The sequence below is a fragment of the Mytilus edulis genome, chromosome 6, assembly GCF_963676685.1.
Source record: "Mytilus edulis chromosome 6, xbMytEdul2.2, whole genome shotgun sequence".
In the NCBI taxonomy this organism is placed as follows: Eukaryota; Metazoa; Mollusca; class Bivalvia; order Mytilida; family Mytilidae; genus Mytilus; species Mytilus edulis.
In genome coordinates this window covers 46,072,397-46,200,225 of record NC_092349.1, presented here as the reverse complement: position 1 = coordinate 46,200,225, position 127,829 = coordinate 46,072,397, and the positions used below count along the sequence as shown (strand labels likewise).

Sequence of the window (127,829 nt, the reverse complement as noted above, 5' to 3'; positions counted from 1 at the left end):
GTACCGGAAAATGGTTTGTTTTTCGGGTTTTGGCCATAGCCAGGGGCGTAGCTAGAATGAAACGATGTGCAAGCATTTTTCTAACTGATATCAGACGCGACTCCAGTTCCATAAGTTATCATGTACCTATGTACATGTAGCTTCTCAATTAACCGTGCTATGGCCAAAACCCGAAAAACAAACCATTTTCCGGTACCACGATTTCCCGAGAAATACAAGAAAAACATTATATCCCCAAAAACAAACTGATATATCCCGATAAAAAGACTTTTTATGGTGTTATGCTACGTTTTATAGTGTTATACTACTTTTAACAATATTAAAGAATATTAATTAAAGATATTACTCGTAAATTATCATGTGGTCTATGGACGCAGAATATAATGAGACTTTCCAAGACTGTTTTTGCGTGTTTACAGGGTGATTGGCTTTGGTAGTCACATCGAATCAGCATATTTAACGATATCGAAGGGTTCTGATAAATCTAATGGCCGATTGGTACATCGCATTCCAAACAGATATAAACCGTACTCTGTAAAATGTTCTCCGAAACTACAAGAGTATAACAAATTATAATCTTGTAATAGATTCAAGTTACTGTCCGTTTTTGTCATCTGCAATAAAACTTTAATTTTGAAACCAAATGCCGCTATTTAATGATATTACATCATTGAAAAAGCGACAGCATATACTCGTATGTGTATCCTTTTAATTTATAAATTTTTATTTTGCAATTATTTTTTTTGCACGCCAAATTGATGTGCACGCAACTGCGTGCTGGCGTATAGGGAGCTACGCGCCTGATAGCACGGTTAATTGAGAAGCTACATGTACATAGGTACATGATAACTTATGGAACTGGAGTCGCGTCTGATATCAGTTAGAAAAATGCTTGCACATCGTTTCATTCTAGCTACGCCCCTGCTAGTAGTCTGTTGTTATTTATGTATTATTGTCATTTTGTTTATTTTCTTTGGTTACATCTTCTGACATCAGACTCGGACTTCTCTTGAACTGAATTTTAATTTGCGTATTGTTATACCTGTACATTTCTACATTGGCTAGATGTATAGGGGGAGGGTTGAGATCTCACAAACATATTTAACCCCGCCGCATTTTTGCGCCTGTCCCAAGTCAGGAGCCTCTGGCCTTTGTTAGTCTTGTGTTATTTTAATTTTAGTTTCTTGTGTACAATTTGGAAATTAGTTTGGCGTTCATTATCACTGAACTAGTATATATTTGTTTAGGGGCCAGCTGAAGGACGCCTCCGGGTGCGGGAAATTCTCGCTACATTGAAGACCTGTTGGTGACCTTCTGCTGTTGTTTTTTTCTATGGTCGGGTTGTTGTCTCTTTGGCACATTCCCCATTTCCATTCTCAATTTTATTTTTAACAGACTCCTCTTTCTAGGAATAGATTTTTTTCAATAAGTTTAAACAATGACTGACACGAATAGCTTCAAATCACCGCTGGTCTAATGGTACGGTGTTACTTGTCCACACGCGAAAAATCAGAGCTTTTATGGATCATTTGAGTTACAAGATGAAAAACGTAATGATTTTAAGGCATATTGCATTTCTACTTTTATTTACGTACATTTTGATATATGCATTTATATAGTTATCAATTCCAAAACTAAAAACAAATGCTATAAAGACGAACTAGAACGCAAAACGTCGTATTATCGTCCTACCCTACGCCTATATCACCCTGCTCTGTCGCTCAGTAATTTTCGTATCAAGACTTCAAAACGAGACCATTATCAGCGACGTCACAATGGGAGAGGAGAAGTTATCAGCGACGTCACAATGCGAGAGGAGACGTTATCAAGCTTGCTTTCGTCAAGCGTAAAACTGTCTTAGGGAGAGGAAGAAAGACCATTAATAGAACGATAAACAGATAATCGGGTTTTCTACGTATAGATATCGTAAAATATCAGTCACTCGCCAAAAAGGTTCACATTGTGGCTCGCGGCTGATATTTTACGATATCAATGTGTAGAAAACCCGATAATCTATACTTATTACCAATAACGTATGCAACGTCTTTTTTCTATCAATTACACAAATTTTTTGCATCATTGATCGTGAATATTTGCCACTTTTTAATAAAAATGTAAAGGCACAGAACCAGGCCCGTTTTTCTAATCACCAGCACGTCGTCAGGACAATTTAGTTTGGCGAACTTGCACGACTCGTTGTAATATTCTGTACATGGTTCTTATGACGAATCAGAGAAAAATTAAGCAACATAACGGTTGTTTGTTGACGTTCTATTTACAATGTAAACAAACCCACCAGAACAGAATCAGGACCCACCAGCACCAGTACTAGTCAGGACCGAATCACCAGCACAGAACGTTCTTTTGCAGGACAATAGTTATCAAAGGTACCAGGATTATAATTTAATACGCCAGACGCGAGTTTCGTCTACATAAGACTCATCAGTGACGCTCAGATCAAAACAGTTAAAATGCCAAACAAATACAAAGTTGAAGAGCATTGAGGACCCAAAAATTCCTAAAAGTTGTGCCAAATACGGCTAAGGTAATCTACTCCTGGGCGTAAGAAAATCGTTAGTTTTTCGAAAAATTTAAAGTGCTGTAAACAGAAAATTTATAGAAATGACTATATTATTGATATTCATGTCAACACCGAAGTTCTGACTACTGGGCTGGTGATACCCTCGGGGACGAAACGTCCACCAGCAGTGGCATAGACCCAGTGGTGTAAATAGTTATCAAAGGTACCAGGATTATAATTTAATACGCAAGACGCGAGTTTCGTCTACATAAGACTCATCAGTGACGCTCAGATCAAAACAGTTAAAATGTACAACCGTATCCACCGTAAATACAGTTGTCAACACTTCACAGACACACATATATTTCAATATGCATCTGCTATGATCATGATGATTGATGTATATGTGGAATTTTTTTCTTTCCCTTTTTTCAGACTTTGATAAAAAAAAAAAAAATCCGCAGAAGTTTTAGGAAAAAATACAAAAGATAGGCTAAAGACACCAATTGGACATTAAACATCAACCATACCATTTTTTCTGTGGATCTTCAAATTGAAATACAAACTTTTGAGGCTGTGCACATTTCGATATGGATGTATCCCGCGTTTTCAAGTGATATTTTTATATATTTGAATAATCAGTTGATACCATTCTTCATTGTTTAAAAATCACAGTTCAATCATTAAAGTTGGACCTATCTTTTTTAATTTGTATGGCCATCCTAAGAAAGTCAGGTCATTAAATAATGTATGAACGGATTGGTGTTTCATGTCCAGTGACACATATTACATACATGACGGAAAAGTAATGAAGTTATCAACCCTGCTTTGTACTAGACTAACACTATAACTTTACTTTTAACGCGCTAGTTCACTGTATATGCTTTAAGAAGACATGTTAGACTATCCGATCACAACAACAGACGTGGTTCTTAAATGCAATGTGTTTAAGCAGAAAAGCATCCAATACCAATTGTAAAGTATTTTGTTTGACCCCGTCGGATATCAAACCAACAAGCTTCCATGCATGTGTAGTGTTGAGCATAATACTATTCGACAAAAGAGAAAAGTACTTCTAGAATTGCCATTTCTATATATATTCTATTCTCAGATTTTGTGACACAGTATTTGAACTTATGTTCTTAAGTATGTAGGTATTGCCTTGTTTTCTATATAGAGATGGCTTGATATGAAATATATAAGTATAGTCAAATAAATCAACACTACAGTTTGGTTTAATAAATTTTTGTTCTTCATACAGTTAAAGTTACATGGGAAATTTGTTTACAAAACTGCTTCAGATCCTAAAAAAATAATACTAGGTGACGCAATTTCAAATGTGTGTACAATATATACATTATATATTTATAATTAAGAATATTTCGATGTTCAAAAGTCAAATAGTTCCGCTAATGGATGCCGATGGACAATTAAGACTCTTAAACTCTTTGTCCTGATCATGATCCTGTGATAAATATTACACAAAACTCTAACGACTAAAGTTGATCGAAAGTCATGAACAATTCAGTATACTTATGATGAATGTAAGTCGAATGATTTTTTTTTGTTTAAAAAAACGATCACTAATACTCAAAGCAAACGAGAAAACAAAGCCAGTGAAGTGCAAAATATAGACCGATATAAAAGCATAAAAGCAACATAACTATCATAGTGTCAATATAAAGAGATGCCCCGCACTCCACTCTGAAACAGCTGTATTATAACAAAGTCAATGTATGAATTTCTTTGGGATATTAGTATTGTGTCTTGGAGACACAGTTTATGCCCCCGCAGAAATATTGATAAAAATCAAAACCCCGACCACTTGCACATCTTCAATGTATGTATAAAAAGCCAGCAAAGTAAAAACTACCTAGCATCTAAACTGTAGGAGGAGTTATCCGGAACTATAACATTTAACCGTGTATGCTCCATCAATGACAAAGTTCAACTATCTCCCAACAGAGCAAATATTATTAGTTACATAGTGTGCTAGTGACCTAATACGGTATATATGGGGTCAGTAAATTCCATATGGGGTGAGAGCGAAGCTCGAATCCCCATATGGAATTTACTGACCCCATATATACCGTATTACGTCACTAGCACACTATGTTACGAATTTATCTTACCGACTATCTGAACGTGTGAAATTAAGACTAGTGATTCTCAAAATGAGCAAGTCTTCAATACTGTTAGCATTAAGAAAATACTTCCATTGATCCTACAAAAACAGATGCCAACAATAACGACTTGTAAGGTTTAAATGTGTTTTATGAATTTATTTCAATCTTAATCATTAATTTATTCGTCTGTTGGAACTGTTAAGATTTTTTTCTCAGTACCGTTTTGTTTTCATAAAGGGACATAACACCATTACTAACCGTGTATGAAATAAGCCCCGCCTCCTTTTTACCTAATATGGAATATAAAGGGACGTAACTCCACTATTAACCGTGTATGAGATAAGGCCCGCCTCCCCACTAACCTAATATCAAATATACACGGTTTGCACGCGGACGCTTTTAACCAATCATATTCCTGGAAATGTATAGGAGGTAAGATAATAATAAAAATCAAAACCATGACCACATACACACCTTCAATATATATACAAACAGACAGCAAAGTAAAATCTTCCTAAGATTCAAAATGTAGGAGTTATGCGGAATGACTGTATACGCATACGGGGACGTACGGATGGACAGAAAGACGGGCAGGCGATCGAACAGGGGTAAAACAATGTGCACCCAAACTTTCAGTTGCGGGAATAAACATCTTTCATTCGGTTATAGAACAGTCACTCAATGATTTTTCTACAAAGAAATTGATTATAACATAATTATTGGATATTTAATTTTATCAACAACATTGAAGATTTAAATATTAGTCCAGTACCTTATTTTAGGCTCATCCAATTGTATACATTTAACATGTTACCAGCACATTATAATTTTGTACGATATAATATAATTTCTTGAGAATCTGAAATTGTACCACCAATAAGTTATAAGTAAAAGCAATAAATGGTCTGAATACACCGATACAAAGGCAGTTTTTTTCATTACTATTCAGCCTAGTTTAAACAGTATTTTATTCAAAAACATTGAATTGGATTGGGCAACAGGCATAGCTGTCAGATAACTGCGAGTACTCTCAGATCTGTTCATTGTGTCTTTTTGTGTCGGGATGTATAAGTACCCGGCCATGTCCACTTGTATTTTTTGTCCATCTGATGAGTTAAGCCTTTTTCGACTGATTTTTATAGTTCGTTCTTATGTTGAACTGTTATACCACTGTCACAGGTTAGGGGGAGGGTTTGGATCCCGCTAACATGTTTAACCGCGCCACATTATTTATGTATGTGCCTGTCCCTATAAGTCAGGAGACTGTAATTCAGTGGTTGTCGTTTGTTTATGTGTTACATATTTGTTTTTCGTTCATTTTTTTTTACATAAATAACGCCGTTAGTTTTCTCGTTTGAATTGTTTTACATTGTCTTATCGGGGCCTTTTATAGCTGACTATGCGGTATGGGCTTTGCTCATTGATGAAGACCGTACGGTGACCTATAGTTGTTAATATCTGTGTCATTTTGGTCTTTTGTGGATAGTTGTCTCATTGGCAATCATACCACATCTACTTTTTTATATGTAAGCCCTCTCCACAAAACAAGGTACAATATATTACATTCAAACACAGCAACACATACACAAACATAATGACAAAACAGTTCAGCCTAATGTTCAGTACAACCTCATCACACAATAAAATACAAAAAGAAATATAGATATTTTAGTTACAAACAAATGTCCTTGAAATTGATCAATAGAGTTAACGATATAATTAACTTTATAATAACTGTTAAAATCTTATAATAAGACCAGACTTCACATGCACGATTCTGCCATTAAGGAAGTTCGCTCCTCTGTTTACAAATAGCAAACTATTTAAAAAAAAACGGATTTAAATTGATAATATATAAAAGTAAGAGGTAACTTACAAATTAAAAAAAAGAAAGGTTCATGTCCTTGTTTTTAAGATATAACTTCAATTGAAAATTTGGAGGGAAACATTTCACTTGATATTTTATAAATCTAAAAATTGGTACCTGTTGTCTTTATAAAAAAAATGTTTTAAAAAAAACCTGAAAAAATAACAAGGGTTTTATAAGATTTTTAGAACGGCTTTTCAAAACTATATGTTATAAAATTATGAAAAGAAAAGTATGGGTAAATTTTTATTTGTACTACAAGAATAAAACTTGAGAAAATCTGACATAGAGTAAAAAAAAAGGGTACCGAACATCCTTAAAGACTGAAAAAAAGAGAATCATCCGAAGCAAGTAGGTACGAAATGAATAGCAAGACGAAAGTAGCTTAAACTAACAACTATATGCTTTATATTATTTACGCCTTGACTCAGCGCCTCGCTATTTTTAGACATACAAAATATATCTTCAGGGTTAGTCCACACCAATTTAATTCATTGTTCGACGGACCCGCCTGCACATAAAGGATTCCCTCCGGGTGCGGGAATTTCTCGCTGCATTGAAGACCTATTGATGACCTTCTGCTGTTGTCTGTTCTATGGTCGGGTTGTTGTCTCTTTGACATATTCCCCATTTCCATTCTCAATTTTACATATTTTTCCAAAACGAATAAAAATCTAGATATTTTTAACTTGAAAGGGGGGATTCATCATTTTCTAAATAAGAGGTCCAGTTATTTTTAATTATTAAGAAGATATATATTAATTGTAATACTTTTCAAGCTTCGCCTTAAATATTTGCAAATTAATTTTATTTTTATAAAAATTTTCAAATCGCTCGCTCACCCAATTTTTTTAGGCGAAAAATCCGTAGAACAACAAATTAAATTGGTGCGGCCTAATATTTTTTGATGATGTGTTAAGAATTGTTTTTAAAGAAGGTAAAAATAAGTCCAAACTGACAGCCTGCCCTATATCTTCTTTGTTCTATGTACATTGGATTACACTTTTCATCTGAAATGATCAAGCAAACATCTCGACATCTAACGAAGTGACCTACATAAAAAAAAAATGTGGTTAAGAAAACGTAAGAGTATGAACAAAACACGGATATAAGAATAAGTGAAAGAACGAAATGCTGACAGTATTTTCAAATCTTGTATAGCAACACATTTCGAATATCTTTTCGTACAAATCTTATTATCAAAGTTTCATCCTTAACATGTGTAAAATATTAGCCACTGGACGTTAAGTAACCAACAACCAAACATAATCATAGTTATGTAAAACACTGAACTGGACATAAATATTGTATACTGTTCCTATGCAAAGTACTGAAACGTTAACATAAACTTTATGCATCATTTAAGGTATATGAATAATTTGTGACAGTGTTAAAAGGCAATCAGGCACGAGACGAATGTAACACTTTTACGTCTGTCTTGATTTCGGTGAGATTTTGCGTTAATGTACAGTAAAAAAAGGCATGTTAAAAAAACCTTTGTAAGCAAATAGATATCAGTTAGTATAAAAGGAAACTATAGGTAATGGGACGATCAATTTGACATGCATTTCATTTTAACCTTTTACTTGGAAGACTTAGTTATTTTTATTTAAGGTTAATTCTGTTGCAACCGTAATTATGACATACCCATTAAACTTTGGTAAACGATAGAGCTTAGATAATAGTAATGTTAAGTGGAAGAATAGGATTACTGTGACCTTTTGTTTTTGTTTGATATATTTCTGTTTTATTTTGCATGTTGCAACATTCGGGTGCGTGATTTTCTCGCTTTGATGAAGACCCATTTGTGGCCTTAAGTTGTTTTCTGCTCTTTAGTCGGGTTGTTGTCTCTTTGTCACATTCATCATTTGCATTTTAAATTTTATATAGTTATATATAAATGTATGAATGGTTAATACAACTCGAAATATGATTAGATTATACCTTTAAGGCTTCATGAATCAAAACTAATTTCATTTCATTTCTCTGAAACCTTGTGTTATCGTTTTTGTAGTACCTTATCTTAATCTGTATTGCTTTTTAACAGACATTTTCTCATTTGCAATCATACTACATCTCCTAATTTATAGATCGCAAGACATACGTACCACTATGTACTCTAGGATGACTTGTCTTGGTAAATATTATCAAAGAGTCTTTGTCTGTCTTTCATATTTAAACACTGCCCAAATTCCGGAGTTCACTTGTCATTATAAGCTATGATGCCACTAACTTCCAGGATCCATGTAGTCCACCCCTGATAGTAATTTACAAAGAGATTTGAACGGATTACCATAGTTCTTGTCAAGTTTCATTCTACATTTGGAAGTTACCTAGATAAAAAAAAATAAATGATGAAACTTCAGTCAAAGAAATAGCTATTAAGATTTAACAGAGATATATCTCGCATGTTGGCATAACATTCAGCAAAATTCTATTCGATATCTTAGAATCATAGAACATCGATTAATTACTTTTACATAAATAAGGCTGTTAGTTTTCTCGTTTGAGTTGTTTTACATTGTCATTTCGGGGTCTTTTATAGATGACTATGCGGTAGATGTTTTGCTCATTGTTGAAGGCCGAACGGTGACCTTTTATTGTTAATTTACGTGTCATTTGGTCTCTTGTGGAGAGTTGTCTCATTGGTAATCATACCACATCTTCTTTTTTATATTATAGTGTTAAATGTCAATGAAAAATGAATTGCAAATATATTATTGGGTCCTTTAGGAGTTTGAAAATCAATTTTCTGCTTGAACCAAAATACAGAAGAACATAGAACCTCATTTTTGTATTTTGCAATTGATTATGTAGCTTAATTCTGATTCATTTAGATACTTGACTCATTGACAATCCTATCACATTTCTTATTTTATAGTATTTTGTCAACATTGCAAGAAATTATAAGTTTTTTTCTTTATCTATTTTTAAACATTTAAGCATTTTTTTAAGTTCAGGTAAATGTTTTATTGAACTATGCATTAAAAGTCTCTATTATACGGGAAATGAATAAAACCACGTTAGAATACTTATCAGAATGATTTTGAAAGTTTTTTCGAGAAAAAAAAAGATTGAATATAGGTATAGGAAGATGTGGTATGAGTGCCAATGAGACAATTGTCTATCCATGAAGTATGATTTATATTTTTGAATTTCCAAACCGCAATCATCAAACTGAAGAAGTCGGGAAGTTAGACATAGCAGTATAATTGTATTGAGCTATTTTGAAAAAGCAACTATTATCTATTGTCAAAACGCATGGTGTAAAAACCGGGTCTTTTTAGTATTTACGCTTGGGTTTCAAATATTTTTTAACTAGCCCATTCTGATTAACAGCGCTTAGGACCAAGACATTTATTTATTCTTCTATTCTCTATTGAGTGCTTTAAACAAAATGAGACAGTCATTTAATCAAAATTTTGAGATTTGATAAAACATGTAAAATGTTTGCACCCTTTATTTTGACAATCGTGTTAGGTATTTTACCCCCAAAGTTCATGTCTTTGGCAAGCCTGATGACGATGTTCCCCATGTGTCGGTGCTTTAATTGTTCTTACAACTAACAGCCGAAGCAGTTAATGTTGAGTACTCCTTTAGTTAGTAGCAAATGTTAGCTTATTATAAACAGTCGGGAGAGTTTCGACTTATCCACATTAAATAAAAAGGTTGAATTTCATAACTTCAATAAGGAATCACTGATAAACACTTGGTTTAAAAAAAAACTAACTCGTATAAATACTTTACTTACAGACGTCTTGATTTTATAGTAGAAGGTTTTTAAACGTGAGCCTCGTTCTGGATCAGAAATATTCAGCATGTATCAGCACTCATATACATCATCGTTTGAAACACTGAATCTGTATCTCTTGATTCTCTTATTTACTGAGCCAAATATCTGGTAACAGTTCAATGTCAGTATAAACGGTGACACCAAACAATCTAGGATACGGCATTATCATACTGAACTCTACCACGCAAATGTTCTATTCTCTATTCATATAGTATACAAACAGAAGGCTGACGTTGTCAAGGTTACTGGATTAAGCACATTTCATTTTAAAAGTCAATAAAACGCTTAAGATATTCTGCTGGTTTATTTTCCGGTTACATATACATCGCAACTAATTTTCTACAAAAGCTAAGGGTTGCATATATTATAAAGCACTGGTATTCAATTTTAAGTGAAAATTATCAAAAACAAATTGATTATTTTCTTTTATAAAGTCGGAAGCGAAAACGGTTAACAAAACCAGGATACATCTTTATGGTTCCGACAGCAATCTTTTCTCTTGTTTATGTAATGTGAATCATAACATGCCAAATTATCGCATAAGATCAAACATCCATACACTCGATGCGAACATGCTATAACATAACCTCAGTTTCTATTGCACACTGATATAGCGATACGTCACTTGAATAATGTGATTATAATCATTATTAATATATGCGATACCAGAGTAGAATCTTACTGTACCATAAGTCCCGCATTCTATCTATTGCATGTCTGACGCTGCAACCTTATCATGCTTTACTGTTACAATAAAATAGGGCTGTTAGCTTTTTTGTCCGTTCACCATTATTCTACGGTTTGAAATTTGAAACAAATATATTTGAAATAAAATTATTTTTATATTCATTTTAATTTTGAATACCATATATTTAATAGTAAAATCCGTGATAAAAACGAATGTCATATAATTTTAGGCTGAAAATACTTATATTTAATCGGCATTTGTCACCAAATTTGAACACTATCAGTATAAGTTTTAGTTATATCTTGCCACCCGTACTCCTGTACTGCAAAAGTAACTTTGTCCATTTCAAATTTCTCGTTATCGAATTTATCTAACAAGAACCGAACTAGTCGTTCATTCATACGGCTTCGACACGCTTTATTCATTGCTGTTTCCAAATTAAGCAATTTAACATCAACATTTTCAGACAATATTTCTACAATTTCCAATTGACCAAATTCACATGCGGTGTTAAAAGCTTCTTCCATATCAAATAGTTCGTGGGGAATATTCTTCCGATTCAGAATTACGTTCAATATTTCATCCCATCCATGTGAACATATTTCTGCCATTGCGACGTCAAGGTCCTGCTTTCTCGGAATACCATTACAAAGGATTATCTCCACTATCTCTGTTTCACCATTCCTACAGGCTAAATGAAATGCCTTTGATATGTCTACCGTATTGTTAATTCCTTTTTCAAATATTTGCTTAACTAATGGAACCCATCCATATTCGCACGCCTTCATCAAAATAATTTCGGTATTAAAATTGTCGGCTTTGAATTTTTGAAATAAAAACATTGCAACTTCACCTTTACAATGTTCACTTTTATTTTGCAAAGATTCGTGCATTGCTTCTGCGGCCATATTTTTGTTAAATGGGTGATGTTTATGTATTAGCTGAACTATCTCTAGCGCATCAAAAGCACAAGCCTCTTTAACTGCGTTGCTTATATCATAAAATGTACTATCAAAATTTTTAAATACCCATAGAATTATATCTTTCCATGAATTCTTACAAGCTGCATTCATCAAGGTTTGTGCACTAAGGTTTTCTTTCGGAACATTATCTGTTACCCATCTTACAACGTTCGATCGTCCGTATTCGCATGCTTCTTGCAGAATTTCTGTCATGTTAAATATGTTATGGCTAGTTGTTTCCCATAGCCAGATAACAATATCGATCCATCCATAACCACACGATTCTTTCATCACTTCTATCAGGTCGAGATTGAATTTTTCTACATGTAGCATTAGCCATTTTACAATGTTTTTTCTGCCGTTTCGACATGCTTCATACATGACGACTTGTGCATTAAAATTTTCGGGAGTACAATCTAAAATCCATTGCAAAACTCTTAACCAACCACGTCTGCTCATTTCTTTAATGATAGAATCAAAGTCAGAATTTTCGAACACTGTGTTCTTCAATAAATGTAAATACGCAAATTGCTCTTTTTTATTACTTTCATTTTGTGAATATACAGATCTTTCACATGAATCATTCCTTTTAATGCTGTTGTTGTAATTATCACAAAAGACCATATCAATGTCATCTTGATCATCAAAATCGGAATCATCATCAGAAAAAAAACTACAATTATACTCATAATCAGAATCAGTTCCAACAGTGTCCTCTTCCGCATTGTCAAATGAGGTTGCTTCGCCTCTATCAATTTGCATCAGGCTGCACATAGGAACTTTGAAAGTGCTACTTGAAATCGGTGTTTCTTCCAATAGCCAACGTAATTTATCAAATCTTCCAAATTTATAGGTTGTGATCAAAAGAGATTCTATGTCAATACATTCAAGATCAACGTCGTTTAGTATCCTTTCAAGACATTCTGGGTCATGTATTTTAATAACAGCAATAGTAAAATCAAATTTGTCGTGGTCTACATTTTGTATTAACCAATCATAAATATCTTCGTTTTCACTATATTTGTAGCTAGCCATAATCAAGCATTTTGTCATATCAAATTCCGTTTGATCTATGTTTTCTAATATACATTTTACAATTTCGAGAGACGTTTTGCAAGTAAAATACATAAGTTTTTTCATATCAATCATTGAAAATGCAAATCTACAGTTGTCCAAAACCCATTTAAAATCAGACTCAAAAAAATAAGTTATATCAATTTTCCTCTTATACGACTTGTCTGCAACAGCTCTTAAACACTGAATATCTTTGTACCGGATAGCATAATTGAATACAATTCTTATCTGTGAAAGTCTTAAAGGTATATTCCTAACTAACCAAACTATCATGCCACTATTATAAGGTAGCTTCATTAGTTTTGTTATAAATTCTTCTTTTATGGCAAATGCTTGTAAATCATTTTTTTTGGACAAATCATCGATTATCGAGAGATCTTGATTTGCAAAGGCAATTACTAAAATCTGTGATACGTTTTCTTCGTCGGCTATGTTTTCCATGTTAAACAAAGTCCGGTCTTCCTTATCCCATATCCATTTTACAGACTGAAAATCTGTTCTTAAGAAAGCAAGGGTCACTGCCTTTTGCATATCTATATATATTGATTCGATATTTTGTAAAATCCACAGCAACATTCCACTGTTATTAGGATCGGAGTTTAAAAACTTATCCACAGCTAGTTTTGGGTCAACGTCAATTCTTTCATCATTATACCATAATAATTGAGCAACGTGTACTTGCCCTGACAAACATGCTTCACAAAAAGCTGCATTTATATCAAGTTGTTTCTTTTGTTTTCTTAACAAAAACCTGACTAATTCCTCATCTCCATGGTGGCAAGCTTCGGACATCATAGTGCTAATTTCGCTCAAAGAACAATGTTTTAATATTATTTCTATTAATTCTATATTTAATTCAGCGCATGGAAAGTATAATAGTATACAGTTTTTTTTGGATAACATATTCGTAACATCTTTCACGTTTAGCTTAATATTTGTCAAGATAAGCTTGATAACTTCACACATACTATTACTTTGATTCTTACGAAATACATCATATTGTGAAGCACAGAATGAAATAAACGTAACAAAGTCTATATTGTTTAAATTAAGGTTTGAATTATCCAACATATTCCTTAAAAGGTCGTAAACTGGTAACATTGGTTCAAGGCAAACAGTAATCTGTAATTGTTTTATTATCAACGAAATAAGTTCTTCAATGTCATGCGAGTTGTAATTCGACTTGTTAAGAAAGAACATGACACAATGCATACAGTTTGTACATAAAGGTAGTTGTTGTGAAAAAACAAGTTTAATGCAATTGGTTATGTCGGTAGTACTACAATTAAAATGAACAAGAATAAATTGTAGAAGATTAGTGTAAATGTTTAAATCTATTGATGAATCAATCACTGAACGTATAACTGACAGAATTAATAATTTACTATCTATCAGTGCATTATCAACATTTTGAAGGAAGAATTTCACCAACTCAAATGGTTCACTTCTTAAGAAGTTGGTCTCTTTTAATGCTGTCTCAAAGATACTCATTATATCAATCTCTACACTTTTTTTTGAACTTTTTAGCACATATCTCAATATTTCCATATAAGTTTCGATGGCAATGTTAATCTGTCTGGAAGCAGATTTGAACAAAGATTGCATGAATAATGTTTTGTCTATATCTTCTTTAGCTATGTCAAACATTTTCTGAACAGTAGAGAAGCATTCAGTGTAAATTAAGGTTACAGTAACAACAAATGAGGAGCTTATTTCAGCTAAGTTTTGAGTTTTTTCCAACAGCAACTGTAGAAAACCTGAAAGTGTTTTGGCGTCAATTTCTTCATGATGGTGTAATAGATTTTCTAGTATAGCGCGTATATTTGCTAATCTGTAATCACAGCCTTGAAGTATACATTTCATGACTTCAACCATACCACCACTAGGATGGTTGCACCTGTATTTCTCTGCAACGTTTAATAAGTTAAATAATTTAACGTTTTTATCGAGTAAATAATTGATAAAATCATAACAACCGTTCACCCAGGCACTTTGAATAAAATAATGTGTATTTAGAACGTCTATTGGGACTTTCAAAAACAAAATATATTCAACAACATCTCTGCTTCGGAACTTTACAGCAGTCCATAAAACAGTCTTTTTATCACTTATGTCCAGTTCTTCGTTAATGTTTGTCAATAACTCTAAAATATCGTTTTGTGGGCGGCTAAGTATCAAGAGATATATATTCTTCAGAATTCGTCTCGTAATTAACAATTTTAAGTTCACTCTTTTTTGGCTTTTGCACTTTAATAGGAATTTAATGTTTTGAAGATCAAACGGATGATTAACAAGCATGTTTACTATTGCGACTATTTCGAATCGATTGAACTTCATATGTTGTAATATCCATTTAAATATTTTGTTAGCACCGTTTTTCAATGCTGATCTGATGATATGCATTCGATTGATATAATGACTGTTTGTGTTGCAGAGAAGAAATATCATTTCATCCTCAAACGTTCCCGCAGGAATGGAAAAAACAAAGCCGTGATTTGTCCGAATCATGCCACCTATGAGCCTACTAATGTTATAGTGTTTGTGATCTATATTCTGCCAAATTATCCTCAATATTTTAAAATTGCTAGATACTAATGCTTCGTTACATGCATTACGGAGATCAAACTGATCCATTTTAGTATTATGCATTATGAACTTAACTATTTCACAAAGTAACTTCTCAGAACTATGAAAACGATTACAAACGATGTTACTACTTACAAATTGACGCAAATCAGCTTTACGCCCAATATATTTGACTGCAGTAGCTAATGCAGAAGAAAGAGCCATACAATCTTCTGTGATACTTTTTAACATTGTCATTGTTCTAACAAAATTTTCATTACTGCTGTCCTTACATGATAAATGTCTTGGGAAGTGTTGAAACACCCATCCAACGAATGTATGAAAACAGTCTTGTTTAAGTAATTCCTCTGCAACTACAGTTTTGATTTCAGGGTGATAGTGTAAGTTTCCATAACATGCATAATCCATCAGTGAGATTGTTACCTCAAATGTATTTAATGTACATTCTTCCTCGATAGCGGTATTGATTTTCCGATTAATTATAAGAATGCCTAGTATGTCATCCCAATAAAATTTACAGGCTGCTAGAATCAAGATATTAAGGTCTTCTTTTATATCTTTTTTTGTGTCTATAATCCACTTTACGACATGATACCAACCTTTGTTACAAGCTGATAATATCATTTTGGAAAAATCCATTTGCCTTTGTGAAAATATTTGCAGTAAAAAAATAATTATATCTTCAAAATCGGTATTGCAAATGATTTGAATCATTTCTTCAGCATCCGGGTTGCTAATGTTCTCAACGACCCATGTTATATTGAAGATCATTTGTTCGTTTACTGGTGAATGATGAGGATGTAGAGCATTGCATAACATATCTGAAAAATACGTCGCTATATCGATTTTACAGGATAGTTGATAAAGAATATACCGAGACATTGATATTTTGTTCTGCTTCAAACAAATATGTATGTAATGCATAATATTACACCCGATTTTGAGATCATTAATTAAATTCCATATTTCAGATAAAATATTTGTATCATCATTGTTAATGCATAGTACTTCAAATGATTTCAGGAGTAATATACAACATGTATACGACATTACGTCGGTTACATCTGTGTACTTAACTCTTATATAATCTAAGCATTGTTTTGTTTGTTCAATTGAATGCTTATTCTGTACAGAATAATAAAGAAGCGCAGCCGGAAAATAAAAAGCTACCTTTTCCATTTTTCCCTCGCATTCGATATCCAACATACCCATTGCACTGATGTCATCAATATCATCCAGTAATATTCCTTTAAAATTTGCATCGTTTTGTTTCATAAATGTAAAACCTAGAAGAGACTCAACAAAACGAAACGGCTGAGTACACTTATCTGTCAAAAGTAGCTTAAGTCGATGTGCTAAGCATTGGTACAACCGTTGTGGAACAATCAAACACACTTCTTCTTCTTTTGCGTTATAATTTTCTAACTTGACTATATTTTCAATAAAACTAATATCTAGTAAAGGAATAACTTTTTCGGTTGCAATTTTGCCAAATGATAGCAAAACACATTGTAAAATGTTCTTATGCTTATATTCATACTTTACAGATTCAGCGTTATACTTTAAATACACTCCATTTAAGTTGTCAATAATATCCCATATAAAACTAATAGTGTGTAGCATGCTTCCAGTACCATAGCATGAATAATCTATTGCTCTAATCTTTTCAAGATTCACGTTATTTCTAGCCAAACAATTATCATTGAGCAATATGTACACAAGTATCACAAATGATAAGCGATCATTTATATTGGTTCTCCCTAATTTACGTAATGAGTCCATTTTACTGATCATATCCATGGTTGGATACATGAACAGTTGAAGACCTAACCTTGTAAACTGTCTTCTAGTAGTAAACAGTACACATGCCTTTAGGAACCCAATTTCCGGGTCCGAATCAATTATCTTTGTTAATTTCGACAGATGTAGAAAAACAGTTGTGCTCTTGCTCAAAATTTCCTCGTCTTCAAATCTTTCTTTTGATAACTCTTCACTAAATTCTATTTTGTTTCTCTTACAATAATTTAACAATATTGTTTTTTTTTCATTCTTTTTCAATTTGTATTTTTCTGAATTCAAATTAACATGGAAGTGGTCTCGAAAAAGTCTATGTGAGTTTATCAAATGTTGCATTAATTGAAATATTTTTGCCCTTATCAGGAAAATTACTTTCAAACTTCCTGCATTTACATAATGGCTCAGAATATCTAAACCTAACTCATGTACGTCTACGTCATACGTGTATTTTTTCTTACCAAAGACATCATCCATCAATAGCACAGCCCCATCTTCAGAGTTTTCAGTAGATATTGATCGGCTGACGTCACTAAGATCCGATATCATGATTACATCGCAATTTTCTTTCAGTTGCCGACAAAGAATTTCTAAACCCATTTCAGTCTTTCCACACCCTTCTTCACCAGATATAATTAAAACCTTGTATTTTAGATGTTCAGTGAAACACTGGTCTACTGCTGCAGTTGACAAAAAATGTTCATCCTTCAAATGATTGTGGATAATTGTTCGACTTTGTTCTGCAATAAGAAATAAGAAGTATTTCAACATCCGCATATCTACTATAGAAATAGTATCTCTTTTCATTTGCTTACAAATTGATTTTACTTTTATGTTTTTATCGTGTGGTGGTTTATGATTGTGAAAAAGAATTCAAATTTGAATTTTGAATTAATGCGTTCTTGTTAAGTTGAGTTTAGGAGGCCTCAGGGTTTAAAAAATTGAACATTTTTTTTTCCATTACAAATTTTATTTATTTCACTATAAGTCGTTACTTACCATATGGTACAAAAATTTAAAAAAAATGTTTTAGCCCCAGATGACTTTTAAAATGTTTATATCATTGAAAAGCTCCAAGTTATCTCCCTTATGTGAAAAATTGTCATTTTTATGCATTAAAATTGAAATATCTTTTTTAACTTATCGGTGACCTTTATTTTTTTATTATTTTTTTCAAATAAGCTGTACTTAAACTAAACTGTTGTAAAATTTAAGTGATTTCTGTAATTCTGGCCATTTTTTATTTCAATATTACTTTTTTCTCCTATTAATAAGTTCAGAAGAAAAAAGTACCTTAACAAAAATAAGCAGATTGTGACCCCATATTTTTATTTTATTGTACTATTAAGTATAGGATAAAGTTTATTGGTAGAAAAAAATAGCGAAATCCTATATTTAGAAAACAAATTCATTTATACCCGCGAGCCCCTTCATACACCAAGTTTAAAATTTCAACAATGTTTAATAAAAATTATTTTGTGATCCATCAGTAGAAAATATATTGTTTTGGATAGTTGACAGGATACACATAATCATATGTAATAATTCTAAAGGTCGGAGGAAAAGTATAAATAGAAACCAATGAAAGAAATAGTGTCTTTGCGTCATTATGCCAGACACATATTTTGGGAAATTACTCTGTTCAAAGAGTGATTTTCAGAACACAAAATTCTCACCTTAACTAGAACTGAATGATATAATCTGTTGCATGATAAATAATGAAAAAAAATCAAATCAATTCAGTAACAGTCCTCAATATTATCATGGATAAGAGGTATATTTCATTTTAAATCTAATTTGATTGATAGCTGGCGCGGATACAAACAAGGAAATGGAACCCGATGAATATAGATTCTACCACTGCATCGAGTTTGATACGATATTTATCCACTGGAGACAGATACATTTTCAAATTTAAAACGCGAGTCTCGCCGAGCGTTTAAATATTCAAAACTTAACTGTCGAGAGTGATAAATATCGTATCACACGAGATTTGGTTGTGGAATCTATTTCTCTAATGATTTTCTTACAATATGCAGGCAAAATTATTCCTTCCTTCCAAATATTCTGCAAAAAGATGTGTTCTTTCTATGTGACGTCATCAGGCATGGTCGCCTTTTTTCATCACAATAGGAAATTCAGAGGAAAGCAAGAAAATTCGACGCCATAATCGGATTTTAACCAATGAAGAACTGAGATCAAACGAACCACACGTTGATTAAATTTTTTTATACAATGGGTGCAGAAAGGAATAAATTGACGAGGAATTAGAGAAATCAATTTATATGTTTTGATACTCTTACTTATATACGATAACCATGATAATTTAACGTTTTAATTTCGCTGAAATAATTTATTTGTGTGGAATTCTAAACTAAGCAATATGTTAGACAACTTGTTTTGAACGATCAGGTATACTAGTATCGTATATCTTAGGGGTTGTCTATAGTTTAAGGGCGAGCTTTGAGTAATTTACCATATCATTTATATGGTAATTCAAAATATATTTTTCGAAGTTAGAAGCCGGTTCGTTATTCGTTATTCGATTTTCAATATCAAAATGGCTGCTAACAGTCAGTTCGATTTTCAATTTTTTTTAGTTAAAAGTAATAGAAATTAAAACATTCGATAACTTTAAATGTTTGCAGTTGGAATGTTCAAAATATGCACGAAACAAGTAGAACTGCTCAATCTATTACGGAGTTTTTACTATCAATGTTGAACCGCAACGTCTTATAGGGAAAACGGTACTATTTATTCTGCCATTGGCAACAATGTTAACATTTTCTAAATTTACCACTTTTTAAGATAAAAACCTGGATGAAACAGTTATATGTTGTGTTAGTACTTTATTACTGTTTTAAAAATTAAAGCCAAATAGTATCATGACCAACTTCCAACGGAGCTTGTTTATGTTATCCATGCCCACCGTCATTTTGCACCAAATTTATAAAATTTTGCAAGTCTTTTCGAATAATTCTCTAGAAAATATTTCAATAGGTTTTAAAATTTATATTGTAAATATACACACTGCAGTTATTCATAGATAAATAAAAAATATAGTGTACCCTTACATCCAATCACAGCGCTCCTAATTTGACTTCCTTCACCTGCCTTGGGTACACAAAAGGCCAACCTAATGCTGGGAAAATTAAATACTACCGTTTTCCCTATACTGTGACATAAAGATATAAAGAATTCTTATGACATTATTAATGCAATACTGGGCTATTGTGAAAACCTTGGCTATAATAAATACTTGTATGTCCCCAGTACTTAAAGAAACATAGATCATTTTATGTCCCCACCCCTACATGCTGGTTTACCTCATTCTCTACCTCTTTCAGAAAAGCCTTAATAAACAACCTGTATCCAATCATATCTTATCATATTTAAAAGGAATGATAAATAGTTCCGTTTAAACAGATAAAATGGACAGTTCCATTCAATTTGTATTCATTTTATCAAAAATTTACAAGAAATGCACAAATTCAAGATTTTTCATACTAATCTCCATTCCATGCTTTAGTATTTGCGATATTGTGGTTAAATTTTTTAGAGCTTGTTATAAAATCTATTATTCTGTCTTGAGATGATGAAAATAAAGATATTAGACACTTTAAACATAAAATATGCAAACTACTCAGCTGTAAAGTTGCCTTTGTTGCCTGTATTAATCAATGAAAAAGCTGAATTATGTCCCTTGGGAGTATTAATTTCCAACAAAAGTCCTTTCAAACAGTAGGAAATGAAAAATTATTTATGTCTGATATATTAAAAGAAAGAAACTACAAAATGAAGCACTTTTGAAATATTTGCTGCATGCATTATCAAGAATGTGAACAATTCTTTACACAGGAGAATATAAATTCTATGTAAATTTAGCCTCAAGTGGGCCTCTTTTTTCTTAGATGAACAATTTTCACACTGAAAATGCTTTCAATGTGACCAAATATTGCCTAATTCCATTAACAGTACAAACTAAACCAGACAATTTCCCATTTTAATAGATTATGTTTTAATTACAGAAATACCCAAGTTATACATTTAGGGAATTACACAGCAAAAAAGGCAAACATTTCAGTAAAAAAAATTTGTCGCGACTTGAATTCTGGTGTTTCCAATTGAAAAAATCATTGCGAAAGGTGAAATCAAATACAAAAGAACTAGAATATGGTGCATTTTACACAATATAGTTAATATTGACACCCTAGAAGAAAGTTTTATATCATTACCAATCAATTTGACCTATCATGATGACTCAGCACTTTTCTCAACACAGTATTGTTCTCAGTGAAAAATTTCTATTCTTTGTGATAAAAATCAAATGTACTAATCAAAAGCTTCAAAATAGTATAAAAGAATTGAAGTTTGAGTGACTTTGATTTCCCTTGCTATCTTCAGTATACTGTGACATAAAGATATAAAGAATTCTTATGACATTATTAATGCAATACTGGGCTATTGTGAAAACCTTGGCTATAATAAATACTTGTATGTCCCCAGTACTTAAAGAAACATAGATCATTTTATGTCCCCACCCCTACATGCTGGTTTACCTCATTCTCTACCTCTTTCAGAAAAGCCTTAATAAACAACCTGTATCCAATCATATCTTATCATATTTAAAAGGAATGATAAATAGTTCCATTTAAACAGATAAAATGGACAGTTCCATTCAATTTGTATTCATTTTATCAAAAATTTACAAGAATTGCACAAATTCAAGATTTTTCATACTAATCTCCATTCCATGCTTTAGTATATGCCATATTGTGGTTAAATTTTTTAGAGCTTGTTATAAAATCTATTATTCTGTCTTTAGATGATGAAAATAAAGATATTAGACACTTTAAACATAAAATATGCAAACTACTCAGCTGTAAAGTTGCCTTTGTTGCCTGTATTAATCAATGAAAAAGCTGAATTATGTCCCTTGGGAGTATTAATTTCCAACAAAAGTCCTTTCAAACAGTAGGAAATGAAAAATTATTTATGTCTGATATATTAAAAGAAAGAAACTACAAAATGAAGCACTTTTGAAATATTTGCTGCATGCATTATCAAGAATGTGAACAATTCTTTACACAGGAGAATATAAATTCTATGTAAATTTAGCCTCAAGTGGGCCTCTTTTTTCTTAGATGAACAATTTTCACACTGAAAATGCTTTCAATGTGACCAAATATTGCCTAATTCCATTAACAGTACAAACTAAACCAGACAATTTCCCATTTTAATAGATTATGTTTTAATTACAGAAATACCCAAGTTATACATTTAGGGAATTACACAGCAAAAAAGGCAAACATTTCAGTAAAAAAAAATTGTCGCGACTTGAATTCTGGTGTTTCCAATTGAAAAAATCATTGCGAAAGGTGAAATCAAATACAAAAGAACTAGAATATGGTGCATTTTACACAATATAGTTAATATTGACACCCTAGAAGAAAGTTTTATATCATTACCAATCAATTTGACCTATCATGATGACTCAGCACTTTTCTCAACACAGTATTGTTCTCAGTGAAAAATTTCTATTCTTTGTGATAAAAATCAAATGTACTAATCAAAAGCTTCAAAATAGTATAAAAGAATTGAAGTTTGAGTGACTTTGATTTCCCTTGCTATCTTCAGTATACTGTGACATAAAGATATAAAGAATTCTTATGACATTATTAATGCAATACTGGGCTATTGTGAAAACCTTGGCTATAATAAATACTTGTATGTCCCCAGTACTTAAAGAAACATAGATCATTTTATGTCCCCACCCCTACATGCTGGTTTACCTCATTCTCTACCTCTTTCAGAAAAGCCTTAATAAACAACCTGTATCCAATCATATCTTATCATATTTAAAAGGAATGATAAATAGTTCCATTTAAACAGATAAAATGGACAGTTCCATTCAATTTGTATTCATTTTATCAAAAATTTACAAGAAATGCACAAATTCAAGATTTTTCATACTAATCTCCATTCCATGCTTTAGTATATGCCATATTGTGGTTAAATTTTTTAGAGCTTGTTATAAAATCTATTATTCTGTCTTGAGATGATGAAAATAAAGATATTAGACACTTTAAACATAAAATATGCAAACTACTCAGCTGTAAAGTTGCCTTTGTTGCCTGTATTAATCAATGAAAAAGCTGAATTATGTCCCTTGGGAGTATTAATTTCCAACAAAAGTCCTTTCAAACAGTAGGAAATGAAAAATTATTTATGTCTGATATATTAAAAGAAAGAAACTACAAAATGAAGCACTTTTGAAATATTTGCTGCATGCATTATCAAGAATGTGAACAATTCTTTACACAGGAGAATATAAATTCTATGTAAATTTAGCCTCAAGTGGGCCTCTTTTTTCTTAGATGAACAATTTTCGCACTGAAAATGCTTTCAATGTGACCAAATATTGCCTAATTCCATTAACAGTACAAACTAAACCAGACAATTTCCCATTTTAATAGATTATGTTTTAATTACAGAAATACCCAAGTTATACATTTAGGGAATTACACAGCAAAAAAGGCAAACATTTCAGTAAAAAAAATTTGTCGCGACTTGAATTCTGGTGTTTCCAATTGAAAAAATCATTGCGAAAGGTGAAATCAAATACAAAAGAACTAGAATATGGTGCATTTTACACAATATAGTTAATATTGACACCCTAGAAGAAAGTTTTATATCATTACCAATCAATTTGACCTATCATGATGACTCAGCACTTTTCTCAACACAGTATTGTTCTCAGTGAAAAATTTCTATTCTTTGTGATAAAAATCAAATGTACTAATCAAAAGCTTCAAAATAGTATAAAAGAATTGAAGTTTGAGTGACTTTGATTTCCCTTGCTATCTTCAGTATACTGTGACATAAAGATATAAAGAATTCTTATGACATTATTAATGCAATACTTGGCTATTGTGAAAACCTTGGCTATAATAAATACTTGTATGTCCCCAGTACTTAAAGAAACATAGATCATTTTATGTCCCCACCCCTACATGCTGGTTTACCTCATTCTCTACCTCTTTCAGAAAAGCCTTAATAAACAACCTGTATCCAATCATATCTTATCATATTTAAAAGGAATGATAAATAGTTCCATTTAAACAGATAAAATGGACAGTTCCATTCAATTTGTATTCATTTTATCAAAAATTTACAAGAAATGCACAAATTCAAGATTTTTCATACTAATCTCCATTCCATGCTTTAGTATATGCCATATTGTGGTTAAATTTTTTAGAGCTTGTTATAAAATCTATTATTCTGTCTTGAGATGATGAAAATAAAGATATTAGACACTTTAAACATAAAATATGCAAACTACTCAGCTGTAAAGTTGCCTTTGTTGCCTGTATTAATCAATGAAAAAGCTGAATTATGTCCCTTGGGAGTATTAATTTCCAACAAAAGTCCTTTCAAACAGTAGGAAATGAAAAATTATTTATGTCTGATATATTAAAAGAAAGAAACTACAAAATGAAGCACTTTTGAAATATTTGCTGCATGCATTATCAAGAATGTGAACAATTCTTTACACAGGAGAATATAAATTCTATGTAAATTTAGCCTCAAGTGGGCCTCTTTTTTCTTAGATGAACAATTTTCGCACTGAAAATGCTTTCAATGTGACCAAATATTGCCTAATTCCATTAACAGTACAAACTAAACCAGACAATTTCCCATTTTAATAGATTATGTTTTAATTACAGAAATACCCAAGTTATACATTTAGGGAATTACACAGCAAAAAAGGCAAACATTTCAGTAAAAAAAATTTGTCGCAACTTGAATTCTGGTGTTTCCAATTGAAAAAATCATTGCGAAAGGTGAAATCAAATACAAAAGAACTAGAATATGGTGCATTTTACACAATATAGTTAATATTGACACCCTAGAAGAAAGTTTTATATCATTACCAATCAATTTGACCTATCATGATGACTCAGCACTTTTCTCAACACAGTATTGTTCTCAGTGAAAAATTTCTATTCTTTGTGATAAAAATCAAATGTACTAATCAAAAGCTTCAAAATAGTATAAAAGAATTGAAGTTTGAGTGACTTTGATTTCCCTTGCTATCTTCAGTATACTGTGACATAAAGATATAAAGAATTCTTATGACATTATTAATGCAATACTTGGCTATTGTGAAAACCTTGGCTATAATAAATACTTGTATGTCCCCAGTACTTAAAGAAACATAGATCATTTTATGTCCCCACCCCTACATGCTGGTTTACCTCATTCTCTACCTCTTTCAGAAAAGCCTTAATAAACAACCTGTATCCAATCATATCTTATCATATTTAAAAGGAATGATAAATAGTTCCATTTAAACAGATAAAATGGACAGTTCCATTCAATTTGTATTCATTTTATCAAAAATTTACAAGAAATGCACAAATTCAAGATTTTTCATACTAATCTCCATTCCATGCTTTAGTATATGCCATATTGTGGTTAATTTTTTTAGAGCTTGTTATAAAATCTATTATTCTGTCTTGAGATGATGAAAATAAAGATATTAGACACTTTAAACATAAAATATGCAAACTACTCAGCTGTAAAGTTGCCTTTGTTGCCTGTATTAATCAATGAAAAAGCTGAATTATGTCCCTTGGGAGTATTAATTTCCAACAAAAGTCCTTTCAAACAGTAGGAAATGAAAAATTATTTATGTCTGATATATTAAAAGAAAGAAACTACAAAATGAAGCACTTTTGAAATATTTGCTGCATGCATTATCAAGAATGTGAACAATTCTTTACACAGGAGAATATAAATTCTATGTAAATTTAGCCTCAAGTGGGCCTCTTTTTTCTTAGATGAACAATTTTCACACTGAAAATGCTTTCAATGTGACCAAATATTGCCTAATTCCATTAACAGTACAAACTAAACCAGACAATTTCCCATTTTAATAGATTATGTTTTAATTACAGAAATACCCAAGTTATACATTTAGGGAATTACACAGCAAAAAAGGCAAACATTTCAGTAAAAAAAATTTGTCGCGACTTGAATTCTGGTGTTTCCAATTGAAAAAATCATTGCGAAAGGTGAAATCAAATACAAAAGAACTAGAATATGGTGCATTTTACACAATATAGTTAATATTGACACCCTAGAAGAAAGTTTTATATCATTACCAATCAATTTGACATATCATGATGACTCAGCACTTTTCTCAACACAGTATTGTTCTCAGTGAAAAATTTCTATTCTTTGTGATAAAAATCAAATGTACTAATCAAAAGCTTCAAAATAGTATAAAAGAATTGAAGTTTGAGTGACTTTGATTTCCCTTGCTATCTTCAGTATAGGGAAAACGGTACTATTTATTCTGCCATTGGCAACAATGTTAACATTTTCTAAATTTACCACTTTTTAAGATAAAAACCTGGATGAAACAGTTATATGTTGTGTTAGTACTTTATTACTCTGTTTTAAAAATTAAAGCCAAATAGTATCATGACCAACTTCCAACGGAGCTTGTTTATGTTATCCATGCCCACCGTCATTTTGCACCAAATTTATAAAATTTTGCAAGTCTTTTCGAATAATTCTCTAGAAAATATTTCAATAGGTTTTAAAATTTATATTGTAAATATACACACTGCAGTTATTCATAGATAAATAAAAAATATAGTGTACCCTTACATCCAATCACAGCGCTCCTAATTTGACTTCCTTCACCTGCCTTGAATACACAAAAGGCCAACCTAATGCTGGGAAAATTAAATACTACCGTTTTCCCTATAACAACCATCCATTTTCTCGTAGCGAATTCCCAACGAATTTTTGTGGGGAACTTTGAACGACAATTTGACAATGTTTTCAATAGTTTTAATTTTACTTATGTCATTATCCATACAAATGAACATCTCAAATAATAAATAAAATGTCCAACCTTATCATATGATGGATTTATATCCTTTTTTGAACCACTTTTCAAACTGTCCCCCCTCATTTCAAATTGTCAAGCGTGCCAAGTACGAGAAGTTCCGCAGGTCCTTCCGAATGTTATTCAGTTGTACATATTTCAGAATATTTCTTAGAAAACGAATTTTGTTTTGACTTTCAGATGATAAGAAATGATGAAATGATGAAATGATGTAAATTAATTCCAATTTTACTCATCAATAGAAAAGAAGCTTATCATCAAATGTTTCTAAACCCTTAAGAGGCGACCATTTAGTATTCCTATAAAGGTAAAGGATGATTGTATATTAAATGAATATTATGTCCAAATAATAACAGGAATTATACACGGTGATAATTTCTCCAAAGAGTTATTGACAAACACTTTGCTGTGTCATGAAAATAATGGTCAAAGCTGGAAATGGTGACAATCATAACATACATGAACAAGGTAGTTGGCTTTCTCGATTTACTTGCTTTACAGATTTTGTTTTCATATTGGGGCTTTGCCATTACAGCGGGGATTTCATGATGGCCATAAAGGCGTTTTTTCCTCTCGCGGAATGCCAAGTGAAATAAACTGCTTACATCAACTTCATTTAAACTCTTCTTAATGTAACATTATTTTGTCTCGTTGGCTTCAATACCACATCTCCTTACAATTTTGATTTGGGCTAATTTCATAATGCTTGTAGAGTAAAGCTTTGGTCGGCTCGCTTGCTTTGTTTGTATAAACTTCATCCCAAGCTTAGTTTTAAAGATTATCTTAATACAATATATATCTATCTATAATACTAAAATTACGAGGTCCAATTTGTCAGCCGTCATCACGTAAAAACGACGAATCAAAGAATTCAACTTTATATATAACTAATATAGTACAAAGGTGTAGATTAAAAATTACACCACTCCAAGCCCTTTTGTTTTCCACGTAATTAATATTGCCAATAATTAAGAAGTTCCGGGTCGAGTCCGATACCGATACCAATAGTATATTCACCTGTTACCTATTACCTTATCTGTATGTTCCGCATCTGACAGGCGCACCACCAAACGGTGTATTCAGGATTAATATGCTATATACACGGGTCATAATCACAGGATTGACACTACTAAATTGTAGTATTTTAATCAGTAAGACTTTCTAAGATAACAATACGAATACTAAATTTGTTAGCGGGCATGACGTAAAACAGCGAATCAAAGAATTCAACTTTATTTAAAACTAATATAGGACAATGCTGTTGATTAAAACATACTCCATTCCAGGACCTTTTGTTTTCCAAATAATTAATATTACCAATAATTGATAAGTTCCAGTTCGACGGATTCAAACAGAAAGATTTGAAAACAGAGAAATCTGTGTATCTTATAATCGGCATGACTTTATCAGATGACAATACTAATACTGAAATAAGGCTTGCACAAAGTTAGATACTTTAATTCAGTCACGGACCCGCGATATCACGGGTTTGTTCTAGTATAAAGTTATACAGTTAATGGTGCAGAAAAATTGGTACTGTTAATGTTATGTATGGATAGCTCACCGTTTATATGCAGAGTCTAAGGTCAAATATAAATCAATAAACGGTAAAATGTGATTCTATAAGTATTTTGTAATTAAAAAGAGATTCAAATGTTATGAATATTACACGAATTACGCAAACCAATATAAATTGCATTAATGCATTACAATATATTTCATGTTTCTTGTGCTGTTAAGCTGGCGGCCACTATTCCCTTTCTTTTTCTTATTTTAAACGACTGTATGTACTATTTTCCTGTCATATTTAAACAATATTACTGTGTTAAGCCCTTCAATGAGACATCGCATAACACACAACCAAAACAATGGTAAAATTGCGAGAACAAAATATGCATGAAAAGTTAATTAAATGTCCAAAATCAGTTTTGTCCTGTTGGCAAGAAGCTGACAGATGCACTAGGAAAGGCTGAGATGGATTCAGTTTTATCTTATAATGATAGCTTTACTTTGTCGCTCAAAACCACCGGCCAATGTATACGCGATATCATAAAAAGCACAAGCACTTGTATCAGACGTCAAATTGTAAATTCATTGACCGTAGACAACTTCAAAGAAGATACATCAGACACAAAGAAATGCGAAGAGATGCGATTTGCAACAATGTCGGTGTCTTTCTTGTAAATGTTGTGCAGAGTGTTAAAAACCCCGTACTTGTTAAGAAAGGAGCAAAGTTAGTGTTAAAGAGTTTCTACAAACACCTAGAGATTAAAATTGCATTCTTTCTTGAACTGTCTTCTCTAACAACTTGCTATTATTCTTTGTAACAACTAGATTTTTGCAATACAAATATTGCCTCGCCAGGTACTATTTATTTCTATATATGCATACAAGAAAACGTTTGGTGAATGAGAATTGGCTCGCTCATCCCGTTGTAGGAACTCGTATTTTGAAAGATAATCTCCTCACCCGCTCTCACAACTCGCAATTGATTTATGTTCATTCTTAAAAGCTCGGACAAGATAAATGGCTTGCTCACTCCGTTGTATGAACTCGTATTTTGAAGGACATGTATCGCCCGCTCACAACTGGAAATTAATATTTTGTTATGCTTAACAACTTACAAAAAAATATTTGGTGAATAAGAATAGCTCACCTCTGTTTTATGAACCTGTACTTGGAAAATCACGTATTGCCACGCTCGCTTTCACATTGATGCACTCTCATGAAACATTACAACTTCATTACTCTTTCATGAATGTGACCTATTGAATTAGACTTTTACCGGATTTGTTATAACATAAGCAACACGACGGGTGCCAGGAGCAGGATCTGCTTACCCTTCCGGAGCACCTGAGATCATCCCTATTTTTTGGTGGGGTTCGTGTTGCTTATTCTTCAGTTTCCTATGTTGTGTCATGTGTACTATTGTTTGTGTTTGTCTTCTTTAATTTTTAGCCAGGCGTTGTCAGTTTATTTTCGATTTATGAGCTAAACTGTTCCTCTGGTATCTTTCGTCCCTCTTTCATCCGTTAGCAGCTAGCAGATTTCATGAACGTTCGAACTCCTATTTCGAAAGACATTCATCGCATCGCCTGTTCTATTGACAAGGGAACATTCATTTGGTGTATTTGGCTTGCACTCCCCCGTTACATGAATTCACCTTTCCAAAGACATTTATAACCTCGCCTGCTCTTAGAACTCGTCCAGTACTTCGGTTGATGCTCAATTTACAACTTGGGGTAGAGAACTTTTTGTGAAGGATAATTAGTTTGTACCCCAAATCCCCCCCCCCCCCCCCCCCCCCCCCCCCACCATCCCCCGCCCGTTATGTGAACTCGCGAAATCGCATTTGAAAATCAAAATTTGACAGTACTGTTATGTAATTGTAACGACATGCTAGATTTAACCGAAGATCGATTGACTAGCTCACAAGAATTATTGGTAGGAACTGACTCACTTAAGGAATAAGTTATACCTATAATTTATGTTTAAACATATTTTTTGATAATCTGTTGATACATTATAACTGTATGTTTGACATTGTTCTTTTCAACTGTAAACAATATACTTCAACCGGGTTTTTTCTTGGGGGTGGGGGGAGGGGGGGGGGGGGGGCATATCGTCAAATTTAAAAAATTATAATAGAACCTATATTTTTCCATTCTTTATGTTTTTTGCGGAATGTTCTCTATTCTGTAAACCTGTAAACCCTATTCGTATTCTCTCACCACCTTTCATTGATATTTCAATAATTGCATGACAATATTACATTAATTGGTCGTGTTTTCGTACGTTGTACACTACTGATTATAAATATTATCGTCAAATTCATTTCATTCACGCTATCCTTAAAATAAAGGAACAAAAATGGCGTGAACAAATTTGTTTGTCCACTGAGGATAAAAGTGATGGATTAGGAACATTATTTTAAACTATTAATGCGGTAAGAAGTTATTTTCATTCATATTTAGGTTGTTCCTAATAGTTTTATTTGTTTTGGCAATGGATTATTAATTTAATATTTTGCTACGAGAAAATGGATGGTTGTTGTAAGACGTTGCGAATCAACATTGATAGAAAAACAAAAATATCCGATAAAAATGAATTTAAATGATATAAACCTACAGAATCTTATATTATAGGACTAATGGCAAACCAGCAGAAGTAATAAAAACAGACATAAATCTCAATTTGATTATCCTACGTAATTTATTGAATGAAATATGGGGGAAAGAAATACTACCTCCTCAGTAGAAAGATGGAATCTGCATAAACTATCAAAGAAAGCAACCTTATAAATATTATCAACTGACGAGGAATAACCTTAGTATTAGTGCCTGAGAAGATATATTGTAGAATAATTCTAGAATGAATCAAAGACAAAATCGATTTTATTCCTCGGGAAGAACACAGTGGATTAAAAAAATCGTGCATGTATTAATATTATCCTTATACTGAGAAATATAATAACATCCACTAAAAACGAGATCGTCTATGTATATAAATTATGTGGACTTTGAAAAATCTTTAAAAACCTCCATAGAGAGTCACTTTGGTAAATCATGAGCATGTATGGAATTCCCCAGAAAATAATTTACATCATTATAGGTATGTATGATGGTTTTAGATGTGCAGTCAGACATGATGGAAAACTACCATGCTGGTTTTACATTGGTGGTTGACTATGTAATGAAGAAGGCAAAAGCTAAAAATCATAGCATACAGTCGAGAATAACAACATTTTTGCAGGACATGGACTTAGTTGATGATACCAGTCTCTTTTCTTATACACATAAAGATATGCAGCAAAAGACGGACAAAGTTTCGATAGAGTCAGCAAAAGTATGACCAAAAATAAATTCACAGAAAACTTAGCTGATAGAAAAAGCTGCAAAGAACAATTAGAGTGCACACGCTGTAATGCCTTCTTTACTCATTATTGATATTATGTTGATGGTCGTAATCATAAAGCTTTATTACAACTGTCGCACAAACTTAACATAAACCAAGAAAACTAAACATTGACCAATGAACCATGAAAATGAGGTCAAGTTCAGGTGAACAATGCCGGGCAGACATGAACAGCTTACAATTTTTCCATACATCAAATATTTTTGACCTATTTCTTATAGTTTAAGAAAACAGACCAAAACAAAAAAGTTACACTGAGTAATAACTGGGAAGGTGAGGTCAAGGTCAAATAAAACCTGCACGACTGACCATAAATTATTCCAATACACCAAAAAATTAGACCTTTTGCATATAGTTTTAGAAAGAAAAAAAAATCTCAAAAACTTAACTTTGATCACTAAACCATGAAAATAAGGTTAAGGTCAGATGACACCTGCCAGCTAGACATGTACAGCTTATATTCATTCTATACACCAAGTATAGTAGACATATAGCATATGGTATAAGAAAAACCATGTACACCTTACAGTCCTTCCATACATCGAATATACTAGACCTACTACTTATAGTATCTGAGATATGGACTTGACCACCAAAACTTAACCTTGTTTACTGATCCATTAAATAAGGTCGAGGTCAAGTGAAAACTGTCTGACATGCATGAGTACCTTACAAGGAACGCACATACAAAATGTAGTTATCCTATTACTTGTATTATACACGTTCACTATAAGCCGATACCGACTGTTATCAATTGTAATCAAGAAAATAAAAACTGACTTTAACACATTTGTGATGGACACACTATTTACTATTTACAATAGACTTTATATTTTTCAAAGCATTGCTAATTATCTATTCCTTATTGGTATAAGAAGAGTGAATTTAACATTACACAAAAATCTTGTCTCTTTCTTTAAGTAGTCACTGAACCATGAAAATGAGATCAAGGACATTGGACATGTGACTGACATGAGGCATATATATACACAAAGTTTGAAGCATCCAGGTCTTCCACCTTCTAAGACAATAACAATCAAAACTGAGGAGATACAAATGTAAAAAAGACTCATGAAACCAAAAGACATTTACATCAACAGTTCTAAATAATAAATAAGAAACAACACGAACTCCACTAAAAACCAGGATTAAAATCAGGTGCTCCGGAAGGGTAAGCATTTCCTGCATCGTATACGGCACCCGTAGTGTTATTTCTTTAGTTCTTTTGTTATATGTTCAGTTCGGTATGTCGAGCAGGCTTGACAAACACGAAAAAAAGTTGACGGAAAAGAACTGTAACAAGTAAATTCATTCATCTATCTTGCACTGGTGGTAAGCGGATGGTCGTAACTAAAAGTTACGACCATCCGGAGATGGGAGACAACTCTAGGGATAAGTTTTTCTTTTCCGATTTTGGTGCACTAAAAGGTTCATTTGAACCAAACCGCTTGTCTCGTACATACTATCCGGCAGTCCGGTGATATTAAAACCAAATTTGATGCATTAAAACATTCCAGTTTTCGTAAAATAGTCATTCAAAAATTCAAGCATGATGGTCGTAACTAAAAAAACAAAAACATTGAGGATGGTCGTAACGTAAATTTGTGATGGTCGTAACTTTGTTTTAAATAAGACCGAATAAGGCAAGTCAAGAGTTTTAAACGTGTCTTTTATTATATGCATACTAGTATTTTATATGATGTACTTCTGAAGATTCTTTTTTCATTTTTTTTTTTACATACAATGTAAAATAAAGCCATTTCAATGCGTGTAACACTTATCAATTCAATTTTTTTTTAAAGTTTTCAAATATTAGTTTTGGGGAATTTTGATTAAAGTTCGATTTAAAATTCCAAATGTTTCAAATGTCTTGAACAGAACCAGTCAAAAGTTCTAAGCGTGTCTTTTGTTATATGAATAAATCATTATATCATATTATATATTTGTGAAGTTGTTTTCACCAAATAATAAAAACTAAATGGAGAGAGGGATACCCGTACAGAAGAATCGAACAAAACAATACAAAATGAAATGAACAGTCATATATTCTGAAAATATAATGTATACAATTTACAAAGAGGTAAATAGTTGAATTAATGTAAGCAGTTAAATTCATTAACAATGTAAATTTCTCGAAAGTGGAGAATTCATTTTAAAACAAGAAACACAGCTCTGGATATGATAATTCTTAGTAAGAAATAAATCGCACAAAATGAATCAAATAATTGTTTTAATTATAAAATAAATGAGTTTAAGAATAGGCATTTTTAACAAATTGGACATCACATGAAATAACAGTATCCTGATATTTTTTTTCCGTTTGGAATTCGCATCGATTGAAAACATAAACTTTTTGAGGATGAACATGTACCTACTAGTTGATTTTTTTAAAATCTTCAATTTAAGAGTGATACATTAAGTCGAAAGAGCATTAATAAGGAGTCATAATAAGCTTAAAATATTGATAGGTTATGAAGGGCGTTATCGAGACTAGAGCATACCCGCGAATTCGCAGGTCCGTACCTGAGTTAAAGAAAATACGCTTTATTTTTAGCCTGGATGCTTAGACGTCATATTGTTGTTTGGTGAAATCAAGCTGATAATCAGGTGCACAGTAATGTCCAATGACGAAGTCCATGAGTAGCTTGTAGCCATTCATACAATGTAAACATATAACTTACACATGATTTTCAACCTGCATACCGGGATTTGTATGTAATAGTTGCCGCAGTACATTTAGTTTGACCTCAGGGAGCTACCATTTGATTTTTATGGGGGGGGGGGGAGGGGGGGGGGCTAGGATGAATTTGAAAAAATAGGCAGGACAGGTGTTTTGAATAAAAAAAAAAAGGCAGGATGAGACACTTGCAAAAAAAAGTCAGGACGACAATTTAGGTAAAAAAAGTCAGGATAAACTAAGAAAAAAAAGGCAGAATAAACTAAGAAAAAAAAGGCAGGACCGAACAATATTCCTACTTTCGAGGTTAATACAATGTTCAATGCGACACCATGGATTCAGTTTTCATTCCGTACCAATACTTAGAACTAATATCAATGCTATACAGCAATATATAATCGTTATGTAATCGATAAAAAAATAACGACAACACGTAATAAAAGTCGGGTTGAGTTCAATATCGTAGCGGCTACGTAGCTGCTATCAATATCTATGTAACAGCTAGTCTATAACTACATGTTCAATCGTCATAATCTACGTAGCACTACGTAGCAGCTACGATATTGAACTCAACCCTGACTCAGAAGTGCATTTAAGGATTCTATTTCCTCATGAACGACCAAAAGACGAATATTTAAAGCCTAGTTTATAAGACAAAAACAATTTAAAGTCAAGGAGTAAACGAAGACTCAAAGACTCAAAGACTTACTCAAAGAACTGCAATAAATGATTTAAAGAAGATTGTTCAGAATTGTACGTTTAATAATTTCATCTGCCGACATGAATGCAGAAAAAAAAATCGTAAATAAAAAACACTAAAAACAAATATAAGGGAATACACGTGCATTTAATAATTATATGCCTTAACGTACAGTAAAAAATATATTAATTCTCAACCCTAACATTCGTTTTGGCTTAATGCGAGTTGATTAGTTTTCACTGTTGCTACTATATGATGAGCGTTTGAAATCCATCAGAAATGTGTATGTTTAATAATTCTCTAGCATAATTTCTGCAGATCATTACCAGAGTTACAAATAATATTGTTTGTAGCAAATCATATATTACATCTGAGTCTATTACCTTTACAATTAAAATACATTAATACAAGTTTGTCTAAATACTCGAGTTACGGTCATCTTTTAAAGTTACGACCATCTTGTGTCGGTTACGACCATCATCCAAAATACTATAGTAGAAGTTACGACCATCACACATTTAAAGTTACGACCATCATGCTTGAATTTTTGAATGACTATTTTACGAAAATTGGAATGTTTTAATGCATCAAATTTGGTTTTAATATCACCAGACTGCCGAAAAGTATGTACGAGACAAGCGGTTTGGTTCAAATGAACCTTTTAATGCACGAAAATCGGAAAAGAAAAACTTATCCCTAGAGTTGTCTCCCATCTCCGGATGGTCGTAACTTTTAGTTACGACCATCCGCTTACCACCAGTGATCTTGGTAGTAGAATCAAATCTGACGGAAATATTGAAGAAGAAGTCACCATACACATTGGCAAAGCTGCTGCTGCATTAAAAAACCTGAACAACATATGGAAAAACAACAGATTTTCCAGAAAGACTAAGGTTAGATTTTTTTCTCAAACTTAAGTAAGGTTTAATAATATATTCTTCTAGAAGGCCCCATATAGAGCCCTTCAAAGCTAAGCCTCATGGGAAATTTGCCTTGATGCATCCTTCTACCTCTCGGCTTTCATTAATGAAAAACGACGTTTTGAATTCATATTTTTTTAACTATCAACATCAACGGTAACAAACCTTTTCTAACGCATATAATTTCTTCTAATTGAAACAAAGCGCATAGAGAAGATCAAATATGGATGATTTGCATGATTTAGGGACAGAAGTCCGCAAAGATGGCAAAAAATGTCTTAAAGAATATAAAATTCCTAAAAGACTCGTACAAGCAAATACTATTATAGAGAGTCCTTAGATGCAATTCTAAGACGGACCCTTTATGAGGAGCATAGCTCCAATGAAGACTGTATTCCGGGCTCAGAAGCTGAAGACGGGGAAATTATGAAACGGAAAGGTCGCAGAAGCAATTATGCAAAATCAGGTGTATCTGATGACGAATCGGACTGTGAGAGATTTGATCTTTTGGACAAGGAGTTTATTTATGACTGGTAGTATGGCAAGGTATGTGCAGAAGTAATTGAGTACTAACGTGAGTGAAAGTTGCTTGAAGGAAAAGGTTCTTGGTGATTCACCCGTACCTTCAAACACAATACTATCGCCTCCTTTCATCGACGAATTTATTGAACACTTAAACTGGAAATCGCAAGGCTTGGCGATTCATGAAACTACATGATAAGAGTTTAAAATTATATGGGAGAAAGAAGCTCTCATAATGGGTCCTCTTTTCAAAATGTGGCAAGAAATCGATGGGGCAAATCACGGGAAAGAAATATCCGAGATGTCCATTACAGATGTTCTAAATTTAATTGAACGAACAGTGCTCTTGGTGGGGCAAGTAAATGTGGCACGTCTCTACGAAAGAAGAATTAATTTCATGGTCAAAATTCTGAAAGGAATGACGGAAGCTAAACAAACTTTCTCGCATAATCAAAGCATGTTAACTGAGTCCGGAGCGGCCCTTCACGGGAACAATTTTTATAATGTCCTTGACAAGAAAAATAAGAACAGGAAAAGAGCCAGAGAAATGGCAAAAGAAATGGGTCTTGAGACGAAGATTAGGCGAGTGGAAAAGATGCCCTTTTAGGCCGGCCCTTCCGGCTACCAACAAAGTCAGACGGGTGGATCTGGTAGGGGCCGTACATTAAACTTGTCAAATGAACAGTTCAAAGGGTTCCAAATGCCAACGACTGGATTTATACCAGAGAAAGGAAAACCAGCTGGTCTCAAAAAGAGAAAGTACTTATCTTGTAAACAATTTTTCAAACTTGTCAAACTTTTTTATTGGTAGACGATCAGTTGTCAAAAGTGCAAAACATAGCATTGAATGTCCACCAAATTGTAAAAGATCTGAATTTTGTAATAGTGAATCAATCAGATATACCCCTGGGGGCGACTTCAATTTTTTCGAGGAAAATTGGAGGAAAATAACATCAGATCAGAAAATTCAAGACAGCATAACACAGTACAAAATAGGATTTTTAGAAATGCCCATACAAGAAACGGTATATACCCCCATTCTTTTCGAAAACAGAACGCACATGCATAGGAAGGCGAAATAATATACATGTTGAGAAAGGGGGTTATAGAAGAAGTGAAAAGTCCGATCCCGGCCAATTTCTCAGCCATATTTTCATCCGTCTGAAGAAAGACAGGAGTGTCAGGCCTATTCTAAACTTAAAGGCATTAAACAAAAGTGTCCAAAATGGAAGGGTTCCAAACGGTAAAAAGATATCCTAAAAAGGGGTGACTGGATGATCAAGCCAGACTTAAAGGAAGCTTACACGGATTCAAATGTTCAAAACAAAGAGTTTATTGAAAACGACACAACATCTGTCGCTTAATAGGCTAACGCTTTAATGCAAGAACGAGACAATATGGTGGACACTTCACCTGGCAAATTGGAACGGGAAATGCATAATAACCCCAAATCCAGATTTAGTTATAGAAAGCGATGAGTCATCAAAATAGGGTTAGGGAGCAGAAAATGTGGCTCAAAACATCAGAATAGGAGGTCATTTGGACGAAACAAAAAAGGCTTTGCATATAAATGCTCTAAAATTAAAAGTCGCAGAATTCGGTTTACAGGCCTTAACAAAGACAAAAACGTAATTCATGTTCATTTAAAAATGAACTATAACTATGCTGTAGCGCATATAAATAGAATGGGAGGGACACGATTTCCAACTCTTCTAAAAAATAAGTCGCGAGATATGGGAATATTGCATACAAAGGGGAATAACTCTAACAGCCGAATACATTCCGCGTTTCTAAACTAAATAGCGGACTGGGAAAGCCGTCACACAGAAAGTTCAAACAATTGGTCCCTGAACAGAGCAATGTTTCAACAGATCAACAAAATAACGGGCCCGTTGAAATTAGATCTGTTCGCAGATCGCCTGAACCCACAATTGGACAATTATGTAGTTGGCAACCAGATCCATTTACAATCCAAACAGATGCGTTTGAAGTGAACTGGTCGAAACAGAAACCATATGCATTCCCCCCGTTCTGCTTGATAGCTCGCTGCCTAGCGAAAGTGAACAAAGAACGCTCGAATTTAGCTATAATAACCCCAGCTTGGCAGTCACAAGCGTTTTACCGATTGATATTGGAAATGTCAATATCAGCACCAATATTGCTCCCTCCGATGAGCGATTTACTGACAGACCCACAGAGCAGGACCCACCTGGCGGACCAACCCACTCATAGAAAACAAAACATTAAAACTAGTGGCGTGGAAAGTGTCAGGACTGAGCGAAAATCAATTGGACTTTTGGAAAACACTTCCCAACTCTTGGTTAGCGGATGTAGGAAACGGACCCAGTCCTCTTACAACAGCTGCTGGCGACACTGGGATCGCTGGTGATGTGAACGGGACCTGGGTCCCTTTCAGGCTCCTCTGGAATCTATAGCAAACTTTATTGCATATGTGTTTTAGTCTGGCTACGAGTATAGCACGTTAAATCTTTACAGATCAGCTATTTCGGCTTTTCACAATTAAAGAACCTTAGTGAGCACGCTCACATACCCCACGTCCCCACATTGTCATAGGAGAAATTAAATAAGTATAAGGAAAAGAAATTGTATAAGAAAAAATACTGAATAATAATTTCCTGTCAATATACACATCTACATAGTATGTCCTTATTATCTACAAAATTTCATAAAATTCTGTTGTGTGTTTTCAGAGGAGTTGAGATGACAAACTGTTGCAGAAGTACATTGAAGCAAATAAGTTCAAAGGGGCATAACTCCTAGAAAAAAATTGAATCGTAATTTCCTGTTGATATGCACGTAGTATGTCCTTATTATCTACAAAGTTTCATGAATCTCTGTTGTGTGGTTTCAGAGGAGTTGAGATGACAAACTGTTGAAGTAGTACCTTAAAGCAAATAAGTTCAAAGAGGTGTAACTCCTAGAAAAAAAATTGAATCGTGATTTCCTGTCGATATGCACATCTACATAGTATGTCTTTATTATCTGAAAAGGTTTCATGAAATTCTGTTATGTAGTTTCAAAGGAGTTGCGATGACAAACTGTTGAAGAAGTACCTTAAAGCAAATAAGTTCAAAGAGGTGTAACTCCTAGAAAAAAATTGAATCGCAATTTCCCGTCGACATGCACAACTACATAGTATGTCCTTATTATCTGAAAAGGTTTCGTGAAATTCTGTTGTGTGGTTTGAGAGGAGTTGCGATGACAAACTGTTGCAGTAGTACATTAAAGTAAATAAGTTCAAAGGGGCGTAACTCCTAGAAAAAAAATTGAATCGCAATTTCCCGTCGATATGCACAACTACATAGTATGTCCTTATTATCTGAAAAGGTTTCGTGAAATTCTGTTATGTAGTTTCAAAGGAGTTGCGATGACAAACTGTTGAAGAAGTACCTTAAAGCAAATAAGTTCAAAGAGGTGTAACTCCTAGAAAAAAATTGAATCGCAATTTCCCGTCGACATGCACAACTACATAGTATGTCCTTATTATCTGAAAAGGTTTCGTGAAATTCTGTTGTGTGGTTTGAGAGGAGTTGCGATGACAAACTGTTGCAGTAGTACATTAAAGTAAATAAGTTCAAAGGGGCGTAACTCCTAGAAAAAAAATTGAATCGCAATTTCCCGTCGATATGCACATCTACATAGTATGTCTTTATTATCTGAAAAGGTTTCATGAAATTCTGTTATGTAGTTTCAAAGGAGTTGCGATGACAAACTGTTGAAGAAGTACCTTAAAGCAAATAAGTTCAAAGAGGTGTAACTCCTAGAAAAAAATTGAATCGCAATTTCCCGTCGACATGCACAACTACATAGTATGTCCTTATTATCTGAAAAGGTTTCGTGAAATTCTGTTGTGTGGTTTGAGAGGAGTTGCGATGACAAACTGTTGCAGTAGTACATTAAAGTAAATAAGTTCAAAGGGGCGTAACTCCTAGAAAAAAAATTGAATCGCAATTTCCCGTCGATATGCACAACTACATAGTATGTCCTTATTATCTGAAAAGGTTTCGTGAAATTCTGTTGTGTGGTTTGAGAGCAGTTGCGATGACAAACTGTTGCAGTAGTACATTAAAGTAAATAAGTTCAAAGGGGCGTAACTCCTAGAAAAAAAATTGAATCGCAATTTCCCGTCGATATGCACAACTACATAGTATGTCCTTATTATCTGAAAAGGTTTCGTGAAATTCTGTTGTGTGGTTTGAGAGGAGTTGCGATGACAAACTGTTGCAGTAGTACATTAAAGTAAATAAGTACAAAGGTGCGTAACTCCTAGAAAAAAAATTGAATCGCAATTTCCCGTCGATATGCACAACTACATAGTATGTCCTTATTATCTGAAAAGGTTTCGTGAAATTCTGTTGTGTGGTTTGAGAGGAGTTGCGATGACAAGAAACAGGACTGACGGACTGACGGACGGACGGGTCAAAAACATTATACCCTCCGCAACTTCGTTGCGTGGGTTATAATAATGTGTCTTCCAAAAACAATGGCAAACATCAGTTGATTGGGCAGGTCATGGCGGGGGCCTTCAACGAACGCGCTCCCCGTCCAAGATACACAAAAACGTGGGACGTAGATATAGTCTTAAATTTATAAATTCTATGGAGTCGAATAGAAATTTGAGTTTGGAAGAATAGTCATTAAAATTGACCATGCTCTTAGCTCTTACTTCGGCCAGTAGGTCGTCGGACATTCAGAAACTTGGCATTAATTATATGAATGTTCGTACAAATAAAATTACTTTTACAATGGTAAAGCAAACAAAGACTAGAAAGACTGGTTTTACAACCATACCAAATAACATTTAGCTCCTTCCCAGAGAATGACAATCTTAATGTCGTTCAATGCATCTTAGACTACATTGATGAAACCGTGAGTCTTCGTCCTAATGAGTGTAGTCGATTGCTCATTAGTTTTATTAAACTCCACAGACCTCAAGGGGTACAATCAAAATCACGTGATGGATATACACACACCGGAAGTTACAGTCGAACTCGCCGCTTGAAATGGTAGTAGTTGCATTTTCTTGTTTATATCAATAAAATTTAATAAATAAGGTAGTGCACCGAATGTCGGATACTATCTAGTTTTGAAATAACCAATTATCCTTGCTGGAAAGCGTGCTAACACTTCGACACAGTTCCAAAATTTCACCAGATAACACACACACCTCATATGTTTTTATAACAAAATTTCTGAAAAGTCAATGTTATGGCAGTTTTTAGTGGAAAAAGAATGCATTTTTTAATTCATTATCTTTAATTTTGATTTAATCAATTAAATAATTACGATAAATGGTCGTTTGACAGGAGAATAGCCGATTTTCACAAATGATACCACACACACCGCATTAATTTAACGGATAACACACACACACACATACACAAACCGAAACTGAAGGTATGTACAAAGTTTCAAGCAAAGTCAAATGATGTATTCTACTACATTATACTAAAAAAATAAGAACAATTTAATATAAGCCTTAACCTATATAACATTTTAATTGAAAAGCAAGCTCTCATCGCTTTAATTTTCTTATATGTCGCGTGGTGTATCTTACAAAACCTGGTTAGAGGTCTTAACAATTTATTCAAGTGAACTCGGAATGGTGTTCTGTTCGACAAATCATTTTGCAGCTTTCACGACCTTGATTGTTTATCGAATGTTAATCGATGGGACTTAACGCATTTGTATAACGAAGGGCGAACAGGTTTGATTAACATACAGAACCGAAATCATCTCATTTGCATATCAATATAAATACATAAATTTCAGTTTTCCTACCGTAAAAGCATGGCATGATCCAATCACAAGTCGCACAAATGTTGCCGCAAATACTAGCCAAAATTTCATTAATTATACGAGATAAACTTAAATAATGAATGGTATAAGCCTCGGTCACACCTTACCGGATAGCTCGAACGCACGCCTAACAGATAACCTTTTTTCAATCCGTTGATGTCCGTTAGACGTCCGTTCTTATTCGTTAGACGTCCGTCCATATCCGTTGCATGTCCGTTAAGCGTACGTTTTATCCGTCGGCGTCCGTTTTGTCCGGTGGAAAATTTTGAGCATGTTCAAAACTTTGAACGGACGTCCAACGGATAAAATGTCCGTTGAACGTCCGTTAGGCGTCCGTTTTGTACGGTACTCGTCCGTTTCGTTTCCATTTTGTATCCGTTACGTGTCCGTTATACATCCGTTGGAGGTCTGGAAGATAAATTCACCAACGGACTTCTACTGGACGTTTAACGTATAAAACGAATAAAACGGATGTTGAACGGATGAGAAACGGACTTCTACCGGACGTATAACGGATAAAACGGATGATGAACGGATCTGAAACGGATAAATGCAAATTGAAAATTTCGCGTCAGAAATGCCAATTATTGGTATGTCAGATTTCTTAAGGTTCATGAATTCTTATTATTCTTAATCGATCATAGAGTATAGGCACGTCTTCATAATCAAGCAGTTCTTATGCAGGCCAGACACTGCCCTTTGGCGGAATTTTGAAGAATAAACCAAAACCAGTTACACAGAAACATTTTGAATATATATGCGATTCACATGTACTATTATTGTCGCCTTTGATTTTTCCGTATATCTTGTTTATCCGTTTTATCCGGTACGCTTCCGTTAGGTGTCCGTTTTATGCAGTACTCGTCCGTTGGATGTACGTTCGACATCCGTTCTGTCCGATACGTGTCCGTTTCTCGTACATTGCATATCCGGTGTGTGTCCGTTATGCATCCGTTACACGTCCGTTTTATTCTGTCAGTACATCAACGGACTCTCAACGGATAACAATTTTGTCAACGGACAACTTTTATTTTCATCCGTTAGTCGTTCGTTCGTGCTATCCGGTAAGGTGTGACCGAGGCTTTAGCTATAAACTCATGAAGACAACCACTTAGTACGAACTGCATGTCATGATGATTGTTTGTTTTTACGTTCTTTGCGATTAGCTTAAATAATGTGTGTGTGTTATCCGTTGTTTTTTTTCAGTGTGTGTGGTATCATTTTTGAAAATTGGATTTTCGACAATAAACCAAGCGTTTATCGTAAAAAAAAATTATTGTATTAATCAACAGTAGCGGTGTTGAATTGAGACATGCATTTATTTTGCCAAACAAATCATAAAGAAAACAATTTTATGAAATTTTGATTAAATATGCAAAGAGTGTGGTTATCCGTTGAAAAAATATGGAGTGTGTGCATGTGTGTTATCCGTCGAAAATTTGGAACTGTGTCGAAGTGTTTGCAATAACTGCACGCTTTCTAGCAAAAACAATTGTGTATTTTAAAACTACATACTATCCGACATTCGGTGTGCCAACTTATTAATCAAAATTTAATTGATATACTAGTAAACAAGAAAATGCAACTAATAACCTTTCAAGCGGCGAGTTCGACTGTAACTTCCGGTGTGTGTATATCCATCACGTGATTTTGATTGTACCCCTTGGACCTGTCAAATCATGCACAATTGCACATTGGTAAGAACGTTTACTAGTATCTGTAGGCTTGGACACTAACATTTTCAAACCACATTCAACTCGGGGTGCGGGTACATCAAAAGCAAACCAATTTGGAGTTTCAATTAAACAAATTATGAATATAGCAAACTGGCGATCTAGGGGAACGTTTGAAAAATTCTACCACAAACCACTAGAAACAGAAATTGAAACAGAAAACGTCAAGCAGTGTATAAATGTGTAGTATATATATATATATATATATATATATATATATATATATATATATATATATATATATATATAAAAGAATATCATAACTTAACAAAACAAAACAAAACAAACAAAACAACTTTATAAACCTATTTGTACATAGTGTAATATAGTGTATATAAATAAATAATTAAACAACTTTGAACATATATTATTAAACCTTACTTAAGTTCGAGAAATACGAAGTGCACGCGATGAAAGTTTAACTTATATTTATATTTTATGACCAAACTTAATTTAGTTTAAACATATTTATTTATAGTGGATTGGGAGACAAGTTTAACAACTTATATTAATCCCTTTCCATTTTGCAGGTGCAGGTGCGAGTGCTGCCTTGTAGCGGCATTAGCCTGCTCTTTTTCGAAATCTACAAGGGTGTCTTTCACGTGCAAGAGATATGGCTCTCTTTTAACACGGGTCAGCCATTTATCGTCCCCTTCCGACAGACTATCATCGTTTCCTCAAGACCATACTCGCAGATGGTGTCAAGGGAGAGCCGAAAATTCAGTCCCTGAAATTTTCATCCCAAACGGGAATCGAACCAGGAACCTTTGTGTTAGTAGTCCGATGCACTAACCACTACACCACGGCTAAGGTTTTTTTTAAATGGCCTTTTTATTTAACGGAAAATGGTACGTTTGTCATTAAGATAACGCCATCGTTATTTTGCATACTGAGGAAATTAGGCACTGATTTAAAACAACTCAAACACACAATAAAAAAATGAAGAAAAATGATGAATTCAAATTTTTTCATAGTCAGCCTCGGTAAGAAGGATGCACCATGGGAAATTTCCCAAGCTGTATGGGGAATTATGGAAGAATACATTATTAAACCTTACTTAAGTTTGTTGACACAATCTTAATTTCATTGCGTGCATTTCGTGCACTTAAAATTTTTTCAATTGTATGTGAGCAATATAAGATCAGTTCTGCTGTACGGTTCAGAAACATGGACATTACAATAAGAAAGTTAAGTTAGAGGATTTGAAGGACGCTGTTTGCGATGAATTAATATTAACTGATGGGCAACATATTATAAACTACCGATGCGGTTAAAAGGAGTAAAAAGAGATGTAGGAAATCTTTTGGTGATTACATCAAAGTATCGTAAAGTCTAAAGTTCTAAAATTTGAATCCTTCTGTGAATCAATATATCTGTTCCTTAAAAAATATTAATAATATTTCTATTTTTTAAACCTGTTACAATCTAAGAGCATTTTTATTATTTCCCCTCTCTTTATCGTTCTTTCTCAAATTAATTTTAAAAAATAAGTTTCAAACCAAAATTTAGTAATCGTCGCACTGCATACCTATGTAGAATGCAGTTCTGTTGGAGATCCTAGACAACAAACTCGATTTTGCCACACATTTCTTCTACAAGTAATAACCTTTATTGATAAGCATTTTTCAAGGTAGAAGACTAGAGATTTTTCTACTCACATAGATCCAGACATTTATTTATTTGTACTATTACATGATGCTTAGAATATGTAAGTATGGAAACAAAATTTAAGCAGAAAAATCTTGAATGGTATATAAAAGTCGCCAACACTGACGACTCTTCTAGCAGCACAGTAACAAAGCAGCAGTACAACATCTATGTTACCTCTGATCGTAAATCGGACAGTAGTATTTATATTCTTACTTGTGGAGTTTGCAAGCTGCAGTATGCTGGCAAAACAGTAACTAAATTCAACATCAGACTTAACAATTAGCGGTCTTATTTTACAAAAAAAAGACACTTCACAATCAAGAGACACCTCTTAAGAAAAGGACATGCTTTGGATAAATCACCTTTCAAATAATAGAGGTAAACCGAAATTGGGATACTTAAAGTAGAAATTAGTGATAAAGATTCTAGATGCATCAGCTTTGTACCCCACAACTTGCTGGACTGAATGAGAGAGATGAAAAACAGTTTTAACTAAAACCAAAGGAATTGTCCAGAACTTTATTCTATATAACTAACAACTATTTGTTTGATTTAGGAATCGCAATGTACAATAAGCGGCAAACATATTTAAAAGGCATTATACATTAAGCTGCCAAAAGTCGTTACCGCCTAACGAAGCTAATTTGTTTAGCAAAATATTGCGTGAATATTTGAAATAGAACTATTGTTATAACACTTATCAGTGTGTTAAAGTTACATTATTAGATAAATATTATTTCTGTTCCTTAAAATAATACTGATAATGATATTTCTAATTCTTAAACCTGTAACTATTGCCACAAAACTTTTTTTCTAGCTCTTTCTCGTTCTCTGTCAAATTAATTTAAATAAATTGCTTCACCAAGCAGAGGTCCAACCCTGAACCGTTGGGGCAAAAATGAACACAATATTCGCGCTTGATATGTTGTTGTCAAGCAGATAAAGCCCCAAACAACATCGTTTTTGTGTGTAAAACTCATTACATTAACTGCTTGATAAACGAACTAGGTATTGAAAATTCACTTGGAAACTCAACATATACCCTCACGATACTTACCAAAGAGGAAATCCTGGATAATCATATGTCTGTTCTGTGTTCCTTTGGAATTTCAACCAAAGATGAAGAACTGGATCTTCCATCACTGTATTGGATACCTAAACTACATAAGTGTCCTTACAAATAACGGTATATTGCTGGGTCTCCCCAGTGCTCCACGAAACCTCTTTCTTAATTATTAACATCTATTTTATCGGCAATCAAAGACGGGCTTCAAAGTTATTGTGAAACTGCCTATTCTAGAGGTGGCGTGAATCAGATGTGGATACTTGAAAATTCCAAAGATCTTTTAGAGTACATACAATCTAACTCTCTTTCATCTTGTAACAGTATTATAACTTTTGACTTTCTACTCTTTACACAAGGATTCCACATTCCAAACTAAAAGATAAATTGAAAGAGTTGGTATTGCATTGTTTTTATAAAAAAGAATGGACAACGTAGATGCAAGTATCTTGTCTTAGAGAGGGACAAATCCCACTTTGTAAAGGATCACTCTGATTCAAACAGAAAATTCTCCGAAACTGATATTATCAAGATGCTTGATTTCTTGATTGACAACATATTTGTTACGTTCGGAGGACGTGTTTTTCAACAGACTGTCGGCCTTCCAATGGGAACAAATTGTGCCCCTTTACTTGCCGACTTGTTTCTTTATTATTATGAGGCTAACTTCATGCAGGAACTTCTTAGGAAGAAAGATAAGAAGTTAGCGATATCCCTTAACTCTATTTTCCGCTATATGGATGATGTTCCTAAATAATTCAAAATTTGGTGACTATGTGGAACGCATCTATCCCATCGAACTAGAGATAAGAATACTACAGATACAGTTAAGTCGGCCTCATATTTTGACTTAAATCTAGAAATTGACAATGAGGGTCGGTTGAAAACAAAACTTTACGACAAATAAAGGCAACAGTAGTGTACCGCTGTTCAAAACTCGTAAATCTATGTAACAAACTAAAACTGAGGGAACCGCATTAAATATAAGAGGAGAACAACGACACATTAAAATGTAACACACATAGAAACGGACTAAGCAATAGACAAAATCCGATGAGAATAACAAATATAAAATCAAAACCAAATACATGAATTTAGGATAGAAAAGTACCGTGACACGTCTTATAGTAATGTGAATTCACACTCAAATATAAGAGAAAACAAACGACACAACGGAAACACAACGTTAAAATGTTACACAAACAGAAACGAACTATGATTTAACAAAGGTAATTTTCCTGACTTGGTACAGGACATTTTTAAAGAAAAAAATGGTGGGTTGAACCTGGTTTTGTTGCATGCGAAACCTCGCAATTTAATGGCAATGTTAAATATAACATTAAAATGACAACATAATATTACAGGACTACAATACAAATATATAGGAGAACGTATTAGACAAAGAAACACATGAATAATAGATAACAAAAGGCATCAGGTTTAAAATTCAATACGCCAAATAGTTATCAAAGGTACCGGGATTATAATTTAGTACGCCAGACGCGCGTTTCGTCTACATAAGACTCATCAGTGACGCTCATATCAAAATATTTATAAAGCCAAACAAGTAAAAAGTTTAAGAGCATTGAGGATCCAAAATTCCAAAAAGTTATGCCAAATACGGCTAAGGTAATCTATGCCTGGGATAAGAAAATCCTTAGTTTTTCGAAAAATTCAATGTTTTGTAAACTGGAAATTTATAAAAAAAAAAAAAAAAAAAAAGTGACCACATTATTGATATTCATGTCAACACCGAAGTGTACAAACGCGCCTCGTTCACACAAGACTCACCAGTGACGCCCAGATATAAACGTTCGAAAGTAAAAAAAAGTGAAGTTGTGCAGCACTGAAAGAGATGATTTCAACTTTCCAATTGTGAACTTTCCATTTCTAAGTAGCAACATTCCAGCAGCACCTGCATACGGGGTATATATCTCCTAATTGATACGATATTCTTTGCTTGCATTTCCTATCATGATTTTCTTGATAGAGGGTTTCTGCTCACAAGGAAGCTATTAAACCAAGAGTTCCAAATGGTGAAGTTGAAATCATCACTTAGTAAATTTTACGGACGCCATCACGATTTGTTGACCGTTATGGAATAACAGTTTCACAAATGATGTCGGATATGTTCCTTAAGTCGTAACTATAATCCCCTTCTCTTTCATGAATGTGACCTACCGAATTAGACTATTTACCAGATTTGTTATCACATAAGCAACACGACGGGTGCCACATGTGGAGCAGGATCTGCTTACCCTTCCGGAGCACCTGTGATCACCCCTAGTTTTTGGTGGGTTTCTTGTTATTTATTCTTTACTTTTCTATGTTGTGTTATGTGAACTATTGTTTGTCTGTTTGTCTCTTTCATTTTTGGCCATGTCGTTGTCAGTTTGTTATTGATTTTTAAGTTTGACTGTCCCTTTGGTGTCTTTCGTCCCTCTTTTTTGATACAGGTCTGAATTTTGTAATTAAAAATATTTGACACATAATAGGTTTCAGACACAGATTAAATGTAATCAAAGAACTTAGAATTGGTTATATGATTTGAATTTATACTCATTATTTTTCTTTTGTGCAATACACTCTGCTGTTGCGAATTGCCCATCCCTCCCAAATTAATTTCTGAAATCTGAAATGTGAAAAAAATGCCCCCTTTCCAAATTCTTTTTTATAACACACACACACACCCCTATATATTATTCACCCCCCCCCCCCCCCCCCCCCCCATTTTTCCAAAAAACAATTCTTTCCCTCAAGATATGCCACTGGAGATATTTTGGTGGGAAAATATTCTCTCTTGACTTTTCATAGCTTTATAATTGACAAGTTTAAGTTCTCAAAAACAATTAAATTAATTAAGATTTTTACAGATGGCTTATCATTATACATGTAAAATATTTATAAAAAGATCAATGGGGGTCAGTGGGAAATTTTTTTTAAGGCATTCAAATGGATAAAACCTCAGGATTTCGAAAATCTGACAAAAATTTCAAAACATGACACACGTACTTCCTTAAGGTGGTACCTAACACTACAGGGAGACAACTCTGTAAATTCAGCTAAACGTTTTGATTACGTTGTGTTTTAAGGGAATATTAAGCTTCTCAATGATCAAAATAAGTGTTTGTCATACTGTTATATAACCATTATAATATTTCTGAAAAAAACGGTTAGTTCAATTGTTTTTGAAATTTTTATATTTTTGCCAAAGGGTCAAAGTAAATACTTTGTTAAAACTTTATGAAAATTAAACTAGCCATAGTAAAGTGAAGGTGTTGGGTACCACCTTAACTGAATATTTTCATTAAAGGAGTAGGTTCAGTAAGACCCCTTTTTGGCCCCAAGATATAGCAGTATTACAAAAGTATGAAAATGTAATATTTACTAAGAAGTAGAATGCTTCTGCTACATAAATATGGACTGTTTTTGACAATACAATGCACATATATCGGGTACTATCTTTGACAAAAACCATCTGAAAAGTGACGTTTTTTGGCATATTTGAAAGATTTTTCATACTTAAGCTTGAATCGGAGCGTTTTTAATAACTTAATCAGTTAATTGTTTTTACATAAACTAATTGAATCAATTTAAATAGACACTTAAGTGTTTAAAAAGTGTCCAAAATCTTTGTCGATGAACCTAAAATTTGAGGCCAAAATCGGCCCTTACCGGACCTACTCTTTTTTTTATTTTTTGGAAATCTTGTAAATTTTTGATTTTTAATTAGGTGCTGATACAGTTGCTTTGTTTTTGAATTTTTGATTTTTAATTAGGTGCTGATACAGTTGCTTTGTTTTTGAATTTTGAATTTTATTTTTAATGTTTTTATTCTTTTTTATTTGAATTTTTTTTTTTTTTTTTTTTTTTTGATTTGTTTTAATTTTAATTTTAATTTTTTTAATTTTTTTTTTTTCATATTTGAATTTTTTAATTTGAATAATTCAAATTGAGGGACATGCTCTTGTTTAATTAACGTACTTTTAATGCCGACACGTCATAAATTGTAGGCGTACATACGGGTTGACTCATCGAATTGGCAAACAAAAAAAAAGCCAAATAATTTACCTCAAGGTAGGATAGAATCTTGAATTTTAAAAGGGTCGAATTAGGATGAACGGTTTATATAAACCGGATCGAAAACATAATACAAGCCCAAACGACTCTTAAAAATTCTAAAGTCTATCCTAAATTGAGGTAATTCATATGGCCTTCCAAATACTGTTTCGAATTTACTTGTTGTAGTCAAAATCTTTTTTTTTTCTTTGAAAATCTAGTAGTAGTGAAAATCTTTCAAATTCTGTCACATTACCAACTCATTTTTACTGGGCCAAAAGTAAAAGCTCTAAAATCTGATCAGTAATTTATACTTTCTTGAAAACATACCACTCTGTATGCTGCATTTTTTCGGTTTCTTTAGTAAAAGTTCATCAAGCTGATCTTGTATACGCTCAAACATCTTTTTGCATCCTCTTTCAATTGTTTCAGCTACATTTGTGTCCATTTGACTAATGGAATCGTCCATTATCTTTTGTTGCTTCTCTGCTATTGCTATCGGTAACTTTATCGTTTTTGCTGCTATCTTCCCATGGAGTTTGTCGAAACGAATATCTAACTCCGATATATCCTTAAACAAGATAAATACACAATGTGCAAAAACTAATACACATGTACAAACATACGTACATGGATATATATTGTATGACTAATTTACAAAATCCTTTACAGGTTATTCCCACTACCCTCTCGTTAACTGTTGAAGGGGTTTTGATACAGAAACAAGACAAATCACATAATGAATATAATGTTCCGTTGGGTGCAGCATGATACGACCACAGAGGTCGAACCAACACCAGCTAGGCAAGTGTGAACACTACATTCAACTTTGATACAGTTCTGGTTCCGAATTGTGATTAAATACTTGACATAGTATAGGGTTCTGACACATAAGGAATCTGGACAAAGAATTTGGGAAAATTGAAATTGGACTTTTCCCTTTGATTGACCAATTTCTAAACATATATTATATTCCGGTTAATATAGAACCATATGAATTTGATGTATGATAAAATCAAACAAATTTTTTTTGGGGACATCACTGTAGTCCAATTTAATAGTAGAGTCCTGAAAATCCAGAATCTTAATACAAGCTTTTTAGATAAAGCATACCAAAGAACGTCATATAGTTAATATTTTTTACCTTAATTTGGACTAATCCAGCATATTCAAGTATACCAAGAAATCAATATATGAGTAAGATCACGAACGGTTCAAACTGGCCGTGATACTTTGATGATTATTTTTTTTCTTTAAATCCGGTCAAAATACTATATATTTGGAATAGAAAAAAATGTGATGTAATTATTTAAACAAGGTTACTTGGGGGTCCTCCTATTTACAGTAGGCCTTTACACCGAAGAATAAATCGAGCGCCATCTGTCGTCAAAATGACATTTCACACATTGACAGTTAACGAATCGATATGTTACAAGATACATAACATGTACATACAGATTAACAATTAACCAATAAAGAATTTTGAAATAACGAGATACACGTAACAAATTAACAATTTACGAATTAATGATTTTGAAATTACATAGGCCGTATTCTCATTGACCTAAACTCGGTGTTGTGTTAGTGTAATTCACACGTTACGTTCCCATTGATACAACAACACAATGTTTACATGTAGTTTACATCATGTTTTGTCTACATGCAGTCGATAGTCAATGTATAACTTGTGTGCACAAAACAAGGTATTAAAACCATGTATTTTATCATGTATATTTAAAGATTTATTTTTATTGATTTTTTTTAATTGATATTCATAACAATTATTTATGTATTTTTTTTTTTACCGAATTACATGTCTAAATTCGATATATTAATTGGTTTGTTATTTATATATATAAAAAAAACTTTTTAACTACATGCGGGAAGGGTTTTTTTATGGTTTTTTATGGGTTTTTGTTCGACACAGAACATTTTTATATAGTTTAACTAAACTATCGATCATATAATTTTGTTCAAAATTTAACACTATAAGGTGTGTGGAAAATCTGCATTAAATTTTTTTTTCCTCATTTTTAGACTCAGAATATTTTTATGGGAAAAAATCCTTTTTTGGTTAAATGGTCTTACACTGAACCCCTAATCCAGACTCAAAGAATCATCATGTCCAATCACATAATTCATTTTGAAATGTCTTCCCGAGTTGACTGGACGTACACATAAATATTTGCAAATGGTCAATCAACGATTCACTTATAAATGCATTTCTAAAACACCCTAAAAACACCTCAATTTTTTTTCTACAATTGTAGAATAGTATTGCGTAATTAGTGGCTGATTTAGATGGAGGCGGATTCCGGGGGTCGGAACCCCCTTTCGTGCTTTTTCGGACGATCAATGTTTGAAACCCCATGCTTTTTAAAATGTCTTTATCCACCTCTGGTAATCAAGACATCTTTAGTATCTTTAAAATAGGTGCAAGTCATCAAGGCTTTCATCACTGCTAGAAAAGTTGTCCAAGAAATTTAAATTCGATTCTAAGTAGTGAACATTTAAATGACATATAGTTTATAAGTGTGAACTTATGTACAGGTAACTAAAGCAGGTATATAGATGTGAACAAATGTAATGTGAAACCAGTGTACATTACATTAAACTAATTGTAAACATGTTTACTGTACATGGCGTTTGGTGTGAACACGGCCATAGTTACAAGTTACAAAATTACAATTTACTAATTGACAATTTACACATTGACAACTTACGCATTGACAATTTACAAATTAACAAATTACACATTGACAATTTACGCATAAAGAATTTTGACCTCGTTGGCTTTCCATAAAAAACAAGTCCATGAAATGTGTGTTAAAAAAGTAATCCTATCAAACAGCTAATTTTGAATATGCAACGGGTAACAACAGCACCTGCATACGTGTTATATATCTCCCAATTGATACGATATTCCCGTGCTTGAATTTCTTATCATGATTTTCTTGTTAGAGGGTTGCTGCTCACATTAAAGCTATTAAACCAAGAGTTCCAAATGGTAAAGTTGAAATCACCACTTTGTACCTTTTACGGACGCCATCACAGTTGGTTGACTGTTATGAAACAGTGGTGTAGCTAGGTCATTTTTACGTGTACGCCCGAACCTCGGTAAGGTTTAATTTCGAGTAAACGTCCAAACCAGTTACTTTAACTATGATTAAAGGGAGCCATGGATGAACTTTAATCAGTACGGTACCGAAGCAGTATGCGTGGTCTTTCATTTAGGATTATTTTACTTTATGAAAACAAGATTGATCAATAGCAGAAAAGTGTTCTAGACTTCTTTCGTAAAATGTTTTCATCTGAAATTGAACCTAGCAGAGCGATGGCTTCTGCATCTGTCGATCTGATGTAGCAACGTAGCTAGATCTTACAAGTATTTGAAAGCTTGCAATATGTTACTAAACGGTGACCAGATCGTCTGACTTAAATCGCGCACTAAAAACTAAAAAAGGAACGAAAAAAATGGCTTCTGAAATTAACCATGAAAACAAAACCACTTCAAGGAAGTTTAAGTGAATTCGACAAAATAGTGCAGTCTCAGTAGTATTTGTGAACGAATAAAAACTAATTAGACTCATTTATACATTTTTCATGCCTAAAATGACTATATGTGCAGATTTGAGGGTCTTTTTATGTATCATCACTGACAGTAAGGGGTCCTATTAGAAAGGGGGTCTGCAAATTGAAGTTTCAGTAAAATTCATGGTTTATTCTAAATTTCTCAATTTGATAAAAATGACGCATATTTTCCCAATAAAAAAGGGTAGAAGTAGTTTTGAAAAAAAGCTAACAATATCACTGGCTCCAAATTTTACAAATTCTCCTAGGGAAGTAACTAACAATTTGAAAAAGGATAATTTTAGCAGCTTATGAGGAGAAACGATAATAAGAAAACTCTCAACATCAAAGGGAAAGTGGTCGGGAAGACCTGATAATATAAGCTATTGTGTGGTGAATATTTTTTGATGTCCGCCATAAATCTACAAGAATGTATTATTTGAACTTTTCATTGAGTTAATCTTAAGTAACAGCTATAACGAATCCAGAATATAGATATAACTTTGAAAAAAGACATCATACGACTGAGTGATATTAAGTTAAATGTCAATTGGTCCATTGATTTTAAAAGGGCACTACCTACGAGATATATAAAAAATATGAAATAAGATTTGTTTTGTTTTGTTTAATCATTAATGAAAGTGAAGTAGTGAAATTATAATTCGCATTTAGCAGCCAGTATGGTTCAATTTTGTCAAAATAAACTAAGAAACATTGATGACGAGTTATTCACTTGCAAGTGAATAATTCAACCTTATTGAATCTGTATTTGTGCATGTAAAGTTCAGTTTAACCCCTTCGCTAGAAATGGATACCGCATACATTGTGGTTGTTCTTAGCAGTAAAAGAATGTCAACATTGAAAGTGAAACAAAGGTAAATCATTTGATTGACTGATTCGATCTACAAAAAAATCATTCTTATACAAGTAAAAAGGATGATTAACATATATTCTTAATTTATAATGTGAAATTAAACAGCCCTAGAAAACCCCAATTGCACGGGTCTGATATATGGCATTTGTTATGTCAAACCCCGTGTCAAGGGTGACAACAGGGACTCTGCCTATATTTCATTTGATTTGTAATATATTCCCATACATGAGTATGTATGGTTAAGGGGTGGAAATCTCGACCATTTTAAAATTCTTAAACGGAATGGGGGTGGGGCAACAACATGGACTCCCCCTATATTTCATTTGATTGATTATATTGTCCCATACTTGAATATAAATTGTGTTTAGGGTTGGGCATCTTCACCGTTTCGTAAGTTCCCAAACAGGAGGGGGCGGGGCGACCCCAGGGACTCCCCTTTCATTTTATTAGTTATATTGTCCCATACATGAGTATGTATGGTTTAGGGTGGGGATCTCGACCATTTCCAAGTTCTGAAACGGGAGGGGGTGGGCGACCTCAAGGACTCCCCCTATATTTCATTTGATTTATTATATTGTCCCATACTTGAATATATGGTTAAGGGTTGGGGATCTCGTCCGTTTCAAAGTTCCACAACAAGAGGGGATGAGGTTGACCCAAGGGACTCCCCTCTATTTCATTAGATTAGTTATATTGTCCCATACATGAATGTGTATGTTGAAGGGTTGGGATCTCATCTGTTTTTAAGTTTTCCAATAGGATGTGGTAGGGTGACTACAGGGACTCCCCCTATATTTCATTTGATTTGTTATATAGTACAATACCTGAGTATATATTTCGACTGTTTCGTAAGTTCCCAAACAGGAGGGAGTGGGGTGACCCCAGGGACTCCCCCTATATTTCATTTGATTAGTTATATTGTCCCATACATGAGTATGTATGATTAAGGGGTGGGGATCTCGACCATTTCCATCTTCTCAAACAGGAGAGTGTACAGTGATTACAGAGACTCCCCTATATTTCCTTTGATTTACTATATTGTCCCATACTTGAATATAGGGATTAGGGGTGGGGATCTAGACCATTTCAAAGTTACCAAACAGGAGGGGGTGGGTTGACCCCAGGGACTCCCCCTGTATTTCATTTGATTAGTTATATTGTCCCATACTTGAATATATATATGGTTAAGGGGTGGGGATCTCAACCGTTTCAAAGTTCCCAAACAGGAGGGGTTGGGTGACCCCAGGAACTACCCTATATTTCATTTGATTAGCTATATAGTCCCATACATTAATGTATATGGTTGAGAGGTAGGGATCTTATCCGTTTCGAAGTTATCAAACAGGGGGGGGGGGGGGGGGGGGGTAGAGTGGCCCTTAGGACGTCACCTATATATCATATAATATGATTACATTCGGGTATTATATAATATAGTTGCATTATTTATGAAAATAAAGTAAGAAACTTCCAACTACTTTAACTGACCCTTCAAAATTGAGAAAAAAAATACCCCTTCAAAATTGCAGTAATATGTTTACACTGTAAAAGCATCTTACAGGCATTATCAACATCTATCACTGATAAAGAAAAGGAGTAGGTCCGGTAAGGGCCGATTTTGGCCTCAAATTTCAGGTTCATCTAACGAAAGATTTTTGACACTTTTTAAACACTTAAGTGTTTATTTCAATTGATTCAATTAGTTTATGTGAAAGATTTTAACTGATTTAGTCATTAAAAACGCTCCGATTCAAGCTCAAATATGAAAAATCTATCAATTGTGCCAAAAAACGTCACTTTTCAGATGGTTTTTGTCAAAAATGAAAGTGGCCGCATACGTGTTCATCCTCAACCTTAATATATATTATGTATTATCATCAAATACAACTTACATTTGAATATGATGAATGAACACGAATGCGGCCACTTTCATATAAGACGGAAACCGTCTAAAATTTAACTAAAATCTAAAATTGTGAAGATTTCAGTAATTGAGCATAACTTAGTGTAGTGATGCTAATACCCGATATATGAGCATTGTACTGTCACATATTTATGTAGCAGAAGCATTCTACTTTCCAGTAAGTAGCTAAAAGATAAAAGATTACATTTTCACAATTTTGTAAAACTGCTATAGTTAGGGGCCAAAAAGGGGTCTTACTGAACCTACTCCAAATTTTTTACTGTGACCAGAAACATATATATTGTTAGATATGCTGTTCCCAGCTGTCACATAGTATTGGATTTTGACATTAAAATTTGTCAAAAAGTAATTTTGAGTTTCTGTATAAAATATTTTCTGCTTTTTCTTTCTTTTACATATATCTTTTGTTTTTCAATTCTAGTGTTTATATTCATTTACAATGCATAGATGTATTTTGACACCTGCCTGAATTTTTTTTGGTAGTTGATCGCCAAAACCCGGAATTACCCTTATCTGCTTCCGGAATCGGATCCTATATTGTAATTGTCTTCACGGCATTCATTGTTGTTTTCAATGTCGTTTTTGTCAGACAGATACGATTTTACTCGAATTTACACATTATTTGTCGGCGATTTTCTGTATAAAGCTACCGGTTGAACAAAATAAACATCGCTGTCATGAATAATAATGATGAAAAAAAGTTTTGAGATCGTTTATTTGGAGACTTTGGTGAAAAGGTTTGCAAAAAGTTTTTTTTTATTTTTCTTTCAAGTGGAAGGTCCGTCGGGCGTAGCTAGTAACCAAGTCGAGAGTCCGAATACAAAAGTGGAAAGTCGCGGACCTCGGACCACCGCTAATTTGAACCCCTGGGTCTATTGGTTCAAAATTGAAAGGATACGAAAATTTCGTCTTCTAATTGGAAATTGTCGCCAACTGCATGAACAGTTGAACTTATTATTAAACTGCTGACGTAGTTGTACTACGTATTGACGACAAACAATATTCATACTACGTTTGCCATTACGGAAATCTAAACTACTTGTCTTTAGAGATTTTCGGCGATTAAATATTTCATACAATTGTTCTTTGACATCTTAGCAAAAAGCACAGGCGATAATAAACTACATAAGGATTCCTAATGAGCACTACTTCCTATGTGCAACTTCAAAACTTTTGGGTGATTCGACGATCATTTAAAGTTTTTCTGGTCATATTGTTTGTAATCCAGAATAAAAAGTATTAAAAAGGTGTTCAATTAGTTATATATAACATAGTAGTCATCTAGATAATAGCAATGGCACGTATTCAGCATTTATTGGGTAGGACACAAATCTAGGGTGCTCGCATAATGCAGCTTAACTACATAAAAATATGTTGTCGATATCTTATACAGTTTTTGAAAAGGAGTGAAATTAAGCCAAAATCTAAATTGAGAATATTACGTTGACCTAATATTCTTTTTAGACCAAGGACCTCAAATCAAAAGACTTTTAAAAGGTCTTAATAATTTTTTACCGGTTGGAAACGCATGTCACCGATATAAAATGCCTAAGGGGGGATTACTCTCATATGGAGTGTAAGGATAGCTTTGGTCAAAATTAATCATAACAATCTGAGAATATAATGAGCATTTTGGAAAAAAAATAATGTTTAGCTTCTTATACGGTTGCAAAGGAGATGTCATAACAAGAAAAACAAGAGGCTCTCAAGAGCCTGAATCGCTCACCTGGTAAACATTGCCATGTTTTTAGACAAAATAGAAAATAAAACACAAACTTTATTTTATACACCCTGGTTGAGTAGTTTTAGAGGAGAAGATTTTTTAAAGTTAGCAAATATGATGAACAAATTGTGAAAAAATTGTCATTAAAGGACAATAACCCCTTAAGGGGTCAATTGACAATTTTGGTCATATTTAACTTATTTGTAGATCTTACTTTGCTGATCATTTTTGCTGTTTACAGTTTATCTTTATCTATAATGATATTCAAGATAATGACCAAAAACTGCAAAATTTCCTTAAAATTACCAATTAAGTGGCAGCAACCCAACAATGGTTTGTTTGATTCGTCTGAAAATTTCAGGGCTGATAGATCTTGACCTAATGAACATTTTTACCCCATGTCAGATTTGCTCCAAATGCTTTCGTTTTTGAGATATAAGCCAAAAACTGCATTTGACCCCTATGTTCTATTTAAAGTAAGGGCGGCCATGTTTTTAGACGGATCAAAAATCGAAGCACACACTTTGTGCAGGATAATCTAAGGAACTATCATGCTAAGTTTCATCCAAATCCATTCAGTAGTTTCAGAGGAGAAGATTTTTTAAAGTTAGCAAATATGATGAACAAATTGTGAAAAATTGTCATTAAAGGACATTTACCCCTTAAGGGGTCAATTGACAATTTTGGTCATATTAACCTATTTGTAGGTCTTACTTTGCTGATCATTTTTGCTGTTTACAGTTTATCTTCATCTATAATAATAATCAAGATAATGACCAAAAACTGCAAAATTTCCTTAAAATTACCAATTAAGTGGCAGCAACCCAACAATGGTTTGTTTGATTCATCTGAAAATTTCTGGGCTGATAGATCTTGACCTAATGAACATTTTTACCCCATGTCAGATTTGCTCTAAATGCTTCCGTTTTTTGAGATATTAGCCAAAAACTGCATTTGACCCCTATGTTCTATTTTAAGTAACGGCGGCCATGTTTTTTGACGGATCAAAAATCGAAGCACACACTTTGTGCAGGATAATCTAAGGAACAATCATTTTAAGTTTCATTCAAATCCATTCAGTAGTTTCAGAGGAGAAGATGTTTGAAAAATTGTTAACGACGACGACGACGTCGACGACGACGACGACGGACGCCAAGTGTTGTGAAAAGCTCACATGGCCTTTTAGGCCAGGTGAGCTAAAAACAGTGTTTGTGGAGATAACTCTTTCACGGAAAATTGTTCAGTTAAACAGGGTCAGTCTCAAAACCGTATAAACTATTATACTATATATATACACATGGAAAAAAGTATTGCAACACCTTGATTTTTTAAAACTTGAAAAATCAGCCTCTTTTTTTGGATGAAATATAATAAAATATGTGTATAATATTATTGAAACATAGTTTATAATAACATTGGCATTGAAAAGAACAAAAAATGTTTGAAAAAAATGATTTATATAACCACAATTTTAATAACAAAATGAAGTGTTTTTTGTACAAAAAATGCATTTTACAACTTTTACTGTAGTCGAACTTTACAATGTCAGACATTTCAAAATTTATCTTCAGATGACTGTTCACATCATGGTTGATCGTTATACGCCAAAGAATTAGTAATTTGTGCGCAGCCTCCATTCAAACGGATAACCGCATCTTAACGTCTTCTGATTCCTGCCTTAAATCGACTAATTTGTTGCTAAGGTAGCAGCAACCATTTCTGATGAAGGGCATTGTTTATTTCATGACGTGTTTGAACTGGGGTGTCCTTTCGCGCACTTTCCGCCCAATAGTGTCCCAAATATGCTCGATATAATTCAAATCCGGGCTACGATCGGGCCAAGGAAGATGAAACGAATTTCATTTGAACATTGGATCTTCCTCCACGATGCTAATTTCCAACTTTGGCGAGCTCTGCACTATATTGGATACGGAAAACTGTGTGTCTGTTCGTTAGCAAGGGTCTCCGAAATTGTCTTATTAAGCACGATAACCAGTAGCGATGAGTCGATCTCGAACAGTTCTTGTTAAAAGGCTCCTGTATGGCCACCACTCTCTTTTTAGGATTGTCTTGTACGCAATGGAAGGACCGTAACTAGCCTCTTTAAATTGTGAGGCAAAATATATCGCCGAGCGGAGCGAGGCAAAAGCAAATTTGGCGAGGGCTCAAGGCCCCCAGAAGCTTTGAGAAAAATAACGCAAAATCGTGCATTCTGAGCGTTTCCCGCACTCTTTCTGACATTGAAACGCAATTAATTTTTTAGCTTTTTTTCAACAATATTCTGGTCTGAAAGCAAAAACATAGATTCATTGTAATTTAAGACTGTAAGGTTTTATGGACAACATTAAAAGACCGATATGTAGGACAAAGCAAAATTCGTAATTCTCAAAATTATTAATACCGGATCTGTCTGTCTGTTTTAGTCTTGTATTGTGCTTAGACTTTGGTGATATTTTTATGACTAGATCGAAATATAGTGACAGTGCAGTATTATGCTTTAAATACTAGTACTGCTTAAGTCGACACACTAGGGACCATCTTGACCCTGTTTTACGGTATTAATGATTCTTTTATTTTTTGAAGACCCTCCAGCAACTTTGACCAATTGATTGATCTTTAGTATTTTTTATGCATTGACTTTGTGTGCGATTAGGTTTCGTGTACATTTACTCCATATTCCTTTGTTTTCTGTAAAAGGGTCTGAACATGACTTAATGCAAGTTTAACCCATCAGTGGAAATGGTCATATGGCAATACATTACTGCTTTTTTTTCAAATAATTTGATACCAGAAAATTGGTGACCTCACTTTAATTTAAACCATGTCAGCTATCTAGTTTTATCAACGAAAAGAAACCAGTTGTGAATTCTTTGATATCAAATTCAATTCTCCATGCAGAAACGACAATTTTTTTCTGGGTCTTGTATATTCTTAAAACATTTTCTCGCACAATAACTGGACATCGGTGGGCATGCAACATTGCAAAACCGCACGCTTACAAATGAAAATCAATACTCAGACTATTGTCATAGAGTAGGACAATAAATGAGCAAAAGACAAACCCGGGACACAGAAGTTCAAACAATGGACTGTCAACTATGAAAACTCAAAGTAAAAAAGAAACATGGATCACGAAAAACATGCAGGGGCGACACCAGAGAGCGAAGAGAACTTGCTTCTTGTTAGACACTTTCCGTGAAAATAATTTGATTTTAAGACAATCTTTTGTTTCATTTTTTTTTTTTTTTTAATTTCTAACATGAGGCATTTGCCTCATTTGCCTCAATGTAGTTACGGCCCTGAATTATTATTATTTTAATTTATGGGTTTCCTTCTGACCAACCTTCATTATGCTTGATTTTCCCTAGTAAATGGTATTAGAGGTCTTCATTATCTCGGAAGGTCTTTAACAGCGTTTATTGCCTGATTTTTATTCTCAAAACGACTTATAGTGGAAGGTGATGACCAACAATACGTGCAGTTGTTACAGCGACATCCCTGCTTCTCTTATGCTGATAATCTGCCATCTTGCTGCAGTTAAGAGTTGTCAAGGACCCATTACAAGGTGTCAATCACATAACTTTATAAAAACTTGGTTATTTAAAGTGTTGAAAACAATGAGGATAAAAACATCTGTTTTGCTGTGTAACGATATCGCCTCGTCTTGATTATAAGTTTTGGGTTGGGACTAGCTCAAGCAATAAAACACTTCTTACGTTCACGACATTTAATGAAAGAGAGCGTAAAATAAAAAGGCGTTTCCGGACATCACTTGTACAGTTCCGTAAAACATATAAACTGAATTACACATATACATATAATATATATCTAAATATATAACATCCCCCGGCAGAAAGAAAATTCCCAATGAATTTTTGCATATGTGGAATTCATACCATAATCAAATAAAATACATGATCAATAAGTAACTGGTATGGATAACTTTGTGGAATAAGCATCTTGTAACAAATTGCAGAGTACTACATGTATAGAAAATATCTTGTTTGTCATAAACGTGACAGTTAATATCATATGATATAAATTACTATGAAATCACCAGAGACCTTACTCTTATTTTGTAGATAAATGCTAAACGTGATAAAATATGCACACTTTCAAAGAGTCTCACACAAAAATACAATATAAGACCAGATCATAAAACTCTCATGCACTCTGAATTTCTCGTGAACCATACTATTCACAGCAATTCTACTCAGGTTATTCGTGATTAACATATAAAAGTCACTGACAGGTATTCATACAATCTCATTTGGTTATCTATGCCTTACTATTCCAATTTCCATGTTTTGGGGGTATTAAACTTATTTCACTAACAATTCGCACTACAGAAAAAACAATGTTCATTTCTTAAAATAAAGTGTAGTTTTCTTTATAAAGTTTTGACAATACGATTAAGTCTTTAACTAATCCTTGCAACTTTCGAAATTACAAACAAAAGTTTTATACGATACGCAAAATCCTATATTCAAAATGAAAAAAAAACCAAACAAAAAAAAACCCTTCTTTTAACTACATGTTCTAAAGTCAATGAATTTGCCTTTCAAAAGTAATTTAGGCTAACTGCCTTTAAATTCTAATAAAAGCTTCATTACAAAAAAAAACATGTTTATCAGTGTATATAAAGTGCGAATCCAGCTAGTTCATTTTTACTGTTATATGCGGGTATGTCTATTGTAGAATAAAGGATCATGGGAAAACTGTATTTGTTTACGTTTTGAAAATATCAAGTTAAAGGATTTTAAGTAAAGTTTTAACATATTTTCATTGTGATATGTCTTTATAATATACAAACATAGCATTAAACTTCAAATAAGTGTTATAAAAGCATCATCATATAGCATATCGATTATTGAAAGCGATTCATTTTAACTATAGATGCGATGAATTATCACTGTTAGTGCAGTCATTATTAATGTAGAATTTTCAAAGATGCGAGGAATTTTTATTGTAGAATTATGTGATAAATGCACTTGCAACAAATGAAAATAAACTTAGTTGATGACTTTAGGATTTATGATACATGTATTTTCCAATTGAAATACAAACTCCTCATTCATTCTTCATCAAATATATAGCTTTTCAAACTTGTAACAAAAGCGATTCTCAAAAGGTCATAATGTATTCTTCAGATTACGTTTCTCTTTGATTTTAACTTATATAGTGAATCACTGGAGCGTGACAGCAGCGGGCCCTCTTAAGCAGTCAGTTGGCCCCTACTTATGAAAAATTCTAGATCCGCGAATGGATACTACCACAGAGGTAAAACCATGCACATTTGGGTTATTGTACACGAAATGCATGCTACAATTCATTTTTGTTGATTTTAGACCCTTTGGAACTCTATGTGGGCTATTTCAGCAACTAGGCAAAAAATCCCCAAACTTGATACATGGTCAGATTCAGCATGTCAACGAATTCCAAATATCTATATTAACGGACTTTTGTCTATAAATTTGGACTCCACAAAATTGAAAAAGGGACCAAAAATATGAAAAAATGCATGCATCGGATACTTTTGTTATTGAAGGCATGACTGTAACAATAGGATGAATATACAAAAATATCTTTTTCTAGGGTCTCATTGGGGGGTTCTGATCCCGGATCCCGCTTACTGTTTTGGCAGATTCCCGTATTCCGCTTATTGTTTTGTCAGATTCCCGTATCCCGCTTATACTATGCAGTTCTAATTTTTTGTAATTATCCGTGTCCCGCTAGACTTCATTTCCCGTTTTTCTCTACACAATCATTTGACTTTCACCTGTCACGCTTGCAAAAAATCGGCAATCCGGCGTGACGCTTATACCCAAATGCGACCCACTATTTTACTCTATTTTGACTCATATAAAGCCCATTATAAATATATTAAAAAAGTAGCGTAGATTTTTTCATCCCTTTTTATCCCGTCTCGTTTCGTTTTTGAGCCATATAGATGTCGTATGTGACAATGAGACAACTCTCCATCCGAGTCACAATTTAAAAAGTAGACCATTATACGTCAAAATACGGTCTTCAACATGGAGTCTTGGCTCACACCGAACAGCAAGTTATAAAGGGCTCCAGTGTAAAACCTTTTAAACGGGAAAACAAAGGTGCAATCTATATCAAGATGTACGTAATTAGTGGTGAAGTGTCATGGAAATGGATAAAAAAAAATAAGGATAAAGATCTCTATACGCTTTATAAGAAACTAAATGGAATACATTTGAAATAAATATTATTTCTATTGAATTTAGTAGAGTGTTTTAAAACCAAACTTTTATCCGTAAGTTAAATTTTATCAAATCTTTCTCTTACATTATCTATTATTTGAGCAAGTCGGCTAAATTAAGGCTTTACAGCTAATTTCCTAATGCATGTAAAGCAAAACTTTGGTTGGTTTGCTTGCTTTGTTTGTATAATTGTTTATACAAACTTTGTAAATAAGATTGACATTTTTAAACAATATGAAAAGGCATAGTTTAACCTGTATTTTTAATATTTGAATTAAATTGGGTGTTATCATAATGATTATCCAATAAAAAAAAAGCAAGCAAATCAACTAAAGTCTTGCTCTACATGCTTAAAGAAATGAGCTGTAATAGATAAAAAAAATAATAATTATACAGTGAAAATGCACCGCATATACAATACTAATGATTCGCTCCACAGTTAAAATGAAAGAATAGTATCATTATTCGACAGTAAACATGACTAGCATTACGAAATCATCATAGTGGAATTTAGTTAAATATGAAGAAACTGAATGACAAAACATATTCTACGTTATACAACTTTAATAATTGTATTAAAATGAATATTTTTTACTGCAACAACATCTCACCTGTTAGTTATAAAGCACCTGCACGATCTGTTCGTGAAATGTCCTAAAAATTCACCTATTTTGGTATATATTTCACAGTTGGATGGCTTTAGGCGCGATAAATCCCGCTCGCATCTCTTACTTTGTTTTATTAGTATTATGTATTTCTGAACATATACATTTTAACTATTTTTCTTCATTTTCTTCAAAAATTAAAAAAAGTTCGTCTGTTTATTTATCATTCTACATTAGACATTTATGGCATATACAGTAAAAATGATATTTTAGGATCCGCACTTTACATACACTGTTTATCAAACAAAATTATTCATGTTATCAATAATCAATACAAAATATTGCAATAATCATATATGTAAGTGATGCCGGAATGATATAATAAAACATCAATGCATAATAATACAAAATATAATAGGGAACACACAATAAGTGTTCACAATTCTCTTTTCTCTTCGCCTCTTGGTCTTCATTTACGGATATCCAGTATAACGGATATCTTACTATTATGAGATAAATCTCACAAGTAAGTTTGCGAAAGAATAAAATACAGACGGCAAACACAGATCCTTGACGAATTATTAATATCCTGAGTCGATGTTCCAAATTTCGATAAATGTTACGTTGTACATAGCTACTTCATTAAATTGTCATGAGATCAATTTCACAGACAAATAGTAACTTGTGAATATATACAGTTGTATTGCGCATGTAGTCATGAGAAAACTCTCACAGACAAATAGTCTACTTGTGAATATATATATAAATATATACAGATGTATCGCGCATGTACTCGTGAGATAAATCTAACGAGTATATAAATGGTGGACGCTAATTAAATAAAGATGATGATATGACAATAAAAATGTTTAAATTTTTGGCGGAGGTCAATATTTTAATTTGGCCTTTGCTTTCGGTCCAAGCTGATGTTCTTGAAGCCACATAGCGTGTTGGGCTGGTTCACCAACTATATGAGCAAGATACGCTCTTTTTCCAATCATAATTTTGTGCGCTAGAAATCTTTTCACTTTTAACTGACTTGCAGACGTTGATTCGCTAGATACGTCAACCTCACTAAAATGAATGAAATTATTATCTTTGAACCTAGCGGGTAATTTCTAAGTGCGCTTTGGGCGAGACATGGCTGTACTATTTTCAACAATCAAAATATTGTCTGATTTGCTTGTATTATCAGAATCGGAAGTATTTTCAGATAAATTGTCATAATTGGTGTTCTGGTTTTCCTTGACAGACGTATTATCCTCATCCATAGATGTATAATCTTGCACTTCAACATCGTCTAGTTTCGTATGAACAGGGTCCATAAAATATTTTGACGGATTTGGTTTTCTCACATACGCAGATTTCAGTCTATTGATATGCATTGACTTTGATAGAATTTTGTTCGTGTGTGGGTCCTTCAGGGTGTACATATGAGGGCTATTTACTGCAGAAATCACATATGGACCGGCAAATTTATTCTTAAATTTTTGTCCTGATCCGGTTGGCTCTTTCAACAAATAAACATAGTCGTTTTCATTAAATGAAATATTTGATATTTTGTCCTTATTTACTCGGTCCATCATTTTAACTTTTGAATTGATAGCATTTTTCTCGACCTCAGTACGTATAATGTTTAATTTTTCACATTGCTGTTTCAGATACGTATGGCAATCTTTAGGTACAGACGAAAAGTCGGTGTCCTTAATATGTAGAGACAACGGAAATTGGGGTCTTTTCCAAAACACTTTCAAAAGGCGAAAATCCAACACTTTTGTTTGGCGTATTGTTAATCGAAAATACTATTCCCGGTAATACGTCCTCCCATGGTTTTCCTTTTACAATAAACGGTATTAGTCTTTCCGATAAAGTTCTGTGAGGTCTCTCACATGCTCCCAAACAATGATGAGCGAAGCTAGGGGTATATTCCTGAATAATATCCAATAAACGACAAACTTCTCGGAAACATTTACCAATAAATTCCGATCCTTGATCACTAACGATAGTTCGACAAACTCCAAATTGCGTGACTAATCTAAAAAGAGCATTTCCGACTGTTAACGGATCAGTGTTAGGTATCGGCTCTGCAAACATGTATTTACTAAATAAGTCAATTGCAGTAAAAATGTAAGAATTGCCTCTTCGAGAGAGAGGGACGGGTCCATATTGAAGGTCCATTTCCCAAACTTCAAATGGTGCACACGGCGTAGGAAATGGCGTAATGGACGCTTTTGTTGTTAGTGTGGTATTTTTCCTGCTTTGACATTCATGACATGAACGAATATAATCAGTTACTTTTTCACTCAAATTCGGAAAATAGTACTGTTCTTGGATTAAATCAAGAGTATTTTGTATACCACAATGTCCACCTAATGTCGAATCATGATGTAATGCAATTATTGTTTTCAATGAAATTTAAATTAAAATTATTCATTGTTTTTGCACGCACTGATTTCCTATTTCGTGTATGAAATAATATTCCATTGATCAAGTGAAAATTTGGTATAAATAAAAGAAGTCTGCGTGCTTCTTTCTGCAGCTTTGGTAGTTCGTTTCTTTCAAGATACTTAATTAACGGTCTGCAGTTTGTATCATTACGCTGCAATTCATGTATCGACTCTATGCTAAATCCCTTTTCCCGAAAAATGTCAATCGATTTCAAAATATTTACATTTGGATCACTATCAATACCAGTATCAGAGTCTCGTTTGTTGGTATAATTGTTCGTGATTTCATTTTCACTAATATAGGTAACCTGCGTTTCATTAACGTCAGTAGTTTGCTCAAATATTTTGTCCAAATCCTGTACATTATCACTTGCAGTGCTTTGATTAAATATTTTGTCTGGCTCTTCATTTTGAGAACCTTCAGTGCTTTGATTGAAAAATGTTGCATCACATTGAGAAGTAGCACTCTCAGTACTTTGATCATATATTTCATCCGATTTTGGTAAATTAGTCGACTGAGTGATTAGTTGATAAACTTTTTCAAACTGGTTCAACTGATCAGAAATCGATATTTGAGTATGCTTTGAGTCACAATCGGTCAGTTTATTAAAAGGTTCTGATTTTTTCACTACGTTATATTTCTTTCGTGGTTAAAGTTGTATCGTTTTTCGCGGTTTACGTTTCTTTGCTACACGTGCAAACTGTTGATCAATGTCTTCAGTGTCGGCATCATATTCATTTTGTGCCTGTAACAATACATTTTTGCGTGGAACACTATTATCGACGGTGTACATCGGAACTGGCGCAGGCAGACAAATATTGTTCAATTGTAAATTTTTACTGTCGCTAGTATCCGAGTCATGTAATAAAGTGGTCAATTGAATACCTCCTGGAACAATTATTTGACCTGTATTTTCCGGTTCATATGGAAAGTACGGATCTTGCTCGTCTGGACTTTCAAAGGCGTTATAAGTCTCTTGCGTGCATCGTGACAAAGCATCCGGAACTTGCATTTCCCTCGCAGGTTTGTATTGAATTTCAAAATTATATTGCTGCAAAATAGCAATCCATCGCTCATAAATGGCGCCTTTCAGTTGGTTGCTAAATAGCGGTTTCAACGCTTGGTGGTCGCATTCTATAACAAACGGCTGTGTACGTAGGTATGATGAACATTCTAAAACGGCGGTAACCATTCCAAGTAATTCTAGCTTTGTTGGGCCATATGATTTCTGCTATTTACTAAGTGCCTTAGATCCGAATCGTATAACACGAATTTCATCAGTTTCGCTCATTTTCTAATATAGCACGTAACCAATCCCCTTACAACAAGAGTTTACAGCAAGTCTAAATGGTAAATTGAAGTATGGAAAGGCTAGAATAGGAGTGATTTAACATTCTGAAAATGCACGTTGTTATTCATCGGTCCAGCTAAAACGTTCATATTTCTTTAAAAGTCTCGTCAGAGGTTCCATTTCAGCACTGAAATTTTTGATGTATTTCCGAAACCAATTAAATAAACCAACAAGGCGGCGTAGCTCTTTCACATTTTTTGGTATAGGATAATCAACGATGGCCTGAACACGGTCCGGTGGTGGCTCAATTCCTTTATTTGAAATTTTATGACCTAAGTATATGCAAGAGTTCTGAGCAAAAGTACACTTTTTGGGTCCCAGCTTTAAACCAGCATTCGAAAGTCTTTGAAAAACGTTCCGTAAATCTTCAATATGCTGATCGAATGTTTCGGATGCAATAAGGATATCATCAAGATAGCACAAACATGATTTAAAAGTTAATCCTTTAAGTACTTTATCCATCAACAGTTGAAAAGATGATGGAGATGAGCTCAGTCCCATCGGTAATCTTAAAAATTTAAAAGTACCAAAACATGTATTAAAGGCTGTGTAACGTTGACTGTCTTTTGAAATCGGTAGCTGAAAAAATCCAGACGATAAGTCTATTGATGTCAGAAAATTCGGTGTTTTTGTAGAAAACGATTCAGTGAGATCTTGTAAATCTGGGATCGAATACGAAAAGTGCTGAGTCATGGAATTTAAATACCTAAAGTCACAACAGAAACGAAATTTTGACAAACTAGTCTCTTTCGATGAAGCATTTGCTTTGCCTTTTTGGTACGTTCTTTTCGACACAAGTACAACCGGACTTGTAATAGGGACATCTTCTGTTTCGTCTACCGGTGCAATTACACCTTGTCTCAAAAGTTCATCTAAATGATGTCTAAGAATATCCTTCTTTTCAGGAGTTAAACGATATGAACGTTGGTGTTTCGGTTTAAAGTCGGGCTTCAAACATATTTGGTGTTGAACAACATTGGTAAAGCCTAAGTCAGGGTTTTCCTCGGTTACAAAAAATTCTTTATTAGAATGTAAAAATTCAATCAATGCCGATTTCTGTACTTCAGTTAAGTATTCGGGAATATTCAAATAAGAAATAAATTTAGAGTCGATCTCAGTATCTTTAATCACCGGTTCAGTCGACAATTGAATATTTTGAACAAAATGAGTGTCATTATTTTCACTCAAAGGCATTCATACATGATCCTTAGAAAAGGGTTCAAGCTCCGCTAAAATCTGTCCTTTATTCAAATGTACAGTTTCATCAGTAAAATTCAATATTTTAATCGGGACTTGTTTCTCTCGATTTACTGTCACTACAGCTTTTGATATTATGACTCCTCGGTCTTTAGATATTTTAGAAGTACATATACCTTGTATTCCATATTGCACTTTTCCATTTACGTGTCCCCAAATAAGGACTTCTGAATTCGGAGGTAAAGAAGCAGGACTTTGAGTTAGAACTTTGAACTGTTTAGATTTTATGCAACAATCACTAAAGTCAAGAACGATATTCTTGGAATACAAATAATGCGTTCCTAAAATTAAAGGATGCGATGTTTGCGTTAAAATATATACAAGAATCCAGTGCTTTCCTTGGGGCACAGAAATGTTAACCTTATCAGTTCCATACATTTACACTGTTTGGTTATTCGCTAAAGTAATTTTGTCACTCGTAGCACTGAACTCGGACTTCATTGAATCTGGAATTGAGTTAAAAAGTTGCGAAGACATGACATTTATTGAACTACCTGTATCAATTAATGCTGAAATTTCCAGATTTGCAATTCGCACAGGCATATACAAAAATTTACTAACAAATGTTGAATCGTCGTCACTTGTACATTCAGTTGATTCTGAATAATTTACCGATTCATCAGAAATGTTAACATGGGCAGACGCGTGTACAGAAATTTTATCTAGATGCCGCCCCGGGGGTCCTGCACTGTGAACCCCGGGTTCATTCGGTTGCCTTGTTCATTCTAATTGCAGGCACGCGCAAAGTGTCCAGGCGCATGACATTTACGGCACAAACCACGGTCAGATTGATATACCTGACGATCTCGATTTCGTGAACGAGAAAAATTATCATTTCCTTGTACATCACGAGTACTGTCTTTTTGCTGAGAAAAATTGGTTGCAAGTTTTGAGACAGCTTGAGTTAGACTGTTTATTTGTCCTTGCAGTTCACTAACTACATCAGTTTTATACTTGTTTACATCTTTCACCGCAGCGGGTGTGTTATTGACAGATTTACTAACAGCAGCCACAAGTGGTACATTGTCCTTTCGATAACCATAAGCTTCGCCCATTTTGGCAGCTGCTAGGCAATTTGCGCTATCACTATGGTGACCTGCCCGAACAAAAAAGGCGAGTTGATCAGGCAAACCCTTTATAAATTTAATCAATATTTCGTGATCACTTTTGTGCAAAATTGTTGCTTTTTCAAGTAGTTGAGCATAAAAATCGTCAATTGATTGCCCTTTTGAAAGTTTTAATGTTTCAAATATTTCACCTTCAAGAAGTATAGTTGGACTTCGAAAATCAATATCAATATATTGCTTCTTGTAAACCTGTTTAAAAGTGCCATAATTGCTTATTGTCGGCTGGAAGAGTATTGAACCAAGTAAGAGCTGGGCCACAAAGGTGTAAATGAAAAGCGGCAATTTTTCTAGCATCCTCTTCCGGTAATATATGATGTAACACGGCATAAGACTCAAACTCACTCAAAAACTGGAATGCATTTTCATGTGGGTATCCCCCAAATTTACGGCAATTGGCTAACTTTTCCATTTTGTGAAAAGAATTATGTTTAAAATTTGATGTGGAAGGTTGAACTTCGTTGTCAAGTATTGACGAAACTACGGTATTTGGCGTACTAGAATTTGTAAAATCTGAGGTTTGAAATTTATCAAATAGTGTCCAAACAGGGGTAGCTGGCGTCTCTACATTTGGCAAACTGACCGAAGTATTTAATTGTAGCGGAGAAGCCAGTGGTTGCAATAAATAGCCAATATCGGGTTCTATGTCGTCTGTTATTTGGTTATATAATAGAAATCGTCTGTAAATACAGACTCGTTGTCAGATTCCGACATTTACCCAATAAAAATACAATGTTTTATATATATATATCACACGGAAAAATCAGTAATGAGAAAAATCTCACATACTGTACGCTCAGCTGTAAGTAGACGAGCAGAAATGAGATAAATCTCACATTCTACATAAATGAAAATAAATACAGGCAATGCATACTATAATTAATCTTTATTTTTGCAATCTCATATTATTCCAATTTATTCCGTCTATACAAGACCATATATATTTGAATATACCCACGGACGTCCATGATGTTTTCTGACATGGGGAAGAATCATCTACTATGTATAAATGACGATTCAATGTATTAAAATAAATGTCTCTATGTTTGTTTGGATATATAGTTTTAAAATAAATATTTGTTCGAATAATTCACTAGTCTAATGCTCTCATAATGTATCAATATTGACGAATCAACCACGTGTGTCGTCCTCGTGTATGGGGTCTACATGTATTATCAACGGGAGTCACATTTTCAAAAATAATTTAAAATGTCTTTTAAAAACAGCAAATATTCTCATAAAATTGTTAAAAGTCTCCTAATAATCTTTTTTAGGGTCACTCCACCATGTAACGATATCGCCTCGTCTTGATTATAAGTCTTGGGTTGGGACTAGCTCAAGCAATAAAACACGTCTTACGTTCACGACATTTAATGAAAGAGAGCGTAAAACAAAAAGGCGTTTCCGGACATCACTTGTACAGTTCCGTAAACATATAAACTGAATTACACATATACATATAATATATATCTAAATATATAACATGCTGTTTACGGGTACAGTAGCTGCATGTGCAGATAAAAACTGATCGAGTCGATATTTATTGATTAAACTCAGGTGATACTTAAATAATGTTTAACTACTTCTATTTTACCAAATTATATCACAAAAAAATAAAGAGTGTTTTTTTAATTTCAATTTCAATTTGGTGTTGCAATACTTTTTTCCATGTGTATATAAAAAATAACCTATGCAACACCTTTTGAAACAAAATACAGACAGGAAAAAAAAACATTGCGGAAGCAAAAAAAAAATGAAAATAAAATAATCAGAACAAAATCAATTGGTCTCGCACAAACGTAATGCTTAAAATTTTCAAATTCGCGCAAATGCAGGTTCGCCCCAATATAGTTATAGAGATGTAGATCTAATAAAATATCTGCTACGGTCAATGTAAACGATCACAAATAGTTGTCAAATTGACGCTCGTTTATATAAAACGTTCAATTTATATTGCATTGATATATTGTTTATATATGTGTGTGTGTAACAGTATATTAGACTAAGTATAATCAGGGATTATGTAGAATTCCTGATTTTTCAGGGAATATGTAGAATCACTAAAATCATTAGAAATTATATATAATCCCTTAAAATGTCCAGTGATTTTACATAATCACTGAACATTTCAATAGTTATGCTTAGTTCACAAGTAATTCGAATTCGATTCGCATTAACTAATTCGAATTAGTTTAATTCGCATTCGAAACGTTTTACGTCCTAACGTCAATTCTAATTCGAATTACAATTCGCGTCAAATTCGCTTTACTGTCCAAACGACGTTAAATTTTAATTCGTATTAACAAAAACGTATTTCTAATTCGAATTGGGTAATTCGAATTAGCCAATTCGAATTAGCCAATTCGAATTAAAAAAGAAGAGTGTGTGAACGCGATTAGCGAATTCGATTCGCATTATATTCGAATTCAATTCGAATTAAATGTCCGTGTGTTCGAGGCATTATTCTACAACTTCCTAATATGATTTCAGGGATTATCAATAATTTACGGATCCTTTGTTTGATAACTTTTATTTTTATTTTATTTCCATGATAATTCCTTGCCAGATAAAATAATTTGCTTTTATACACAGAGGATGATCTTAAAGATATAACCAACAGGTTTCGATATAAAGTTGAAGACTTCAAAATAATATCAACATTAATCTAAAGCCATTACTTTACATGTATTGTTTGTTTATTAAATGTTAGCGTCAAATGGATATTTCAAATTCACAGAGCATATTATTTGTGGTACGTGTAAAACAAATGGTGAAGAAGATTATGAAACATCTGTTTTGTCGGGTTTATTTTTGTTTTTGTTTTGTTCAAATTGACAAGAAATTCAAACTGAGAGAACTTATGCATTTAAATGTATAGAAAAACAGGCAGAACTAAAGAGTGACAGGGAAATGGAACAGCATTTGGTGTAATATTCTCATAGCAACTCCACAGGGTAAAAAACGAAAAGGAAACCCAAAAAAACATAATGGCAATTGTTCACCAAAAGTCTGAAAAGGATATCGCCTGGCCAAAAATCATGGTATCTTGCTCAAAAACCGTTCGAGGTTGCTTATAAATTCCCCTTTTGGGGGGATACCTTCAGATGTTTTTACTGAACACTTTATTTCTCTTATGCGTGTCATAAAATGTGATTAGATTGGCGAAGGAAAAGTTTTTTTTAAATGTGGATATTGTGGTAAAAAAACAGATGTTAAAATGCCATATTTTGACTGGCTAATACGAGGTTGATAGTTAACTCTATTTCATGACTACATGAGAGGGTGACAATTTTTCTTAATGTCACCCTCTCCTCCAGACCATTCAAAAATCGACAATTTAAAGGACAATTGATAATATTTACATCAAGTTATTAAAGAAAATGCTTAAGTTCTACATTTTAGATCATATTCTATTATTCTAATGTCAAAATACGAAGAAAAAAAACATCTGTTGATTATTCTAAAATCCGTAACGTTGTTATTTACTTGACTTCCCTAGAATATACTTTGCCGCGGTTGACAATGTTTTCTCGGGGTAACAATCTACTCTATCACCCTATCAGCTATGTGTTATGCATATACCTTCAGATGTTTTTACTGAACACTTTATTTCTCTTATAATGCGTGTCATAAAATGTGATTAGATTGGCGAAGGAAAAGTTTTTTTTAAATGTGGATATTGTGGTAAAAAACAGATGTTAAAGTGCTTTACATTTTACAATTGATGTTTATAATGATGTTTTAATATTATGATTTTATAGAATACATTTTTTGACTTTTATTCATTTTCTTAATAAATAAAACTGTATATTCATTTCCGTTATTCCGTTATTATGTATTATAATCCCTTACGTTATTTTTTTTCTAGTGAGTATACACTATCCTTGAAAATCTTATTGGTTATATATAATCCCTAACAAGCCAGTGATTCACTAATTAAACAAATTCACTGTAACGTATATATGTTACAGTGAATTTGTATAATCAGTGATTATGTAAAATCCCTGGAATTTTCAGGAATTATGTAGAATCACTGACCAGTTTAGGGATTATATATAATCACTAAAATTTTCAGGGATTATGTATAATAACTAGAAATAACGACAGGGATTATACATAATAACTGAAATGAAGAAATAGTTTTATTCATAAAGAAAATGAATAAAAGTCAAATTATTTATGATTGAAACAGCAATTATTATACACTATATAAACCTAAATTGTAGAATGCTAAGAACAAAATATCAAAATGATAATTTGTTCTTTTTCAAAATGTTAAGCACAATATATCAAAATGTTACACACAATATATTAAAATAATATGCTTCACATCTGTTTTTACCACATTGACAATATCCAAATTTTAGAAAACATTTTCCTTCACATATCAAATCAGATTTTATGACTCAGAATAAAGTGTTCAGCAAAAACATCTGTAAAAAAAAAGAGATATTAGCAACCTCGAACTGGTTCGATCAATATATGTTTTTTTTACCAGGCAATATCCTTTTTCAGACTTTTGTTGAACAATTACCATTATGTTTTTTTTTATTCCCTTTCCTTTTTTGCTATGAGAATATAACACCAAATGCTCTAAAACTTTGTTCTAATTGTCAGTCCTTAGTTTTTCTATACATTTAGATGTGTAAGATTTCTCTGTTTGGATTTCTTGTTCATTTGAACCAGAAACATGTCTCTGTGTGAACAAAAACGAAAAAAACATGTTCCATAATCTTCTTCACCATTTGTTTTACATGTACCACATATAACATGTTCTGTGGATTTAAGAATAGAACATATGGATATCCATTTGAAGCTTGCTTTTAATAAAATAAAAAAAAAAAACACTACATGTAAAGTTATCGCTATAAAGGGAATCTTGATATTATCAATTTTGAAGACTTAAACTTTATCTCGAAACCCTGTGCTGGTTATATCTTTAAAACCATTCTCTGTGTTTAAAAGCAAAGTTATTTCATCTGGCAACGAATATAAAAGTAAAAAATGAGAATTTGTTTATATATTTTCATTTTTTTTTATCAAACAAAGGATCCTTAAATTATTCATAATCCCTGAAATGATATTAGGGAATTTGTAGAATAATTATCAAAATGTTCAGTGATTATGTAAAATCACTGGTCATTTTCAGGGATTATATATAATTACTAATGATTTTAGTGATTCTACATATTCCCTGAAAAATCAGGGATTCTACATAATCCCTGATTATACAAATTCACTGTAACGTATATATAGTTATCAGTTATACTGAAGAGTCCCAATGAAAGGATGAAATCGATTGAACTGTTCACATTGTTTACTTATCTTACTATTTATTTTATGAATATATACATCTGCACGTGTAAACTTTTAAAAAAAAAGTTTACGTGTGTGTGTGTGTGTCTGTGTGTTCTTGTCACAAATATGTTTCATTTGTTTATATGACAAAACAGATTATTATGAAATCAAAAAGTACTTACGTCCTTTTGCCTGTTTAGAAATTCTAATAGAGCATTTTGATACTGGCGACAGAGGGTCTCATCTAAGCTTCTTTTCTGCACACTTTGCAGTTTTTGTTTAAAATCCTCTTCATTGTCACAGACTTTAGCGATTTCCAATATTCCACTCTTTAATTCAGCCTGACACTTGTCATATTCAGAATTTGACATCTTTCCTTTCGTTGCATGTCCATAGTCCTGATTTCTTATTTCTACTAACTTTTCTACAGTCTTTCTTAAATGGCAACAGTGCTGTAAAATCACTTTTTGTAAACTTGGGGTTAGCTGATTTACAGTTAAACCAGATGCTGCTGAAACAGCACATATATCATTTGAACATCCAACAACGCCTCTCTTCCTATGTAATGGGCAAGGTATAATTGGGATAGCGAACATCTGATTCCATTCCGCTTGAACAATATCAGCTTGTGAAGTTGAAGACCTTTTTCCAGCCGGACATTGACAACACTTTGAATTTGGCTGCCACAGATGGTACAAATCATGTTTATTTTTGTTCAGGAACACATTTAAATCCTGATTTTGGAATTGCAGACAGCTGTACCAAAATACATCCAAACACAAATTAGTAAGCAGGCAACGTGCCAACGATAAATCGAGAACGGTTGATGAAATGCTATTCTTTGCATTTGTGCAACAGTATTCCGATGAATTTTTGCAGGTTGCTAATTTTGATAATTTATCAAAAAGCACATCTAGTTGCGCAGGTTGTAAAACACGTCTATTCGGGAGAATATAGCCAAAAGGACATTTACAACAACTGTATCTATTATAGCATAGATGATAAATTTCGTGCTGGTTATTATCTATAAACTCTTCAAATGTCCAGTTCTTATCGACTATATAACGGTCAACTAAGCACACAAAAGCTTCTTTGGTGTAATCTACTATTGTGATAGCATTCTTTAAAAAGTTCTCTCGTTCTGTTTGCTGCATCTCTTTAGATATGCGATTCTAAAATTAGAATAGAAAAAACAAAGCAATGATTACAAAATGCTATATGTTATAGTTTTTGACCAAGGAAGTCGGTATATATGGTTTAATCTGCACGGCTCAGGTGACCCTTATTAACCCGAACGACGTAGGAGTTCGTGTTTAATGGTCATGCATCTTGAGTGTGCAGATTAAATCATATATACCGATTTGATTGGCCAATAACTGTTTTAACACATGACGTCATCAATTTACGTGAACATTTTGTAAATATGTGGACGATATTCCGCAATCAACGGCTCTTATGAAAGTTTTTTATAGGGTAAAGAAAGGGGGTAATACGCTTTTATGTAGTTGAAGGTTGGTAAGTATTGAATTTTTATTTATTTTTTGAATTTAGGCGTCTTCCTTAATTGTTACATTATTTGGAGAATTGCGATTTAACAGTAGATTTTTTTTTATCGTTTTTGTTAAACTTATCAAGTTTTCAATATTTATATAGATTAGTGACGATATCGTGTAGACACCTATCTGTTGTTCAAGATTATTGTATAGATGTCCTTAACTTGTTGTTGTCGTTGATTGTTGCCTTAAGGAGCTATCATGATTTGGGGGATGGGGGTGGAGATTTCATCATAGCCCTCACATAAAAATCAAATGGTAGCTCCCTTATTGACGTATATTATCACCTCGTACAGTTTTAGTTCCGTTTGATGTACTTTTTTAAATGAGTGAGAAAAATAAAATTGAAAAGGTTATTGAGTATAGATTAATTGCCATTATTTCCCTCAATAATATGCTTAGAGGGAGATGAATCGAGGAGAGATGTACCTAAATTTAATAAAATTTTAAGTAAACTGGAAACTCGGCAAATGTTTCTCTTCTCGATCTTTAACTTCCCCGATCTTTTTCTTCTACTGTACTTATTTTTGAAAACATGTCGCATACAAATATAGTCTGATTGATAAGCAGCTTATCCCCCCCTTTTCCCATGAATATAATCGTTATCAAATTTTATCCTAAAATAGTCACTAAAAAGGCAAACATATTTTCATAGTCGTAATAGATTCCATTGAGCACAAAACTAATCCAAATCAGATTTTAATTATTTGGATATTCCAAAATATATTTCTTTGTAGGCAGAAATTACAAAAAAAAAATTCTTATTCGGTTTGACTGAAACCCTCATTTGAGATTTACGTTGAACACAACATATTGTAAGTCCCACCCTTTGATTGGAAAACACAGCATATAAAATCATCAAAAATTGTTTTTAGTCTCGCTACACTCGGTTGTAGTTTTTTCGCTTTATTGAATTACACACCTGTCAAAATCCAGGATCCGCCCCCTAAAGGTCAGAGTACTTTTGAAATGTGCCGTATATCTGAGGTGGTTATTGCACACCTTTGCTGTGCATTATCCAGATTATAGCACAGTAAGAACAAAGAGATTTTACCTATCTCATGTGTTAATTTATCTTTATCATGACAATACTTAATAGATATCTCTGTGTATTTTATTTATAAATTCTACATTAAATTGAATCGAATAAATGTATATTATTATGGTAAGTATAAAAATAAGATGTGCGAAGGTATAATTACCAATGACTTTAGGTCACCGTGTGACCTTCAACAATTTGCAAAACCCATACCGCATAGTCAGCTACAAAAGTGTCCGAAATGACAAATGTAAAACAATTTAACCGAAAAAAATATAACGGTCTGACATAATGACCGAAAACCAAATATGATACACAGCAACAAACGACAACCGCTTAATTACAGCATTTTCATCCTAAAATATACTTCTTTATTTTGCTATCCATTTCTACGACTAATTATGGCGTTTTTAAAGAACATGCTTACACCGTTTTAATGTCGCTGGATATTCCTAAGATCAATCTAAATCCTGTCTTTATATACTTTATATGGCAGATATAATGACATCTTTGATCGATAGCCACAAAGAAGCCTTAAGTAAACCACTGAAACCCAAGAAGTTGAACATGAATATTATTTTTAACAAAATGCTCTCTTGTACACAACTGTATAAGTAACCGCGCTGAATTTCGTCAATCTTAAATTATTTTTTTTTTATTCAAAATTCAATACTGAATATTTCATTATACCCTATTCAACTTTAAGTGATGAATAATAAAATAGATTACATTTCAATATTCCGGTTGGAAAGTGAATAATGAAATGAAATTAAAAAAAAAAAAACTACAATGAAACTTTATCCCGTATTTTTGAATTCGTCATTTTTGGAATTATCTAAATATTCAAATTAATTCAAGGGGAAGAAATGAAACCGCACTCTGAATTTTTTTACTTCATTTATTTATTTAGTTTCGGGGGATAAACTAGTTGGTTTTCTGTACTATTTTTAACATGAAATACTTGGTTAAATGTATGGACGACCTGACTATCGAAACATGTATGTGTGTATATAAAAATTAAAATACTGTACGTTGTCTTTTTTATTATTTACACGACATTTATGCTATTCTTCATCTTTTGATTATAGATACATGTTGATTGTGCCGCAATGATCAATCGACGGCTAACCGAGGACTTACAAATGCCAAAATACGCGTAAAAAGGAAGAAATAGCCAATTTTGAATAATGGAATAGAATGTTTCGACCCTTCAGCCCCTGATTACAAGATTCAAGATTCAAGGCAAAAATAAGTTATATAGTCAACATGTTCCACAATGCATATTAAAGGAGCAACGATGGACCTAAATATCGAAATACGCGTGAACATAAAGACATAGCTTTTTTTTAATAAAAAGTATGAACTGCTGCGACCCGTCAGCCCCTAAATATTTTACTTCATTTTCACGCGTATTTTGGCATTAAGGTCCTCATTAACCCCTTTAATGGTCAATGCGGCTTATATTTTTTATAATCATGTAGTCCTCTATCGATAAGCTTTCAAATGGTATATACAATTCTCTTTAATTAAGGGTTGATCGATCGCAGCAGTTCATTCAATTATTCAAAATAAGCTATGGAGCACGACCCCTATTTAAATACGTCATATTCCTCTGAGTGACCCTTCAGCCCCTAATTACCGATATACAGCCCGTAACGGTGTCTTCCTCCTATTCCCACTTTTTAAAAATACTATTCCTTCTATTCCCACTTGCAAATAACAATAGATGTTTTGATAAATAATTTGTTTTTATAACAATCAGGGTTAATTAGAATTTCACTTAAGATTTACCTGTATTTTTTTTTAAAGCACAACATATTTGGTACACTGTTTAGGTATAAAAGGATTTAAAATCTACAATTTTAAAGCCCGTTATCCATTGGGTACAAACTCGAAGATTTTAATTTGGGCAGGTGGTGGTTCACTGTTGGGTATTTAACATTTGTGTTTATTAGTTTGATCGCAACCTCGCTTTGGTCTTTTCGAAATATCTTTTCGAAATACGTCGGCAAGATTGCAGCAGACGAAAATTGGACGAGAAAATAATCTTCTTAAAAAAGTTGAAATAACACCTGAAATAGGTTTGATAAAGGGCTATAAGTTTATTTTGATATACGATAAAGACGGATTGATATCGATTTAATCCCGATGTCTTGAAATTTTAGTTAAAAACGACATTTAAAAACATACAAAAATTTAATGTGCAAATGAATGTCGAATTTAAGTAAACGGTCACAGCCAAAAAAAAAAATAAATCAAACCAAGATTGTGTTAGACATTATATTTTTATGCAATTTGAAAATGTGAAGGAATTTATAACTGTTATTGCCGTACTTTAGTGATATAAGGGGTTTTCAAATCAACCAAATATTTTCACAATGAAATTTTGAAATAGCTTATTGTCAGCATATAAATTGATGCAGTCGATAACTTAGTTCATCTAAATACAGGACAAAAATGAGCAAAAAGTTGAGTGTTTCGACTCTATTTATTGACAAACTTGTAATGACAAACTTCCGGTTAACGGTGGGCATAAAAACCGGAACCGGCTTTGATAAACTCGTATGTTTCGGATTTGCACAAATGGCAAAACAATCATTTTAGTAAGTAGTAATTGATTCTTAGTTTATATATCCTGAGAATAACACGAAAGAGCAAACTATAGGCATATAATCGGAGAGAGATTTGTGAAATACGTATGTTTTTGGATATTCACTTTTATTATTTTATATATATATATAAGGTAAAGCACATGTATTTGAATGAAGATAACACATACACTTTAAGTTTCAGATCATGTATAGGAGGTCCGGCAGAAAAAGGGTGCCGACAAGCAGGGCAAATAATGGAGGCGCAGCGGCTGCTGCAAAGAAGTCGAAACAGCAACAGGAAGAGGCGACTGCTAAAATTGCAGATAGATTACCTAGAACAAGTGGAACACCACCTGTACAGCTCGGCTCAAACACAGTGACAACTAATGTACTACCACACAGTCCAATAATGATCCCAGCAACACTGCCAGCAGAAACAATTTACCCTGCTCCAGGTAATACAACATTACACCAACCCCTAATTAACACAGGTTATACCTTACCTATTGAAACGGTTAAGGCGTCAGATGACATAGCGCGAAACGTATCGCAAAATGTCAAACAAAAAGTAATAAATGGGGAATATGTAGATATGGGCAGTTTGTTAAATAATTCACAAAACATAACAGGAGTGAATCAAACACTTACATTTAATCAGGGACAGATTATATTACAACCTAAGCAACAGGATACAAGAATTAACACAATAGGTATATGGACGGATGCCTTTTTAATATATATCAGTATTTATTGTACTATACATACATCTCAGTTCCAAGAACTGTTGAAGTATATGCAAACTGTCAGGTTAGGGGCTAAACGCTATGCAGGTTTAGGATGGAAATTGTATGATGAACAGTTTAGACTACGTAGATCACAGGAGCCTGCTGGATCCTGGTCTGTCATAGACACTGAGCTATGGTTATTGTATATGCAACCAGCAGGTCCAATTAATGGGCCAGAGTTCAATATTGCACAAAAACCAACAAACAATTTTCTTAAATGCTATGCATATAATTATAATGGGACGTGCACCCAACAATATTGCACATACAAACATGCTTGTTTAAAATGCAGTGGGGTACATCCGGTTATATATTGCACTAATAGCAAAGTGACTAACTCTAATAATCCTCAGTCACCTGGGATTGTTCAGAGATTCAGATCAGCCCGGCCTCAAGCACCACAAAAAACAGCATCTAATTTTCAACCCTTTGCACCTAGGCAAATGCAAAATAACACAAGATTCCGTTCTCCTGGAGCATTTATGGGACAAAGGCAAAACCCCAGTCAAAATTAAATCTTTAAGAGAATTACTGTCAAATTATGAAAACAAAACTGATGCAGCAATGTTATTATTGGGATTTATAGAGGGGTTTAGATTAAACTATACTGGTCCAAGGATCTCGAGTTTTGCAAGCAATCTCATTTCGGCAGAAGTTCACAAAACTGAAACGAATTTAAAATTACAAAAAGAAGTGCATCTTGGTAGAATGTTGGGCCCCTTTTCAAAAATACCAATTTCAACTTTAAGAATATCTCCTATTGGGGTAGTTTCAAAAAATGACGGTGGATGGCGTCTTATAACTCACTTGTCATATCCTCTAAACTGGAGTGTGAATGATTTCATTGATCCAGAAATTTGTAAAGTAAAGTATTCTTCTTTTGATAAAGTGGTTGGGATGATCTCTGAATTAGGAAATAACGTGCTTTGCGCAAAAATGGACATTAGTCAGGCCTTTAGAATTTTATTGGTTCACCCAGCTGATTTTGACCTTCTGGGAATTTTCTTTGATGGGAAATATTATATTAATAAATGTCTGCCTGAAGGCTGTTCTATATCATGTGCCCTCTTTGAAAAATTTGCCACTTTTTTGCATAAAACAGTTGCATTGAAAGCTGGCATTGAGACTTTAGACCACTATTTGGATGACTTTTTCTTTGCTGGTGAAAGTTCAACGGATAATTGTACCATTTTGATGGACACTTTTAATGAAGTATGTAGTCAGCTAGGTGTTCCACTAGCAGAGAATAAAACAGTAGGTCCTACCACATGTATCACATTTTTAGGCCTTGAAATTGACACAGTACTTATGTTGGTTAGAATCCCCCCTGAAAAACTGGATAAACTTAAATTTATGCTTGATCAGGTCTTGTCGAAAAAGAAAATGGCACTGAAGGAACTTGAATCAATTACTGGTTTAATGGCATTTTGTTCAAGGGCTATTATATCAGCCCGTGCTTTTATTCGTCGTTTTTACGATTTGATAGCTTCAGTTAAGAATGGAAAGCCTTATTATACTGTCAGATTGAATTCAGAGGTCAAAGCAGATGCTAGAGTTTGGCTAAATTTTCTAGATCAATTCAATGGTCAGTGTTATTTTCCTGATAGATTTTGGTCGACTAATGAAAGTCTGGAATTATTCACTGATAGTGCAGGTAATGTTTTATTAGGTTGTGGAGCTTATTTTCAAGGTCACTGGGTACAATACCAGTGGCCAAGTAGTTGGGCTGATACTAGCATTTTATTGGATATAACATGTTTGGAGCTTATTCCCATCGTGCTGTCGTTCATGATATGGGGTCGTTCATTTAGAAATAAAAAGATTCTGTTGAGAATAGATAATCAGGCATTAGTAAGCATTGTGAACAAAAGAACATCAAAATCAAAGAGAGTTATGATATTGATAAGACAACTAGTTTTTCTCACTATGAACAATAACATACAATTTAGGGCACAACATATTGAGGGTGAGCATAATGCAATCGCAGATGCTCTTTCTCGATTTCAGGAACAACGTTTTATGGACTTGGTCCCGAATGCAGACAGTTCTCCAGCAGCAATCCCACAAGAATTCCTGTCGATGATTTCAGAACTGAAATGAATCATTTACTTATAAATTCATTAGCACCCAGTACACAGAAAGCATATTTGCATAGCATGGACATATTTGTTAAATTCAGAGAAAATCATGGTTTTTCTGATGTCTGGCCTATTCCGCTTGATGACTTGACATCATTCATTGTTTATATGTTTAGAAAGAAATTGTCCCACTCAACAGTATCTGGCTATATTTCAGGCTTAAGTTACTTTAATAAAATCAACAATTTAGAAGACAATACACAGAAATTTGTTGTCAGAAAATTGATTGAAGGAATAAAAAGGTTGGGGGGCCCAAATCAAAAGGACACTAGATTACCCATAACGAGAGATATATTGGAAAAATTATTGAGGTCACTGGCGGTGATTTGCAAAAACGGGTATGAGACAAAACTGTTTATGGCTTCATTTTCGCTAGCCTTTCATGGTTTTATGAGAGTAGGTGAAATAACAGTTGATTGTAAAAATAAGCAGATGCATACTGTAAAATTTGAAAATATAAAGCTTTGTGATGCAAGATTAGAGGTTTTATTGACGTCATCTAAAACTGATCAGTTTGGTTCTGGAACAACAATCGTTATTTCTAAGCAGAAAAACAAAAATGTATGTCCAGTACAAATAATGGCTAATTTTATTAAAGTTCGCCCACCTTATCTGGGACCTTTATTTTGTCATTTTGATGGATCCCCCCTTACAAGATACCAGTTTTCAGCATTATTAAAAAGGTCTCTGTCAGTAATTGGTATAGAAAACAATGGATTTAAGTCCCATTCCTTTAGAATTGGCATGGCAACTACATGTGCATTAGAAGGTATTTCTGATGAACAAATTAAAGAAATGGGACGTTGGAAGTCACAGGCCTTTTTGCGTTACATTAGGATTTAAATGCCTGAACATCATATATGTACATTTATTTGTGTAAATATGTTTCTATATTTGCTTATTTTGTAATGCAGTCTTGAGCTGGCATTTAAATAATATTGTATTATGTAAATAAATGGTATGTCCTGCATCAATATAAGCAAGTAATAATTGCTTTCTAAGAATTGCAGGACATGCTACAGTTTGGATCGTTGGATCCTCGATTATTAAGCATGCCTTTGGGGAAGCCAGAGGAAGACCGGGAGGGGTAAACTTGGGGCTGCAGAGGATGGGAGTAAATATTTGGTGGCAGGGAAAATGTGGAGGTTAAGTGCTGGACATGAAACAACAAATAAGAACCATGTTAAAATATGAAGATCCGCCAACTATATTAGTTTTACATATTGGAGGCAATGATATAGGGGAAAAAAGTTCAAAAACTCTTTGTGAACTAATAAGGAAACAGTTCAGTTGGATGCGTCAACTGATGTTGGACACAGTTTTTGTCTGGTCTCAAATTATTCCGAGATCAAGTTGGCGTTACTCTGACAATATTAATGCCATGGAAAAATGTAGAATTGAGGGTTAATACCTCTATAGCATCATTTTTAACCAAAACAGATGGTTGTTACCTCCGTTACCCTGATATAAAGGCTAATGAATTATTCTTAATGAAAGATGGAGTGCATTTGACGTCTTTGGGAAATAACATTTTTTTGAATACCCTCCAGGGAGGATTAGAAATGATCATCAGGAATCTTGGCATTAATTTAACCTTCCCCGACTGTAAATAGATACAACTGTTATGTTAACATTTTATATCTGACGTTTCAAGTAAGTTACTAGGAAGTAACTTGAAAGTTAATATATTAAATTGTATTTGGCACAGCTTCGCGCAGCTACACCCCCTCTTTTCAGTGGCGGTTGTCCAATCAGATCAAGTTGTTACCCTGATCTTATCGGACAATTTGGCACATTTCGCTGCGCTGGATTTAACATTCATATATTCAGTGAACAGTAATGATAGCCTCTGATTACCAGGGCTCATCAGTCAACTTCTCGTACCAGACATATTACTTAAATATATTTATATTAGTGGTTTGCCATAATTTGCGGTAGCCACATTATAATTTACATATATATTAAATACAGACATTGATAAATATATTTCAGAGCAAGATTGCCAATTTAAATACATATTATATATCATATATGTTATATTTTATTCAAGATAAAGCTGTGGCCAAATACTGCCAAAACCTTATTATCTATTTGTTATGTTTTGGGCCTCGAGGATAAAAGGATTTAAAATCTACAATTTTAAAGCCCGTTATCCATTGGGTACAAACTCGAAGATTTTAATTTGGGCAGGTGGTGGTTCACTGTTGGGTATTTAACATTTGTGTTTATTAGTTTGATCGCAACCTCGCTTTGGTCTTTTCGAAATACGTCGGCAAGATTGCAGCAGACGAAAATTGGACGAGAAAATAATCTTCTTAAAAAACCCACCACCCTCCCAATGTAAATTAATTTTGTGTTACATGTGTATTTGTTCTGAATGGAAGTAAGAAACCAGATACTGCTTTTAAGTTTATATTTCAGCTTAATTCTGCTAATGGTACTGAGATGGGAGAGTAGGAGACAACTAGTGAACACAATGTAGATGTAAAAGTGGACATTGGCAGAGCACATTTGGCACATTTCGCTGCGCTGGATTTAACATTCATATATTCAGTGAACAGTAATGATAGCCTCTGATTACCAGGGCTCATCAGTCAACTTCTCGTACCAGACATATTACTTAAATATATTTATATTAGTGGTTTGCCATAATTTGCGGTAGCCACATTATAATTTACATATATATTAAATACAGACATTGATAAATATATTTCAGAGCAAGATTGCCAATTTAAATACATATTATATATCATATATGTTATATTTTATTCAAGATAAAGCTGTGGCCAAATACTGCCAAAACCTTATTATCTATTTGTTATGTTTTGGGCCTCGAGGATAATACCTTGTTTATTTGTAATATGTTTCTTTTTTCATCAAATAAATACTTAAAAATAGAGAAAAATTATGATAAATAGATTGGAGTTAGATTTGTTTTTAATCTTTTGAATTTGTACATAAAAATAAAGAAAAATTATGATAAATAGATTGGAGTCAGATTTATTTTTAAATTTTTGAATTTGTAACTTTAAAAAATTGTCTGCTTTACTAATAAATCATGATATATATAATATTGTAACCAAGTATAATCTTATATATATATATATCTTTATTCTCACAAACCAAATTACAGAAAGGTATAGAGATAATTATACATATTTCCATACAATTACATAAATAAATAATGTACGAAAGTAGATAGAGGCATTCACAATTGTTATTGATCTCCTTAATAAGTTTACAAAGTTAGTTCAGTTCTGTACATTTTGGGGAATTCGTTAAGTCATAAAACTTCAATGTGTTTGTTCTATTTCTATTGTAAAATGCAATACATTGTTTTCTACAATTATCGAAAGCTGAACAATTAAAAATGTAATTGTATTCATCACCAATGGCATCTGAATTACACAATACACATTTTCTGTTTTCTCTTTCTATGTTTTGCCATCTTCCAGTTTCTATTGGAGATTTCATGTTCAAAGTTCCAAATTTAAGAAATAAGGATATCTGCCGGTCATCCAAAATAAATATTTCCCAAACTCCAAAGTAACTTTAAATAAACGATAATTTAATGCTTTTGGTGATTCCTGTTGGCTTAAGATGTGGAATAAAAGTATACTTTAAAATATAATTACTTGGACCAATAATCAAAGATATAAAATAATGGGTGAAAACTGTTAACTGTTAACTTTACTTCATTATTTATTTTGTTTAAAAAAAAAAATCATACTGATGCAAAAATAACTTATTACCTGTTCTAATAAAAAAAAAACACTGGTCAATTAACAGTTGATTAAAAAATGTTTGTACAGTATAATCCTTTGTTTGCACAAGTTTTCCTTCTATTCCCACATGAAATTTTACCTTTTCTTACCAGATTTATAAAAAGTGGGAATAGAGGGAATGAACCCCCGTAACAGAGAAGTGATCGAATTGATGTTTCTTTACCGTCAAAATTAGTTACGTCATCGACAAACTTAATTGAGTAGTGACCGAACTATTGGTACTTTAACATTAAAAAGATTGACAATGCTGACAAACTTTCATGTGTCGGTAATCAAGTTTACTGAAAATAATTCTAATAATATGAAACAAAATATGTCCATGCACCATTTCGATTGGACGAAAAGTAATCATTTCTTCAAAGTCAGAACAACAAAAAAAAGATTTATGGAAGGACGTCTTGATAGTACGGAAGCGTATTATAGCGCCACACATTTTTTTTTTTAAATTTTTCTTCCTATGTTTGCGTTATAACGCAAACCTTTTACACAAACCTTTGCGATATAACGCAAACCTTTGCGTTACAACGCAAACCTTTGTTATAACGCAAACCTTTTACACAAACCTTTGCGTTATAGCGTTATAACGCAAACATTTGTTTTATCTTATTTCTTATTTTTAAGATTCAAAGAAACAGTAGTTATTAATGGAGGAGGCTGTATAGATTAAAATTTATCACCTTTGTAGTCATTGCAAAGTAAAATGCTTGAATAATTATATCATATCATTGACTAATAATGAGCAGAATAATATAAGAAGATGTGGTATGAGTGCCAATAAGAAAACTCTCCATCTAAGTCACTATTCGTAAAAGTAAACCATCATAGGCCAAAGTACGGTCTTCAACACGGAGCATTGGCTCATACTGAACAACAAACTGTAAAGGCCCCTAAAAACGATATCCATGTTACTACTAGTTTATATATTACAAAGAAAATTGAGTAAATTGAGGTTAATATACCTAAGAAAAAAAAAATAAACCCTATAACCGAATATAAATATACTTCCAAAGTAAGCTCTCGTTTGAGAACTGTGTAAAGTAGGTTAGATTCAAACAAGCTACCCTTTGGCAATAAATGTATAGAATGAAGATGTTTTATTAATAAAATTATGTTCTCTCTATTCAAATTGCTACCCAAGCATCTTAAAAATACTTCAATATATTGAAATGAAAATTCAATGACTTTCTATCAACGAATCGTGATCATATTCTGAGAAAAAAATGTTTCCTTATTAATAATTCATTTTAAAGCAGAAAGATCATTTTGTCTATTTGACTTGGAGGTTTCCCAATTGTATGACATTATTTTTGATCTTTCAATTTAAATATGACTATATGCTAAACTATATCTATTTTCTTGTTAAATTATATACTTTTCTGATGCACAAATCAGTCTTAATTTATGTATTATTGCAATTCAAGTATTCCATTATTCCTATGCATATTTATTATAACGATTTGGCCTTGTATGTATGTTTCTTTTTTCATCTACTATAGTACACAAAAGGGAGGGCTGGTATTTGTACTTCTGTTAGAATATGTCTTCGTCCGTTTCACATGCCAAATTATTTTAATATGACAAAATAACGAGCAAAACTATTTCTTCGCACAGAGAATATTTTTGTTTAGTAAAAGCAGTAAAAAACATTTCTCCCAAATATACCATGGCCAGGACCTGACAGTTTTTATCAGTGTACAATTGAAAATCGTCCGGAAAACTGCGCTTGCCAGGGTCGGATCCAGGATTTTGGAAAGGGGGCGAAGTTTTTAAATTTGCCGAAAAAAATTTTGGAACTTTTTTTGGCTAAAAAAACATGAAATAAGTGTAATATGCACTTTTAAAACGATTCCTGGCGTGGAGCATGTATATTTTGTAGTTCCTGAAAGGTGTAACGGTTGGACATTTTAAATGCTGTATTCTCCCTATTAATTGTCTATCATTAAATGATAGTACGGACTTCAAGCTATTTACCGATAAATTTGATGTGGGACTTTTCAGTAAAAAAAGACCTGGAAAATTCTCGCTGGTTTGCTGTAAGTTAAGTTATTATAACCTCACAAATTTCTTGTTGTAAACAAGATATACGTCGGGCTATTCGATAAAATTTACAATACTACGGACACGAGCTAAAAAAGACAAACAAGCAATATTTATCCAAATGTTTGGCTGATATGTTTCACCCAACAAAATTAAGGGATGTGAGGGATTCCAAATTAACCAAAAGCTACGAATGAGTCTGAAATCATCGGACAACGAATAGATAAATGACGGTCGAAAAATGTAGACATTAAGTCTGTTAAGGTTGTAGTCTGGTCTTGAAAAAAGTATTCAATATATCAGTTCGGCGAAACAGACATTCCGGTCAGACATGCCAACCCCGGCCAAAAAAATACGCCCGTGTTTATCTATCATGTTCATTTAATGCTAAATAATTCTGTTGGATATTCGTTTCTAATAGCAAATGAATGGACAAGATTATTGTTTTCAATCCAGATACGGCCAGAATTTTTGTTTGATGCAATTTTTTATCTCTCAAATATCTCAGACTGCCTCCTCAAATCAAATAGTTCGTACCTTAGAATTTAAATCTATCTAGAAATTACTGGGGATCATTATTCAGCTGTTATTTCAAAATAGGATGCCGATCATGGGGCGTTACGAGTTGAACATGTTTTCGTAGGTAAATAATATTGCTGTTTTGTGGACTAATGAAATAGAAGTCAATATGTTCTTGTTCAATCCTGTGTCGCCTTGAAGGTGTTAAGATTGTCATGCTCAGCCTAAGCAAATTTTGTGACAGTAGTTTAAATTTTAAAATTACTGAGTGACGATTTTTCGACGCACTGGTCAACTCCACCATAGTGAATCACATGACTTTCAGTTAGTATACACCAGCGAAAAATATCTTTATAAGTAAAGAATTGGCACATAAAATAAATACATGGGAAATGGCAAAGTTCACGTCGTCTAGTCTGATTAATCATTAAACTTTTACAAAAAAAACAAAAAAAAGTCCAAGCAAAAGGGGGAGGGGGCGTACGCCCTCTACGCCCCCCTCTGGATCTGCCACTGATTTGATCATTTCAACTCCTTTGTATTTTATAATATTTGTCATGAACAAAGACATATGTTCGATTGAATAATGATTTCCTCGTAACAAATGAAATTTCGGAGATCCCGTATTTGATCCTTTATACCGTTAAAATGAAAATGCCAATGACAGAGGTTGATTATAAAAAATGTTTTACAGTGTTAAAAAAACTTCGACTTAAACAATGAAAACTTACACGTTGGACATGAAGTATTTTGTCGATGAAGAAAATTAAATTATGTCACTTCTGAAATAAGTTTGTCGATAACGTAACTTATTCTGACGGTAAAGAAACGCGAATTCGATCACTACTCTGTTACGGGCTGTACCTTAAACCTTAATCGAACGCTTATTAATAGAGGAACAAAGGTTATATAGTCAACATGTTCTGCTTCGCATATTAGAGGAGAAACGATACATCTAAATATTAGTGTTGTCAAATCGTACACTTTTGCCTAACCGGTTACTCGGATAATCGTTCAACCGATTAACCGGTTAACCGGTAGTTTAAGTTGGTTTTTCAAAGCCTTATCAATAGTACCCTACACAAAGATATAAGATGTGGTATGAGTTTCAATTTAACGACCTTTCATGACATCCAAGTCATAAATTTACGCTTTTAGAATGGAAGTTTGTTCTTTGGCATTATAAAGCTTGCTTGTTAGGATTTCTGGTGAAGTTTGACTTTTAATAATCAATTACACCGTAACAACTATAGCGTTTGTACCAACTTCAGATTGAAAAATAAAAAATAAAACTTCTTGATCTCGTAGAATTGAATGATGTCTAAAACCAATTATTCTTTTCTTTTCTCTTGTTGTCTCCGAAAATAATGTGGAGTGTTTCAGCTTGAAATGATTAATTATAAGAAAGAAAGTGTGGTATGATTGTCAATGAGACAATTCTCCACAAGAGACCAAAATGACACAGAAATTAACAACTATAGATCACCTTACGACCTTTTTCTTTGCTTTGTTTGCTTGTTTCGTTAAGCATGTTACTCGTACTATCACGTATACATTGAGTACATTCACATCGATTTGCATTTCACAATTTTTGAGTTAGTATTTCGTTTAAAGTAAGACTTTTAAAGTCTTGCACAACGGAGGTTGCACATTTAGATGTAGGTTTACACAGTATTGGATCAACAATCACATGAAAAGTTCTGATTGTCCCACATTATTTTATGAACTAAAATATTGTTATATAAACATAGTAACTGTGGTTTGTTTTGCTAAATAAACAAAATTTATTTTTTTCACATTAAATATCAATTTTATAAAAGTATTAAATATTAAGTTTTTAAAAGTATAAAATATTCATTTTAAAACAGTATAAAATATTAATTTTATAAAAGTATAAAATATTAATTTTATAAAAGTATAAAAGAAAGTTTTTTAAATCATTACTGATAAAAGCCCCTTATAAATATAAATAGATATAATGCATGCAATTTAAAAAGGTATAAACTTATTTACATTCTTTTCCACTAACTAACTTTACTCTAGGGAAGTCATTGCAAATACATACAACTTTCTCGACACTATTGAAGACTGCTTACACCCAATGTCAGATTCACCTGAACCAACACTTTTCTTTATTGATAACAAAGCTACTGTCTAGATTTTTTACCAGATCTGCCTTTCCTTTCCCAAAATCATTATTAGAGATTGTTTTACCAACATTCCTACTGCCCGTAGCCAGGAATTTCAAAAGAAAGGGGCGGTGGGATGTTACATGGACTCGCGAGACAACCATACTCAAGTCACAATTCAAACAGAACTTCGACTGTAACAGTTCTTATTGGTTTTCCGCGCCCCTCCTGGCTACAGGTGCGGTCTTTGCCGTAAAGTGCATTCAACGATACTCATCACCAACTATATAAAGACGTCCATAAAAAATTAGAAAATGTGGTATGATTGCCAATGAAACAACTCTCCACTAGAGACCAAATGACAGAGAATTTTCAGTTTGAAAGGCACCGTTTAAAAAAATTGTAAAACAATTCAAAAGAGAAAAACTAACGACCTAACTTAAGTACCAAACAATGAACGAAAAACAAATATGTTACACAGCTTAGGACAGGAACATACAGAAAGTGGCGCCAACCCTCCAAATAATCCAGGACAGTGTTTTAACAGTACAACATAAGAATTAACTATAAAAATCAGTTGAAAACGGCACATCTCATCAATGGACACAAACAGAAATGCATATAAAAAAAGATACAGAGTGAACGTGGTCGACTAATCATACATCCCAACAACAAAGACACTAAATACAGATATGAGATTATTCAAAAAATTACTGACAGCTAGTTCAGAGCCAATAATAACTACATGTATTTAAAAAAAAATATGCATCTAAGACTAAAATATGTTAATATTATTTGTTCGTTTTATTTTTGAATATTTTATAATTTACACTGATTAGTAACCTGTAATATATGCTACTCATTATGATCGGATAATCACTATCAAAACAATTCCCAATTGTCCCACATTTAATATTCCCAATTGTCCCACAAACATGTTCCCGATTGTCACACAAAATGTCATTACTTTTTTACCTGTAATTTCAAAAAGTGGGACAATCGGGAAGATAGCAATCAATATACTGGACAATTGATCTGTCGAATTAATTACCACGATAACAATTTTTAAATAAAACATAACTGATCATAACTGTTTGATGATTTCAATATAAATTTATATCAAATCTACTAAAGTTACAAAAAGTCCGGTTAACCGGTTAGCGTTTTTGGTATTCGGTATTCGGTCGTTAACCGGTTAACTGTTGAAAACACTACTAAATATCGATATACGCGTGATAGCTTATAATGAGTTACCTGCTGTATATATATGGAATCCTGTTTTACATTTTCCTAATGAATTCTGATTAAATAATTATAATTAACTCCATAATATGTGAAAGTATACGCCTCCTTTCTACTCAAAATCAAAATGGTTTCTGATATGTAACTGCAAATTTCTTTTATCTAAAACAATGATGTAATCTTTTTGACTGGTTTATATAGTAGAGTCTTCTATACAAAGAATAGATCAGTCGGTGAGCCTCGTCTTGACCATTGTTGACTGCTGTAGTTTTTAAATTGTTATACATGTAAAAATAATGCTTTGTAATGATCGCGCAGTGTATTTTAAAATCACGTAAAGATAATGTATGAGGTCAACTGGTTCTTTAAAATAGTATCGGGTAATTTATCAAATTTATAGATTTAAATATTTGTTTAAATGCGTGATCATCTGCTACGGTATCTTCACTGGGGTAAAGCTGATGACCGTAACTGCATTCACGGTCATCCCAAGATGTCGGATGAAAAATTAGGTCAGTTTCTGTATAATTGTCTGTTAGAGTGTTTCTATATCATTTTCTTTACAAATCATACATTGAAACGATGTAAATTTATAAAAGAATCACTCGGAAATCACTAATTACTTCTGAGAAATGTGCATGAAACGGGAAATTCGATTTGAAAAAATCGCCAAGATGACCGTAAATCACAATCGAGATGACCGTAACAGAATCAGCGATTCATAACAAGGCTGACCGTAACTGCTTTTAAGATGACCGTAATTTGTAAATGATGACCGTAACTTTTAAAGGATGACCCTCAATTCTAAGAAATATCCGTATTTATATAACTATCTTTTTGTATCAAATGATTAATCGTGTTGGTATACACATATTAATATGAGAGTTTTATCCTATAGGTAGAAGAAAATAAGACGTGCTTCAAATGCAAAGATTACCATATGTATCTTTTTTACAGTAGAGGGTTTAATTTTTAAAATGAATTTGCCAAAAGACATGCAAATGAACAGGAAGGGAAAACATGCTACAAAAGCGCGATAAAATGACACCTTACAAGCATAATGAAAAAAATGCGGTGCACAGCCTTCAACTGCTCGACAAAAGATCTTTTTTTTGTTTCTGGGATTCCTTTTAATGACATATAATAAATACACATTTTTAAAAATGCCAAAAAATTGCATGTACACCCATTGATATTATATCGTCTTTCATTTTGTCGTGCAAATAAAATAACAGAAATATTTTGAAAATATCATTCGAATAAACTAGTGAAGGTGAGCTCCAGCAAAGTAGATCCTTAAAATAGTATTGTACGAAAAGCGTATCACAAGGCGGAACGTTGTCAATTTGTGTATATACAGAAATGTTATTCATACAGTCAGGATTCTACTTCTTCAAAATTATCTCCCCATTACGCCAGTTCATGCTCACAAACGTAGAAATGGAAGCCATTGTAGGGATGACACTCTGCCAATTTTGCCCTTGAAAACTGACAAATTTATCCACATAGCACCATTACGATCGATCGTTATATGTCAGTTATATTTTAAAAGACAAATGTATCTACTAGCTCATGAGCATTAGTTAATGATCTTGTCTGCATTGATTCAACTAAAAAATATTGTCTGTTCGGATGTCAGATGGAATTTTTGAAAATTTTTAAGCATTTAAAAAAATTAAATATTTCGTGGAAGGGCAGACTAAACATTTTCAGTGGTTGAAGATCATAAACCCTAGTTATCACACAAAAGAAAATCATATTTATTCGAAGATATCCATTTTCATCATCCAAATTAAAAGACTGTCGTCAAGTACTTTTAGAAAAAACAGCTATTCGAACACACCTACTCTGTTTTTTTTATTCATTAGATAGGTGTCTTACTTGACCCATATATTTCATCTTTTCGTTCTGTCATTTTTTACGTTATAAAGTCAACCTGTAGCTTTGATATATAATAATGATAGAATCTGAAGCGAGATGCTATATAAAATACTCTTGCTTTGTACGTTTTAAAGACAAAATATACACCCCAAACATGGCCTAACATAAAAAGGTGCACTCGATTTTTCTCTTTTCGATACAATCGTTACCTGTTTTGGGGAATTTTTTCTTGATTCACATAATGGAAGGGCAGACACGAAAATTTCTGAACTAAAAGATTGATATGTTCTCCGTCCGTGATAAAAAAAAATCGGAGGTTTTGCATTTTCTACATCCAACTTATAGATACTATATATAAAAAGAAGATGTGGTATTATTGCCAATGAGACAACTATCCAGAAAAGACCAAAATGACACAAACATTAACAACTATAGGTAACCGTAAGGCCTTCAACAATGAGCAAAGCCCATACCGCATAGTCAGCTATAAAAGACCCCGATAAGAACCATGTCGTCGACTTGATATCCTATTGTTTTGCATTACTATGTAATAGATACATTGAAAATTTATGCAAATGGTGTTTTTAAAATAAGAAAATTGTCGTTTTATTTGTTTCTATTAACTTTTTAAAATTTTGTTACTATATCAAACATAACAGTTAACATTTATCGCTTTCTCGATAAACACAGAGCTTCGATTCTTTATTTTTTTGTGCATATATCAAGACAAATTAAGATTTTAATCTGCTTCCTCTGGAACCATACACATGGGCTCGATTACCAAATATTCGTATGTATTATTAATGTTTTTAATGCTCCATTTATTGGCATTATGTTTTTCTGGTCTGTGCGTACGTTCGTCCGTTCGTCTGTTTGTTTGTCCGTTTGTCCAGCTTCAAGTTAAATGAAATTGAAACTTAGTACACATTTTCCCTATGGTATGATCTTTTTAATTCTAATGCCAAATTACAGTTTTATCCCATTTTCATAGTCCACTAAACATAGAAAATCATGGTGTAGATGAGGCATCCGTGTACTAGGGACACATGCATGTTTCTTCAAATTTTCGTCGTATCGCTGTCAATTTGTGTTAAAATTTTAACGTCGATATCAAGTAAATATTTCATTGTTTACGAGAAATATGCAATTTACTATCATTGTTATAAATCCTCAATATGGCCAATTATATTATAGTTTAAAAAAAGAAATTTATGAAACATATTTATATCCGCTAACCGAGCCCTATTGAGATCGACAAACTCAACAAAAAACCTTAATACAATACGAATATTTCTTAGAATTGATGGTCATCCTATAAAAGTTCCGGTCGTCCTATATAAATTACAGTCAGTCTTTACAAATTACGGTCATCCTTTACAAGTTACGGTCATCTTTTTACCAATCACGGTCATCCTTGTTTTATGTTACGGTCATCTTGAAAATATTTTGATTATGATTTACGGTCATCTTAACGATTTTTTCAAATCGAATTTCCCGTTTCATGCACATTTCTCGGAAGTAATTAGTGATTTTCGAGTGATTCTTTTATAAATTTACATCGTTTCAATGTATGATTTGTAAAGAAGATGATATAGAAACACTTTAACAGACAATACAGAAACTGACCTAATTTTTCATCCGACATCTTGGGATGACCGTGAATGCAGTTACGGTCATCAGCTTTACCCCAGTGATCTTATTAAAGAAACAAGGAAAAGAAAAAAAGGAATAAAAGAGGAAGTTAATAAGAGTTGAAAAAGAAAATAGTCTAAAAATTTTAAGAATTTAGAAAAGAAGGCCCAAATCATGTCGACCGTATTGAATATTATATATATTATATATAATAACGATATAAACAAAACAAAACAAAACACAATTAAAAACCAATTGTTCAGAGAACAATTGAAGGTCTTTCCACCAATTAAGATACAGTTTTGATATCAAAATATTAAAAATCAGTCTAAAATGAGAGTTTCTATGGCTTTATGATGTATAAATATGAATTTAAAGCAAAGGTCAAATCTAGAACACCCTATTAACCTATGACCGTTACCTCAATTTCAACGTCACAAACCAAGGATTTGTATAGTACAAAACAAATCCTTGCTCCTTGCAAAAACCAAGGACCTCATATCAAAAGACCCTAGGTCTTTAATATGTATGGTTAATGGTGAAAACATTTATTATCTACGCACCCTTTCAATCAAAAATTTTATTAGTTACGATATGTCCCAATTAACAATTTCGTAAAAAAAATTGTCGATATGTTAAACGGTTTTTGAAAGTTAGTGGAAATATGCAAAAATCAAAATTCATGATATGACCTTGACCTTTGACCTTTTTTTGGACCAAGGACCTCAAATCTAAAGACCCTAGGTCTCTTTCACTTATGGTTTACCAGTTAGAAATGCATATTACTTATATCATATGTAAAAGGGGAAATAACTCTCATATGAAGTCTTCATATCGCTTCGGTCAAAATAGGACGAATCATGCGAAGGATATAACAACAATTTTATAAAATAAATTTGTCGCTTTTTTTTTTGCAGTTAGGGAGGAGATGTAGTCACAAGGAAAACAGTGTTCGGGGAGATAACTCTTACAAAGAAAATTGTTTGGCTGAGAATCGGTGAAAATAAAAAGCCCATAAACTGTATGATACTATATAAGAAATATCTTAGCGACATATTGCGAAACAAAAATGTTAAGCGAGAAATAAATTTGACGGAAGAAAATAATAATAATTATTAAAAGCCAATTGTTCTCTGACGATCTTTCCCTAACTAACAATATATTGTGATAGGAAAACATCAAAATTTAGTTTAAAATGTTAGTTCATATTGCTTTATGATGTACACATATGAATTTAAAACAAAGGTCAAAATGTAGAAGGTCCAATCAACCATAGACCTTGACCTCAATTTCAAGGTCATAAACCAAGGACGTCATATCAAAAGACCATTGGTCTTTAATATGTATTGTTAATGAGTTAAATCACTTCACGCATAATTCTAAATATGAAATTGGCGACAACTCCCATTTATTGTCTACACAACCTCTCAACCAAAATTAACATGTTACGACATGTCGCAACTAACAATTTAGTAAAAATAATTTGTTGATATCTTATAAGATTTTTGAAAATAAGTCTAAGTCAAAATCAAAATTTAGAATATGAACTTGACCTTTGACCTTTACCTTATTTTCATTTTATTTTTTGGACCAAGGACCTTAAATCAAAAGACCCTAGGTCTCTATCACTTATGGTTTATAAGATAGAATTGCATATCCCTTATATCAACTGTATAAGGGAAAATAACTCATATGGAGTCTTCATATCGCGTCGGTCTAAATAGGACAAATCATGCGCAGTATATAACAAGCAATTTTATAAAATAAATTTGTTGCTTTCTTTTATGGTTACGGATGAGATGTAATCACAAGAAAAATATGGTTTGGGGAGATAACTCCTACAAAGAAAAGTATTTGGTTAAGAATGGGTGAAATAAAAAGCACATAAACTGTATGATACTTTATAAGAAATATCTTAGCGACATATTGCGAAACAAAAATTTTACGCAAGAACAAAATTTGGCGGAAAAAAATAATAATAATTAAAAACCGATTGTTCAGAGAACAATTGTAGGTCTTTCCACTAGTAAAGATCTATTTTGATATTGAAATATAAAAAATCAGTTGAAAATGTTAGTTCCTATGGCTTTATGATGTATTTATATGAATTTAAAGCAAAGGTCAAAATCTAGAACGTCGTATTAACCTATGACCTTGACCTCAACTTCAAGGTCACAAACCAAGGACCTTAAATCAAAAGACCCTAGGTCTTTAATATTTTTGGTAAATGAGTGATACCACTTTACGCATAATTCTAAATGTAAGACGGACAAAATCTCCCATTTATTGTATGCGCACCCTTTCAACCAAAATATACAAGTAATTTAGGACATGTTGCAACTAACAATTTATGAAAAATTATTTGTCAATATGTCATACGGTAATTGAAAAGAAGTGAAAATAAGCCAAAATCAAAATTTAGAATATGACCTTAACCTTTGACCTTGACCTCATTTTCATTTTTTTGGACCAAGGATCTCAAGGCTTCTTTTGTGTAATCTACTATTGTGATAGCATTTTTTAAAAAAAATTCTCGTTATGTTTGCTGCATCTCCTAAGATATGTGATTCTAAAATTGGAAATACCATGATCATTAAAAAAAATGAATACAAAATACTATATATATCATCATTATCATGTTAAATCTCAGTATTATATCTCAGTATGTTTTTAATTTTTACAGTCATAGACGAAAACATTTACTAATTTTACAAAAATAAACTGAAAATGACTATTTAAACAATTATTAACTGGCTACGTGGAGAGTTGTCTCATTGCATTGGCAATCACACCACACCTTTTTTTATACGAACAATGTATTTGAAGCCACAACGTTTCCAGAAAACATATACTATTCAACTGGTTATTAAAAATTATTTACTCGGTATGAACTATTTCCTGGAAGTAAAAATGTTCCCCGACTTTCTTTATGATATTTACTGGCTACTTGGACAATTGTCCTACTTGACGCAAACTATTCCCTTCTGCTACGCTTCACAGAACTGTTTATGTCTCGGGGGACAATAAGCTTGATTTTATCTTTATAGCCAATACAAAAACTTATATCATTTTTTATACTAATATATACGTTGTCTCGTTGTGTTTTTTTTTTTCTTTCTTTGTCTTTTCATTTCTACGACAATAGCGTTTCATCCTAGGTAAGATAGTCATAAGAAACCTTCAATGTACATGATCAGGCCGTGCTGATTTCGTTGGATAGTCCTAAGATCATTCTATATGTTCTCAGATATTTCTTAGGACAGGTTAATGGCCACGGCCACTTGTTTCTATCCATGGAAAGATCCACTGTCAACGTACATTTAGAAATGAATGTGGAACCAAAAAATTGAGCATGAACACCAAAATAAGGTTTTGAAGCGGAGAGGTGAAAAAAGTAGTTGGGTACCTTCTTGTAAATATAAGTTGATAGTAGATCTTCCTATGGATAGAAATAAGTCCATGTGTAAATGGCAAATTCGATTAGAAAGCCTAATTGACCTGGTAATAACTAAAACCAAAGAAAGGTAAGGATGGAGAGTTGTCTCATTGGCATTCACACCACATCTTCCTACATCTATGTATATTCTGTCCAACAAAAAGACTAGGGTAAACACAATTGATATTAGTTTGTGTTTTTTTAAGTCTTTCTGATAGTAACTACCATCCTGTTTCGTCGTATAATTTGTTTATGGATGATAACTTAGTACCACCAGTAACTATCCTAGTCGCTTCAAGTTTATCACTTCAATAGTCATACTTTCTTTTCAATTTGAATTTTAAAGCACGAAATAAATTTAATCTAGGTATTATCTTTTCAATTATTTTATTGACATAAGAATGCCACGAACCATCCTCATGAAAAATTAAACCTAGGTGTTTATGGCTTTCTAGTGATGAAATTATATTATCATTCATATAAAAAGGGGTGGTTGGGTTTTACCGATTTCTTGAAAATTGTCATAGCTTCAGTCTTTTTTGCATTAAGGTTTACTAGCCATTGGACTGACCAATTGTTGATAGCCTCTATATCAGAATTATAAGTTTGCTCGCTGCAACATATTCGTCTTCAACTACAATGAAAAGGGAAGTATCGTCAGCACGTAGTTTTATATTACAAATAATTGTTTGTTGTTGAACGCCCAGTTGCCAATATTTCATGTATGTTCAGGACAAGAAAAAATATCTATCAACACAATAGGTATTCCTGTGATAGAGTGTTTTCGGAATGAAGGCCAGGAAATTAGTTTGTCACTGGAAATGAGAGTATATAAAAAATGGACAACATTTTTGCCTTTCAACAGCGGTTTTACTGTCGGTCAATAAGAAGTACTCGGACATATTAAACTGTGAAATTGGTGTTAGACAAGGTGAAAAACTGTTCCTATTTCTGTTCTTAGTTTATCTGAACGACCTGGATTTTTTTTATTGATAACAATTGTAGAAAATGTTTAGGAAATGTGTCAGATTTATGCTTAAAAAATGGTGTACCAAGTCAGGAATATGACAATTGTAATCCATTCGTTTGATGTGTTTTAGCTTTTGATTTTGCCATTTGATTAGGGAGTTTCCGTTCTTGAATTTTCCTCGGAGTTCATTATCCTTGTGATTTTACTTTTTGTTATATATCAAACTGTATGATGACGATATCATCAACCATACTTTATTTTTGAAAACAAAATAATACAGGGATGATGATATCTTGGTATCACAAATACTTACTTACCTTGTATGATCTTAAATATAATATTCTATTAACCTTTTCGCGTCTTACAAAAAGGAACTCTCGGTTTAAAAAACACACACACACGATCAAATCACTGTCAAAAACACGACCCCAACCGGACACTATACCTATTGTTGTCTTTGATAAGTTTACATATTTTACAATATTACAAAAGTGGTCGAAAAAATAGTTGATAAAAATTAAAGTCATGTGAAACTTCAAATTAAAAAAAAATGAATACGTTGTTTATAACTATATAAATTGCTAGTTTTTATTATAACATTTATGTACATATACTTTTTTCTCAGGAAAATTCTATAATGTTTCCAAATATAGAAGAAATTTCCTTTTTTTTAATTGTTTGATTCCAGTAAACAATTCGCCGATATGTTTCCCGTATGCAGTGAACTCAGCATCAACTTTCTTGTAAAAATCCGGTGATCGCAATACACATGAATCTGTCATTGAAATAAACTATTATATTATATTATTGTACATGTTATAAACGTGCTCAATATCCATGTTTCTTTGTTGATTGTTTACTAAGGTAACAATCGGTAAACTACGGCTTCAAAACACGACAATTAATAAGCTGCCATATTTTCACATCATAACAAACCGATAGATTTTTTTACGATGATACGCTATGGATGCGTTAAAAAATATAAAACCGTGCACACAAGACTTAAGCTTATGATATATATACGTGCATTGGTTCATGAATAGAATAAACATGATTTTTTTCCTCAACAATAACGTGGTACAATCGTCCTTCTTTCTTACCATTGAAGGGTTTTTAAGTATAAATCTAATTTCGATTATTATAATGTGAAAAACATAATATTGTATTATGCAGCATACATTTTAGTGTCATTTCCATATAACTGTCTGCTAAAGCAATTCAGCATTCGTAACATTTACAGACACATTGTTGGTGTAGCTACCAAGCTCTGTATACAGTCGCTATGAAGTTAAGGGTGGACTGTTTTAAATCTTAAGTCATTTTACAAAATTGTAAATGTGCGCGTTCATGTATATCATTGTTTCAATCCCATATATGTGATCTATACACAGATATTGACACAACCACATAAAATAAGTCAAGTTGAACTCAATCAACAAATGACTTTTTATACATTTCATTATTACATGTAAGATAGCTTTTGTTTATAGTTTTACTTTAGATATTGTTATTGGATAAAAAGAAATAGAATAACGTTTTGTATTGTTTTACAATAACAATATAATCATATCATTACAATTGGCAGTAAACTTGAGATACACTGGCATTTTGCCACTTGAAAAATTCAAAACTTTAGATTTGTTTGTTTTTATTTTTATTTTCCATGTTGTACAGTATCCATATATAGGCGTTAAACATGTATTGAAGATCAGCGATACTTTCTGCTAATAAAAAAGTGTTTCGTCAGCATGTAAAAATAAAACAACCACTTTCAATTTTATATCTTGTGATAACGATTTTAAGAATGCATTATTCTTTTCTTCTAATGTATTGGAGATCAACATCTGAGCAAATATCTTTTGCTGTAATTGACTGACAGTTATTAAAAAGGCCAGTCTGCTCAGTGAATAGGTTAGATCATGAAAACTTTTGGTATTTTGGGTCCAAGATGCTCTTCAACTTCGTACTATTTTTTTTTTATTCAAGTGTCACTGATGAGTCTTTTGTAGACGAAACGCACGTCTGACATACGAACGATTAATCCTGGTATATATGATTAGTTAATTTATCATAATTATATTCTTATTCTGGTAAACAATATTTCTGTTTTAAATGCATAGTATAAAAAAAAGTTCGGTTGCTTATGTAATAGCATTACTAATTTGTTAAAGTGCAACTTGAAATTGTTTTCTTACATTATTTCTAACACAGTTTTGTTTTCTTTTTGAAAGAGGCAGGCATTAAAAAAAATAACATAGATATCACAACAAAAACGAAAACAAATGTTCGTCTGTCCAATTGTTCTTCACAAAATCCATAACTAGTCACTCCAGCACTATCCTAGTTACAGAAGAGATGAACTTGATAGAAATCATATGGTGTTTGGATATACTTTATTTATTTAAAGTTGAAGAAGGACGGCCTATTTCCACTGTAGTTATTAACTACCAGTGTCTTATTAATCAACATGTTTAACTTATCAGTCCTTATCAGGCATTTGAATATTATTACATTTTCAATAATTTTACATTTTCAATAATTTTACATTTTCAATAATTTTACATAGTTATGAAATCAAAGGTTTTTCACCCATACATGTTGCTGTTGAAGCCATTTCGATAAAACGTACAAACGCATACTTTTGATAAACTATTTGTCAAAAGGCATAGTTAAAGTCGCATTTGAGCGGTAGAAGAGATCGGCGTTATCCCATTGTGAGTTATGGTAGTCGAAATCTACGATGATACTGTGAGACCGAAAGACATTATTTCCCGCCATGTTTTTGATAGAAGTGGATTATCCCGTATAAAGAACTCAGCACGCGTCTGGCGTAAATACAAGATGTAATTCTGGTATCTATGATGAGTTCATTTACGACCACTGGGTCGATGCCACTGCTGGTGGAGTTTTAATTCCCCGAAGATATCACCACCCCAGTAGTCAACACTTCTGGACTGACACGAATTGTCATTGATATTTATAAATTAACTTTTGAATTTTAGAAATACTAAGGCTTTTTTTTACCTCAGGAACAGAATACCTTAGCTTTATTTGGCAAAACTTTTAGGAGGCTATAATAGTTTACTTTTATAAATTGTTATTTGGATGGAAAGTTGTCTCATTGGCACTCATACCACATCTTCCTATATCTATCATATGGTCCGACTATACGCGTACAGTTTGACCATATACTATACGCATTATATGGTCGTGACCATAGGCGTATGGTCCAAATACTAATATGGTCCAAATACTCATATGGTCCGGAACATAAGCATAGACAATTCGAATTGAGACGCACATACATATATTGTATAAGATGAGATGTATGTTTGAGTATACATCTTAGATATTTCATTAACAGTTACTATTTGTCTTGTATCTTGTATCATTTATTTTATTGTTTAAGAAATGGAAACCGAAAAACGACTAAATACTACAACTGTGAGGAGGAGTCTGATTATGCAAATATAATAATTGGTCATACAGCAACTAAACACCATGATAATTTCCTTTCAATAAAAGAAAAGTGTATTTAAAGTGGAAAATATGAATATTAATCAAGACATTGCAATGTTGTATCTGGTGTCGCCCGAAGCACTGGACAATCTAGCTGGTGATAGCATATGAAATATACACATTTTGTATTTTTTCTATCATTGCTAAAGGATACTATTTAGGCTAATGAACTATTCATTTCATTGTTGATTTTATCTGAGATTTTATTCAATGGAAATAAAAATGGGGTGGATTAAGTGTGTGGGTTTTTTTATGTTTTTTTTTATTAATCTCTGGAGTTTACCACAATACAAGAACTATGATTAACTGTAAAATCAAAAGTAGCATGAAATGAAGTTAAAATGAACATGACTTCCCTGCAAATATATGATATTGTCCTTCATTTGAAAAAGTCTAGAATACCTTTTTCCTTACTCAAATTTTCTGTAAAAAAACCGGACCATTTGTCTAAAAACCCGGACAATAACATACACTTATTTTTTTTTTTATCAAATACAAGGAAATTGAGTTTCTTTGTTGATCAAAACATATACAGTATTCAATTTAAGATGGGTAGTAATGTTAAAAACTGTTATAAATACGAAATATCCGTTAATTGAACTTATCGCATGTTTTATCACTCGAAAAAGCCCGAACTACACTCGAAAAAATGGACCAAATCACTCGAAAAAACACGATCTTAGCCGGACACTATACCTACGATTTTGTACATGAATCAGCCTCGTTTTATACTTGACAATACTTATATGATCTTTTTTGTTAAGGCAATCTTAATACGATTTGAATACACAATCATATAGGAGAACATTTTTTTTTTTTTTTGTATACAAAAATGTAGGCATTCCAGGAAGACACCAATATTAAGCAGTAAGGTCAAAGACAAAATATACTGGGAGATGATTAATGCAAGTTAATGAGATTGACGTGCCAAACAAACAAGTTAAAATTATAACGTCAGATATTGCTACCATTTATAGTGTAACAGAAAAAATTATATTAAATTAGAAACGCACCCTATTTATTTTTTCCTGCTTTCCTTGTTGGGTGAATGCAAAGTATAACACACAAGTAGAAATGCCGGGAGATTCCAATCTAATTTGATTTTATAGTTTAAAATTGAGAATGGAAATGGGGAATGTGCCAAAGAGACAACAACCCGACCATAGACAAACACAACAGCAGAAGGTCACCAACAGGTCTTCAATGTAGCGAGAAATTCCAGCACCCGGAGGCAGTGGCGGATCCAGAGGGGGGGGGGGGGTTCCGGGGGTGCGCACCCCCCTTTATTTTGGCCGATCAATGCATTTGAATCGGGACATATGTTTTGCACCCCCCCCCCCCCCTTTTGCCCTGGGCTAGCACCCCCTCCCCCCCTTTCGAAAATTCCTGCATCCGCCACTGCGGAGGCGTCCTTCGGCTGCCCCTAAACAAATATATACTAGTTCAGTGATAATGATACATAGGATATTAAATTTTACTGCTAGTAATTATGTGGTTTTGTTGGGGAATATTGCTGCATTATATATTCAACCCGAGTATAATTTTATTCAAGTATAGTGGTACAAGAGACAATACAATGGCTAATATAGTTATGATTCTGAAGTTTTCTCAATTTTTGATCGTCTAATAGATGTGTATTATTGTAATATGTGCATCCTTTCGTTTTGTTGAAAGCAGGAAATTTACATTAAGTGGAGGAAGAAACCCGCGAATGCCGTTCCTAGCATATTACGCGTGTGGCGGCGTCAAATAATGTTTACGGACATGTAACCTTGCAAGACAGTTTCATTAATCTGTATTTTTTTTATAGATAACCCTGTAATAATACAATTTTGTGTACCAACTTCAACTTTTTATTGGTATAGTAATCTAAGTCGAAAAATAATCTTCACGAAATCAAATCTCTGTTTTTTTAGCCGTAAAAGTTTTGTGAAGGCAATTCAGAAAGTTTAACTCGAACATTTCCGCAAGACATTACAAACCTATTGTTTTGAATTGAATTTGTTGCTCAATTTATCTATTAATTTGAATTTTTGGATCTTACACTTAGTACAAAACGATCGTGCTTCCAATTTAAAAAATAACTGAAATGTTTCAAATTTCTCCTGGGACAATTCCGTACACCATATTCTTTTCAAAATATCTATGAAAATTTTGAATGGAGACATACTGAAATATATCCCGTCATAGAACGTTCATGCAAAATTTCGAAGAGTTGCGTGAACATTTCGCGCGAATTGTTTGAGTTTTATGATTCGAGTTTGTTACAAGGGACAACGCTAGGTCAACGTTAGTCTGTTTCCATGCCGTTATTGAAATTCTTGATAATATTTGTATAATCCGAAGGCATACTGAATGTTTTACGGAGGGACCAACCTAGGTCAACGTTTTTTCTGATAATCTGTTTCTTCCGAAGCCTATGAATATTATATTTTTATTCTTTCTCTATCATAATGTGAAAATTTAAGATACAATCTTTATTTTTATATATAATTTGAAATATCTATTTTAGCATTTCTCAGCCTGAAAATTTACCCGTCAAATATTTACTTAGCGGTATTTTTCTTGGTAGTAGCAATATCTAACGTTGCATCACAGTGCATATGCTACGTCCCAGTTCTACCTTTGGTAACAGTACGCGAAGTATTTTAATAGTAAGTTACCTTTTTTATATCGAATATTGAATCCTATTTTACACTTTCCTCAAAAGATATTTGATTAAAATGTTGTAATTTACTGCCATGTATTAGAATGCGTAATTGTCAAATTTACATGCACTACTGCCAAACGAATAAAACCAATTGGATCGATTTCAGTTATATATATCGCAGGTTTTTACTGGTTTATATGGTAGAGTCTTCGGTACGTATAAGGGATCAGTCGGTTAGCCTCGTTTGGACTGCAGAAATTCCCCTTTCCCTTTTTGACTTTTATTTAAAAATAAAGACTTTGCAATGAACGATTGTCTTTTAAAATGACGTAAATAAAAATCACAAGGTCAACATACTAATTAACCTTGTGCAGTATATTCTGTCGCTTAAATAATCCTTCATTATGTGACAATCTATTTGCTATGGGGTCTGCCTGCAATATAGTTTTTGAGATTAGAGAATAGTGGCAAACAAATTAAGAATATGGCAAAAGGGACCCAAATAAAAATTCTAAAATATAAAGATAAGTAACAAAATAATGGGAACAGATTTCGCCTGAATGTTATTCGTTCATAATAGGCATCAAAATTGCAGAGAGTGAAACGTTGTAAAATTCAAACATACAAGAACACAAGAAGTATAATTCCAACGGGTTTTCATATCTTTTCAAATTATGATATCATATATAATGTCATTTGCTATATATCAATTATAAAAACCAACAAAAAACTTTAAAAGTTAGAAATGTATCCGGACTTATATGTATACCATTGTAGTACTGTGTATGTATCAGAAGGAAAAAACTGAGAAGTCTTATAATTCTACTGTTACTTTTTCATATCATTTGTTTTAGAATTAAATTGAATAAATAATCTTTGGTGGCATCTGATCAAATGTATACAAACAGTCCACCACGTTTTAGTTCAGTTTGATTTGAAAATGTTTAAATGATATGTTGTTTCGTAATTTGGTTTATATTGAGTTTACTATATGTATACGCTTTCTATTATGGTTTATCTGTTGTATGCATGGTATGTGAATAATGATGAAATCAACGCAAAAATTAAAACAACACGTTATAAATTCCATGCGTCCGAAGTGCTTTTCTGAATTTACCCTCATTATATTGGTCATTTTTAAAAAATGTCGAATTTTCAGTACACCCATGCTAAATTTTTTATTTCTAATGGAAATTTCAGTTGTAATGGTTTAAATGAAAGCTTGTCGGATTTGTGATTCAGAACATTAATAATAAACACACCTTACATCTATTTTGATAAGATTAAACTGCATTTAAGGCCGATTTTGGGGGTATTTGTGTGCGTACATTGTCAGAAAAACACATTTCAAATGATTTTTTTCCGATTTTCTGATCGCCTTGATATCTGCCAAAGGGACTTTTTATGAACGTTAATTATAATTCTAACGAAAAATCATAGCTTCTTTATCATTGTATGTAACAGATTATCTACAAACTAAATTCAATCAGCGTACAGGAGGTTCATGTCTATCCTGTAACCGCTACTTAAATCAGTCGTTAAATTATTCTCTCTATGAATATTGAATCAGTCAGTGTTGATTTCAAAAATGAAAAGTAATCTTTACATTTAAAACGCCTCGTTTCTTGAACGACAGTGTAGAGAAAAGAAATTTGAAGACATTTAGTGAAAAAAATCGAGCGTGCTTTTTTTCATGTCTATGCTGTTACCAACCATTTTGATTAGTTACACTAACAGTATGGTTGTAAAAAGTGCAATAACGTGTTGGAAACCAAATTCACAATAGAAAACCATAATCACTTCACCAAAGGGAGTAGTTATTTCACAACAGCAATCAAAAACGAAGAAATTTGTCTATCCTGTTATGTCTATCCTGTTACTATGGTTGCTATGGTTACAGTAACAGGATAGACAATTACAGACAAAAACGTCGTTAAATTTTTTACCTTAACATATAGGTGGAAAACGAATGAAATATTTCATTGTTTGAACTCATCTTAGGGTTATAACGTCTTAATCTTCCCAATTAAGCATTTGCAGGTGCAATACTGATATCGGTAACAGGATAGACAAAAAGGTAACAGGATAGACTTTTATATAGTGATATATCAGAAACGTACGTTCCTGTTACCAACGAAATAAAAAGAAACGTAAATTAACTTATGAGGGATTTACTTGATGTTGGGTTTATTTGAAAGGGTGAAAAGAGGCCGAACAATATAAATTGCTATCTTAGACTTGCATTACTGGTGGTAATTTTTACAACCTTTGAAAACCAATTTTTAGAGCCATTTTTCAGTACAACCTAGAAAATTGGCAAATAATCTTTTATTTTACAGAATGAATATATATAGAAGTTGATTCTCTTGAAAACCATCTAATTGCTAACGTAAAACAAGCTTAACATTTTATCTAAACCTTTTCTTAATAACCCAAAATTTCTTTTGAAAATGGTAACAGGATAGACAAAATATTGTACCACCGATCAAAAAATGTTTCAAGATATTCTTGTATGACATCATTAAGCTTGCATCTTTTAATATGTTGTTCTTAAAGTACTGTTTGTTTTGATTTGCTTATGTAGAGGGTTGTTTGAATAAGTAACTTTTAATAAATTTTTCAATTTCAAAATTCGACATTTTTTGAAAATGACCCATATACATGTACGCTCAAAGTCAAATATTTGAAAGCCAGAGGTGTATGCGAAATAACCAAAAAGTTCCTAAAAAATAGCCAAATCCATCTAAAGTCACCTTTACTGAGGAGTTAAACCTAAGTTTTGTGCAATTAAAAAATGTATTAACGTACAATTTTAGAAAGGTTTGTTATTGTAAATCATGCCAGTACCGAAGTACTGACTACTGAGCTGATGATAATTACCCTCCGGGGCTGATATTCCACCAGCATGCAGAAGTATCGACCCAGTGCTGTAAAAAATGAACATGTTTTAAGTTCCATGCGTCCGAAGCGCTATTTGAATACATTGACACACTTTGAAACATGCATTCATACCGTTTTTTATTTAACAATCAGTGCTCTTTCCCATGCAAAATTATCAAGTGAAATTTAGTCAAATTGCTTGAAAACCAAAACATTTGTTGATGATTCCAATGTCAACCATATAGAAACGAAATAAACTCCTTTCTCTATGGTGGCCGGATGCGGCCATTTCGCCTTTTCGCGTTTTCATGTTTTCTCTTTCACTTTGCAAACGCGAAATCGGGAAATCGAGAAATCGAGAAATTGAGAAATCGGGAAATCGGGAAATCGAGAAACAGGGAAAACGAGAAATAGGGAAATAGAGAAATCGGGAAATCGAGAAATTGGGAAATCGACAAATCGAGAAAGCAAAAACGCGAAATCGAGAAATTCGTTTCGCATTTTCGCGTTTTCGCTTTCGTGTTTCCGCGTTTTTGTTTTCCTTATTTGTCTATTTCCCAGTTTCTCGATTTCCCGATTTCCCGGTTTCCCGGTTTCACGATTTCTCAATTTCTCGATTTCGCATTCTCGATTTCTCGATTTCCCAATTTCGCATTGGACAAGTGAGAGGAGAAAACGCGAAAACACGAAAAGGGGAAATGTCTGCATCTGTCCACCATATTTCTCAGTGGTTAGAAAGTTGTTTATATCAACGATTAACTGCAATCACGCTAAATTAATTCAAATTTAACAACCAATCGAAAATGCAGTTTTCCATGATACCGTTGTATGTAAGTGATTACAGAATCTCTACATTTTTCACAATACACGCGAATGCATACATATCAATATATCTTGCATCTGAGTTTTTAAGTGCCCATGTGATATCGTTAAGTCATTGAACTCCCGGGCTTGTATGTCCTATCATGATTTCCTTGATAGAGGGTTGCTGCTCACAAGGAAGCTATCAAACCAAGAGTTTCAAATGGTGAAGTTGAAATCATCCCTTCGTAAATTTGACGGACATCATCACGAGTTGGTTGACTGTTATTGAATATCCGTTTCACAGATGATAACAGATATGTTCCTCATCTCGTAACTATGATCATGCTCCCTTTTCACCAATGTGACCTACCGAAATGACTTATTAACGGGTCTGTATACTAATATGAGCAACACGACGGCTGCAACATGTGAAGCAGGATCTGTTTACCCTTCCGGAGCACTTGTGATCACCCCCATAGGGTTCGTTTTGCTTAGTCAGTATTTGTTCTGTGTTTTGTGCTGTGTATTAATGTTTGTCTGTTTTGTTTGTCTCAGTTTTCCTTTTTAGGCATGGCGTTATCAGTTTATTTCTATTTATGAGTTTGAATGTCCCTCTGGTGTCTTTGACCCCTTTGATAAAACCGTATGCCAATTTGGTTATATTTCCTTGGTTGAAAAAATGAAATAAGGTATATCAATACAAGAGGGCAACCTCAAACGTTAAGTCGAAAATAACACAGATATATATAAGTTATAAATGTACCAGTACCAAAAGCAACAAAAAAAACGAACAGAGAAAACCCGAGACAAATATAACACAATATGCATGTCTCTGATAAAACAATTCATGCACAAAAATGCAAAAAACGAATGTGATATGGGTTTGGCTAATTGTTGAAAGCCGTACGGTGAACCGTATAGTTGTCACCTTCTGTCATGTGGTATCAACTTAAAAGCAATTATGAGAATTGATATAGTAGAAAATTCACAAACGCTTGGGTACAGACTTCAGACAATATATTTCCCCATTGTTTGCACTTATTTTCATCTTTTTCTTTTAATTACAGAGCATCCATTTAATCCATTTAAAATGCGGAGGGGGAGGTTATGTTGATTTTCTGAGTCAGAATTTCTCAAAGGGCAAACAAATTAATTTAATTTTTTGACTCGATCAATTAGTTATTTTTTTATTTAACACTATGTATGGGGAAATTAGCATTCAGATTATTTTTTGTCGTCTGCTTGACCAAAATATTTTTTTCCATCAATTTGAGGATCAGAATATTTTTTTGGTAAATTTTTTTTATATAAAAAATCATTTTATGACATATACTGAACTCTTGAAATAGAATAAATCTCTCTAAAATGCCAATACTGCGAAAACTTTTTTATATGATCAACCATTTAGCTAAAAGGACACTTTCACTATATATGATCATTTAGAGCTTGGACTTATATATATATATATAGTCCTCTGTATCTGTATCTGTAGTGGTACGTGTAGAATCCTGTTTAGGCTTTTATACACGGTGGAGAAGAGCGCCGTTGTTATGGGCGGTGTTCTTGAAGAGCGGTCTTAAATGCCTCTACAGAACCTGCATGCACAACTTTATCTGGTAGTTGGTTCCAATGGATAGTTATTTCCACAAAAAATGAATGTTTGTATAGACGTTACGCACGGTAATGCGTTCGGATTAAAATTACGTTATTATATGATTTTAGAACAGCAACCATTTGCCTATAAAAAAAATAAAATCACCAACATCCATATATCTACAGAAAGGCCCCGACATTTTTTTCTTATTCTGAGTTAATTCTGTAAATTTTTGCACCATACATTTATTTTATTGAACTCACAAATCTTACTTTTGCGTTAAAAATTGCATGTCCTGCGTAACATTTCAGATTAAATTAAATGCAATTCTCTATGTTCCGCTGTAATTTCGCACATGAAATCTGCGAAATTTAGTATATCCGCTTCCTACACTACCAATAATTTACCCATACTTTTTTGGTACATTTCTACCCTCGTGCATATCAGTACTGTAAGGAAAGACTGAAAACTTATAATGTTATACTTTCAATGAAATCAGTACTGATTTTGCTAGTACTATTTCAGTACTGATTTTGTCAGTACTGTTTCAGTACTGATTTTTTCAGTACTGGTTCAGTACTGATATTGTCAGTACTATTTCAGTACTGTTATTTTCAGTACTATTTCAGTATTGATTTTGTCAGTACTGTTTCAGTACTGATTTTTTCAGTACTGATTTTTTCAGTACTGGTTCAGTACTGATATTGTCAGTACTATTTCAGTACTGTTATTTTCAGTACTGATTGTTTTAGTACTGTTTCAGTAGTGATTTTTTCAGTATTGTTTCAGTACTGATTTTTGCAGGACTGCATAAGGACTGATTATGTCGGTACTGTTTAAGGACTGATTTTGTCAGTACTGTATCGGTACTTTTAGTGAATTGATTTTATTAGTAATGGTTTAGTGATCTTCTGTTTTTAATGAATACTTACTTTTCATTTTTTTTTATATTTATCAATATCAGAAATGTGTTTATTTATGTATAGCTGTATTAGTTGATTTTGGTGTGTTTCTTTGTTGTTGTTTTTTTAAATTTGAATGCATATTCTTCTGAATAAATTGAGATCTGAAAACTAACAAATTATGTAAGTATATAATGGTATATTGTGACATGTTGACGGCTTTTTTTAATTCATTTTCTTATATATTGTATCTTGTGTAGACACCTCAGATTCAATATTGGTCTGTATTATCGGAGAAATTTGGACAGATGACATCTGTTTGAGAACAATGGGTATTAAAATATAGTTTTGAGTATTCTGTGATAATATTTCTACTTGTAGTATTCAACATGTCTACGCCTATATTCAACTGTTGAGATTGATTTATCAGCGACGTGAAAAAGACTAAAGAAATGTCTCAAAAAATATTTCCCATATAAAACAAACTATTCAGGTAAAACAACATAAAAGAGGGACGAAAGATACCAAAGGGACAGTCAAACTCATAAATCGAAAATAAACTGACAACGCCATAGCTAAAAATGAAAAAGACAAACAGACTAACAATAGTGCACATCATGACACAACATATTAAAATGAAGAATAAACTACAAGAACCCGACGAAAAACCAGGGATGATCTCAGGTGCTCCGGAAGGGAAAGTAGATCCTGCCGCTTATGTGATAACAAATCCGGTAAATAGTCTAATTTGGTAGGTCACATTCATGAACTCGTAATGGCGTCCGTAAAATTTACGAAATGTAGCATGTTAAGCAGTTTATCAGATTTTCTTATGAAATTGTTTGTCATTTCGGATCAGCTAATTTAACTCTCGGATTTTTTGTAGTGTTCGCTATTGTTTTAATTTTTTATTTGATGTGTCTGACAGGTTATTTTGTAAGATCATACGGTTTAAGAACTTTCAATATTTTTTTTTTATTTAGTAATTTTAAATATAAGTTTTCAAAACGATTTGTAATCTTGATTTTTGGCAACAACAGCAAACGCCATTGCATATGGATGAACGAATGACCCACGCTAACTTTTCCAGAAAAATTGTCTTCAAGCGCCACTACATTTTGTATATAATTATTAATTGCTTTGAAACATTAATTCTGTAGGTATATAGTTAAATTCAGAAGAAACTTAATTAATATGATACAATTGTGAAATTAATTAATAAAACAAATACAGGAACACTCAATTTTGTTTTGATCATGGTAAACTTTATTGTTCCCTTCCCCCCCTGTCATCTTTCTGTTGAAACGCCTCATAAATAGCTAGTTTTCTGGCTGGTACCTTTTCTTCAATTGAGTCATACAGATTTCTGACTTTGGTCCAGAAAGTACCTGTAACAATGTTACCCCTTCTTTGTACAATTCTCTGAAAGAAATTAAAACACATATATATATACGTTATAATGTCAACTTAACATATACAGAACATTTTACTGTTATAATCGATCTATCTCTCACTATTTATATATATAGTAGCATGGATTCAAATCCCGGCGAGGGAAGAACAAAACATTTGCGAAAGCAAATTTATAGATCTGACATTGTTGGGTTGATGTTCAGACGAGTTTTATATACATAATGTTCACGACCATGTATCACCATTTTTTGCTGGTGATCCGATGGATAAATCTGTGGTAGTTGTCACTGGCTCAGACATACTTATAAATATATATATATAGAGAGAGAGACAGACAGAGACGATTATCGGATTAAAGTCCGAGCCTTTAAAATACTATTTTTTTTATATCAATTAGTGCAGAAAGGTATAAATTGTCAGAGAATGGTTGTTATATTTGATGTCTTTCGTGTGTGATTTTCATTACTAGTACAGTTTCTTTATATGATTAAATGTATAAATAATTAATTTGAAAAATACGTGAAGGTACAAAACGTCATGAGATTTGCGAATGCGATTAAATTCTTTTTTGGGCACTCTGGTACTAGTATTAAACTGTGGTTCCGTCCGTGTCTTTTCGTTCAAACCTGAGAGGAGCCGATGTCATTATTGCTTTCATTAAGCTTAAAACTGTTTTAGATATGAGGAAAAGACTAGGAACAAAATGAAAACATTTCATCATGTTTTTCTCTGCAAATATTGTAAAATATCAGACGCTAAAAAAAAGGTGTACACTGTTGCTTGTAGCTGATATTTTAACTTATTCAAATTATTATGAAGAAAACTTACCATTATCAATACTACTTTTTTCTATATCCTACTGTATTTACAGTGGTTTGGTGCAACGTACTTGCAAAGCTTTTGAATAATTTTCTGGTCATTGGTCTGGCGCGTAGCTACGTTTACGTCAAAACGCCCGGGCGTACACTTGAATTTGATAAAAAAAAAAAAAAAAATTATCTCCATTATTATTAAATAGACTCTGGTTTAGGGCACATCAGTGTTCTAGATCAATCTTCAATAGCTTGTAATTGCTTATAAAAGTGACGAAATCTACTTCAGATCAAATAGTACCGTATTATATATTTGTTTATTTTCTTTCGGTCAAAGTCTGAATCTCCTGGTAATTCTTCTTACTTTCCATTTGTTCAGAAGCTTTTTATTCTTAATAGAGTATCCAAAGCATAATGATGAATTTTTATTTTTAATTTTACCGTATTTTACTGATAAAGGGATTTTGTTTTTGCAGTTAATTATATATATAAAGAGTAGATACAGTCTGGTTAAAGTGTGTTACACTTCAATTACTTTGTCAAACCTTCATCGAATTTTATGAAACTGTTTGACAGAAGCTTTTTTTGTGAAGCAACTTTTAGCAATTAACAGACGGTCTGTGGTTAATATTGTTTTTTTACTAGACAATTTTGAAAACCTTCAGATATTGTATTGAAACTTTGGCAGAAGTTAATATTCCAGATCAAGAAAAAAAAATCTTACGAAATTTAATGTTTGATTTTTTTAAATTTTGTAATGTAATGGACTGATTGATGGATTCAATTTTTGAAGGGGTAATCTCAGACGAGAATCGCGGTAATCCACGGACCCCTTACGAATTTTCATAATGTACCTAAAAATCTATGCATATTTATCATTTCATATCCATTTGCACAAATACAGGGGTTTTAGTCAATTAATTGCTTTAGCCCACGGTTCCTTTAAAACATATTTTAATTTAAAGTAACTGGTCTTGATATTTTTCTAACATCAATGACCATCAGATTCCAAAGATTAAAAACAATAGTCTCTAAAGTATGTTCAACTTGCTACATGCAGTTCGTTTTAATGATAGAAATGGGACTCCCCCTCCTCCTACCCACTACTATGAATAGGTTTTATAACCCGGATCCGCCGAGGTTGGGGCGTACACTTAAAAATAGCCTAGCTACGCCACTGTTGGTTCCCTTCCCATTTCCATATTTTTTTTAGCTACAAATAATACATAATATAATAGAATAATTTAATTTTGGATGTAACACGTCTTCAGATTGGCTGACGTTATTGTGTTAATAATTTAGTCATGAAAAAAATAAAAACAGAGAGAAGGGAGACTCAGTGTGTACAATACAATCACATATGTATGTCTCTTTTGCTTTAATTTTTTTTTATGGAAGTACTTGATTCTCTTTTCTATTTCTGATAAATTTAAGGCATTTATCAAATCGAAATCATTCAAAATAACGCATTTTTATCATATTGAAACTTAACGAATACAGTTTATGATTCCATTAGGACAAAGAAGGTAATCGCAACTTTAAACCATCACTGCACCACTAGAGAGATACGAATTATTGTCAAAATGTGGTTATAAGCATTTTGAAAAAGTTACATAACACTATTTTAAGAACCAGCTAAAGTAAAAAAAGAGAACGAAAAACAAATGTTAGGATGTATAGACGTACATACGTACGAAGTACAGAAGGACCAGGATAAAACTACAACGGGGTATACTGAATTATATTAAATATTTGTATTATGATAATATATGATTTTATTGTATAGCAATATAATATTTTCCACAGAAGGTAACCAAAAGTTAGCGTGCAAAAATATCAGATTATTACATGTCATTTTTCATATCGCATACATTATCAGCCCTAGGTTCAATATCAGCCCAAGAGCCCCATGGAAAATACTTTAATTTAATGCTATTATCATACGGTAAAAATCATATGTTGTTTAGTCTGAGTATATGATGAATTACAATATTGCACTAGTGCAATAAATCTTCAAAATTTGACAAATTTGTAGTTTAAAACAATTTTTACCTTAAAATATTATATTGCTATACAATAAAAGTGTTATTGCATGAATATTGGGGAATATTGCCCTCGTAGAACATATATTGCACTCACAAGCTTGTGCAATATAAAATTCTACTCGGGACAATATTATACAATTATAGCCTTTGTATGAGGTCGATACGAGGTTATATTGACCCAAGAGAAGCATATCGACTGAGGACGAAGTCCGAGGTCGATATGCTTCTCTTGGTCGATATAACCTCGTATCGACCTCAAACAAAGGCTACAATTGTTATATTATTAATCAAGAACTATTGCATGAATAATATATTGTTTTGCATGTCTTCAAAACCATTATTACTGTAAAATTTTCAAATGTTCATACGTTATAACAGAATCACAACAATCAATATATAGATGTTTGCTTGTTTAATTGAAACAATATATAACAATTAACAGATAAAGTAACAAGAAATTTACAACAAAAACATTTTGTATATGAAGCTATACCTTTGCAGGGTTGTTCACATATGGGTGAACATTGTAATTTATATTAACAGTTACATTGTTACAGTTATTAAGAAGTGGCATTTTCATATCTGGTTGTGGTAGGTTTAAAAAATTTTGATTTGTCTTCAATGTCTCGGGTTTCATTATATTTGTATTTGAGGGACCATTATCAATTTCTGTAAGAATTTCATCCAATTGGTTATTAGGCAAAATGTCATTCATTACAGTTTCATTCTGTGAGTTTGATAAAAGCTCTAAATCAAAATTTGCATCACTCAATTCAACAGGAATATTTTCCACCCCTTCATTGGCTTCAACTGTAATTGTACTTTGAGACAAGCAAAGAAAATCTATATTAGATATACATGATTTCTTTCCACATGTTTTTGAGCTTAAAATTTCCGACATATGCCGTTTCTTTTTTTCACAAGTTTTTCCAGAGTAAGTTTTTAGAGATGTTTCTGACTTGTGTCCCGTAACTGTCATTATATGTCTGCTTGGAATATCCGCTTCGTCAAGAAGATGAACAGTTGTTGCTCGGCAGGAATGATTGGTATATATGTGAGAAAGATTTGCCATTTTGCTAATTTCATTCATGAATTGGCCAAGTCTATTATGACCTAGAGGTATATTGTCATAATACACTCCTTCTTTAGGGTATGATCTTGCTTGTTGAAATAATTTTACACATTTAGGATTCAACCTCCTGATATACTTCACAAAAGACTTCACTGGACATCTTTCACCATCTGAAAAAAGAATGTTAAACATTTCTAAATAAAAATACTCCAGATAAAAGTCTTCTGCAGTCAAATAAGTTTTTTTCTTTATATGATCATAGAGTTTATACAATAATTTCTATTTTGTTTTTCGTATATTATCCCATGCATATATTCATTGATATTTGACATATACATTGTATTACGTATTTACCAACTATAAATATCACATTTTCCTATTAATGTTTGATTGTAATATGAAAAAATGGCAAAATAATATTATAAAAATGTCTGCCACTGTGGTTCAAAACACTTGATAAAAAAAAAATATGGGATATGTAGCTATATTGGTTGATATTTTTTTACTCACTAATGGTTATTAATTATGAAATGAATGATTTATATTTGTATGAGTTTTAATCAGGTCAATAAATAGTGTGGTTCTGATAACTTAATAAAAAAGGTAGGTCAGTCCATTTGTTTTATTTTTATTTTAAAAATGCAATAGTTTTATGTAGATTGCATCTTTAATATGCATAACATAACTTCTTATAAGTATATATTAAATCAATGCAAAAAAAAAATTAAAGGGTAGTTACTTTGTAGGTCAATATGTACATGTATATATAGATAACAGTTACCTGTAATTTCATACATTCGTCCATCTGAGGATAATTCACTGTCTGACTGGTGGTTTTTTGTTTGCTCATCAATTACTTTGTAGACATACAATTTGTCATCTGCACCACGCTTAACTGCAAAATGCTTTCTTGTAAGACTTGACAGGTTTTCCCTCCCTCTACGACCAAAGTGCAGCATGATGTCAACAAATACCTAAAACAGAAGAAATTTTAATTGAAGTGGACAGTATGCACACAATTAGATAGATACTAAAAACAAACACAATTTTCAATATTATATGCAAATAATTAGCCATTTTCACTATGAACAGAAGATAAATATTGTATTGACATTGAATAATATTTGTATTTAATTTTGTTATACATCTAATTGTCACATTGACGTGCTGTTCTTATTATAGATTGTTATAGATGATTGTGAAAATTTTCGTCTATAATATTAATATGCATGCGCAATATTAAGCATGTACAAATGTACATGAATAGGTCCATATATACACATGGAACACCTATGGAACACCTATATATAGTATGATTTTTTTTGTATACAACCTCCTTTGTAGCGAAGTCATCCTTTAAAATTCACAATATGTTTATTTTTACACTGATAAGGCTTTATGCATGGAATTAGATAAATGTGTCATACATTGAAGACCTGTTGGTGACCTTCTGCTGTTGTTTTTTATTTGGTCGGGTTGTTGTCTCTTTGACACATTCCCATTTCCATTCTCAATTTTACTAATTTTACATGTATGTGGTATAAAAATTACCTTATACTGCAAAAGCTGTGCATCCTCCAGATGTTTACAAAAATATGAGTACATCTTCTCAATATCACTCTCTTCTATGGAAGGGTGATGTTCTATAGCAGCTAGACCAAGGCGCTTGAGTTCCTTTGTCATACCCTTGAAGGATTTACAGGACTTTTTGAATATTTCTTCATTGCAAATGTCTATGTCCCTAGATTTCTGTAAGTGTCTGTTTAGACCTTGTCTATAGGCTTGCATTGTTGTTTTTTTATAATGTTTACCCTCTTTGTTTCTCATTTCCAAATAAAACGATGCCAATGAATCGTCCATTTGCTCTATAGTGTACTGTTCGAATTCTATCGGCTTACTTTTCTCGGTCAAATATTCCCTGAATAGTTTAACTGCTGTGGTGTTCTGCCTTTTTGTGTTTTTTGTTTCAATATTTTCCATTATATAATCCCTATCGTCTTGTCCCAGGGACGCGAATCTACCTTCAGCCATCTGTTCCGCCATGATCGTCTGCAACTACTGCTACAGTCTAGACAGGAAGTCGTTTTGATTGGCCGAGAAGAACATGTGACGATAATTGGGTTTTTTTTAAATGTATTTTTAGTAACATGCTGTATGCTCTGTGCAATATGCTGTTTCTGACCTACGAAACGCTAAATATAGCAGAATTAGCGTGCAGCCTGAGTAAATACAAATGAACATGTGACCAAGTCTTAACGAATCACAAATTGCTAAAATAATACGATTAATAATATTCCCCAATATTCGTGCAATAACCCTATATTATATTTCTATTATGATAGTATAAGCTTTTATATTTATATTATGCTAATATAAGATTTTATATTTATATTATTCTTATATAAGATTTTATATTTATACTGAGCCAAAAAAGGTTTAGCAACAAAAATGGGAAATTTTATTTTATTGTATAGCAATATGATATTTCCCACAGAAAGTAACCAAAAGTTAGCGTGCAATAAATTCTAACATTGCACTAGTGCAATAAATCTTCAAAATGCATGACCTCATCAACGACAAAATCGTACTTTAAACCATTTTTTGCTTTTAACTATGATATATTGCTATACAATAAAAGGGTTATTGCATGAATATTGTGAAATATTGTCTATCGTAGAACATATATTGCACTCGCAAGCTCGTGCAATATAAAATTCTACTCTGGACAATATTCCCCAATATTCATGCATTAACTCTATATTAATACAAATTCATAGCAACATATAATTTACATAATAACCAATAATTATGACATGCTAAAAGCAACATGAATGTTTATCACTCACATTCATGAGGATTTATTTTGTATGGAGTGCTGGAGTGCTGGATGGTCAAAATACGGAAATGAGTATAGTGTTATTTAAAATCAATTTCTCAGAAAGCCATACCCTAAGTGTACCAATGAAGGATTGGCAGGCACACCAGCAGCTGCCCTTAGTTAATGCACTACTTTTGTGACCAGAAAAAAAATTGTCACGTGTTGACGTAAAGCGACGGTAGCGCTCCCCCTTGACAATAGTTTTTTTGGTCTACGAAATATCGACTTATCCTGTGCAGTTGCAATTTGTCGATTTATATTTGTTAGTCTCTCAACTGTTTCCTTATGCACATTCAATCGACCACGATGTCAGCAATACTCATTCCGGCATCAACCGTTCCAAGAGCTTTCTGACGGTCATTATCGGGTAGGCCCGGTTGACGCCCTATGCAATTTTTTCAAAGGTGTATGTGTTTTTCTTACAATGGTGTGTTTCTGAACGTTAGTGAAAAAGATTTTTTTAATATCGTTTTGTACAGGTACAGAAGTTAAAACATAAATTACACGTGCAAAGCTGACATGGCACAAAATCAATCACCAGGAAAAAAGTACGACTGCTTTAAGTTACAGGTACATCTAAGGATTAAATCAATGATGTTTAAAAAAAAATTCCAGTCAGAACAAACAATTTGTTGCTAAAATTTTTTGGCTCAGTATATACATGTATTATGCTGATGTATAAAGACAGCCCTTATTCAAAATATATCTTACAGTTCTGTACATAGCAGGTCTATACTCCATGCTAAACTTCTTTCTGATATGCTGTTTGGCCATTCTTACTTCAAGTGCAGTAGGGGTTCTGCTCATTTCCAATTGGATCAGCTGCTTTATTTCGTCCTTTAAACCATGATAAAAATGCATTATTTTCTTGCATTTTTTTTATACTGATAAGCTTAAGATTGATTACATGTGAAAAATACAACTGAGTATAAATAAAATGTCCAAGACTGCACAGTATACAAAAAAACACAATATATTCATTTATTTTTTCATTCCAACAAAGTTAATGTTTTTTACCCTGATATAAATTTAACCCTAAAACTGCTCAATTAAGGACAAATTTATAAAAATGATCGTAATTTACTCCAATAATGCATTATAAGAATTAAAATTAAAAATCTTTGGATCCTTTGAAACTAAAATACACCAACATTGGACCATAAACTTGAACATTTATTTTGACTCATTTGAAAGGGGACCAAATAGTAAAATTTCTTCCTTTACAACGAACTTGCATAACAACCGTTTTGCTATATTGATGGCGCCAGCAGAATAGCAATAGCTAAATGAATACGCTATTTTTTATCAGTTTTATTGAAGGCAGCTTATTCGGAGTCGTCATAGTAATATATTTCTTATTTCCCCGGCGCTGACCAAATGGTCATTTTAAAAAAAAACAAGATCTAAAAAGAAGTATAAAGCTTATTACATGCACGAAGTTGTCATGCTATACTTACAATGAAACAGTCTGACACATTGAAAATGTCAGTACCAAACGCCGCCTTGGCAATTACATTCAACTCTTTTTGAACTGCACCCTCAATGCGGAATTTTTTTTCTTTGTCAATCTTTTGATGCAGTTCTATAACTGATTGTTTTATGTCCTGGATGTAATCAAATAAATTTCTTCCTACAACAATGGAAAAATATGAGAAAGATAAAAAATGTTTTATTAGCTTAATCCTACGTCTATATATGTGTATGTAAGAGGTTAATAAAAACGAAGTTATACAAAAAGTCTGTATACAAATGATCTTTTCTCGTGTGTTCTATGAAAGGACTTTTATTGAAATTTAAAGTATTAAAATTTAAAGTAAATATTTTATTTTGTTGAGTTGTATGTATATGCAGTATATAAATATGGTTGTAGTATAATTCTATGTAAGCAGTCACGCCAACTAAAACATATTTTGTCTTCTTAAATGTGATTGTTGCACTTTTTCAGGATGTGGATGTTATGCACGAAGTAATTTATTCCTATAAACTCAACATATCCCTCGATCTCCTTAATGAATAAACTCGATTCATACATGTATTAAGTCTAAGTGTGGTTTCTGGTGTGTCTGGTATAATATCTTCCAGAGAAGATAAAATACAATTAATTTACAGTTACACCCATTTATATTCAACTTGTTTAAAATATCCTTGAATTCGCGGGTTCCTCTCTAGATTTATATTATAACATCATACCCGTTTTTTGGTATTGGCTGAACTTTGAACCAAGCCTTCAACGAAATATTCAGCAAAGGAACCTGTCTTAATGAGTTTTGAGGAAAGTTTATCAAAATTTCAGTTTTATTATTATCCCTATAAAATAATCAAATCATATTAAAACTATACTCAATAGAAAGTTCAGAAAAAGATAAACATTTTAAAAGTTTCAAATGTAAAACAAATCTTTTTCTTGGAGCAGATTTTTTAAAAAATCGAATGTCTAGCCACTATGTCCAAACGTTATTTGTGTCCTTTCCTTAGGTGAAACATGATGTATAAATACTAAATGTGCATTTATAATACAAAACTAACATATTTATAAGATACAAACTATAAGTTCATACAAATGGTTAAATGAGTGGGGTGTTTTCACCAACATTATGACCTTACATTTTTTTTCGGAAAGTATTCCCTATGTCTAGCCATTATGTCCAAGGGTGTCATTTTGACGTTTCTGCACAGTGGTGTGGCGTCTTTTATACAAATACACACTATCAACGAACTGTTTAGGCAGTTTTAAAAAATGATGCCGGGAAATGTTCATTCCAAAATGGTCTGCTGAATCAAAATAACACTCAGATTAGAAAAACATACACACATAAGGAATAAACCCTTTATAGATACAGGGGAAAAGGGGAGATGGGCCGAGGGATAATTTGTTATGGACAAAAGTTTTCACGCAAATCTAAAACACCTTTATAGATTAGAAACCGATTAGAATCCGAGTTACAAAGGTCTTATAAATTTTAAACAACTATATAAATACGTATTTTTAAAATTAAACCATCAGTGCTAAAAAGATCGAGAAATAGTCTGAAAACTCGCACAGATATTGGACAAAATGAAGTTCAATCTAAAAAAAAATTATTTCATAAAAAGAAATATTGCTGAATTATTATATGACCGATTTTTATGAAATAAATACCATAAATTTGTATGATCAATTTGTCAAAAAAATGTTCAGGCTAAATTTATCTTCTCATGTGTCCCTCCGGAAGCAAGATTTTTTTAAAAGGTTGCTATGTATTCTATCCAAAATAAAATTGGAAACATTTGCATTTGTTTTCATCTAATCACAGATCAGAAAATAATAACTATCCTAATACGTAATTAATTGCTTTAAACAAGATAAATTTTGAAACATTTCTTCAGCTTATGGTATTTATTTGATAAAAGTCGATCGAGTAGGTACTCCGCTCTTGATAACAAAATGTCAAAGTTAGTATATGACGTCAAATTTGTCAATTATACATGTTACGTCTTGCGACGCAATACCGTGCGTAACGTCACTGTGGTTTGTTGCTATTTTGAACTTTAAGTCCTCTGGTGTTATTGATAACTCGACGTTCGATGATATTGTCAGTTTCACAGTTTGAATATGTTTTGGCTTTTATCGTTCGTTTAGGTCTTGCTGGTATGACAAAATTGTCGGCTGGTAGAGCCGGCACCAGACCCTCAACCACCTTGTAAAAAATGTGATCGTTTGAGATTTGGAGTCCTACGTACGGGTTCACTTG

General features: G+C 32.8%; 4 protein-coding genes and 1 long non-coding RNA gene across 9 annotated transcripts; 1 reads left to right on the top strand and 4 right to left on the bottom strand.

Annotated features, from left to right (window-relative positions):
- Positions 1–6,300: 6,300 nt before the first annotated feature.
- Positions 6,301–72,425, bottom strand: LOC139526422 (uncharacterized). Its single transcript, XM_071321569.1, has 6 exons — positions 72,168–72,425; positions 68,986–69,315; positions 51,722–51,962; positions 10,266–18,151; positions 8,623–8,847; positions 6,301–7,566 (listed from the first exon to the last, which is right to left on the bottom strand). Exons 1-4 carry the CDS (start codon positions 72,423–72,425, stop codon positions 11,256–11,258), a joined length of 7,725 nt encoding a protein of 2,574 aa, XP_071177670.1. The 3' UTR covers positions 6,301–7,566; positions 8,623–8,847; positions 10,266–11,255.
- A 5,489-nt stretch (positions 72,426–77,914) lies between these two features.
- On the bottom strand, positions 77,915–95,724 carry LOC139526104 (uncharacterized). The gene is made up of 2 exons (XM_071321251.1): positions 95,623–95,724; positions 77,915–78,964 (listed from the first exon to the last, which is right to left on the bottom strand). Exon 2 carries the CDS (start codon positions 78,944–78,946, stop codon positions 77,960–77,962), a length of 987 nt encoding a protein of 328 aa, XP_071177352.1. The 5' UTR covers positions 78,947–78,964; positions 95,623–95,724; the 3' UTR covers positions 77,915–77,959.
- On the top strand, positions 82,370–88,705 carry LOC139527761 (uncharacterized). 5 transcript variants are annotated; one of them, XM_071323415.1, is made up of 2 exons: positions 82,370–82,465; positions 83,172–88,705. In XM_071323415.1, the coding sequence occupies exon 2, from the start codon at positions 84,325–84,327 to the stop codon at positions 85,858–85,860; it is 1,536 nt and encodes a 511-aa protein (XP_071179516.1). In that variant the 5' UTR covers positions 82,370–82,465; positions 83,172–84,324; the 3' UTR covers positions 85,861–88,705. The 5 variants fall into 4 exon arrangements, with proteins under 5 accessions (XP_071179516.1, XP_071179518.1, XP_071179520.1 ...); XM_071323419.1 differs by having other exon boundaries at positions 82,376–83,430; positions 86,909–88,705; XM_071323418.1 differs by having other exon boundaries at positions 82,383–82,465; positions 83,178–88,705.
- Positions 95,725–117,121: 21,397 nt separating the features above from the next.
- LOC139526102 (uncharacterized) lies at positions 117,122–118,215 on the bottom strand. Its single transcript, XR_011665129.1, has 2 exons — positions 118,120–118,215; positions 117,122–117,300 (listed from the first exon to the last, which is right to left on the bottom strand). It is a non-coding gene; the product is annotated as an uncharacterized lncRNA (long non-coding RNA).
- Positions 118,216–120,543: 2,328 nt separating this feature from the next.
- LOC139527760 (uncharacterized) lies at positions 120,544–123,276 on the bottom strand. Its single transcript, XM_071323414.1, has 3 exons — positions 122,772–123,276; positions 122,002–122,194; positions 120,544–121,390 (listed from the first exon to the last, which is right to left on the bottom strand). The coding sequence occupies exons 1-3, from the start codon at positions 123,261–123,263 to the stop codon at positions 120,636–120,638; spliced, it is 1,440 nt and encodes a 479-aa protein (XP_071179515.1). The 5' UTR covers positions 123,264–123,276; the 3' UTR covers positions 120,544–120,635.
- Positions 123,277–127,829: the final 4,553 nt, after the last annotated feature.

Coding starts and splice junctions, on each gene's coding strand:
- LOC139526422 (XM_071321569.1), bottom strand. CDS start 72,425: ATGGGCGAAGCTTATGGTTATCGAAAGGACAATGTACCACTTGTGGCT. Junction 69,316..72,167: donor CACGAAATCGAGATCGTCAG/GTATATCAATCT, acceptor ATTTCTGATCAG/TTGAACCAGTTTGAAAAAGT. Junction 18,152..51,721: donor AAAATGCAGCATACAGAGTG/GTATGTTTTCAA, acceptor TTCTTATTGCAG/AACAAAGTCGAACAATTATC.
- LOC139526104 (XM_071321251.1), bottom strand. CDS start 78,946: ATGCAGCAAACAGAACGAGAGAACTTTTTAAAGAATGCTATCACAATA.
- LOC139527760 (XM_071323414.1), bottom strand. CDS start 123,263: ATGGCGGAACAGATGGCTGAAGGTAGATTCGCGTCCCTGGGACAAGAC. Junction 122,195..122,771: donor CACAGCTTTTGCAGTATAAG/GTAATTTTTATA, acceptor CTTCTGTTTTAG/GTATTTGTTGACATCATGCT. Junction 121,391..122,001: donor ACGAATGTATGAAATTACAG/GTAACTGTTATC, acceptor TTCTTTTTTCAG/ATGGTGAAAGATGTCCAGTG.
- LOC139527761 (XM_071323415.1), top strand. CDS start 84,325: ATGTTATTATTGGGATTTATAGAGGGGTTTAGATTAAACTATACTGGT.